The 144,179-nt window shown below is 45.7% G+C and overlaps 1 long non-coding RNA gene across 1 annotated transcript; it reads left to right on the plus strand.

Moving 5' to 3' along the window:
• Positions 1–24,207: 24,207 nt before the first annotated feature.
• LOC141165168 (uncharacterized) lies at positions 24,208–86,811 on the plus strand. Its single transcript, XR_012251075.1, has 5 exons — positions 24,208–24,836; positions 60,618–60,670; positions 73,470–73,580; positions 74,447–74,531; positions 86,533–86,811. It is a non-coding gene; the product is annotated as an uncharacterized lncRNA (long non-coding RNA).
• Positions 86,812–144,179: the final 57,368 nt, after the last annotated feature.

The raw sequence follows: 144,179 nt of genomic DNA on the forward strand, positions 1-144,179 counted from the left end.
GCCTACCATCATCTCACACCCTTCTCAAGTTTGGCCTACCATCATCTTGCGCCCTCATCAGGTGTGACTTATCATCTCAGGTTTTGCATATCATAATCTTGCACCCACATTAGGTTTGGCCTTTCATCATGTCGAGCCCTCATCAAGTTTGGCCTACCATCATCTCGCGCCCTTATCAGGTTTGGCCACTTATGATCTCGCGCCCTCAACAGGTTTGGCCTATCATCTCGAGCCATAATTAGATTTGGCCTACCATCATCATCTCGCGCCCTCTTCCTGTTGGGCCTATCATCATCTCACGCCCTCATCAGGTTTAGCCTATTATAATCTCAGGCATGGCCTATCTTCATCTCGTGCCTTCATTAGGTTTGGCCTATCATCATCTCTCACCTTGTAACATACCTGGCGGCGTCCTTGCATGGTGGTCCATCTCCCACTGTGCAAGAGGGCGCACTTGATCTCCTGTCCAGAATGTCTCTCTGGCTTCCTTCCATGCTGTCTGTTTGTGTCTGTTTCTGCTGCTTAAGGGCGGCGCCCGATCACTTCCTGCCTTTTGTACCTGCTGTGGGTCACACCCCTTGTGCGTCCTCAGCCTATTGCTGTCTGTCACCTGGTATATAGCTCAGCAGCTCCCTTCTATCCCTGCCTGAGCATAGTGTTTCCTTCAGTGTGTGCTTGCACTCTGAAGGTGCCAGGTCCCGTCTCTTGTCTCCTGCTTTTTGTATCAGTTCCCGTGTCTGAACTGAGTCCTGTATGTCTCCTGCTTTGCGGTATCAGCTCCCGTGTCTGAACTGTGTCCTGTATGTCTCCTGCTTTTCGGTATCAGCTCCCGTGTCTGAACTGAGTCCTTTCTGTGTTCTCTTGTCTGTCCTGTCTGAACACGCTCCTAGCCTGTTCCTCCTGCCTTCTAGGGGCCGATTACCTAGACCCGTTCCTGTATCTTGTCTGAACTGTCTGTACACGCTCCTTGCCTGTTCGTCCCGCCTCTCTGGGGGCCGTATTCCCAGACCCGCTCCTGTATCCCTCTGCAGTGTCGGTCTCCTCCGTACACTCAGTTCCAGTCTGAACTCTCTCCTGTCCTTTACCTGTTTTGCCTCTATGTCCGTTCCCTTCCTTTTTCTGCAGAGTCTGAACTCGTACCTAACTCCTGCTTGTTGTCTCTGCAAGTACTGTGTGAGTATCTGGCTCTGTCTTTCCCTTCCTGTCTGTTCCGTGTGAACAGAGCCCTGTCCTCCCTGCTCAGCCTTGTCTGCACTCTAGCTGTGCTTGCCTGTAACCCTCTGCCTGTATTGTTCCTAAGTCCCGGTGTGTACTGGGTCCTATCCCGCCTGTGTTCCTACCTGCTAGTGCCTCCCTGTCTGCACTCTAGTTGTGCTTGCCTTTACCCCCCCTGCCTGCATACCCGCCTGCCTGCATACCAGTCGTGCCTGCCTATACCCTCCAGTCTGTGTGCCAGCCTACCAGCCTGTTCCTGTATTCCCCTGTGTGGGTCAACAGCCGTGTCCGGGGTCTGTCCTGGAGTAGCACCTGGTCCCTCTGCTCGGTTCCTCCTTGGTGCACTGGCGTCGTATGCCGTCGTGCGACCCTGGTCGGATCGGGTGAATACTTAGTCACGCCCCTCCAGGCATTCACTCTCCGGCACGGTCCAGTGGAATCACTACCAATCACACGCACACGCCGCTTAGCCCGGGCGTGTGCATAACAGCATGCTCAGGCCATGGTTCCCGTTGAGCCCCACGGCCTTCGCTCTTTGAGAAGTTTTTCCAGCGAATACATGCATTAAAATAAAATAAATAAATTTTTTTCCCCCTTTAGCTGAGTTCCAGGCGAGTTACGCACCCGTCCAGATGGATCTATCAGCCCTCGTTCCTGCGGATCCGCCACGTTACTATGGGGATCCAAGACAGTGTCGTGCATTTGTGGAGCAATGCATGCTACACTTTAAGGCCTACCCTCTCTATTTTCCTTCCGATTGGGCTAAAGTGGCCTTTATGATTGACTACCTAGCGGGTGATGCCTTGAAATGGGTCACCCCCCTATGGGAAGCATGGGATCCTGTCATCCTTGACCTGCAGGCCTTCCTGGTGGCCTTTCGTATGGTCTTCGAGGACCCTAACTCTGAAGCCCCTGCTGAAGCTTCACTTCCCAATATCCCGGAGCAGCCCCGACGGGTAATGTGTGTGGGTAGCGCAATAGTCCTCCAGCCCAATGAGACTACTGCCCACCCAGAATCCTCACAGGGTGACTACGCTTTCCGGAATACTTCTCTCAACCTCAAGAGGCAGTCCAGACGTGCTAGACTTAGAGGCAAGCCGTCACGCCAGGGTCTGTCCTCCCTGAGACCTCCTGACCCCAACCTTGAAGTCCCTACTGAAGCTTCATCCCCCTGTATCCCGGAGAAACCCCAATGGGTAATGTGCGTGGGTAGTGCACCAGTTCTCCTGGCCGAAGAGACTTCTGCCCATCCAGACTCCACACAGGAGAACTTCCTGCACCCGGCATCAGATGCTTCTTTCTCTTTAACCGGTGTGCATGTCCAAGGATGCTCCAAAGCTGTGGTTACCTCAGAGTCTGTGCACCTCTACTACCTGGCGGAGGATCCCCTGTTGCCTCCTGAACCCTCCGGGATACCACTCGATGACAAATGGAGAGAGACTTCTCTACACCCGGTACTCAATACTTTGTCCGCTTCGTCCTGTGAGCCTGACAATGGGTACCCCAAAGTGGTAGTTACCTCCGAGTCTCTACACCCCTCCGACCAGGCGGAGGATCTCCAGTTGTCTCCTGAACCCTTCGGGGTGCTACCTGGTAGCGAAAGGACAGAGACTCTCCTATACTCTGTACCTGATACCTCGCTCGCTTCGTCCAGTGAGTCCAACTTAGTGTACTCCGAAGCAGAGGTTACTCCTGAGTCTCTACACCCCTCCGACCAGGCGGAGGACCTCCAGTTGTGTTCAGAATCCTTCGGGGTGCCACCTGGTGGTGAATGGACAGAGACTTTCCTATATCCTGGATCTGATACCTCGCTTGCTTCGTCCAGTGAGTCCGACCTAGTGTACTCTGAAGCAGAGGTTACCCGTGAGTCTCTACACCCCTCTGACCAGGCGGAGGACCGCCAGTTGTCTCCAGAACCCTTCGGGGTGCCACCTGGTGGTGAATGGACAGAGACTTTCCTATACTCGGTACCCGATACCTCGCCTGCTTCCTCCAGTGAGTCCGACCTAGTGTACTCTGAAGCAGAGGTTACCCGTGAGTCTCTACACCCCTCTGACCAGGCGGAGGACCGCCAGCTGTCTCCAGAACCCTTCGGGGTGCCACCTGGTGGTGAATGGACAGAGACTTTCCTATACTCGGTACCCGATACCTCGCCTGCTTCCTCCAGTGAGTCCGACCTAGTGTACTCTGAAGCAGTTGTTTTCTCTGAGCCTCTGCACTCTTCTGACCCGGCAGAGGACCTCCAGTTGTTTCCTGAATCCTCCGGGATACCACCAGATAACAAAGAGACAGTGACTTTTCCTCATTATGTACGTGATAACCCGTCTATTTCTTCCTGTGAGCTTGACAAGATGTACCTCGAAGCAGAGATTACCCTTAAGTCTCTGTCCCCCTCCAACCCAGTGAACGACTGGCCCTCGAATTCCCTGCGGAAGATTCTGGCAGGCCTGAAGAAGAGGGGGCGTAAGGGGGGAGGTACTGTAACATACCTGGCGGCGTCCTTGCATGGTGGTCCATCTCCCACTGTGCAAGAGGGCGCACTTGATCTCCTGTCCAGAATGTCTCTCTGGCTTCCCTCCATGCTGTCTGTTTGTGTCTGTTTCTGCTGCTTAAGGGCGGCGCCCGATCACTTCCTGCCTTTTGTACCTGCTGTGGGTCACACCCCTTGTGCGTCCTCAGCCTATTGCTGTCTGTCACCTGGTATATAGCTCAGCAGCTCCCTTCTATCCCTGCCTGAGCATAGTGTTTCCTTCAGTGTGTGCTTGCACTCTGAAGGTGCCAGGTCCCGTCTCTTGTCTCCTGCTTTTTGTATCAGTTCCCGTGTCTGAACTGAGTCCTGTATGTCTCCTGCTTTGCGGTATCAGCTCCCGTGTCTGAACTGTGTCCTGTATGTCTCCTGCTTTTCGGTATCAGCTCCCGTGTCTGAACTGAGTCCTTTCTGTGTTCTCTTGTCTGTCCTGTCTGAACACGCTCCTAGCCTGTTCCTCCTGCCTTCTAGGGGCCGATTACCTAGACCCGTTCCTGTATCTTGTCTGAACTGTCTGTACACGCTCCTTGCCTGTTCGTCCCGCCTCTCTGGGGGCCGTATTCCCAGACCCGCTCCTGTATCCCTCTGCAGTGTCGGTCTCCTCCGTACACTCAGTTCCAGTCTGAACTCTCTCCTGTCCTTTACCTGTTTTGCCTCTATGTCCGTTCCCTTCCTTTTTCTGCAGAGTCTGAACTCGTACCTAACTCCTGCTTGTTGTCTCTGCAAGTACTGTGTGAGTATCTGGCTCTGTCTTTCCCTTCCTGTCTGTTCCGTGTGAACAGAGCCCTGTCCTCCCTGCTCAGCCTTGTCTGCACTCTAGCTGTGCTTGCCTGTAACCCTCTGCCTGTATTGTTCCTAAGTCCCGGTGTGTACTGGGTCCTATCCCGCCTGTGTTCCTACCTGCTAGTGCCTCCCTGTCTGCACTCTAGTTGTGCTTGCCTTTACCCCCCTGCCTGCATACCCGCCTGCCTGCATACCAGTCGTGCCTGCCTATACCCTCCAGTCTGTGTGCCAGCCTACCAGCCTGTTCCTGTATTCCCCTGTGTGGGTCAACAGCCGTGTCCGGGGTCTGTCCTGGAGTAGCACCTGGTCCCTCTGCTCGGTTCCTCCTTGGTGCACTGGCGTCGTATGCCGTCGTGCGACCCTGGTCGGATCGGGTGAATACTTAGTCACGCCCCTCCAGGCATTCACTCTCCGGCACGGTCCAGTGGAATCACTACCAATCACACGCACACGCCGCTTAGCCCGGGCGTGTGCATAACACACCTTCACCAGGCTTGGCATACCATGATCTCGCGCCCTCTTCAGGATTGTCCTACCATCATCTCGCGCCCTCATCAGGTTTGGTCTTCCATAATCTCACGCCCTCATGAGGATTGGCCAATCATCATCTCTCACCCTCATCAGGTTTGGTCTATCATCATCTCACGCCCTCATGAGGTTTCGCCTATCATCTCACGCCCTCATCAGGTTTGACCTATCATTATCTTGTGCCCTCATCAGGATTGGCTTACCATCCTTTCTCACCCCCCTCAAGGTTGGCCTACCATCATCTTGCACCCACATCAGATTTGACCTACCATCATTTCGCGCCCTGATCAGTTTTGGCCTACTAACATCTCGCGCCCTCATCAGGATTGGCCTAATATCATCTCACACCCTAATCAGGTTTTGCCTTCCATCATCTCGTGCCTTCATTAGGTTTGGACTATCATCATCTCTCGCCCTCATCAGGATTGGCCCAACATCATATCACGCCCTCATCAGGTTTGGCCGAACATCATCTCATGCCTTCATTAGGTTTGGACTATTATCATCTCTCTCCCTCATTAGGTTTGGCCTACCATCATCTCACGCCCTCATCAGGTTAGGCCGTCCATCATTTCGTGTCTTCATTAGGTTTGGACTATCATCATCTCGCACCCTCACCAGGTTTGGCCTATCGTCATCTCACGCCCTAATCAGGTTTCGTCTATCATTATCTCGCGCCCTCATCAGGACTGGCTTACCATCCTTTCTCACCCTCTTCAAGGTTGGCTTACAATTATCTTGCGCCCTCATCAGATTTGAACTACCATAATTTCAAGCCCTGATCAGTTTTGGCCTACCATCATCTCGCGCCCTCATCAGGATTGGCCTAACTTCATCTCACGCCCTCATCAGGTTTTGCCTTCCATCATCTCGTGCCTTCATTAGGTTTGGACTATCATCATCTCTCGCCCTCATCAGGATCGGCCTAACTTCATCTCACGCCCTCATCAGGTTTGGCCTACAATCATCTTGCTCTCTCATCAGGATTGGCCTATCATCATATCATCATCTTGTGTCCCTATCAGGTTTGGCCTATCATCATCTCGCGCCCTCATCAGGTTTGGATTATCATTATCTCGTGCCTTCATCAGGATTGACCTACCATCATCTCACACCCTTCTCAAGTTTGGCCTCCCATCATCTTGCGCCCTCATCAGGTGTGACTTATCATCTCAGGTTTTGCATATCATAATCTTGCACCTACATTAGGTTTGGCCTATCATCTCACGCCCTCATCAGGTTTGGCCTCCCATCATCTCGCGCCCTCATCAGGTTTGGTATACAATCATCTCGCGCCCTTATCAGGTTTGGCCACTCATGATCTCACGCCCTCAATAGGTTTCATCTCGAGCCATAGTTAGATTTGGCCTACCATCATCATCTCGCGCCCTCTTCCTGTTGGGCCTATCATCATCTCGCACCCTCATCAGGTTTAGCCTATTATAATCTCAGGCATGGCCTATCTTCACCTCGCACTCTCATCAGGTTTGGCCTATCATCATCTCTCAACCTCACCAGGCTTGGACTACCATGATCTCGCGCCGTCTTCAGGTTTGTCCTACCATCATCTCGCGCCCTCATCAGATTTGGCGTAGCTTTATCTCGCGCCCTCATCAGGTTTGGCCTAACATCATCTCACGTACTCATCAGGTTGGGCATTCCATCATCTCACGCCCTTATCAGGTTTGGCCTATCATCATTTCGCGCCCTCATAAGGTTTAGTCTATTATCATCTCGCACCCTCATCAGGTGTGGCCAATGATCATCTCGAGCCCTCACCAGATTTGGCCTATAATCATTTCGTGCCCTCATCAGGTGTAGCCTATCATCACTTTGCACCCTCATCAGGATTTGCCTATCATCTCGTGCCCTTATCAGGATTAGCGTAACATCATCTCACGCCCTCATCAGATTTGGCCAACCATCATCTCGCTCCCTCATCAGGTTTGGCCTTCCATCATCTCGTGCCTTCATTAGGTTTGGACTATCATCATCTCTCGCCCTCATCAGGATTGGCCTAACATCATCTCACGCCCTCATCAGGTTTGGCCTACAATCATCTCGCTCTCTCATCACGTTTGGCCTATCATCATCTCGAGCCCTCATCAGGATTGGCCTATCATCATATCATCATCTTGCGTCCCTATCAGGTTTGGCCTATGATCATCTCGCGCCCTCATCACGTTTGGATTATCATTATCTCGTGCCTTCATCAAGATTGGCCTACCATCATCTCACACCCTTCTCAAGTTTGGCCTATAATCATCATCTCGCGCCCTATTCCTGTTGGGCCTATTATCATCTCGTGCCATCATCAGTTTTAGCCTATTATAATCTCAGGCATGTCCTATCTTCAACTCGCGCTCTCATCAGGTTTGGCCTATCATCATCTCTCACCCTCACCAGGCTTGGCCTACCATGATCTCGCGCCCTCTTCAGATTTGTCCTACCATCATCTCGCGCCCTCATCAGATTTGGCGTAGCTTTATCTCGCGCCCTCATCAGGTTTGGCCTAACATCATCTCACGTACTCATCAGGTTGGGCATTCCATCATCTCACGCCCTTATCAGGTTTGGCCTATCATCATTTCGCGCCCTCATAAGGTTTAGCCTATTATCATCTCGCACCCTCATCAGGTGTGGCCAATGATCATCTCGAGCCCTCACCAGATTTGGCCTATAATCATTTCGTGCCCTCATCAGGTGTAGCCTATCATCACCTTGCACCCTCATCAGGATTTGCCTATCATCTCGTGCCCTTATCAGGATTAGCGTAACATCATCTCACGCCCTCATCAGATTTGGCCAACCATCATCTCGCTCCCTCATCAGGTTTGGCCTTCCATCATCTCGTGCCTTCATTAGGTTTGGACTATCATCATCTCTCACCCTCATCAGGATAGGCCTAACATCATCTCACGCCCTCATCAGGTTTGGCCTAACATCATCTCATGCCCTCAACAGGTTTGGCCTTCCATCATCTCGTGCCTTCATTAGGTTTGGACTATTATCATCTCTCTCCCTCATTAGGTTTGGCTTACCATCATCTCACGCCCTCATCAGGTTAGGCCGTCCATCATCTCGTGCCTTCATTAGGTTTGGACTATCATCATCTCGCACCCTCACCAGGTTTGGCCTATCGTCATCTCACGCCCTCATCAGGTTTGGTCTATCATTATCTCACGCCCTCATCAGGACTGGCTTAGCATCCTTTCTCACCCTCTTCAAGGTTGGCTTACAATCATCTTGCGCCCTCATCAGATTTGAACTACCATAATTTCATGCCCTGATCAGTTTTGGCCTACTATCATCTCGCGCCCTCATCAGGATTGGCCTAATATCATCTCATGCCCTCATCAGGTTTTGCCTTCCATCATCTCGTGCCTTCATTAGGTTTGGACTATCATCATCTCTCGCCCTCATCAGGATTGGCCTAACATCATCTCACGCCCTCATCAGGTTTGGCCTGCCATCATCTCACGCCCTCATCAGGTTAGGCCGTCCATCATCTCGTGCCTTCATTAGGTTTGGACTATCATCATCTCGCACCCTCACCAGGTTTGGCCTATCGTCATCTCACGCCCTCATCAGGTTTGGTCTATCATTATCTCATGCCCTCATCAGGACTGGCTTAGCATCCTTTCTCACCCTCTTCAAGGTTGGCTTACAATCATCTTGCGCCCTCATCAGATTTGAACTACCATAATTTCATGCCCTGATCAGTTTTGGCCTACTATCATCTCGCACCCTCATCAGGATTGGTCTAACATCATCTCACGCCCTCATCAGGTTTTGCCTTCCATCATCTCGTGCCTTCATTAGGTTTGGACTATCATCATCTGTCGCCCTCATCAGGATTGGCCTAACTTCATCTCACGCCCTCATCAGGTTTGGCCTACAATCATCTCGCTCTCTCATCAGGTTTGGATTATCATTATCTCGTGCCTTTCTCAGGATTGGCCTACCATCATCTCACACCCTTCTCAAGTTTGGCCTACCATCATCTTGCGCCCTCATCAGGTGTGACTTATCATCTCAGGTTTTGCATATCATAATCTTGCACCCACATTAGGTTTGGCCTTTCATCATGTCGAGCCCTCATCAAGTTTGGCCTACCATCATCTCGCGCCCTTATCAGGTTTGGCCACTTATGATCTCGCGCCCTCAACAGGTTTGGCCTATCATCTCGAGCCATAATTAGATTTGGCCTACCATCATCATCTCGCGCCCTCTTCCTGTTGGGCCTATCATCATCTCACGCCCTCATCAGGTTTAGCCTATTATAATCTCAGGCATGGCCTATCTTCATCTCGTGCCTTCATTAGGTTTGGCCTATCATCATCTCTCACCTTCACCAGGCTTGGCATACCATGATCTCGCGCCCTCTTCAGGATTGTCCTACCATCATCTCGCGCCCTCATCAGGTTTGGTCTTCCATAATCTCACGCCCACATGAGGATTGCCCAATCATCATCTCTCACCCTCATCAGGTTTGGTCTATCATCATCTCACGCCCTCATGAGGTTTCGCCTATCATCATCTCACGCCCTCATCAGGTTTGACCTATCATTATCTTGTGCCCTCATCAGGATTGGCTTACCATCCTTTCTCACCCCCCTCAAGGTTGGCCTACCATCATCTTGCACCCACATCAGATTTGACCTACCATCATTTCGCGCCCTGATCAGTTTTGGCCTACTAACATCTCGCGCCCTCATCAGGATTGGCCTAATATCATCTCACACCCTAATCAGGTTTTGCCTTCCATCATCTCGTGCCTTCATTAGGTTTGGACTATCATCATCTCTCGCCCTCATCAGGATTGGCCCAACATCATATCACGCCCTCATCAGGTTTGGCCGAACATCATCTCATGCCTTCATTAGGTTTGGACTATTATCATCTCTCTCCCTCATTAGGTTTGGCCTACCATCATCTCACGCCCTCATCAGGTTAGGCCGTCCATCATTTCGTGTCTTCATTAGGTTTGGACTATCATCATCTCGCACCCTCACCAGGTTTGGCCTATCGTCATCTCACGCCCTAATCAGGTTTCGTCTATCATTATCTCGCGCCCTCATCAGGACTGGCTTACCATCCTTTCTCACCCTCTTCAAGGTTGGCTTACAATTATCTTGCGCCCTCATCAGATTTGAACTACCATAATTTCACGCCCTGATCAGTTTTGGCCTACCATCATCTCGCGCCCTCATCAGGATTGGCCTAACTTCATCTCACGCCCTCATCAGGTTTTGCCTTCCATCATCTCGTGCCTTCATTAGGTTTGGACTATCATCATCTCTCGCCCTCATCAGGATCGGCCTAACTTCATCTCACGCCCTCATCAGGTTTGGCCTACAATCATCTTGCTCTCTCATCAGGATTGGCCTATCATCATATCATCATCTTGTGTCCCTATCAGGTTTGGCCTATCATCATCTCGCGCCCTCATCAGGTTTGGATTATCATTATCTCGCGCCTTCATCAGGATTGGCCTACCATCATCTCACACCCTTCTCAAGTTTGGCCTCCCATCATCTTGCGCCCTCATCAGGTGTGACTTATCATCTCCGGTTTTGCATATCATAATCCTTCACCTACATTAGGTTTGGCCTATCATCTCACGCCCTCATCAGGTTTGGCCTCCCATCATCTCGCGCCCTCATCAGGTTTGGTATACAATCATCTCGCGCCCTTATCAGGTTTGGCCACTCATGATCTCACGCCCTCAATAGGTTTCATCTCGAGCCATAGTTAGATTTGGCCTACCATCATCATCTCGCGCCCTCTTCCTGTTGGGCCTATCATCATCTCGCACCCTCATCAGGTTTAGCCTATTATAATCTCAGGCATGGCCTATCTTCACCTCGCACTCTCATCAGGTTTGGCCTATCATCATCTCTCAACCTCACCAGGCTTGGACTACCATGATCTCGCGCCGTCTTCAGGTTTGTCCTACCATCATCTCGCGCCCTCATCAGATTTGGCGTAGCTTTATCTCGCGCCCTCATCAGGTTTGGCCTAACATCATCTCACGTACTCATCAGGTTGGGCATTCCATCATCTCACGCCCTTATCAGGTTTGGCCTATCATCATTTCGCGCCCTCATAAGGTTTAGTCTATTATCATCTCGCACCCTCATCAGGTGTGGCCAATGATCATCTCGAGCCCTCACCAGATTTGGCCTATAATCATTTCGTGCCCTCATCAGGTGTAGCCTATCATCACCTTGCACCCTCATCAGGATTTGCCTATCATCTCGTGCCCTTATCAGGATTAGCGTAACATCATCTCACGCCCTCATCAGATTTGGCCAACCATCATCTCGCTCCCTCATCAGGTTTGGCCTTCCATCATCTCGTGCCTTCATTAGGTTTGGACTATCATCATCTCTCGCCCTCATCAGGATTGGCCTAACATCATCTCACGCCCTCATCAGGTTTGGCCTACAATCATCTCGCTCTCTCATCACGTTTGGCCTATCATCATCTCGAGCCCTCATCAGGATTGGCCTATCATCATATCATCATCTTGCGTCCCTATCAGGTTTGGCCTATCATCATCTCGCGCCCTCATCACGTTTGGATTATCATTATCTCGTGCCTTCATCAAGATTGGCCTACCATCATCTCACACCCTTCTCAAGTTTGGCCTATAATCATCATCTCGCGCCCTATTCCTGTTGGGCCTATTATCATCTCGTGCCATCATCAGTTTTAGCCTATTATAATCTCAGGCATGTCCTATCTTCAACTCGCGCTCTCATCAGGTTTGGCCTATCATCATCTCTCACCCTCACCAGGCTTGGCCTACCATGATCTCGCGCCCTCTTCAGATTTGTCCTACCATCATCTCGCGCCCTCATCAGATTTGGCGTAGCTTTATCTCGCGCCCTCATCAGGTTTGGCCTAACATCATCTCACGTACTCATCAGGTTGGGCATTCCATCATCTCACGCCCTTATCAGGTTTGGCCTATCATCATTTCGCGCCCTCATAAGGTTTAGCCTATTATCATCTCGCACCCTCATCAGGTGTGGCCAATGATCATCTCGAGCCCTCACCAGATTTGGCCTATAATCATTTCGTGCCCTCATCAGGTGTAGCCTATCATCACCTTGCACCCTCATCAGGATTTGCCTATCATCTCGTGCCCTTATCAGGATTAGCGTAACATCATCTCACGCCCTCATCAGATTTGGCCAACCATCATCTCGCTCCCTCATCAGGTTTGGCCTTCCATCATCTCGTGCCTTCATTAGGTTTGGACTATCATCATCTCTCGCCCTCATCAGGATTGGCCTAACATCATCTCACGCCCTCATCAGGTTTGGCCTACAATCATCTCGCTCTCTCATCACGTTTGGCCTATCATCATCTCGAGCCCTCATCAGGATTGGCCTATCATCATATCATCATCTTGCGTCCCTATCAGGTTTGGCCTATCATCATCTCGCGCCCTCATCACGTTTGGATTATCATTATCTCGTGCCTTCATCAAGATTGGCCTACCATCATCTCACACCCTTCTCAAGTTTGGCCTATAATCATCATCTCGCGCCCTCTTCCTGTTGGGCCTATTATCATCTCGTGCCATCATTAGTTTTAGCCTATTATAATCTCAGGCATGTCCTATCTTCAACTCGCGCTCTCATCAGGTTTGGCCTATCATCATCTCTCACCCTCACCAGGCTTGGCCTACCATGATCTCGCGCCCTCTTCAGATTTGTCCTACCATCATCTCGCGCCCTCATCAGATTTGGCGTAGCTTTATCTCGCGCCCTCATCAGGTTTGGCCTAACATCATCTCACGTACTCATCAGGTTGGGCATTCCATCATCTCACGCCCTTATCAGGTTTGGCCTATCATCATTTTGCGCCCTCATCAGGTTTAGCCTATTATCATCTCGCACCCTCATCAGGTGTGGCCAATGATGATCTCGAGCCCTCACCAGATTTGGCCTATAATCATTTTGCGCCCTCATCATGATTAGCGTAACATCATCTCACGCACTCATTAGATTTGGCGCACCGTTATCTCATGCTCTCATCAGGTTTGGCCTATCATCATCTCTCGCCCTCATCAGGTTTGGCCTTCCATCATCTCGCGCTCTCATCAGGTTTGGGATACCATCATCTCGAGTCCTCTTCAGGTTTGGCCTACCATCATCACGCGCCGTCATCAGATATGGCGCACCCTTATCTCGCGCCCTCATCAGGTTTAGCCTACCATCATCTCGTGCCCTCATCAGGTTTGGCCAATCATCATCTCAAGCCCTCATCAGGTTTGGCATACCAACATCTCGCGCATTTATCAGATTTGGCCTACCATCATCTCGTGCCTTCATCTGGTTTGGACTATCATCAACTTGCGCCCTCATCAGGTTTGGCCTATGATCATCTTGCGCCCTCATCAGGTTTGGCCTATCATCATCTCGATCCCTCATCAGATTTGGCCTACCATCATCTCGAGCCCTTATCAGGTTTGGCTTACCATCATCTCGCGCCCTCTTCAGTTTTGTCCTAACATTATCTCGCGCCCTCATCAGATTGGGCGTAGCTCTATCTTGCGCCCTCATCAGGTTTGGCCTACCATTATATCGTGCCCTCATCAGATTTTGCATCCCCTAATCTGGTTTGGCCTATCATCATCTCACGCCCTCATTAGGTTTGGCCTTTCATCATCTCGCGCCCTCATCAGGTTTGGCATACCATCATCTCGTGCCCTCTTCAGGTTTGGCCTAACATCATCTCGCGCCCTCATCAGATTTGGCATACCCTTATCTAGCACTGTCATCAGATTTGGCCTACCATCATCTCGCGCCCTCATCGGGTTTGGCCTATCATCATCTCGCGCCCTCATCAGATTTGGCATACCCTTATCTCGCGCCCTCATCAGGTTTGGCCTATCATCATCTCACGCTCTCATCAGGTTTGGCCTCCCATCATCTCGCGCCCTCATCAGATTTGGCCTACCATCATCTCGCGCCCTCATCAGGTTTGGCTAATCATCATCTCGCGTCCTCATCATGGTTGGCCTAGAGTCTCGCGCCCTTATCAGTTTTGAACTACCACCATCTTGCGCCCTCTTCAGGTTTGTCCTACCATCATCTCTCGCCCTCATCAGATGTGACCTATCATCTCAGGTTTTGCATATCATAATCTTGCGCCCCCATCAGGTTTGGCATATCATTTCGCACGCTCATCAGGTTTGATATTAGATTTGGCCAACCATCATCTCATGCCCTCATCAGTCTTGGCCTCCCATTATCCCGCGCCCTCATCAGGTTTGGCCTATCATCATTTCGCGCCCTCATCAGGTTTGGCTTATTATCATTTTGCGTCCTCATCAGGTTTGGCCTATCACCATCTTGCGCCCTCATCGGGTTTGGTCTAACATCATCTCACGCCCTCATCATGATTGGCCTACCATCATCTCGCGCCCTCATCATGATTGGCCTACCATCATCTCACGCCCTCATCAGGTTTGGCCTTCCATCATCTCGTGCCTTCATTAGGTTGGGACTGTCATCATCTCTGCCCTCATCACGTTTGGCCTTTAATCTCGCGCCCTTATTAGGTTTGGCCTAACATCATCTCGCGCCCTCTTCAGGTTTGTCCTACCATCATCTCGCGCCCTCATCAGATTTGGCAAAGCTTTATCTCGCGCCCTCATCAGGTTTGGCCTAACATCATCTCACATAGTCATCAGGTTGGGCATTCCATCATCTCACGCCCTTATCAGGTTTGGCCTATCATCATTTTGTGCCCTCATCAGGTTTAGCCTTTCATCATCTCGAGCCCTCTTCAGATTTGGCCTATCATCATTTAGCTCCCTCATCAGGTATGGCCTATCATCAACTCACGCCCTCATCAGGATTTGCCTATCATCATCTCGTGCCCTTATCAGGATTGGCCTAACATCATCTCACGCCCTCATCAGGTTTGGCCTTCCATCATCTCGAGCCCTTATCAGATTTGGCCTACCATCATCTCGCGCCCTCATCAAGTTTGGCCTACCATCATCTTGCGCTCTCTTCATCAGATTTGGCGTACCCTTATCTCGTGCCCTCATCAGGTTTGGCCTGCCATCATCTCGTGCCCTCATCAAGTTTGGCCTACCATCATCTCGCGCCATCATTAGGTTTGGCCTATCATCATCTCGCGCCCTCATCAGATCTGGCCTACCATCATCTCAGGTTTGGCCTACCATCATTTCACGCCCTCATCAGGTTTGGCCTACCATCATCTCGCGCCCTCTTCTGGTTTGGCCTATCATCATCTCGCACCCACATCAAGTGTGGCCTATTATCACCTTGCGCCCTCATCAGGTTTAGCCTATCATCTAGTGCCCTCATCAGGTTTGGCCTATCATCATCTCGCGCCCTCATCAAGTTTGGCCAATCATCATCTTGTGCCCTCTTTAGGTATGGCCTATCATCTCGCGCCCTCATCAGGTTTGGTCTATCATCATCTCGCGCCCTCATGATGATTGGCCTACCATGTTCTCGCACCCTCATAAGGTTTGGCCTACCATGATCTCTCACGCGCATAAGGTTTGGCTATCATCATCTCGCACCCTTATCAGCCTTGGCCTATGATCATCTCGCGCCCTCCTCAAGTTTGGCCAAACATCATCTCGCGACCTCATCAGGGCGCCTTCATCGGGTGGCCTATCATCATTTCGCACCCTCATCAGGTTTGGCCTATTATCACTTGGCGCCCTCATAAGGTTTGGCCTATCCTCACCTCAAGTTTGGCATTTCATCATCTCGTGCCCTTATCAGATTTGGTCTATAATCATTTCGCCCCCTCATCAGGCTTGGCCTATCATCATCTTGCGCCCTCATCAGGTTTGGCTTATCATCATCTCGCGCCCTCATCAAGTTTGCCCAATCATCATCTCGCGCTCTCATAAGGTTTGGCCTATCATCATCTCAGGTTTGGCCTATCATTATCTCAGGTTTGGCCTATCATCATCTCGCGCCCTCATCAGGTTTGGCCTAACATTAAGGTTGAGCGAGTATGTTCTGTCCGAGTATGCTCGGGCCGAGCTCCGAGTATTTACAGCTGCTCGGTGATAAGGTTAAATCGCTCCCATGTGCATGATTTGCAACTGTTTGACAGCTTTATTACATGTGAGGAATGTGTAAGAAATAGACATTCCTCCCATGTAATAAAGCTGTCAAACAGTTGCAAATCATGCACACGGGAGCGATTTAACCTTATCACCGAGCAGCTGTAAATACTCGGAGCTCGGCCCAAGCATACTCGGCGAAAGGGTTAATAGAACATACTCGCTCAACACTACCTATCATCAACTGGCGCCCTCATAAGGTTTGGGCTATCATCATCTCGTGCCCTCATCAGGTTTGGCCTATCATCATCTCGCGCCCTCATCAGTTTTGGCCTGTCATCATCTCGTGCCCTCATGAGGTTTCTTATATATGTCTTTCTGTAAAGGCATCACCTTCACAATCACAGCAATTTGAAGAGATGCTTATCTGAACCTGTCCCCTTCAACGGTCAGTGTCTGAAGACATAAAATGATATTCAGGTTTAGAATTTTGTACATTCTATTCCCGTTGTGAAGTCATTAGAACTGTCTTTTTTTCATGGGTCCAATTTTTAACATCAACAAAAAAATAAATTAATAAAAAGTCAAAAGCCCCTACCTCCTTTTATAATTATAAAACATACATTTAAAGGGATCCTTTTATTTTAGCTATATTTTCTACTGCTCTATATATTAAAAGAAAAGACTCCTTTCATTCATTTTTGAAAGCATTAAACTACAACTCCAATGTTAGCGCAGTAGCTACCGAGGGGGGCAGAGGGGGTTGTGGCCCCGGGCTCAGCGCACTGTGGGGGCCCACCCGGATCTACGCTATTGTAACTGTATCGTCGTGTGCAGCACGCCTTTACAGTTACACTCCGGGCAGAGCAGGGAGACTGGATGTCCCTGCACTCCCCGGCGGCCGCTATGCGGCCCTTGAGCAGGAGGAGGGGGGGCCCGGTGCCAGCATCAGGCCCCCCCGCCCATCACCGCAAGCTTAATGATGAGAGAGGGAGTGCGACGCTCCCTCTCTCATCAGTCCCCCTCTGAGTCTGACGTCAGTGACATCATCACTTGGTGCCCGGCCCGCTGTGCTGAGATGTGTGCGTTCACTCGGAGCAGCGGGGGAATGTGGAGGAGAGGTGAGTATTGTGTTTATTTATTCCTCCTATGGGGGAGATTATACTACAGACTCTGTCTATGGGGGGAGATTATACTACAGACTCTGTCTATGGGGGGGGGTTATACTATATAGAGGAGCATCTGGTGCATTATACTATATGGAGGCTATTTATACAGTGTGGGGATTACAGTTAGGGTCATACAGTGTGTGAGATAATGTGGGGTCTTTGCACAGTATGGGGCCATCATACAGTGTGGGAGATAATGTGGGGTCTTTGTACAGTGTGGGAGCCATCCGTTTGGAGGCTACTAAGGGGTTGTATACTGTGGGGGGGGGTACTATACGGTGAGGGGGAATTATACTATGTATAGGAGAGGATCATATTCTGTAGAGGGGAGCAGTACATGGGGGGAGACTCAGGACATTATTAAATGTTAAATGGGCACTTATCGTTATAAGGGAACTCAGGTTATTATGACTGTCAAAGGGGCACACAGAGAGCACTATTACTTTCTAGGGGGCACAATATGGGCAATGTTTTTCTAGGGCACTTACACACGGCATTACTATATACTAGAGGTTGGTTTTACCATCTAGAGAACACACAGTACCACACAGAAGGTGCAGTAATAGGGACACATACAGAAACAGAGGCTCAGTATTGGGGTATTAGCAGGATGAGGCATTTGTGCAGGTTGGGAATAGATGTGGATGGTGCCTGAAATGTAAGGAGTCAAATGTGTCTTTGTTGTGATCTCTGCAGACCTGAGACTCTGAGTCCTGGATGGAGAAGTCGTTGTGTCGGTCATGGCCAGATGGAAAAGACGGGAAAAGTGTACAATTTAATCAGAAAGAACGTCAGCTGTAAGGTACTATATATAACTGTGCTTTGATCTCTTATATGTTCTGCAGGACTGATGTCACCATATGGTGGTAATATCAGTGCTGGTCTTTGTATAGAGATTATTTTTAGTAACCGTTCGGTCATCTGCTGAGGTTCTCCTACATCCACTATCTGGATGCGCGCGCCACCATAGTTATAGTCAGGGTTACCTGGTTAGGAGCCCACTCAGAAGTTTCGCCCCTCCCGAACCAAAACCCTAGTTACGCCTCTGTGTCAGCCCCTATACTTCCATTTCTGACCACATTAAACTACAACTCCAATGTCAGACCCTAATTCAATGGGAACAAAAGAGCTGACAATAGAGAATGATAATAATATAATTTGTCCACGTAAATGGCAAAACTACACAAAAATGGAGCCACATAAAAATGTCCCAACTTAACCTCCCAACAAACATGTTTTATTACACTGTCATCTTCCTATTATATTTGTCCTGTAGGAGTCATTACTTCCCCAGCAATATAGCAGCTAATTGCTAGGTTTTTTGCCGCTATACCCATTAAGATCTACCGATCATCAGCAACTCCTCATTTAAGGAAGGGGTTGTCCTGAAAATGTCTTATTACAGAGTGTTCCCGATAAATCCTTTGGATACGCTATAAGTATACCAAAGCTTAAAAATAAAGAGCTACCTACCTGGACTTGTCCCCTTTCAGCTGTCAAGTTCTAGTGACACGAGATGGCTCCGGTGCAGAACTTTATACATTCTGCTTCAATTGTGATGTCTATGATGTCATGTGCCCTGTGTCTAAAACACAAAATGATTCAGGTTTAGAAATTTGTACATTCTATTCTAATTGTGATGTCATGGAATGTCGATTATGTAACGTGAGCCGTGATGTCATCAGAACTGTCACTGCTTTTTTTATGTATCCAAATTTTAACATTAACAAGAAATTAATTTAATAAAAATACATACCCCCCTACGTTGTTTCATAATTATAAGATGCCCATTTAAAGGGATCCTTTTATTTTATCTATATTACCTACTGCTCTATGTATTAAAAGAAAACACAGGACTCCTTACTACCATTCCTGACCGCATTAAACTACAACTCAAATGTCATCCTTCTCTGTTGTCAGCTCTTTTATTACTATTGAATTAGAGGCTAATATAATTTGTCCGCGTAAATAGAAAAACTACCCAAAAAATAGAGCCACATAAAGATATCCCAACTTCACCACTCTCTGTTTACATAACTTACTAGAGCATAGGGATGGCATAGAGGGCGAGCTCCATTGAAGAATTCCATAGTTGGGAGCCAGTGCAAAGAGCTGGAAGACTCCCAACTAGTGTTGAGCATTCCGATACTGAAATATCGGGTATCGACCGATATGCGCTGTATCGGAGTTCCGATACTGAGTTCCGATACTTTTACAATATCGAACACCGGAAGTTCACATAATGCCTGCGCTCTGCAGTGTCTCTGAAGGATGACAAGCTGGATGGCAGTGCTCAGCTGCGATTCAGCCTGTCATCAGAATGCCATCCCAGCGTGGGAGAATTCTCCTGCTCAAGCGCTGACATTACATTATCTCCCTTACATTACAATTAAATGGAATAGCAGGAATTAATATTTTTTTAAGACGTTAATGCCACAGCCATGGTGGTTGTGGCATTACAGTGGTTGCCCAAATAGATGGGAACAGTGCTCACAGTGAAACATGAAAAGCCGGCAATTCATCAGCGGCATACACCGGTACCCGACAATTTAGAATAGAAAGAATAGAGCTTCACACATAGATTAGATAGATAGAAACATGTCAGTCACATATATAAGAAGTACAGTGACAGTGTTGGTTACTGTACTTGTCATTTAGTGTAAAGGATTTATTTAAAAAAATAATAGTGTTTTCACGCACCGTCTCTTTAAAAAAGCCGGCCGGCAATTCAGCATCGGTACCCGACAATTTAGAACAGAAAGATAGAGCATGACACATAGATTAGATAGATAGAAACATGTCAGTCACATATATAATAAGTACAGTGATAGTGTTGGTTACTGTACTTGTCATTTAGTGTTAAAATAAAGGATTTATTACAAAAAAAATTGGCGTGGGGTTCCCAGTAATTTTAGTCTCTAGCGGAGGTTAAGCAGACGGCTGGGGCAGATGTTTGAAGCCAGGGAAGGGGCTAATACCCACGGAGCTTCCCAGGCTACTAATATCAGCCCCCAGCTGAATACCTAGCCTTTACTAGCTATTAATGCGCCATTTCTGGGACGGCTGACGGCTGGTGTTTCTAGCCTGGGAGGGGGCCAATATTCATGGCACCCTTCCTGGGCTATTAATATCAGCCCCCAGCTGTCTGCCTAGCCTTTGCTAGCTATTAAAATAGGTGGGAACCCAAGTCATTTTTTTGGGGGGGTCCCCCATTTTAATAGCTAGTAAAGGCTAGGTATTCAGCTGGGGGCTGATATTAGTAGCCTGGGAAGCTCCGTGGGTATTACCCCCTTCCCAGACTTCAAACATCTGCCCCAGCCATCTGCTTAACCTCCGCTAGAGACTAAAATTACGGGGAACCTCACGCCAACACTACTCCCAACAAACATGTATTATTTACATTGTCATCCTCCTACAATAAGTGTCCTGTAGGGGTCATTACTTCCACAGCAATATAGCAGCTAATTGCTAGGGGTTTTAGCTGCCATACCCATTAATATCAACTGATATTCAGCAACTCCTCATTTAGGCAAGCGGGTGTCCTGAAAATGTCCTATTACAGAGTGTTCCCTGCAATCCATGATAAATCCGGTGCATACGCTTTAAGTATACCAAAGCTTAGAAGTAAAGAACTATCTACCTGGACTCGTCCCCTTCCAGCTGTCAGGTTCTAGTGACACAAGATGGCTCCGGTGCAGAATTTTATATATTCTGCTCCAATTGTGATGTCATCTGATGTCTATGATGTCATGTGCTCTGTGTCTAAAATACAAAATGCTTCTGGTTTATAAATTTGTACATTCTATTCTAATTGTGATGTCATGGAATGTCGTTGATGTCACGTGTCCTGTAATGTCATCAGAACTGTCACTGTTTTTTTTTTTATGTATCCAACTTTTAACATTAACAAGAAATTAATTTAATAAAAATACATAACCTCCTACGTTGTTTCATAATTATAAGACGTCCATTTAAAGGGATCCTTTTATCTTTATTACCTACTGCTCTATGTATTAAAAGAAAACACAGAACTCCTTACCACCATTCCTGATCGCATTAAACTACAACTCAAATGTCAGCCTCTACTTCAATAGGAATAAAAGAGCTGACAACAGAGAATGATACTATAATTTGTCCGCGTAAATAGCAAAACGACCCAAAAATTGAGCCACATAAAGATATCCCAACTTGACTACTTTCTATCTACATGCCTTACTAGAGCATAGGGATGACATAGAGGGCGAGCTCCACTGACGACTTCCATAGTGGGGAGCCAGTGCAAAGAGCTGGAAGACTCCCAACAAACATATATTACATTGTCATCCTCCTACTATAGGTGTCCTGTAGGGGTCATTACTTCCCCAGCAATATAGCAGCTAATTGCTAGGATTTTTGCTGCCATACCCTTTAAGATCAACTGATCATCAGCAACTCCTCATTTAGTGAAGGGTTGTCTTGATAATGTCTTATGACCGAGTGTTCCCGATAAATGTGTTGGATACACTATAAGTATACCAAAGCTTAAAAATAAAGAGCTACCTACCTGGACTCGTCCCCTTTCAGCTGTCAGGTTCTAGTGACACAAGATGGCTCCGGTGCAGAATTTTATACATTCTACTCCAATTGTGATGTCATGTGATGTCTATGATGTCATGTGCTTTGTGATGTCATCATAGCTGTCACTGTTATTTCAAATTTACAACCACAAAAAAGTTGATTTCATTGTTTAAAAAAAATCATGGTGGGTAATTGCAGCCTGTGATTATTTTACATACTGTTATTAATATTCATAAGCTCGGCTTGTAGAATATATAAGTAATAGACTGTGTTGAATGACTAGATGCCTATTAGAGCAATAAGATATACTTTAGTAACATTATCTCTATTTCTACAATCTTTTGGTCTAAGGGCTCATGCTAATCAGCGTTTAACTCGGATGAGTGCAATGCGATAAAAAATCTGCTTGCACTCTGACTATTGTCATTGAAAGATTGTGTTCATCTGTGATTTTTTTTTTTCTCAGCTCGGATCAGACTGAGAAAAATAATCGCAACATGCTGCGAGTGGCCGCGTATATCAGATGAGACTCGCCAACGTAGGCAGATTATAATGAGGGCAATTTGGGCTATCACCCAAGCCGCCCCGTCCGGGGAGCCCATAGCCAGATTACCCTCATTATATTGTTGTGTGCGCCGCCAATGCGACACACATATCCCGGCAGGCAGGGGCGGGCTGGGCGCGGTCGTGTCTGCTAAAGTCACGTCACGCAGGACACAGTGCGCCCTGCACTGCTGCTTCCCATAGGAGAGAAGCTGGACGGGAAGCGAGCCGGGGGAAGGTGAGTGACATGTGTGTGTGTGACAGTGTGTGCATATATGATTGTGTTTATCTATGTATGTGTGATATGTCTGTTTATATGTATTTTTGTGTATGTCTTCAAATGTGTTTATGCCTGTATGTGTCTTTGTATATGTTTGTGTGTGTGCCAGGGGCGTCGCTAGGCACTTATATCCGGGGCCTGGGCCCCAGTGCATTGCTCCGAAACTCGCTGTAGCTGTTTTGTTTTTTTTCTTCAAATAATTAAACTTTATTAACTGTCTGTGCACTGAGTGCAGGCACCGCGCAACACACAGGGTTTGCCTGACGCACCCCTGCGGGCAGTGTGGCTGCTCTGTGTCATTACCTCGCAGCTCCTCCTCCCTGCTGATCCTTTTCTTCGGGCAAGTCAGGGCAGAGCGAGTGTACAGCGCCACCTAGGGGGAGGATATGATGGAAGGGGGAGGAAGGAGGTCAGTGGGGCCAAGTCTGTCAGGGAATACAGCCGGCCATGGGGAGATAAGAGGGAGATTACAACTCTCTCTGTGGCTGCACAGCACATCCCCCCTCCTTTAATGTTTCAGGCAGCTCAGCAGTCGGGATGGGGGAGGGTGTGCAGGGACAGTGCAGGCCTGACAGGGGGTCTCCTGTTTACAACCATCCCTCTTACTGCTGATTCACAAGGTCAGGACTCTTCCAATGCTGCCACTTGATAACTACTGATGAAGAGAGTATGTCTATGCCATGTCCCAGTATAATATGTATAATGTGTATACAGGTCTTGTCTCTGTATACATGTGTATATACATAATGAGCATATGTGTAGGTCATGCAGGGGCGTATCTAGGCGGGCGGGGGGCACGTGCCCCAGGTGCAGCGGGCAGGGTGGGGGGCGTCGAGCCGCTTAATGCATCGGTCCGAGGTGCCCTCCTCCCGGTGGCAGCATTCTGCCGCCTCCTGGACCGGGATTCGGCTGTTCTCTGAGAGGGCTTTCTAGCTGACAGCCCGCTCAGAGAAGCTGCGGCGTGCCGGGTCCCAGTGATTGTAGACGCGAGTACAATTGGAGCTCTGACCGTCGGCTTAGAGCGACGTCAGCAGTGTGATCAGGTCATGTGATCGTGCTACTGACGTCACTCGCCGGTACCCACAAGAGAGAGCAGAGCCTTAGTGATAAGTGCTCCTGTGGCTATGGAGCTGTAGACAACGAAGATTCAGCCCAGGGGGCTAATTATTAATTGTGCATGGGGGCTAATTATTAATTGTGCATGGGGGCTAATTATTAATTGTGCAGGGGGGCAATTATTAATTGTGCGGGGGCTATATTATTAATTGTGCAGGGGGGCAATTATTAATTGGCAGGGGGCAATTATTTATTGTGTAGGGGGCTAATTGTTAATTGTGCAGGGGGACTGTTTATTAATTGTCCTGGGGGGCTATGTATTGTACAGGGGTCTATTTATTCAGTGTGCGGGGGGGGGCTATTTAGTAATTTTGCAGGGGAGCTATATACTAATTGTGCAGGGGTCTATTTACTAATTGTGCAGGGGGATATTTATGCAGTGTGGAGGGGGAGAGGTTTAATCTGTGGGGGTGGGTGCAGACACATTATTGGTAGCGAGGGGGAAAATGTGTGCGAACACAGTATGGGAAGCGAGGGTGATGGGATGTGTGCTGACACAGTATGGGGAGTTAGGGGGATGTGTGAGGAGGAAATATGAGGAGGTAGGGGAATAATGTGAGAAGACACTATGGGGGAAGAAAAGTGTGAGTGGGCACAGAATAGAGAGAGTAGTGGGTGGGGGATAGCATGGGGGGACAGTGTAAGGTCACAGCCAGGAGGAAGAGTGTGATGAGGGGGCACAGTACAGAGACTGGGACCTATAGGGGGGACACAGTGTGAAGAGGGGGCCCAGTATGGAAAGGAAAGGGTAGTATGGAGGGCATATGTCATAAGAGGGACAGTGTGTGAGTCATATTTTGTGCAGGGAATATAGAGAGGGGCCATTATTTATTTAGGGGATCAATGTAGGGCAGATATTTGTATTCAGGAGCATTATAATGACGCTGCTAATCTTTAAGGACATCGTGTGGGGATGTGCTGCGGAAGACTGGAGAAGATGGAAGTCTGCAGAGACGAGCTGTGGATGGGAAAAGTCATCATGTGTCTGGACAAGAGGAAGAAAAGAAAGAGAACGACTCCAGAGACAGCGTCACCTATAAGGTACCTGGATGTAAATGTTTTTTATGATGCTGACATTTTTATATTTTTATTTATGTTAGGAGGATTAAAAATATTGTCCACGTTTGTGATTAGTCTGCAGTCATTCTGTGTGACTGCTGACTTCTGAATTCCTTTTTTTTTTGTTTAGGGGAGGGGTAGGATGCAAAGCTTAAACCTCGGGGCTTGGGCCCCTAATCTTTTCAAACTCTAGCAATGCCCCTGGTGTGTGCACATTTCTGCGACCCGTATATGTGCAAGTCTGCATGTGTATACATGACTGCGTGTGCATATGTGTGCGACTGCATGTGCATGACTGTGTGTGCATGCCTGCTTGTGTCTGACTGCATGTGTGTGTGTGTGACTGCATGTGTGTACTGTATCTAGGGAGCTATGTGGTGCCTCCTACTGGATGTAGGGAGCTACGTTTCTTCCTCCTACTGGAGGTAGGAAGCTCCGTGCGGCCTCCTACTGGAGGTAGGGAGCTCCGTGCGGCCTCCTACTGGAGGTAGGGAGCTCCGTGCGGCCTCCTACTGGAGGTAGGGAGCTCCGTGCGGCCTCCTACTGGAGGTAGGGAGCTCCGTGCGGCCTCCTACTGGAGGTAGGGAGCTCCGTGCGGCCTCCTACTGGAGGTAGGGAGCTCCGTGCGGCCTCCTACTGGAGGTAGGGAGCTATATGGGAACTTGTGACGACACAGCTTTTAATCCTAATTATCCAAAATAATAATTAATAATACTTATCTAAATTAAGTAGGCCAGGAGAAATACACTATTATTTTTATGTTGACTTTTGAATTCATGTGTTTCTTCAGGTAGGGCAAGAAACATGAACTTTTGTCATAAGTCTGAATGTTGACTTCTCTTGTAGGTTGAGTTAAGCCTTGTTAACTGATGAATAGCTGTTATTTACATCTTATATCAGCTCCTACAGTTTTTTGTACTGTTATCTTTGCATGGGGTCTTTGAACAATGAATGTTTGTTAAATATGTTGATTAACCATTGTGTGGGCCCTGTGGCTTGTTGACTCGCAGAGCAGAGGAGTATAAGCTATTAAGATCAATTAAATGATCAAACAATGGAGAGTTAAACTCATCTCACCTCCCCCTGACCTGTAGAAAATGTCTTGAAGGGCAGTTGCGAACCATATAAGGGGGTTATGACTCTGTATCAGAAGTCTTTTTACAAAACCGCAGACAGGAACACTAAGGGACAGCTCTACAGGACAGCATGGCTCCATCCAGAGGTATACAGATCTGCTCTATTGACTATCACAGAACTCATGGATATATTCGGGAGAAATCCAGGTTGGGACCATCCGGTCACTTGGTTCCATGGATATGTCAGGAGAAGCCAGATTGGGACCCGAGGGTCTCCTGGCCACGTACCTCAATGGATTGTCAGCTTCCTAAGCTTGCCGCTATGTTCTCTCTGTTGGTGTCCACAAAAAGCGGGGTGCCACTTGTTGAGTTAGTTGGCCCTGGAAGTCCCAAAGTCGCAGCTGCTCTATTCCCAGCGGGCCAGCGGAAGGGTGAGACTGTGTTGTTTTGCACCATCTTGGGTGTTTGCTGGGACTGTTCTATATGTTTATTGTGTGTTTGGTGGTTCAATAAAGTATTGCCACACTGTTTTAACCTCACTCTGTGTTATCTGAGTAGTGTTATGCCCATAGAAGACCCTGTGTCTTCACAGTACTCATACTGTACATAGGGGGATTTTGTGGGGACTCATACTGTATGTAGGGGGTTGGGGGACACTGGGTCGCCCGTGGGTGTAATACTAATCAGACAACACAGGGTGAGGGTAAAACAGTGTGGCAATACTTTATTGAACCACCAAACAGACATTAAACCTATAGAACAGTCCCAGCAAATACACAAGATGGTGCCAGTTACAGAGTTTCCCCCTTCCACTGGCCCGCCGGAAATAGAGCAGTGAGATATGTGGCCAAGTACATGATTGTCCCAACCTGAATTTCCTCATAACGGCTCTGAGAGTTCAGTGATAGTCAATGGAGCAGATTTGTATTTCTCTTGATGGAGCCATGTGTCCTGGTTGCTATGCTGAATAGTCTCTCTTGGCTGTCTCTTTGTATAATCTCCTCGATACAGAGGCATATGCCCCTTTATATAGTTTCCTATAGTCCTTTCAAGCACACATCCACAGGTCAAGGATAAAGGATGATGATATTAATCCGCAGGGCTTGAGTATCCACAGCTCATCCCCCCCAGTGTTTACTGGCAAACACCCTACAATGGTATTTAAAGGGGTTGTCCACTACTTTCACATTGATGCCCTATCCATAGGATAGGGCATCAATGTATAATCGGCCGGGGTCCCGCAAGCGGCACACCCGCCGATCAGCTGTTATCGGTAGCGGCGGCTGCCGGCCGGAAGTCCTTACCTGTGGTGCTTGGCTGTCGATCTGTAGTGGCCGCCAGGGGTTACTATACATCCGCCTCCCATTCAGTCATTCAGTTGAATAGGAGGCGGATGTGCAGTAACAAGTGCCAGCCCCTACAACTTAACGGCCAAGCACCACAGGAAAGGACTTCCGGCCGGCGGCCGCCGCTGCCAGCACCGATAACAGCTGATTGGCGGGGGTGCCACTACGGATAAGGCATCATTGTGAAAGGATTGGACAACTCCTTTTAACATATCTAGCAAACATCCATTGTTCAAAGATCCTGAGTCTCTGTCTTTCAAAACTGGCAGATAATACATTGTAGGAGCTGATATAATATGAATGCCTGTTATTTACATCCATTAACAAAATATAAACTCAAGTGATCAACATATATTTATTATACAAATAATAGTCTGTGTTGATCAACCAAAGAAGAACACATTCAAAAGTCAACATAAAGGTGTATGGCTCCTGGCCTACTGAATGTGTCTGGCATAATTAGGAAAAAAAGCTGTATTGTCACAAGGACTCCTATTGTATGTAGGGGGCCATGTGGGGGCTCATACTGTATATATTGAGCACAATTAATTATGCTGACATCCCCCTATAAAGTCATACAATTAATGTAAAAAAATAATTATAATTAATATGTTAGCATTAATATTGAGCAGTATTAATTTCAGCCTATTGGTTCGGCCTCCACTACAGTCACGGTCTCATGTGGCCCCTCGGGAAAATTAATCTCCCACCCCTGCTCTTTTTCATATAGCGCTATGTTATGCATAGTGCTGTACACAAGGAAAAAATTTGTGCGGTGCGCTATGTGCGCCGCTGTCTGTCTTTTTCCATCTACAGATGTGCACCAGAGCACCTGTATGTTTACACACATGACTTATCACATGATCTATCAAAATAGGATCATGTGACATGTCACGTGATACATTGGGTACCTGGGGGAGGGGGCCCACACCTTCTAAACTGCCCAGGACCCTGGTTACTCTTAATTCACCCCTGCTCACCAATGCAAGTCAATGCGTGCGAAAAAAAAAATGCACGGCACACGGACCATGCTTATGCCATCAGCTTTTATGAGGAGGCAAGTTCTGGACAGGACCAAGGAAATGCTGTGGATGTTGTGTATATGGACTTTTCAAAAACCTTTTGATACGGTTCCACGCAAAAGGTTGATACATAAAATGAGAACAATGAAGATAGGGGAAAATATATGTATGTGGGTTAAGAACTGGTTCAGTGATAGGAAACAAAGGGTGGTTATTAATGGAACACACTCAGACTGGGTCTCAGTTAACAGTGGGGTACCACAGGGGTCAGTATTGGGCCCGCTTGTTTTTCACATATTTATTAATGACCTTGTAGGGGGCATACAGAGTAGTATTTCAATATTTGCAGATGACACTAAACTTTGCAGGGTAATCAATACAGAGGAGGACAATTTTATATTACAGGAGGATCTACAGTGCCTACAAGTAGTATTCAACCCCCTGCAGATTTAGCTGGTTGACACATGCGGAATTAACTTGGCATTGTGATATTTGTACTGTAGATCAGCCTGGAAGTGAGTAATGCACTGCAGCAAATTTTGTTTTTTTTTTTTTTGTTTTTTGTTTTTTAAAAACGTAAAAAGTTAATTCAGAGTGTCATTTATTATTCAACCCCTCAAACCACAAGAATTCTGTTTGGTCCCCCTAAAGTATTAAGAAGTAGTTCAGGCACCAAGAATAATGAGCTTCACATGTGTGGATTAAAGATCTCTTTTGCCAGCCTTTTCTGACTATTTAAGACCCTCCCCAAACTTGTGAACAGCACTCAGACATGGTCAACATGGGAAAGACAAAGGAGCATTCCAAGGCCATCAGAGACAAGATCGTGGAGGGTCACAAGGCTGGCAAGGGGTACAAAACCCTTTCCAAGGAGTTGGGCCTACCTGTCTCCACTGTTGGGAGCATCATCCGTAAGTGGAAGGCTTATGGAACTACTGTTAGCCTTCCACGGCCAGGACAGCCTTTGAAAGTGTCCTCCCGTGCCGAGGCCAGGCTTGTCCGAAGAGTCAAGGCTAACCCAAGGACAACAAGGAAGGAGCTCCGGGAAGATCTCATGGCAGTGGGGACATTGGTTTCAGTCAATACCATAAGTAACGTACTCCACCGCAATGGTCTCCGTTCCAGACGAGCCCATAAGGTACCTTTACTTTCAAAGCGTCATGTCAAGGCTCGTCTACAGTTTGCTCATGATCACTTGGAGGACTCTGAGACAGACTGGTTCAAGGTTCTATGGTCTGATGAGACCAAGATCGAGATCTTTGGAGCCAACCACACACGTGACGTTTGGAGACTGGATGGCACTGCATATGACCTCAAGAATACCATCCATAGTCAAGCATGGTGGTGGCAGCATCATGCTGTGGGGCTGTTTCTCTGCCAAGGGGCCTGGCCATCTGGTCCGCATCCATGGGAAGATGGATAGCACGGCCTACCTGGAGATTTTGGCCAAGAACCTCCGCTCCTCCATCAAGGATCTTAAGATGGGTCGTAATTTCATCTTCCAACAAGACAACGACCCAAAGCACACAGCCAAGAAAACCAAGGCCTGGTTCAATAGGGAAAAAGTCAAGGTGTTGGAGTGGCCTAGTCAGTCTCCTGACCTTAACCCAATTGAAAACTTGTGGAAGGAGCTCAAGAATAAAGTCCACATGAGACACCCAAAGAACCTAGATAACTTGGAGAAGATCTGCATGGAGAAGTGGGCCAAGATAACTCCACAGACTTGTGCCGGCCTGATCAGGTCTTATAAAAGACGATTATTAGCTGTAATTGCAAACAAGGGTTATTCCACAAAATATTAAACATAGGAGTTGTATAATAATTGACCCACACTTTTATGTTTAAAATTTAATAAAATTCAACTGAGCAACATAACTTTTTGGTTTGTAAGATTTATGCTTCTGTTCATAAAACCTACTCTCATTTGCAGTTTGAAGGCTCTAACTTATTTGCATCTTATCAAACCAGCTAAATCTGCAGGGGGTTGAATACTACTTGTAGGCACTGTATGTAAACTAGAAGCTTGGGCTGATAAATGGCAAATGAGCTTTAATGGGGATTAATGTAAGGTAATGCACTTGGGCAGAGGAAATAAAATGTATAACTATATGTGACGCGCCCCCTGGGCCGTGGGGTACCCGGAGCCGGGCCTGTAGATGCTGGGGGTTGTAGTCACCATGGTGGTGACCCGGTCCGTGACCCACGTGGTCAATCTAAGGGTAGTTTATGTATATCTGTTATGTATAGTCCGACTACGCCACCTGTGGAATGCGGTTATTGGGAACCGCCGCTGCGGAGCAGTCCGCTGAAGCTGGTGGTATGTGCAGCAAGGTGATGTAACTCCCCACAGGAAGAGTGGAGCTTCAGGGCAGCGTGTATGGATGATGGTGGTGGTAGTGCAAGGTATCAGTAATGACAACATGGAGTCTTTGCAGTGCAGTCCCAGGGTCTTTACTGTCGGCAATTATATGGGCCCCAACGGGAGTACCGGCTAGTGATGAGGGCCTGATCAGTCTGGGAACAATCCTAGAGTCCTCCTGGCCAAGTGAAGTTGTAGGCCTGCCGTTCTGACTATACTCTTTGGCTATCCCGCTTATAGTCATGTTGTAGCCCACGTCCCTGAGTGTAACGTGCTGTGCTCACCCGTATGGCTGGCGACTCGGGCCTTGTGTATTCCTCGCTCCTCTGTGGCGGTACGGGTCCTTTCGTGTGGCTGAGCCTCCGGGCTTCTGTTGGGCCAGGAGACCTGCAATCTCCTGCCCTGCGGTATCTGCTGCTGGGTATGCAATCTCCACAGCCTCGGACTCCGGCTTCCGGTCCTCTGTGGATACTAGCCAGGACGAGCTAGCTCCAGCTCCAGTCCCTGGCTCTGTACTCCTTCGTGTCCTGCTTGACTCCACACACTGAACTCTAGACTCAGACTCTCTAACCCCGCCTCCAGATCCAGTTATAAAGGGCAGGATCCTCCCCTTTCTGGTCTGGGGCAGGAGGTGTTGCATGTTATGTGTTCCTGACCAGGAAACTCCTGTTTTGCTCCCAGACATGGTATTACTACCACTGTGGCAACCAGACCCTCTGGGGTGCCACATATGCTTAATTGTAAAACACTGGGCAAAACTGTAACTGAAAAAGACTTGGGTATATTGGTAGACAACAAGCTCACATTTGGGGGCCAGTGTCAGGCAGCTGCTACAAAGGCAAATAAAATAATGGGATGTATTAAAAGAGGCAAAGATGCTCATGAGGAGGACATAATTTTACCGCTATACAAGACAGTAGTGCGACCACACTTAGAATACTGTGTACAGTTCTGGTCTCCAGTGTATAAGAAAGACATAGCTGAACTAGAGCGGGTGCAGAGAAGAGCGACCAAGGTTATTAGAGGACTGGGGTTCTGCAATACCAAGACAGGTTATTACACCTGGGGTTATTTAGTTTGGAAAAATGAAGGCTTAGGGGTGATCTTACTACTATGTACAAATATATGAGAGGACAGTACAAAGACCTTTCTACTGATCTTTTTACTGAGGCCTGAGACGGGGACAAGGGGGCATCTTCTACGTCTGGCGGAAAGAAGGTTTAATCATAATCACAGATGCGGATTCTTTACTGTAAGAGCAGTGAGACTATGAAACTCTCTGCCGCATGATGTAATGAGTGATTCACTATAAAAATTTAAGAAGGGCCTGGATGCCTTTCTTGAAAAGTATAATATTACAGGTTATATATACTAGATTCCTTGATAGGGTGTTGATCCTGGAACTAGTCTGATTGTCGTATGGAGTCAGGAAGGAATTTTTTTCCCCAATGTGGAGCTTAGTGTTTGCCACATGTTTTTTTTTGCCTCCTCTGGATCAATATGTTAGGCTACGGGTTGAACTAGATGGACTTAGTAACATAGTCTTCCTTCAACCTTAAAAACTATGTATAGCATCCATATAATACGCACCTATGTAACACCCTTCAGTGGCTGTGGTGGCATCTCGGCGCAGAAATTCTGAGTCTCCGATCTTCATCTGGCCTTGTTTTCTGTGTTTTGGCCATCATGTCAACAAGACAAGGGTGTTTGGGGCAAGAGACATGTTGGTGAGGGGGTTGTTGGCGGCCGTGATGCTGGCACTGGAGGTGGCTGCCAAGATGCTGGCACTTGAGATGGTGGTGGCTGTCAAGATGCTGGCACTGGAGGTGGTTGCCATGATGCTGTCACTGTAGGTGGTGATGGCTGCCAAGATGCTGTGACTGGAGGTGGTATTGGTGGCTGCCGTGATACTGGCACTTTAGGTGATGGTGGCTGCCGTGATGCTGACAATGGAGGTGGTGGCTGCCGTGATGGTGGGTCTGCTGAGTGACCTTCTTGGGGGTCTAATCACCGGTTTTTGTTGACCTCAGAAAGCTGCTCACTTTCGAGGAATTCAAAAATGGCCATTGGTAAATTTGGTGGCATGGTGACGGACAATACAATTTGGAGGGTGGCCCTGTTCTGCAGCCTCAAAGAAAAGGGAACATGCTTGAAATAATGGGCCAGGCTCAGACAAAAATCCTCCTGCCCATCCTCATTCACAGGTATTCCCATGTGGTGTACGCCAGTGGTGGTGATGGGAGGGCCCTCTTTCGGCAGTAGTGAAGCTGGCTTACTGGTGCTTGAAGGGAGGTGTCGAGGGGCTGTGGTGTGCTGGTGCTCTCCACAGGCTCTTCTTCTTCCGAGCTGGCGGTATTTCCCTTTTTGGTCCGGTCAGATCTGTAAGGTCAGGGATGAAAGGGTAAAAAGCATTTATTATTATTATTATTATTATGCAAAATCCTAATCAAAACATTACACAAACAAACTGAAAAAGGTAGCCACTTACGGACGAAGATCTAGGACTGGGGCCAAAAACTGGAGCCGGTCATAATATAGGTATGGCCGTTTTTTTAAGACCACACCCACTCTTCCTACACTGTTGTCGCTCACAGCAGAACTGGTCCCAGCAACTCCTACATAACCTTGTCACTACACCCACTGGAAAGAAAATAGGAAGAGATTATATAATTTTTTTATAGGTAAAGGATGCTGTATGCAATAACATGTATAATGTGTATTCTAAGATCACTACTGCTAGTATAATGGTTATTTTTCTTTGTCTTTTTGTGTGTTTATGCTGGGTTGCCAAATTTTCGAGTTTGGCGATATTTTTTGGACCAAAAATTACACACCTAATGTTCTGGCTTCAATAGTTATTTGTTAGACCTCACCTACAAAATAACACATATTCAGACAATCCTAATATCCCGTTCATATTTGCCGTTCTTATATCCTCTTGAATCTGCTGTGAGCTGTCTTCCAAATTAGGATATAGTTGGCAGCAAATATAGTTCCACGGTGCCTGCAGGTGACTCTGGTCCCCATAGCCATCATCCCTTCTGTTCCACAATTCTGGTCTTTGCTGAACCAGAACCAGCATCATTTCGACATCAATGGTGCTAGCCATGTTGTTGGTTTCTGTAGAGGCGTGTTTTTTTTTTTTTTTTTTCACTTTATATCATCCTTTGTCCCAAAAGATGAGCTTCCACCCTTTAGTCCACTTCCCTCACTTACCCCCTATGTCTCCACTCCTGTTGCCGATCACCCACTCCTGGCCCTGATTACAGTTCTGACCTTATTATAATTTTGTAATGTTTATTTGTTTTATATTTATATTTGTTTTATTTAATGTTTTCATCATTTTTAATACATTGTTTTTTCTTATCTGCTTGTTTTTTTCTTTGCTACCTTATACAAAATGGTAGTTTAAATGTAATGTTAAAGCATATCTGAATTTCACAGAAATCTTGGGGAAATTTAAAAAGATTTTGAGAAAGGGGGGGGCTTCAAATACATAAGTAGGGCTATAGCAGTGATGACTTGGCCCAGGAACTTGGGATCTTATATTGTCTATTCATATGTAGTCTAGTCTACAACATTTTGGCGTTGTTTTACTTCCTTACAAATTTGGGTATTTATTTAAAAAAAAAATCGGGTGGGGTCCCCCTCATTTTCTTAACGAGCTGAGGGAAAGCAGTGGGCTGGTGGTGTTGTTCTGGGAATGGGCCACTATTTATGGATATTCCCAGCTTATAAATAACAGCTCACAGCTGTTTGTGTAGCCTTTACTGGTTATTAAAAGGGGGTATCCCCCAAAAAATTACTTGGGGTACTCCCAAGTTTTAATAACCAGCAAAGGCTAAACACACAGCTGCGGGCTGATATGAATAGGTTGAGAAGGGGCCATGGATATTGGCCTCCTCTCAGACTAATAACATCGGCCCTCAGCCACCCCAGAAATGGCACATCCATTAGATGGGCCAATTCTGGTGCTTAGCCTCGGCTCTTCTCACTTGCCTTGGTGCGTTGGCAACTGGAGTAATGGTTTTGGGGTTTATGTCAGCTATTTCATGTTTGCTGACATCAAGCCCAGGGGTTAGTAATGGAGAGGCATCAATAAGACATCCCCATTACTGACTCCTTTAGTTCAAGTAAAAAAACTCACACAGAACAAAGTCCGTCATTTGAGCAAAACACTCGAGGACCCTCTTTTACCCATTTATTAAGATCCAAATAAAAATAAAAAAACAAACTAATCCTCACCTGTCCGCAGGTAATCCATACTCATGATGTAGCACAATGATCCCCAGCTCTGCTATATCCGGATGGTGTGTTGAGCGGTTGCATGAGAATGCGTCTGCTCAGCAAGCCAGCTGGAACTCACTGACAGTAGCGTGAGGACACTCCTGCAGTGACGAGCGGTGACGTCAATAAGCTTGCAACTTGAAAATGCTTTGCTATTTTCTTACAGCCTACTTCTGCTTTGTGGGCCTCCATCATTTTCATTTTCAGAGTGCTAGGCTGCTGCTGAGAAGAAACCATAGCTGCTGTTTTTAGCACAAGGTTAGAGTAGGCTGGGTTTTTATAAAGTTGGGAAATGTGTATCACCTAACCTTTCCTAACGATGATGGTGAACAAGCCATAACCCTAAGGCTGCGTGCCCACGATCCGTAATAGCACCGGTTTGGATGCAGATCACCTGCGCTGCGTTCAAAATGCTGCGTTCTACATTAGAAGCATAGTGGATGGATTTATAGAAATCCCATGCCCGCTGTGCTTCTATTTGACACCGCAAAAACTCGCCCGTGGCGCGGCTTTACGAGTTATAGCGTGTCAATTTCTGTTGCGGAGATGCTGTCTCCGCAACAGAAATCTCCCCAATACAATGTATTAGATGCCGTGAAGACCCAGGGTCTTCCATGGGCGTAACACTACTCAGACAACACAGGGTGAGGGTAAAACAGTGTGGCAATACTTTATTGAACCACAAAGTGGACAATAAACACATAGAACAGTCCCAGCATATCCCCAAGATGGTATAATATTACTCAGTCCTCACCCTTCCGCTGGCCCGCATGGGATAGAACAACTGCGACTTTAGGACTTCCAGGGCCAACTACCTCAACCAGTGGCCCCCCACTTCTGGCGGGCCCTCACAGAGAAAAGGTAGACGCAAGCTTAGGAAGCTAGCAGTCCATCGAGGTACAAGGCCAGGAGACCTGAGGGTCCCACGCTGGCCTCTCCGAGAGTTTCCCCGGGGCCAAATGACCGATTGGTCCCAATCTGGCTTCTCCGAATGTCTCCATGGGTTCCAGGCGACCAGAGGGTCCCACCTGGCAACCCCAAACAACATATCCATGGGGCCAGGTGACTTCATCGTCCCAACTTGGTCGTCCCAAATGTATCCATGGGCTCTCCGATGGTCAATGGAGCAGATCCGTATTTTTCCAGTCAGGGCCTCGTACCCTTAGGCCGGAATCATGTAGAATCCAAATCTGTGTCTCTTTGGGTAAAGCCATGCTCCTAAGCTGATGGTGTGACAGAGTCTCTCTGATCTTTTGCTAGTCTTTGATTCTCTTTGTAAAGTCTCTTTTAAATCTGTTTTAAGTCTGACTGCTACAGAAGCATATCTCCTTTTAAGTACACATCCACAGGTCAAGGGTTTAGGGAGGGCATTACTCACAGGGCTCAGGTCTCATTGTTTGAACCGATCAAATTTAGATAGTTGGTATAGTAGGGGCTCTATAAATCAACATTCAGCTGGCTTAGTACAATACACTGTGTGCAGAATTATTTGGCAAGTTGTATTTTAGAGGATTATTTTTATTATTGATCAACAACTATGTTCTCAATCAACCCAAAAGACTCCTAAATATCCAAGCTTAATATTTTTGGAAGTTGGAGTGGGGTTTTTTTTAGATTTCGCTATCTTAGGAGGATATCTGTTTGTGCAGGTAACTGTTACTGTGCAGAATTATTAGACAACTTAATAAAAAACAAATATAATCCCATCTCACTTGTTTATTTTCACCAGGTAAACCAATATCAGTGCACAAAATTTAGAAATAAACATTTCTGACATGCAAAAACAAAAACCAAAAAAATTAGTGATCAATATAGCCACCTTTCTTTATGATGACACTCAACAGCCTTCCATCCATAGATTCTGTCAGTTGCTTGATCTGTTTTCGATCAACATTGCATGCAGCAGCCACCACAGCCTCCCAGATACTGTTCCGAGAGGTGTACTGTTTTCCCTCCCTGTAGATCTCACATTTTATGATGGATCACAGGTTCTCTATTGGGTTCAGATCAGGTGAACAAGGGGGCCATGTCATTATTTTTTCTTCTTTTAGACCTTTACTGGCCAGCCACGCTGTGGAGTAGTTGGATGCATGTGATGGAGCATTGTCCTGCATGAAAATCATGTTTTTCTTGAATGATACCGACTTCTTCCTGTACCACTGCTTGAAGAAGTTGTCGTTCCAGAAACTGGCAGTAGGTCTGCAAGTTGAGCTTCACTCCATCCTCAACCCAAAAAGGTCCCACAAGTTCATCTTTGATGATGCCAGCCCATACCAGTACCCCACCTCCACCTTGCTGGCGTCTGAGTCGGAGTGGAGCTCTCTGCCCTTTACTGATCCAGCTCTGGCCCATCTGGAGTCACTCTCATTTCATCAGTCCATAAAAGCTTTGAAAAATCAGCCTTAAGATATTTCTTGGCCCATTCTTGACATTTTATCTTAGGTTTCTTGTTCAAAGGAGGTCTTTTTTCAGCCTTCCTGCCTTGGCCATGTCCCTGAATATCGCACACCTTGTGCTTTTTGATACTCCAGTAACGTTGCAGCTCTGAAATATGGCAAAACTGGTGGCGAATGGCATCTTGGCAGCTTCACACTTGATTTTCCTCAATTCATGGGCCGTTATTTTGCGCCTTGTCAGGAAAATATTAATGTCAGGGACATATTAACAGAATATTAGCCCCTTCTCCCATGCCCTCTGCTGTAGTGTTTGTCCAGAGATGACAATTATACAGTGTCTACTGCAAATTATTACCACTTGTCAGCACTGAGCTGTCCCATTTTCCTCAGCACAAAAGCACCAATTAGCACACACCTGGGAAATAGCTTATGCAAACGATGCAAGGCAAGGAGTGTTATAACTTTGTTAGGAAGCAAGCATCTTGTCTCTGAAAGACACAGGAGGTAATTAAAACGCTGGCTTGCACTAATTTGCGTGTACCCGTGAGGCTGCTTCCCGAGCCTCAAAGGGGAATTTACAGACGAACGGACTCCGATATGAATTATGAAATATTATGAGTTCCATACGTCTGACAGTAACGGGACCCATATGTTTAGTGACCAAATCAGCCCAGGAATGTATAGGTAGTTTTCCAGGGCTGTAACCAAAATCAGGGAGCTGTAGCGCAAAAACACCAGAATAACAGACTGCAGCTATGCGATATGTGGTCTCTAAATAAAGATAAAATCATAAGGGAAAAAATCAACGAGCGGTGTGTTATCGCAGAATTTAGCATTTTTAATAAAAATGTACAGGCTGGAGACCGGCCCACATGGTGTCACCACAAGGGGCGTGTGGCCAGATCTCCCCTTAGGTATAAGAGAATCCATGGAGAAGACAGGAGCACTCATTGCCAGGGGGGAATAAGAATTATAAGCAACGGGTCCTGTTCAATAACAGCATAATTTAACTGGAGAGCCCCTCCTCCACCTACATTGAATCGTCTCAGCGATTGTATAGTGTAAGTAATGTTATCTTCTTTCCTCCTGTTTATTTTATGTAACTTAGTATGTATTTTAATGTCTCCTTTGTAACATCCTTATGTATATATTTTTCCTAAATACTGCCTCCCTTTTGGATTAAACATAAAATGTAATAGTTCTGTTTCTTTTGTTCTCTAATCATTCCCTTCCCCGAAGCCATATACGCTACCAAAATGCAGGCGTCCGGCCAGGCCTGTATTATATTTCAAACTCGGCCGGTGGTGGCAGAGAGTATTAATAATTGGGCTATCGTGACGCTGACAGTGACCGTACGGAGGGCGTTAAACACGGATTCCAGGCTGTGGAACCCAGGGTGTTGAGCCATATGCTCACTGGTCGCTTACCGATACCTACGTAGCGAGTAGTCTGGATCGCGTGTTCGCGACTCCGTACAAAATACGGACAGCGTGACGGCACGGTGAGATATTGCGTGATCTCCCCTGTGTCGTCCCTCTATGTGTTGGAATTCCTGACACGTCTTTTTTGGCCAACACGCTTCTTGTGACCCTGTTGGGTATTTGCCATGAAACGCTTGATTGTTCGGTGATCACGCTTCAAAAGTTTGGAAATTTCAAGACTGCTGCATCCCTCTGCAAAACATCTCACAATTTTGGACTTTTCAGAGCCTGTCAAATCTCTCTTCTGACCCATTTTGCCAAAGGAAAGGAAGTTGCCTAATAATTAAGCACACTTTATATAGGGTGCTGATGTCATTAGTCAACACCCCTCCTCATTACAGAGATGCACATCACCAGATTTACTTAATTGGTAGTTGGCTCTCAAGCCTATGCAGCTTGGAGTAGGACAACATGTATAAAAAGCATCATGTACTCAAAATGCTAATTTGCCTAATAATTCTGCACACAGTGTATGTCATTAGCATATTAACAAACATCATTGTTTCCAAACGAAGAGAAGTCAACATTTAGTTTTATACAAATACTGGTCTGTTCTTCTTGACCAGCCACAGAAATACACAAACACTATTGTGTTTCTGTTGACTTATGAATGTATTTCTCTTGGCTTAACAAATCTAATCGTCTGGCTGATTAAGATTATAAGATGTATCGACACAGTTGCATTAACTCTGCATGTGTTCGATGAACACATCCGGATTTATCTGCATGCTCGAACGCAGCGCTTTGGACGCAGCAAAAATATGTGCCCAAACTAGCGTGTCCAAACTTTTACATGCCACTGTAAGAGGCGCACATCGCTATTCACGTTACATGTAAAACCGCATGGCAGTGTACACATAGGATGATTGTTGCCTTCAGGGGTAGGAATGCAGCAGAACAGTCCATCGCTCTTACATTCCTTCCCACTTTGGACATGGTTGTCCTCGCCCATTCTGGAACCTGGTAGACAACACACAGCATGTACAGTAGGGGCCCTGGGAGACACACACTGCAGTCGCAGCACCCACTGCCTCAGTCAGGCCCAAGGCCGTGTTATTGTATGTGGAGGAGTCATTGCTGGACATGGTCTCCCCATTGAGGGCTAAAATAGTGGATGTGACAGTTGGTCATCCGGTCAACAACCTCACCTCCTCCTGGGCGCTCGAGTTGACCCCTCACCCATTTCTCCCGCTCTTTCTTCCCCTCAGTGACCTTCACCATCATCTGGCCATAGCGAGGTCCAGGGCTGGGGTCTTTTCCATGTACTGCTGTGGCCAGGGGATGAGTGCTGATACCTCTCCAGGGGGCTGTGGTGTACTCACCACCAAGGCTGCCACCCTGCCTGGTCGCAGGACCTCTGTCATGCTTACACGGCTGCCTCCACCTTGGAATTGGGTTCCAGTTTTGGGACCTGCAGAAGAACCTTTTTGTCTTGGGGTCCGGAATTGGATCCTGTGCCTTCCCTGGACTTTGGTGGGGGGCTTTACTGAGTCAGTCAACCCAGCCGCACTTCTTGCTCCTGCTGCGCCATCTTCCTTTTCCACTCGGCTTGTCCAGGCCCACCGTAGAGTGCGATGCCGTTGCATCGGCCATCGCTTTCAATAGGTTAGCTGTAGCACTCCATCTTCTCATGCCGTTTCGCCTCCTCCCCAACAATGATCCAGGCCCACTCTGCAGTGGGTGTGCTCTTCCATTGCTCCGCCTGTTCTTGGGTGAGGCTACTTTTGATTCACATGCCCATTTCCTGGGAGTTTCCACCCATTCTCCCTTGGCTTGCTACAATGGGCGTGGTTTCTCTTTCTTCCACGGCGCCCATTGGGGGCGGGCACTACTAACTACAGGCCAGTCTCTCCAAACAAGCCACTTCCCAGGCTGGATGCATTTTAGATATCTTTCACTTCTCTTACGCCCATGATGGGATGGGTCCATCTCACCATTTCGCGCCACTCCCCCGCCATATTGCAGTCTCTATCCATTAACTTTATCCTCTCCTAAAGACTAAACCCATTATCTTTATCATATGTCTTGTATCTTTGCTAAGCCACTTAACTATATGAACAGTACTTATACGCTGTACATTACTATAAGACAATATAAAAGACGCTCATCATTATTCACATCACATGTAAAACTGCATGGCACTGTACACATAGCTCGATTTGTTGTCTTCAGGGGTAGGAATGCAGCAGAACAGTCCATCACTTTTATAAGTACAATGTGGCAGCGACTCAAGGAGAAGTCATTATTATGGGGGACTTTAGCTACCCTGAAATACATTGGGGAACATTAGTTCCAGCAAAGGTAATAGGTTTTTGACAACTATGAGAAGCGGGGCACTGCTAGACCTAATATTAACCAACAGGCTAGACCGCATATCAAATATACGAGTTGGGGATCACTTGGGTAATAATGATCACAAAATAATAAGTTTTCATGTATCCTTTAATAAGATGTGTAATAGAGGGGTTACAAGGACACTAACCTTCAGGAAGGCAAATTTCCAACGGTTGAGAGATGATCTTAGTGCAATAAACTGGGACGATATCCTGAGACATAAAACTACACAAAGCAAATGGGAGACATTTATTAGCATCCTGAATAGGACCTGTGCACAATATATACCCTATGGGAATAAACATGCAAGAAATGGGAGGAAACCATTATGACTAAATAGAGCTGTAAGGGGCTCAATAAGTGACAAAAAAAGCATTTAGCGAACTAAAGCAAGTAGGTAGTGATGAGGCATTAAATAAATACAGAAAATTACATAAATTCTGTAAAAACCAAATCAAGGCAGCAAAGATTGAGAGAGAGACTCATTGCCAGAGAAAGTAAAAATAATCCCAAAATATTCTTTAACTACATAAATAGTAAAAAACTAAAAAATGATAGTGTTGGCCCCCTTAAAAAATAGTCTGGGTGAAATGGTGGATGAGGATGAGAATAATGCCAATATACTAAATTATTTTTTTCAACAGTTTTTACACAAGAAAATCGCATGACAGAAAACATGATCAGTGATAACAAAAATTCTCCATTAAATGTCACTTGCTTAACCCAGCAGGAAGTACAGCGGCATCTAAAAATCAATAAAGTTGACAAATCCCCGGGCCTGGATGGGATACACCCGCGAGTATTGCAGGAATTAATAGTCATAGACCATTATTTTTAATCTTTAAAGATTCCATAATAACAGGGTCTGTACCACAGGACTGTCGTATAGCAAATGTGGTGCAAATATTCAAAAGGGGGACAAAAACCAAACTTGGAAATTATAGGATAGTAAGCTTAACCTCAACAGTGGCTAAAATCCTGGAGGGTTTTCTAAGAGATGCTATAATAGAGTATCTGAAGAAGAATAACCTCATGACCCAATATCAACATGGGTTTACGAGGGACCCTTCCTGTCAAACTAATCTGATCAACTTTTTTGAAGAGGTAAGTTCCGGACTGGACCAAGGAAATGCTGTGGATGTTGTGTATATGGACTTTTGAAAAGCTTTTGATATGGTTCCACACAAAATGTTGATACATAAAATTAGAACAATGGGGATAGGGGAAAATGTATTTATGTGGGTTAAGAACTGGCTCAGTGATAGGAAACAAAGGGTGGTTATTAATGGAACACACTCAGACTGGGTCACAGTTATCAGTGGGGTACCACAGGGGTCTGTATTGAGCCCGCTTGTTTTTCACATATTTATTAATGACCTTGTAGGGGGCATACAGAGTAGTATTTCAATATTTGCAGATGACACTAAACTCTGCAGGGTAATCAATACAGAGGAGGACAATTTTATATTACAAGAGGATCTATGTAAACTAGAAGCTTGGGCTGATAAATGGCAAATGAGCTTTAATATGGATAAATGTAAGGTAATGCACTTGGGCAGAGGAAATAAAATGTATAATTATATGCTTAATTGTAAAACACTGGGCAAAACTGTCACTGAAAAAGACCTGGGTGTATTGGTGGACGACAAGCTCACTGTTGGTGGCCAGTGTCAGGCAGCTGCTGCAAAGGGAAATAAAATAATGGAATGCGTTAAAAGAGGCATAGATGCTAATGAGGAGAACATAATTTTACCGCTATACAAGACACTAGTGCGACCACATTTAGAATACTGTGTACAGTTCTGGTCTCCGGTGAATAAGAAAGACATAGCTGAACTAGAGTGGGTGCAGAGAAGAGCAACCAAGGTTATTAGAGGACTGGGGTTCTGCAATACTAAGACAGGTTATTACACTTGGGGTTATTTAGCTATTTTAATATTACAGGTTATATATACTATATTCCTTGATAGGGCGTTGATCCAGGGAACCAGTCTGATTGCCGTATGGAGTCAGGAAGGAATTTTTTTTCCCCAAAGTGGAGCTTAGTGTTTGCCACATGGGTTTTTTTGGCCTTCCTCTGGATCAACATGTTAGGCTATGGGTTGAACTAAATGGACTTAGTAACATAGTCTTAATTCAACCTTAAAAACTATGTTACTATGTTTTCCAAACTCAGATTCATTTAACAGACTACCAGATAGAGAAGTGTGATTCATCACTCCGTAGAACAAGTTTCTACTGCTGCAGAGTCCTGTGGCTGATATCATTACACCACTTCATCTGACTCTTGGCATTGTGCTTGATGATGTACGGCTTGCATGCAGCTGCTTCAACCCCTGGCAAAAATTATGGAATCACCAGGCTCAGAGGATGCTCATTCAGCTGTTTAATGTTGTTGAAAAAAAGCAGATCACAGACATGGCACAAAACTAAAGTAATTTCAAATGGCAACTTTAGGGCTTTAAGAAACACAAAGAAATCAAGATTAAAAATGTGGTACTCAATAAGGGTAAATTTTTTTCAGACCGAACAGAGGGAAAAAATGATGGAATCACCCTGAAATTTTAATTTCCAAAACTAACACCTGCATCAAATTAGATCTGCTCATTAGTCTGCATCTAAAAAGGAGTGATCACACCTTGGAGAGCTGTTGCACCAAGTGGACTGACATGAATCATGGCTCCAACACGAGAGATGTCAATTGAAACAAAGGAGAGGATTATCAAACTCTTAAAAGAAGGTAAATCATCACGCAATGTTGCAAAAGATGTTGGTTGTTCACAGTCAGCTGTGTCTAAAATCTGGACCAAATACAAACAACATGGGAAGGTTGTTAAAGGTAAACATACTGGTAGACCAAGGAAGACATCAAAGCGTCAAGACCGGAAACTTAAAGCAATATGTCTCCAAAACAGTGTAACATACCTGGCGGCGTCCTTGCATAGTGGTCCATCTCCCACTGTGCAAGAGCGCGCACTTGATCTCCTGTCCAGAATGTCTCTCTGGCTTCCCTCCATGCTGTCTGTTTGTGTCTGTTTCTGCTGCTTAAGGGCGGCGCCCGATCACTTCCTGCTTTTTGTACCTGCTGTGGGTCACACCCCTTGTGCCTCCTCAGCCTATTGCTGTCTGTCACCTGGTATATAGCTCAGCTGCTCCAATCAATCCCTGCCTGAGCATAGTGTTTCATTCAGTGTGTGCTTGCACTCTGAAGGTGCCAGGTCCCGTTCTGTGTTCTCTTGTCTGCCGATCCTGGAGGCTGTATTTCCAGGCCTGTCTGAACACGCTCCTAGCCTGTTCCTCTCGCCTTCTAGGGGCCGATTACCTAGACCCGCTCCTGTATCTTGTCTGTCCTGTCTGAACACGCTCCTAGCCTGTTCCTCCCGCCTTCTAGGGGCCGATTACCTAGACCCGCTCCTGTATCTTGTCTGTCCTGTCTGAACACGCTCCTTGCCTGTTCGTTCCGCCTCTCTGGGGGCCGTATTCCCAGACCCGCTCCTGTATCCCTCTGCAGTGTCTGTCTCCTCCGTACACTCAGTTCCAGTCTGAACTCTCTCCTATCCTTTACCTGTTTTGCCTCTATGTCCGTTCCCTTCCCTTTTCTGCAGAGTCTGAACTCGCACCTAACTCCTGCTTGTTGTCTCTGTACTCCCGTTTGTGAGTTTGTGGTCCACTCGCTACTTCACTGCAAGTACCCTGTGGGTATCTGGCTCTGCCTTTCTCTTCCTGTCTGTTCCGTGTGAACAGAGCCCTGTCCCCCCTGCTCTGCCTTGCTCACCGCTCCGGCGGTTCTAGCCTGCTCCGACTCCTTTGCTCACCGCTCCGGCGGTTCTAGCCTGCTCTGACTCCTTTGCTCACCGCTCCGGCGGTTCTAGCCTGCTCTGACTCCTTTGCTCACCGCTCCGGCGGTTCTAGCCTGCTCTGACTCCTTTGCTCACCGCTCCGGCGGTTCTAGCCTGCTCTGACTCCTTTGCTCACCGCTCCGGCGGTTCTAGCCTGCTCTGACTCCTTTGCTCGCTGCTCCGGCAGTCTCGCTCAGCTCTGACCCTTTGCTCACCGCTCCTGGCGGCCTTGTCCTGCTCTACTCTTGCTCACCGCTCCAGGCGGCCTTGTCCTGCCCTGTTCTCGCTCACCTCTCTGGGCGGCCTCACTCTGCTGTGTTTGTCCGCCACATCTGTGGTTCTGTTCAGAGTCCCAGTATGTACTGGGTCCTATCCCGCCAGTGTTCCTACCTGCTAGTGCCTCCCTGTCTGCACTCTAGCTGTGCTTGCCTGTACCCCTCTGCCTGTATTGTTCCTGAGTCCCAGTGTGTACTGGGTCCTATCCCGCCTGTGTTCCTACCTGCTAGTGCCTCCCTGTCTGCACTCTAGCTGTGCTTGCCTGTACCCCCCTGCCTGCATACCCGCCTGCCTGCATACCAGTCGTGCCTGCCTATACCCACCAGTCTGTGCGCCAGCCTAACCAGCCTGTTCCTGTATTTCCCTGTGTGGGTCAACAGCCGTGTCCGGGGTCTGTCCTGGAGTAGCACCTGGTCCCTCTGCTCGGTTCCTCCTTGGTGCACTGGCGTCGTATGCCGTCGTGCGACCCTGGTCGGATCGGGTGAATACCTAGTTACGCCCCTCCAGGCATTCACTCTCCGGCACGGTCCAGTGGAATCACACGCACACGCCGCTCAGCCCGGGCGTGTGCATTACAGCATGCTCAGGCCATGGTTCCCGTTGAGCCCCACGGCCTTCGCTCTCTGAGAAGTTTTCCAGCGAATACATGCATTAAAATAAATAAATAAATTTTTTGTTCCCTTTAGCTGAGTTCCAGGCGAATTACGCACCCGTCCAGATGGATCTATCTGCTCTCGTTCCTGCGGATCCGCTACGTTATTATGGGGATCCAAGACAAAGTCGTGCATTTGTGGAGCAATGCATGCTACACTTCAAGTTCTACCCTCTATGTTTTCCCACCGATCGGGTTAAGGTGGCATTCATTATGTCTTACCTGGCGGGTGATGCCTTGGAATGGATCAACCCCCTATATGAAACACAGGATCCAATCCTCCTGGACCTAATGGCCTTCCTGGTGGCCTTTCTAATGGTCTTCGATGATCCTAACCCGGAGGCTCCTGCTGAAGCTTCACTTCCCAATATCCCGGAGCAGCCCCAATGGGTAATGTGTGTGGGTAGCGCAATAGTCCTCCAGCCCAATGAGACTACTGCCCACCCAGAATCCTCACAGGGTGACTACGCTTTCCGGAATACTTCTCCCAACCTCAAGAGGCAGTCCAGACGTGCTAGACGTAGAGGCAAGCCGTCACGCCAGGGTCTGTCCTCCCTGAGACCTCCTGACCCCAACCTTGAAGTCCCTACTGAAGCTTCATCTCCCTGTATCCCGGAGAAGCCCCAACGGGTAATGTGCGTGGGTAGTGCACCAGTTCTCCTGCCCGAAGAGACTTCTGCCCATCCAGACTCCACACAGGGGGACTTCCTGCACCCGGCATCAGATGCTTCACCCACTTTAACCGGTGTGCATGTCCAAGGATGCTCCAAAGCTGTGGTTACCTCAGAGTCTGTGCACCTCTACTACCTGGCGGAGGAACCCCTGTTGCCTCCTGAATCCTCCGGGATACCACTCGATGACAAATGGAGAGAGACTTCTCTACACCCGGTACTCGATACTTTGTCCTCTTTGTCCTGTGAGCCTGACAATGGGTACCCCAAAGTGGTAGTTACCCCCGAGTCTCTACACCCCTCCGACCAGGCGGAGGACCTCCAGTTGTCTCCTGAACCCTTCGGGGTGCTACCTGGTAGTGAAAGGACAGAGACTCTCCTATACTCTGTACCTGATACCTCGCTCGCTTCGTCCAGTGAGTCCAACCTAGTGTACTCCGAAGCAGAGGTTACTCCCGAGTCTCTACACCCCTCCGACCAGGCGGAGGACCTCCAGTTGTCTCCAGAACCCTTCGGGGTGCTACCTGGTAGCGAAAGGACAGAGACTCTCCTATACTCAGTACCTGATACCTCGCTCGCTTCGTCCACTGAGTCCAACCTAGTGTACTCTGAAGCAGAGGTTACCCATGAGTCTCTACACCCCTCGGACCAGGCGGAGGACCTCCAATTGTCTCCAGAACCCTTCGGGGTGCCACCTGGTGGTGAATGGACAGAGACTTTCCTATATCCTGGATCTGATACCTCGCTTGCTTCGTCCAGTGAGTCCGACCTAGTGTACTCTGAAGCAGAGGTTACCCGTGAGTCTCTACACCCCTCTGACCAGGCGGAGGACCGCCAGTTGTTTCCTGAATCCTCCGGGGTACCACCAGATAACAAAGAGACTGTGACTTTTCCTCATTATGTACCTGATAACCCGTCTATTTCTTCCTGTGAGCTTGACAAGATGTACCTCGAAGCAGAGATTACCCCCAAGTCTCTGTCCCCCTCCAACCCGGTGGAGGACTTCCAGTTGTCTCCTGTACCCTCTGGGGTGCCACCTGAAAATATGTGGAGAGAGACTTCCTTGTGTGCTGTTACTGGTACTCCACCCGTTTCGTCTGTTGCTGAGGATGGCTGGATGGGAGGTAGCATCCTAGCTACCCAGAGGAGACCAGTTTTTCCGGTGGACAGTGGAAGTGATCTCTTCGAAGTGAAGAATTGGCCCTCGAATTCCCTGCGAAAGATTCTGGCAGGCCTGAAGAAGAGGGGGCGTAAGGGGGGGGGTACTGTAACATACCTGGCGGCGTCCTTGCTTAGTGGTCCATCTCCCACTGTGCAAGAGCGCGCACTTGATTTCCTGTCCAGAATGTCTCTCTGGCTTCCCTCCATGCTGTCTGTTTGTGTCTGTTTCTGCTGCTTAAGGGCGGCGCCCGATCACTTCCTGCTTTTTGTACCTGCTGTGGGTCACACCCCTTGTGCCTCCTCAGCCTATTGCTGTCTGTCACCTGGTATATAGCTCAGCTGCTCCAATCAATCCCTGCCTGAGCATAGTGTTTCATTCAGTGTGTGCTTGCACTCTGAAGGTGCCAGGTCCCGTTCTGTGTTCTCTTGTCTGCCGATCCTGGAGGCTGTATTTCCAGGCCTGTCTGAACACGCTCCTAGCCTGTTCCTCTCGCCTTCTAGGGGCCGATTACCTAGACCCGCTCCTGTATCTTGTCTGTCCTGTCTGAACACGCTCCTAGCCTGTTCCTCCCGCCTTCTAGGTGCCGATTACCTAGACCCGCTCCTGTATCCCTCTGCAGTGTCGGTCTCCTCCGTACACTCAGTTCCAGTCTGAACTCTCTCCTATCCTTTACCTGTTTTGCCTCTATGTCCGTTCCCTTCCTTTTTCTGCAGAGTCTGAACTCGCACCTAACTCCTGCTTGTTGTCTCTGTACTCCCGTTTGTGAGTTTGTGGTCCACTCGCTACTTCACTGCAAGTACCCTGTGGGTATCTGGCTCTGCCTTTCTCTTCCTGTCTGTTCCGTGTGAACAGAGCCCTGTCCCGCCTGCTCTGCCTTGCTCACCGCTCCGGCAGTTCTAGCCTGCTCCGACTCCTTTGCTCACCGCTCCGGCGGTTCTAGCCTGCTCTGACTCCTTTGCTCTCCGCTCCGGCAGTTCTAGCCTGCTCTGGCTCCTTTGCTCACCGCTCCGGCGGTTCTAGCCTGCTCTGACTCCTTTGCTCACCGCTCCGGCGGTTCTAGCCTGCTCTGACTCCTTTGCTCACCGCTCCGGCGGTACTAGCCTGCTCTGACTCCTTTGCTCACCGCTCCGGCGGTTCTAGCCTGCTCTGACTCCTTTCTCGCTGCTCCAGCAGTCTCGCTCAGCTCTGACCCTTTGCTCACCGCTCCTGGCGGCCTTGTCCTGCTCTACTCTTGCTCACCTCTCCAGGCGGCCTTGTCCTGCCCTGTTCTCGCTCACCTCTCGGGGCGGCCTCACTCTGCTGTGTTTGTCCGCCACATCTGTGGTTCTGTTCCTGAGTCCCAGTGTGTACTGGGTCCTATCCCGCCAGTGTTCCTACCTGCTAGTGCCTCCCTGTCTGCACTCTAGCTGTGCTTGCCTGTACCCCCCTGCCTGCATACCCGCCTGCCTGCATACCAGTCGTGCCTGCCTATACCCACCAGTCTGTGCGCCAGCCTAACCAGCCTGTTCCTGTATTCCCCTGTGTGGGTCAACAGCCGTGTCCGGGGTCTGTCCTGGAGTAGCACCTGGTCCCTCTGCTTGGTTCCTCCTTGGTGCACTGGCGTCGTATGCCGTCGTGCGACCCTGGTCGGATCGGGTGAATACCTAGTTACGCCCCTCCAGGCATTCACTCTCCGGAACGGTCCAGTGGAATCACACGCCGCTCAGCCCGGGTGTGTGCATTACAAACAGGAAATGCACAACAAAACAAATGAACGAATGGGAGGAAACTGGAGTCAATGTCTGTGACCGAACTGTAAGAAACCGCCTAGAGGAAATGGGATTTACATACAGAAAAGCTAAACAAAAGCCATCATTAACACCTAAACAGAAAAAAACAAGGTTACAATGGGCTAAGGAAAAGCAATCATGGACTGTGGATGACTGGATGAAAGTCATATTCAGTGATGAATCGCGAATCTGCATTGGGCAAGGTGATGATGCTGGAACTTTTGTTTGGTGCCGTTCCAATGAGATTTATAAAGATGACTGCATGAAGAGAACATGCAAATTTCCACAGTCATTGATGATATGGGGCTGCATGTCAGGTACAGGCACTGGGGAGATGTCTCATTACATCTTCAATAAATGCCCAAGTTTACATTGATATTTTGGACAGTTTTTTTATCCCATCAATTGAAAGGATGTTTGGGGATGATGACATCATTTTTCAAGGTGATAATGCATCCTGCCATAGAGCAAAAACTGTGAAAACATTCCTTGAAATAAGACACATAAGGTCAATGTCATGGCCTGCAAATAGTCTGGATCTCAATCCAATTGAAAATCTTTGGTGGAAGTTGAAGAAAATGGTCCATGACAAGGCTCCAACCTGCAAATCTGATCTGGCAACAGCAATCAGAGAACGTTGGAGCCAGATTGATGAGTACTGTTTGTCATTCATTAAGTCCATGCCTCCGAGACTGAGTTATTAAAGCCAGAGGTGGTGCAAAAAAATACTAGTGATGTATTGGAGTGTTCTTTTGTGTGTTTGTTTTTCATGATTCCATAATTTTTTCCTCAGAATTGAGTGATTCCATAATTTTTGCCAGGGGATGTAGTACCTGGAAACCCATGCCATGAAGCTACTGGGGCAAAGATTTTGTGCTGATGTTAATGACAAAGGAGTTTTAGACTCTGGAGTTATGGACTCAGCAGAGCGTTGGTGATTTTTATCGATCCACCATGTGCCAGCACATGGTGACACCGCTCTGTAACTCTACGTGGTCTCCTCTTCGTGGCTGAGTGGCTGTAGTTCCTAACTGCTTCCACTTTTTAATAATATCATACACAGATGATTGCTTGTGGAATATTTAGGAACAAAGAACTTTTACAAACTGAGTTGTTACAATGTTGACCTCCTATTACAGGACCAGATTTGAATTCAGTGAACTCTTTAGAATAATGCATTCACATATGTTTATATGTAAACTCTGACTACATAACTACTGGCTGGATTTCATACGCCTGCAGCCATGGAACTGAATGAAAACTCTGAATTCAATGATTTAAAGGTGTATCACAATAGTTTTGTCCAAAGAGATATATAGAAGTACTCGTATATACAATCAGTTTATCATACTGTAAAGCGTTAGAAGTTTTGCACTCCTAATTAGAAGATGTAGTGCACAGAAGGAATAGCAATAAGATTCAGATAGAAAACCTTTGGCACTGTAGATATGACACTTGAGATGCAGAGTGAATTTACTAGTACTTTTATTCACAACAGATATACTGTGGGTACGGAAAGTATTCAGACCTCTTTAAAATTTTCACTCTTTGTTTCATTGCAGCCATTTGGTAAATTCTAAAAAGTTCATTTTTTCTGATTAAAGTACACTCTGCAGCCCATCTTGACTAACAAAAACAGAAATGTAGAAATTTTTGCAAATTTATTAAAAAAGAAAAACTGAAATATCACATGGTCATAAGTATTCAGACCCTTTGCTCAGACACTCATATTTAAGTCACATGCTGTCCATTTCCTTGTGATCCTCCTTGAGATGTTTCTACTCCCTTCATTGGAGTCCAGCTGTGTTTAATTAAACTGATAGGACTTGATTTGGAAAGGCACACACCTGTCTATATAAGACCTCACAGCTCACAGTGCATGTCAGACCAAATGAGAATCTTGAGCTCAAAGGAACTGCCCAAGGAGCTCAGAGACAGAATTGTGGCAAGGCACAGATCTGGCCAAGGTTACAAAAGAATTTCTACATTACTCAAGGTTCCTAAGAGCACAGTGGCCTGCATGATCCTTAAATGGAAGAAGTTTGGGACCACCAGAAGTCTTCCTAGACCTGCCGTCCAGCCAAACTGAGCAATTGTGGGAGAAGAGCCTTGGTGAGAGAGGTAAAGAAGAACCCCAAGATCACTGTGGCTGAGCTCCAGAGATGCAGTAGGGAGATAGGAGAAAGTTCCGCAAAGTCAAGCTGCCATCCACCAGTCAGACTTTTATGGCAGAGTGGCCCGACGGAAGCCTTTCCTCGGTGCAAGACATATGAAAGCCCGCATAGAGTTTGCTCAAAAACACATGAAGGACTCTCCGACTATGAGAAATAAGATTCTCTGGTCTGATGAGACAAAGATAGAACTTTTTGGTGATAATTCTAAGCGGTATGTGTGGAAAAAAACAGGCACTGCTCATCACCTGCCTAATACAATCCCAACAGTGAAACATGTTGGTGGCAGCATCATGCTATGGGGGTGTTTTTCAGCTGCAGGGACAAGACGACAGGTTGCAATTGAAGGAAACATGAATACGGCCAAGTAGAGAGATATCCTGGATGAAAACTTCTTCCAGAGTGCTCTGGACCTCAGATTTGGCCGAAGGTTCACCTTCCAGCAAGACAATGACCTTAAGAACACAGCTAAAACAACAAAGGAGTGGCTTCAGAACAACTCTGTGACCATTCTTGACTGGCCCAGCCAGAGCCCTGACCTAAACCCAATTGGTCATCTCTGGAGAGACCTGAAAATGGCTGTTCATCAACGTTCACCATCCAACTTGACGGAACTGGAGAGGATCTGCAAGGAAGAATGGCAGAGGATCCCCAAATCCAGGTGTGAAAAACTTGTTGCATCATTCCCAAGAAGACTCATGACAGTGCTAGCTCAAAAGGGTGCTTCTACTCAATACTGAGAAAGGATCTGAATACTTATGACCATGTGATATTTCAGTTTTTCTTTTTTACTAAATTTGCAAAAATTTCTACATTTGTTTTTTTTTCAGTCAAGATGGGGTGCAGAGTGTACTTTAATGAGAAAAAAAATGAACTTTTTAGAACTTACCAAATGGCTGCAATGAAACAAAGAGTTAAAAATTTAAAGGGGTCTGAATACTTTCCGTACCCACTGTATAGTTTATCATACACGTCTCTTCTTTTAAAGCTTTAACCTTATTCATTATATTTTCAATTAAACACTTTATTATTAATATCTAATGTTGGAAGAAATACATTGATCAAGTGATATGTAAAATTAGACTAAGAACGGAGTGGTAATGGTGGACATTAGGACCCAGCGCTCTCATGAGCAACATAGCTGAGCTCAACATGCCTTCCAGACACTGGTGGACTAAACCTACACATATATGGTATTACAGAGATCTCCCCTCCTTTATCACTGGCACCAGGGATTTTATGTGACTGTAACTGGAGGTTGCTATGACCATTACACATGCAGCCTTACAATGTTGGTTTTATTTTGTCACATTTTGCATTCAGTGACTCACTCCTTCCTACTTTATTGCTGATGTTTAGGAATACAGGGACGACTTGCATAGTGACATGCATCTTGTGACAAAGTCACTGGCTAAGTACTAGAGGGGAGATATGTAGCACTGAGATTGATAGCTGCAGTAATTGTACATAGGAAAAAGGTTCCAGCACACAAGTGAGCTAAACAGCCATCTTTGGTGCTGGGATGATTGAACACCTATAGAGAGGGAGGAACTCTGAGGATATAATTCACAGCCTTTCAGAGCATTTGGTGTGGGGAGGGCCTGGAGGTGAAAGCTCTGAGCTGTTTGTTTTCACACGTGCTGGATGTATGGAGATTGCAGGTCTCCTGGTTTGAATCCCTTTGTTAAAGGACATGAAAGCTGGACTCTAAGCCAGGTGGGCTGGCTAACCAGCACTATTGTATGGACTTGTTATTTTATGTTTACCCTTCTGCCGGACAAAAGCTGTATTTATGTTTTCTGGTGACGTGGTTTATGAAGATTGCAATAAATCAGCCGCACTTTAAATAGAAACGGTTCCTGTGTCTGCCTCTTTAAGAAGCCGAGAGAGTCGATTTACCACAATCTGTACATGACACGGATAAGATGGTGTTTTTTTCCTACAGATGGCTGTGATCTCACCTGTACTATAGTGACGGAATACATCAGCCGCCCATGAGACGACAGCTGCAGTCATGCAGAATGAGGGGATAGCACTTATGTTATCAGGCATCAGCCACACCATGCGAGAACCACTCATATTTTTAAAGGGAACACACAAGTCCACCATGTACGAGGGTGTGTCTTCAATAAGCAATCACAGATCCTCTCGCTCCAATTAGAAGGGGTTTTACATCGCAAACAGTAGTAAAGGGCGCAATGTGCCGCATAGCAGCATTGGTGATGCCAGACTGCTGTCATTCAGGTGACGCACAATGGAGCTCTGATTCCTGATCTACAAGCTGCAGGGATATAGACTCATAGAAGAAAAAAGCGATCAAGATCACCCAAAAGAATGTTTCTCAATATAAAAGACAAATTTTATTGTATGAATATAAAATGCAAAATGTAATACACATGCTTGACAAAAATGGTGCAAATACATACACTATAAAAAATCCATCGTAATGTAGGACCGATGGGGTCCATTCTGTGAGATTCACAACAGCTCAGTGCCCATGTGCACTGTCATTAAATGACCCACCTAGCCATACTAGAGTCCAAGTAAATGTACAAGTATTTAAAGATGTCCAGGAAAATAATACTGGTCTATAGTAAACAGTTCATTGAATGGTCACCAAATAGTTAAGCATCAAACTATCCACAAGAGATAGATGTATGAACAATTAATTCATACCTGGACACAGGACCATATGGGGTGGGAGCTCACAGGGGGGCCACGCGTCCACCCCAACGCGCGTTTTGGCACTGCCTTCAGGAGGCGTAAACCATCTCAGGAGGTGTGTCTCTTTAAATGATAGCCCAGCCAATGGGTGAAGATGGGAGGACCATGAGTGACGCACGTAGCGTCGCGGTTGCCGTGGCCACCCGGTACGTCGGCGTCATGCGGCGGATCACGCGAAAGTCACGTGGGCCCATGTGACTCTGCAGGTCCTTGCAGGTAGACGCCGAAGACCACGGGGCGCTGTGCCAGCCCGTGAAGCGCATGCGTACAGATCCTATCGGCCACAAACACTGTCCCAGAGCTCAAAGAATGCAGTACATAAACAGCATACCCCCCAATGTTACATGTCACCTTTACCACAACTCATACAATGCGATCTGAAGGTCAGTTTAGCAATACATTTAAATCTGTATAATAATACATCATATAAAACACAATATATCAGATATGTTATAATTAATAGAAAAGTTTCATACATTAACCATCCCAAAGACAACATGTACATACTTTATAATGTCTTCATTCATATAAATATAGATAGTTACCATATCAGTGTACAGACAATAGCTTACATATAATAAAAGTGACAAACATCACAACCACTACAGTCCTCACTCCTAAATTATCCATACATGTGATGTAGTCATTATGGGGTCCGAAATATATATATAATCATGCACTACATCCCACAAGAATGTAAGTGTCCCTATAGGGGAACATGTGCGCACCCACAAATATAGACAGAATATCATAGACAGGAGGTGTCCACGCCTGGCATGACAAAACCCCAAAGGAGTCCGTACATGACTCGACGTGGACACCCCCTGCACTGCATGAGACACCTGGCCAAACTGCAATGGATAAGCTGTCATACAATGGGTACAAAAAAAATTATTACAATATCAACGGGTCAGAAAGCCAATCGATGCACAGTAAGGCACTTGTCATTCCCGGATCAAGTGAATTTTCCTCTCCACCCATGGTCGAAGATAAAAGGCATCAGAAGAGATGTAACTAGGCCACATCCATCCCAAGAAGATTTAGCAACAAATATAGATGGATACACACTGTGAAAAATAAAATCAAAATTAAAAACAATTTAAAAAACAATATAGATGTATGTTGCAGGCAGAGAGGGATCAGATAAAAGGGACAAAACTGAGGTTCTCGTTAAATCCATTTGTATGTACCGTACCTAAATTCCAAATCCATTGTGACTGTAGTTGAGCTAAACGCTGACTAAGTTTTCCTCCACGAATTCCGTATTTAAGTAAATCAATCCCTCTGATCTTTAATAGGGAACTATCACAGCCATGACATAGCTTGAAGTGTCGTTGTATTGTCCTGAGTGTGGAAGTGTCCATGCTGTCGGTGGCTGCCAAAACACCCAACACATGTTCCCTTACTCTCCCTTTCAATTGGCGCGTAGTTAGGCCAATGTAGATTAGTCCACAAGGACAAGTGGCATAGTAGATGACATAGCGTGAGGTACAGGTGATGCGGCTCCTGATTTCATATATCTTAGTGCCAGCTGCATTAGTGAAGGTATTCACTCTTTGCACATTAGGGCAGGCAACACATCGACCGCAAGGAAAGCTTCCACACAGGACTTGAGGCACCCAAAATTGTAGTCACGGATTCAGTCTGGTAATGACTGTGTATCAGTTGGTCCCGTAGATTTTTGGAGCGACGTACAGTGATAGATGGACGATCAGGAAGAATTTTTGACAGCGTGGGATCTGTCAATAAAATTGGCCACACCTTGCTCAAGCATTCCCTCATACGTCCAAACTGCCCATGGTAATTTGTTATGAATCTCACTTTGTCCTCCATCTATCTTGGGGCTCTTTTTTTTATATAATAATTCATGTCGACTAGAGTATTTGGCACTATGATATGCTCTTTTTACCATGCGTCTGCTATAGCCCCTTTCGTAGAATCTATTTTTCAGGTCTTCTGACTGTCTAACAAATTCCATGTCGTCAGAGCAAATCCTACGCAAACGTAGGAATTGGCCTGTTGGTATAGCCTGAATCATGTGAGGGGGATGAGAGGATGTCGCATGGAGTAGCATATTTGTAGAAGTGTCTTTCCTATAGATACTAGTCTGTAAGAAATTATTTTGATCCCTAGTAAGGGTCACATCTAAGAAATTAATTACATTTCTATCCCACGTAAATGTGATAAAAATGTTCATATCATTCTTATTGAGGGATTCCATGAACTCAAATAAAGCTTCAACAGTACCCTGCCAGATATGTGAGCTATTGTCTGTACACTGATATGGTAACTATCTATATTTATATGAATGAAGACATTATAAAGTATGTACATGTTGTTTTTGGGTTGGTTAATGTATGAAACTTTTCTATTAATTATAACATATCTGATATATTGTGTTTTATATGATAATGTATTATTATCCAGATTTAAATGTATTGCTAAACTGACCTTCAGATCGCATTGTATGAGTTGTGGTAAAGGTGACATGTAACTTGGGCGGGTATGCCGTTTATGTACTGCATTCTTTGAGCATTGGGATAGTGTTTGGGGCCAATAGGACCTGAACGCATGCGCTTCGCGGGTTGGCACAGCGCCCCGTGGTCTTCGGCGTCTACCTGCAAGGACCTACGGAGTCACATGGGCCCAAGTGACTTCCGCGTGATGCGCCGAATGACGCCGTCATGGGTCGCCCTGGCAACCGCAACGCTACATGCGTCACTCATGGTCCTCCCATCTTCACCCATTGGCTGGGCTATCATTTAAAGAGACACACCTCCTGAGTTGGTTTACGCCCCCTGAAGAAGGCAGCGCCGAAACGCGCATAGGGGTGGACGCGTGGCCCCCCTGTGAGCTCCCACACCATATGGTCCTGTGTCCGGGTATGAATTAATTGTTCATACATCTATCTCTTGTGGATAGTTTGATGCTTAACTATTTGGTGACCATTCAATGAACTGTTTACTATAGACCAGTATTATTTTCCTGGACATCTTTAAATACTTGTACATTTACTTAGACTCTAGTATGGCTTGGTGGGTCACTTAATGACAGTGAACATGGCCACTGAGCTGTTGTGATTCTCACAGAACGGACCCCGTCGGTCCTACATTACGATGGATTTTTTATAGTGTATGTATTTGCACCATTTTTGTCAAGCATGTGTATTACATTTTGCATTTTATATTCATACAATAAAATTTGTCTTTTATATTGAGAAACATTCTTTTGGGTGATCTTGATCGCTTTTTTCTTCTATGAGTCTATATGGGTGACGATTTACCCTTATTAGCATCCTCAGGTGTGAGTTATTTTGTCTCATTTAATAAGCACCAGTTGAGAATTATAAGTAAGCTGCAGGGATATAGCAGAGCACATCTAGCATCTCTGCTCAGCATTTGGGGCAATCTCCTGTGTCCTTTCCCTTGTTTAGTACTGGTTCAGCACCACAGTGATGGGCTGCTCTCCTCTGGGCACTACAGTCCTAGATTCGGCACCAAACCGGTGGGCAGCTCTCCTCTGGGCACTACATTCCTAGATTCAGCACCACACCGATGGGCAGCTCTCCTCTGGGCAGTACAGTCCTAGATTCAGCACCATAGTGGTGGCCAGCTCTCCTCTGGGCAGTACAGTCCTGGACTCAGCACCACACCAATGGGCAGCTCTCCTCTGGGCAGTACAGTCCTGGATTCAGCACCACACCGATGAGCAGCTCTGATCTGGGCAGCACAGTCTAGATTCAGCACCACGTAAGTGAGCAGCTGGTCAGCTGGACATTATAGTCAAATTTTGGTGCAACACCACGGAGGGCAGTGCCATCCAGATTCAGCATGACACTAGTGGACTTCTTTGGTGCCTCTGGCTGCAACAGTTTCAGCACTTCTGCCTAGGACAGCTCCAGCTTCACTTCTACCTTGAAGAAAATGTCCTTCTCCTCTTGCCCCTCTCTGATATCCTCAATTATAAACCAATGCACTGGTTATTGGCACAAGAATAAGTCAGCGACTGAATCCAAGTATACAGCAGGATTGGACAAGGCTATTTGTATTGGTGTGAAATGGCTCTTAAGCATGTAATTTCCTTCTGTGCCCTTATTAGAGTGATATGTTTTGTTCATGGACTTCCTAAACCAGAAAGTAGCCAAGGTAAACTTACTCTTAAATATGCAATTAATGCTATAATTTAGCATCGCTTAGATAGTGTTTATGGGCCAGATTATAAGCAGTTATTATAAGCAATTATTATAGCAATTATAAACCAGATCCTGTGTGCTAGAAATGTGTATTGCCCTCTAGAAAGAAGACAGAATGTACAGTACAGACTAAAAGTTTGGACACACCTTCTCATTTAAAGTTTTTTCCGTATTTTCATGACTGTGAAAATCGTACATTCATACTGAACGCATCAAAACTATGAATTAACACATGTGGAATTGTATACTTAACAAATGAGTGTGAAACAACTGAAAATATGTCTTCTATTCTAGGTTCTTCAAAGTAGCCACCTTTTGCTTGGATGACTGCTTTGTACACTCTTGGCATTCTCTTGATGAGGTTCAAGAGGTAGTCACCGGAAATGGTTTTCACTTCACAGGTGTGCCCTGTCAGGTTTAATAATTGGGATTTCTTGCCTTATAAATGGGGTTGGGACCATCAGTTGTGTTGTGCAGAAGTCAGGTGGATACACAGCTGATAGTCCTACTGAATAGACTGTTAGAATTTGTATTATGGCAAGAAAAAAGCAGCTAAGTAAAGAAAATCAAGTGGCCATCATTACTTTAAGAAATGAAGGTCAGTCAGTCTGAAAAATTGGGCAAACTTTGAAAGTGTTCCCAAGTGCAGTTGCAAAAACCATCAAGCGTTACAAAGAAACTGGCTCACATGAGGACCGCCCCAGGAAAGGAAGACCAAGAGTCACCTCTGCTTTTGAGGATAAGTTTATGCAAGTCACCAGCCTCAGAAATCGCAGGTTAACAGCAGCTCAGATTAGAGACCAGGTCAATGCCACACAGAGTTCTAGCAGCAGGCACATCTCTACAATAACTGTTAAGAGGAGACTTTGTGCAGCTGGCCTTCATGGTAAAATAGCTGCTAGGAAACCACTGCTAAGGACAGGCAACAAGCAGAAGAGACTTGTTTGGGCTAAAGAACACAAGGAATGGACATTAGACCAGTGGAAATCTGTGCTTTATTCTGATGAGTTCAAATTTGAGATCTTTGGTTCCAACCACCATGTCTTTGTGCGACGCAGAAAAGGTGAACCGATGGACTCTACATGCCTGGTGAAGCATGGAGGAGGAGGAGTGATGGTGTGGTGGTGCTTTGCTGGTGACACTGTTGGGGATTTATTCAAAATTGAAGGCATACTGAACCAGCATGGCTGCCACAGCATCTTGCAGCGGCATGCTATTCCATCCGGTTTGCGTTTAGTTGGACCATCATTTATTTTTCAACAGGACAATGACCCCAAACACACCTCCAGGCTGTGTAAGGGCTACTTGACCAAAAAGGAGAGTGATGGGGTGCTACGCCAGATGACCTGGCCTCCACAGTCACCAGACCTGGACCCAATCGAGATGGTTTGGGGTGAGCTGGACCGCAGAGTAAAGGCAAAAGGGCCAACAAGTGCTAAGCATTTCTGGGAACTCCTTCAAGATTGTTGGAAGACCATTTCCGTTGACTACCACTTGAAGCTCATCAAGAGAATGCCAAGAGTGTGCAAAGCAGTAATCAAAGCAAAAGGTGGCTACTTTGAAGAACCTAGAATATAAGACATATTTTCAGTTGTTTCACACTTTTTTGTTAAGTATATAATTCCACATGTGTTAATTCATAGTTTTGATGCCTTCAGTGTGAATGTACAATTTTCATAGTCATGAAAATACAGAAAAATCTTTAAATGAGAAGGTGTGTCCAAACTTTTGGTCTGTACTGTATATGGGGAGAATGCAGCTGACATGTTCACTGTAACCCAACGATTAAAGTAATTTAACTAAATCCATCTTCACAAATCAACTCTTAAAGGAATAAAGCACCTTTTTTGTAGAAAGCAGTCTTAGTAACGTGTAGTTGTGTATTTAGGATTATTCTTCTATAGTTTATGTTTAGTAATTATTCCTGAATTTATTCATATTTAATTTACATATATAAACTCGGCGATGAGTTAATTGTAATATTTCTGCCTCTTTATCCCTTCTAGACAAGGCGCTGCATAATAGAGCATTAAGTGTAGAGAGACCACTGGAAAAACAGGCAAGTTTCCAGACTTTTACATGGTTTACTGCATTTTGTGCAGAGAATTTATAGAAAACATTTCCAAACAGATGTGTTGTGCTTAGTGGGCTGCCGATAATTATTTAATAATATCATATAATGTGTACTGTGACTGTTAATAAATTACCATAATTATTGTACAACCTTGATCGATTCTAAAACAGATGGACTAATATGTCATGCAACAGATGCACAGACTAGACTACTATCGGACACAGCAATATTCTTGCAAACAAACACTTGTATTTAGGAGCATAGATACTTTGGGTAGTGGGATCTATTAGCTTGCCGAAGCAGATACAGTAAACAGAGGAACACGTAAAGGTAAAATGTATTAACCTCAGGCATTCATTGCTACTAACAGTGAGAAGCAACAGTAAAAGCTACAGTTTTTCCTGTTTTTCCATCCTGTAGATAAAGTAAAAAATGATTCCCTTGTGGATGATATTTTAGTTTCTAGATGTCAGTAGCAGAGAAAGAGAAAAAAAATGTCAAAAGAAGTGGTGGACAAAGACCACAGGCAGTTACCACAAGACCTCCACGGGTGAGGCAGACTCAACAAAAAGCTTAAAGCCTGTAGAGTATTTTGATTCCACTAAAAGTGGATTGGATGATAAATATGAAGGTATTTGATAATCATCATAGCCATCTCATATTATTACCAGTGATAAAATACTCTTCCAAACGTTATATATTGCTGTGTATCTTTGAATTTGGTTTAAGACTTTCTCAAAAAACAAATATCACAACATAAAAGCAGAACCCTTGACCAGCTGCAGATAACAACCCAACAACTGGGTGGCCAAACACATAGCTTTTCCCTTTTTTATTAAAAGATGGTAACCCTGCTCAACACTGTAGTTCATGATGAATCAATCCACTTAGTGGAAGCAGGTATCATGTACATGAGAAAGCCAGCAAAAATGATCTTCTCATAGGACACAGATGGGATGACCACATTAGTGCAGTCTGTGATTCAGAATGGTATTGATTATATGAATAAAATGGCTTAAGGTAATGATTAAGCCCCTTTGCCTCTGCTCTGATATTTCAGTTACTGGAAATCTCATCGTTCGTTAGAACAGCAATGTGTTTAGAGCATTCCACTGATAAAAGAAATCTCTCAGTGGTGCTGAAATGGTTTATTGCACTAAACAATTAGAAACTGATTAAGCTCTTTCTTAACAACATTGTTATTATGTAGTAATAATAAAAATTACCAAATCAAACAACAAAAAGAAAAAAGTCACCAACATACTCAAAGAGTACAGTAGTGGTACACATAAAAGAGATGATCACTTTTGGGTGGATTTCCCTTTAAGAATTCATTCATGTGAATGACATATTATTTATAACCTATAAATACTAAATTCAGAGGTACTCGGTCTAGAAGTTAAATCCCCCAAATAGTATTCAATTTATTTAAAATGTAATTTATCCATCAGTAGAATGTACCATTAAATCACACTGCATCAAGCTACACAAAGCCATTAACATAAATCGCATAATTAAATACTGGGCAGCGAATTATATGCTTGAAGATACAACTAAGCATGTAAGCTGTAACAAATAGTACAAAATCTAAATAGCTAAGTAATATCTAAAATACTTACATTAACCCCTTAATAACATCTGACGTACTAATACGCATCTGTGCCCTGGGACTTAAGAGCCAGACCCGTATTAGTACGTCATCTCGATCGCGCGCGCACACAGGCTGTGCGGGCGCGATCGCCGCCGGGTGTCAGCTGATTGTCACAGCTGACACCCGGTACTATGTGCAGGGAGCGGTCCTGCACTGCTCCCAGCACATTAACCCCCGCGATGCTGCGATCGAAGTCGATCGCGGCATTGCGGGGGCAAGGGGAGGTGATCGGCGATACTCACCTCCTCTTCCGGCTTCCAGCGCAGTCTGCAAAGGCTTCCCGGGTGTTGCCATGACGACCCGATGTCGTCATGACAACATCCGGGTCACCAGAGAGCAGGAAGATTGCTTGGACATGCGCAGTGCATCTCCAAGTAATCTTCACACTGTGCACTTCTGACAGCCTTCATGGTATAGGGATGGTGCTCCATTCCTGTGCCATGCAGGCGATCAGAAAAAAAAAAGTGAAAGTCCCAGAGTGGGACAAAGTAATAAAGTGTATAAACTGTGTGAAAATGGAAAAAAAAAAAAAAAATGTGCAAAAATATTATAAAAAAATAAAAAAAATAATACACCAAAAATAAAAATATAATGTACCCATCAATAAATATTATTATAAAAAAAATAAAAAAAAAACAATAAAAGTACACATATTTGGTATCGCCACGTCCGGAACAACCTGACCTATAAAACTGTCCCACTAGTTAACCTCTTCAGTGAACACGGTAAAAAAAAAAAAACGAAACAAAAAACAATGCTTTATCACCATACCGCCAAACAAAAAGTGGAATAACACGCGATCAAAAAGACGCATATAAATAAAAATGATACCGCTGAAAACGTCATCTCGTCCCGCAAAAAACAAGCTGCCATACAGCTCCATCAGCCGAAAAATAAAAAAGTTATAGCTCTCAGAATAAAGCGATACTAAAAAATATTTTTTTCTATAAAATAGCTTTTATTGTGTATAAGCGCCAAAACATAGAAAAATTATACAAATGTGGTACCGCTGTAAACGTACTGATCCGAAGAATAAAGCTACCTCATCAATTTTACCACACGCGGAACAGAATAAAAAAAAAAAAAAAAAACAATTCCTGAATTGTTGGTTTTTGTTTATTCTGCCTCCCAAAAATCGGAATAGAAAGCGATCAAAAAATGTCACGTGCCTGAACATGGCACCAATAACAACGTCAAGTCATCCCGCAAAAAACGAGCCGTCACATGACTGTCTGCCAAAATCTGGAAAAATTATAGCTCTCAAAATATGGCGATGCAAAAACTAGATTTTACAAAAAATGCGTCTTTTAGTGTGTGACAGCTGTCAGTCATAAAAACCCCATATGATTCTGGCATTGCTGTAATCACACCGACCCGAAGAATAAAGTCGTCTAATCACTTATACCGCACAAGGAACGGCGTCAAAAATAAACTCTTGGGTTAGGATTGGGCTAGGGTTAGGGCTGGGTTTGGGGCTAGGGTTGTGCTGGGGCTAGGGTTGTGCTGGGGCTAGGGTTGTGCTAGAGTTAGGACTGGGGTTGGGATTTTTTTCAAAAGTAAGAAAAAAAGATGACGATATGGCGACTAGTGTTGAGAGCAAGTGCTCGCTACTTGAGTTTGCATCGGGTGCTCTGGTATGCATTGAGTATCGTGGGTATTTGAGTGACATGCTCGAGTCTCTGCCCCATATGCTTCGCGGCCAAAAAACTTTACGGGGATTGCCTGCCATGCACGAGCGATCCCCGCATGTTTTTTTTTGGGTGTCTAATAACCGTGAAACATGCGGAGCAGGGACTCGAGCATGTCACTCGAGCACACGCTGTACATGGTGCATACCTGAGTACCCGATGCAAACTCAAGTAGCGAGCACTTGCGCTCAAGAATAATGACAACTTATTCAATATGATGACCTAATGTAAACAAATTCTGTGCCGTACCTCTGGGTTCAAAATGTTCACTATACACCTTAATAAAATCCTTGAGGGGTATAGTTTCCAAAATGGGGACACTTGTGGGGGAGCTCCACTGTTTAGGCACATCACGGGCTCTCCAAACGCGACATGGTGTCCACTAACAAATTGAATGGAAAATCGTCTCAAATTGTTAGCGGACGCCATGTTGCGTTTGGAGAGCCCCTGTGTGCCCAAACATTGGAGCTCCCCCACAAGTGACCCCATTTTGGAAACTAGACCCCCCAAGGCACCTATCTAGATGCATAGTGAGCACTTGGAATCCCCAGGTGCTTCACAAATTGATTCGGAAAAATGAAAAAGTGAAAAAAAAAACACTTTTTCATTTTTATGAATCAATTTGTGAAGCACCTGGGGTTCCAAGTGCTCACTATGAATCTAGATAGGTGCCTTGGGGGGTCTAGTTTCCAAAATGGGGTCACTTGTGGGGGAGCTCCAATGTTTGGGCACGCAGGGACTCTCTAAATGCAACATGGTATCCGCTAACAAATTGAATGGAAAATCGGCTCAAATTGTTAGCGGACACCACATTGCGTTTGGAGAGCCCCTCTGTGCCCAAACTTTGGAGCTCCCCCACAAGTGACCCCATTTTGGAAACTAGACCCCCCAAGGCACCTTTCTAGATGCATAGTGAGCACTTGGAACCCCCAGGTGCTTCACAAATTGATTTGTAATAATGAAAAAGTGAAAAAAAAAACACTTTTTCATTTTTATGAATCAATTTGTGAAGCACCTGGGGTTCCAAATGATCACTATGAATCTAGATAGGTGCCTTGGGGGGTCTAGTTTCCAAAATGGGGTCACTTGTGGGGGAGCTCCAATGTTTGGGCACACAGGGACTCTCCAAATGCAACATGATATCCGCTAACAAATTGTCGGCTCAAATTGTTAGCGGATATCATGTTGCATTTGGAGAGTCCCTGTGTGCCCAAACATTGGAGCTCCCCCACAAGTGACCCCATTTTGGATACTAGACCCCCCAAGGCACCTATCTAGATGCATAGTGAGCACTTGGAACCCCAGGTGCTTCACAAATTGATTCATAAAAATGAAAAAGTGTTTTTTTTTTCACTTTTTCATTATTACGAATCAATTTGTGAAGCACCTGGGGGTTCCAAGTGCTCACTATGCATCTAGAAAGGTGCCTTGTGGGGTCTAGTTTCCAAAATGGGGTCACTTGTGGGGGAGCTCCAAAGTTTGGGCACAGAGGGGCTCTCCAAACGCAATGTGGTGTCCGCTAACAATTTGAGCCGATTTTCCATTCAATTTGTTAGCGGATACCATGTTACATTTAGAGAGTCCCTGTGTGCCCAAACATTGGAGCTCCCCCACAAGTGACCCCATTTTGGAAACTAGACCCCCCAAGGCACCTATCTAGATGCATAGTGAGCACTTGGAACCCCTAGGTGCTTCACAAATTGATTCGTAAAAATGAAAAAGTGTTTTTTTTTTCACTTTTTCATTATTACGAATCAATTTGTGAAGCACCTGGGGGTTCCAAGTGCTCACTATGCATCTAGAAAGGTGCCTTGGGGGGTCTAGTTTCCAAAATGGGGTCACTTGTGGGGGAGCTCCAAATTTTGGGCACAGAGGGACTCTCCAAACGCAATGTGGTGTCCGCTAACAATTTGAGCTGATTTTCCATTCAATTTGTTAGCGGATACCATGTTGCATTTAGAGAGTCCCTGTGTGCCCAAACATTGGAGCTCCCCCACAAGTGACCCCATTTTGGAAACTAGACCCCCCAAGGCACCTATCTAGATGCATAGTGAGCAGTTGGAACCCCCAGGTGCTTCACAAATTGATTCAAAACAATGAAAAAGTGTTTTTTTTTTCACTTTTTCATTATTACGAATCAATTTGTGAAGCACCTGGGGGTTCCAAGTGCTCACTATGCATCTAGAAAGGTGCCTTGGGGGGTCTAGTTTCCAAAATGGGGTCACTTGTGGGGGAGCTCCAAAGTTTGGGCACAGAGGCGCTCTCCAAACGCAATGTGGTGTCCGCTAACAATTTGAGCAGATTTTCCATTCAATTTGTTAGCGGATACCATGTTGCATTTAGAGAGTCCCTGTGTGCCCAAACATTGGAGCTCCCCCACAAGTGACCCCATTTTGGAAACTAGACCCCCCAAGGCACCTATCTAGATGCATAGTGAGCACTTGGAACCCCTAGGTGCTTCACAAATTGATTCGTAAAAATGAAAAAGTGGTTTATTTTTCACTTTTTCATTATTACGAATCAATTTGTGAAGCACCTGGGGGTTCCAAGTGCTCACTATGCATCAAGAAAGGTGCCTTGGGGGGTCTAGTTTCCAAAATGGGGTCACTTGTGGGGGAGCTCCAATGTTTGGGCACACAGGGGCTCTCTAAACGCAACATGGTGTCCGCTAATTATTCAAGCAAATTTTACAGTCAAAAAGTCAAATGGCGCTCCTTCCCTTCCCAGCCCTACCGTGCGCCCAAACAGTGTTTTTTCCCCATATATTGGGTATCTGCGTGCCCAGGGGAAATTGCACAACAAATTTTGCGGTCCATTTTTTCTTGTTACCCCTGTGAAAATAAAAAAAATTGGGTCTAAAGTAACATTTTTGTGAAAAAAGTTAAATGTTCATTTTTTTCTTCCACATTCAAAAAATTCCTATGAAGCACCTGAAGGGTTAATAAAGTTCTTGAATGTGGTTTTGAGCACCTTGAGGGGTGCAGTTTTTAGAATGGTGTCACTTTTGGGTATTTTCTGTCATAAAGACCTCTCAAAGTGACTTCAAATGTGATGTGGTCCCTAAAAAAATGGTTTTGTAAATTTTGTTGGAAAAATGAGAAATCGCTGGTCAACTTTTAACCCTTATAGCTCCCTAACAAAAAAAAATTTTGGTTCCAAAATTGTGCTGATGTAAAGTAGATATGTGGGAAATGTTATTTATTAACTCTTTTGTGTGACATATCGCTCTGATTTCAGGGCTTAAAAATTCAAATTTTGAAAATTGCAAAATTTTCAAAATTTTCGCCAAATTTCCATTTTTTTTCACAAATAAACGCAAGTGATATCGAAGAAATTTTTCCACAATCATGAAGTACAATATGTCACGAAAAAACAGTCTCAGAATCAGGGGGATCCGTTGAAGCGTTCCAGAGTAATTACCTCATAAAGTGACAGTGGTCAGAATTCTAAAAATTGGCCCGGTCATTAACGTGCAAACCACCCGCGGGGCTTAAGGGGTTAATGACATATATTACATAACGTATTTTACTAAATGACATCATGTAATGACCATGCTTATCGAATAAGCAAAGGCCCGATTCATCATTGCATTTGCTCCTGTTTTTTGTCTCGTTTTGCGTTTTTTTTGTTTGGACCCAATTCACTATTCTATTTTTGCCTTATTTTAAGGCTATTTTATATGTGCTCGCCTGCTTTTCTTTTGTTTTCTGTTTTGTGGGCAGAGTTTAGCAATTACAGATGTTTTGCCTGATTCATCAATAGTAACTTTTTAGAAAGTCACATAATGTAACACAACTCCACTCCAGTCCCCCCTGGTGTATTTTTGATGGCAGTATTTTGGTGCATTTTTTACGTCATGTTGCTGAAGAAATTCGGTGTTCGCCTGAGCATACTCGCAGAAAGGGTTAACAGAACATACTCGCTCATCACTAATGCCAAATTCATGAATCCTGTGCGCCATTTTGAAGAATTTAGCAGCAAAAACAAGTACTAATAACACAAAACAAAAAAGGAAAGTGACTTAAAAAAAGCAGCAAACGATGAATCGGGACCAAAGTTTCGTGGACATGTACTTTTTAAATAAAATTTTAGATGGAAGGATTGAATAAGCTAATGAGACTTCTTTTATTATAAATCATACTGTAAATGTATTTCTTTTTATAACTACCTCTAATAACCAATTTAATAGCATAGATTTTTCCCAATTTAGTAGTGATGAGCGAGCATGCTCACTTCTGCTCTGTACTCGCCCGAGCATCTCACTGCTCAGCGCTCCGCGACTACTTCCGAAATGCTCGGCCGGGAGCTCGAGTCCCTGCTCCGCATGTTTGGCGCTGTTTTAACAGTGAATAAACATGCAGAGATTGCCTGCCACTCACTGTAATGCCGTAGCCATGTTGGTTGTAGCATTACAGTGATTGGCTGGCTGCATAGCGTTATCGGGTCTATATTAGACTCTGTGACCCTATGCACGTCACAGTCTACCCTTCAGACAGTCAGAGTAGGGAGAGGTGCTGCTTAGCTAGGGACAGAATTGGCAGTTTATTAGTTAGGTATAACTATTCCACATCTACTGCAATAAATATATATATATATATATATATATATATATATATATACACACAATTGAACTAACAGTCCTTCTAAGGATTAATCCAGCTGCATATATTATTCCTGGTGATAGTAGGAGTTAGGCAGGCAGAGTTTGAGGACAGTGTATACAACAGAAAAGGAGCAAGTTCTGTCTTCTGCTGTTACAGATATCCATAGCCCTAGAAATCAGGGCTACTTTTTTATTTCTTTTGCTCTTAATCCTGATTATTTATATCTATATCGCCACTGCCTAAAACTGTGGTCATCAGACGTGATCCGATATTACTGCCGTAATAATCGTCACTTTTTTTGGAGCGTGCCAAATATCACAGTTTCATTGAAAATGGGCAAGGGACGGGGAAGTGGATGTGATGCTAATGGTGCACGCAGAGGCCGAGCCCTTTGGCAAGATTAAACTGTGCCTGCTGAGGGAGCACAACAAACACCCACATCATGTCGAACTACATTCCGGTCCAAATTCTAGGGGGCCGCGGAACACCACTCTTGAAGCCAGAGCAGTGTGAAAAGGTTGTTGGTTGGATAGCAGATAATGCTTCCAGTCAGTTTGCCACCACCACCACCACCCTGTCTTCCACACGGTCCAGTCTCAGTAGCCGTGAGTCTGGACTACATATTCCTCACCCTCTTCCTCCTTTCTCCCAGCATGCCGAGTGCCCAGAGACAAGTGATCCCAAACTTGGACACTCTGAAGAGCTGTTCACTTTTCCATTTATAGATTCGGGCCTCTTGCCCAGCCCACTTCATGTAGTGATGCCCAAATATTTGAGCAGCCACAGTCACACGAAGGTGACTGTGGGAAAGTGCAATTAGTGTTGCAAGAGGTGAATGATGATGATGAGACACAATTGCCAGCAAGTCAGGAGGAGGCCCAGGATGCGTACGTGGAAGACGAGGTGGTGGACAATGAAGCCACTGACACAACCTGGCAAGGTGACATGCATAGCGAGGACAGCAACACGGGGGGCGAGGGAGGCGTAGCAGCACAACAGGCAGGAACAAGCAGTGGGGTGGCCACAGACACACGGCGGGCAACTGTTCCCCGGAACACCAACACAAAGGAAGTTGCCAGTCCAACTGTTAGGTCTTCCAGAGTCTTGCTCTTTTTTAAAGACTGTTCAGATAACCCCAAAAAGGCCATTTGCAACATCTGCCATGCCAGCATCAGCAGGGACAGCAAAACTACCAGCCTAACCACCACCAGCATGCTCAGGCACATGACAGCAAAGCACCCGACTAGTTGGGTCGAACACCAGGGTCCAGGATCAGTGTCTTCGGGTAACACCATTGCCTGTTGTGCGTGCACGCCAATCCTCTATCCATGGTGCAGGCGAAGATTCCTCCCACCCTGCACCTGTCGTTGCTCACTCGCAACCACCACTCGCAACCACGTCCTTGTCCCAGCGCAGCGTTCAGTTGTCCCTACCTCTGTCCTTTGTGAACTGTGGGGCATTGGCTGCATATTTGCGCTTGCTTTCAGAGCTAAACTACCATATTTCTAGACTGCTTGCACTTGAAATGTTGCCTTTTCGGCTCGTGGAGAAGGAATCTTTCCGCAACCTCATGGCAGCGGCCATCGCTTGGTACTCTGTCCCCAGACACCACTATTTCTCCTGGTTTGTCATCCCCGCCTTACACAAGCAAGTGTCCCAGAACATTACCCGTGCCCTCAACAACGCAGTTACGGGGAAGGTCTACCTAACCACAGACACATGGACAAGTGCTTGTGGGCTGGGACGGTACATCTCGCTGACGGCACACTGGGTTAATATAGTGGAAGCCGGCACCCAGTCGGACCCTGGGATGGATCACGTCCTCCCAATGCCGAGGATTGCTGGACCTGGGTCAATCAGGGTCACCCCCGCATTCAACAGCTCCTGCTCCTCCTCCTCTTCAGCCTCCATCTTTGAAATGACCACATCAGTTGGAAGCTGGAAGCACTGCAGCACTGCATCGGCCAAGTGACAACAGGCTGTGCTGAAGCTAATGTGCTTAGGGGCCAAACCTCACACCGCTGCAGAGTTGTTGATTTGACAGCTGTAACAGAGCAGGCAGATCTGTGGCTGTCACCACTGAACCTACAGCCAGGCATGGTCATATGTGACAATGGCTGGAACCTGATGGCGGCTCTGAAGCTAGGCAAGCTTGCACATGTACCATGACTGGTCCATGTGCTCAACCTAGTGGTTCAGTGGTTTCTCAAAACCTACCCAGATCTGCATGATTTGCTTGTGAAAGTACGCTGCGTGTGTGCCCATTTCCGAAAGTCTCCTACAGCTTCCGCCGCCCTCGATGTGCTTCACCAGCGTTTGCAGCTTCCAGCTCCCCGACTGGTGTGTGATGCCACCATGCATTGGAACTCAATGATGCATATGTTGGGAAGCATTTGTGAGCAGCAGAGGGCAGTACCAGATTCAACATGCCCGTCAGTATTCAGGTCAGCCTCCGCATATAAGAGCTGATGAGTGGGCATGGAAGTCTGACATCTGTGCCGTCCTCCAAAACTTTGAGGACTCCACGAAGATGGTGAGCGGCGATGACACCATAATTGGCGTCACCATATCGCTTTTCTGTCTACTGAAACACTCGCTGCTCACAATTAAAGAGGAGGCGTTGCCGGCAGAGCACGATGAGATGGAGCAAGGAACCATACAGAGTGATGCCACACAGCCCAGCCTCATCTCATCTCAACTTGGATTGGGTGATTATGAGAAGGAGGAGGAGGAATAGGAACTGTTTTCCTGCGCTACAGACAGTCCTATCCACACAACAGTCATACCGTCTGTTCAGCGTGGATGGCCTGAGGAGAGGGAGAATGAGGAGGAGGATGAAGAGGAGGAGAGCATGGACAGTCGTCTTCTTGGTCAGGACAGGGATGACTTGGCTGTTGGCAGTCTGGCACACATGGCTGAGTTTGTTACACTGCCTTTCCCATGACCCTCGCGTTGTACGCATTTTGACCGACCGTAATTACTGGTTGGTCACACTTCTAGACCCACGCCACAAGGAGAACTTTCTATTTCTCCTTCCCGTGGTGGAGAGGTTTAATAAAATGTTGCAGTACCAGAAGGCCCTTGTTGAGGAATTAAAAAAAATTCCCATCTGAAAACGCTGGTGACAGAGGTCACAGTTCCTTGGACAACCAAGGAGTACAGGCGAGGGAGACACAAATATGATGCAGCAGTGGCAGGGGAACACTGTCAAAGGTGTGGGACAGTTTTCTCAGACCCTCCCAGCGCCCAGGCCCTGATGCGTGGGGTATTCTGATAAGGAGGGAAAAGTTTTGGAAGATGCTGAAGGAGTAACTTGCCGACTGTACCAATGTCCTTCGTGATTCCTCTGTGCCTTATAACTATTGGGTAACCAAGCTGGACATGTGGCATGAACTGGCTCTCTATGCCTTGGAGGTCCTGGCCAGCCTGCCGCTCGCGTTTTATCAGAGCGGGTTTTTAGTGCCACCGGGGGCATTATAACTGATAGGCGCATCCACCTATCAACTGAAAATGCCAACAGGCTGACTCATCAAAACGAACAAGGGCTGGATTGGGCCAGACTTCTCAACACCATCGGATGATAGCAGCAGAATATAAACTCAAATCCAGTGGCATTTTTGGGGGGTCTATTCCCATGCACCTCTTCAAACCCAGACATGGGTATACGCTTCTTGATTTTGTCTATTTTCTGTTGTCCTCCTCCTTCTCCTCCTCATCCTCCACCACCATATCACCAGGGTGACTGTGATGCAACACCCACATAATTTTTTTTAAGGGTGTTTATGATGCCCGTAGGAAATTTTTTTAGAGGTCTACCTCTAACATTCTGTATGTTATATAGAATGTTCATGTATGTTTTTCAGCCCATGAACTTAGTGCATGGGCATTACCAGTTTGGAGACCCACTCCTTAACAATGGTAACAATTTTTTTAATGAGGCCCTCCTTGACGTCTCTTCAAAGGGGGTATTGGAGTGCGTCCTAATTTTTGGCAGCCCTCGAACTTTCTGCATATGCAATAACAGTAGACGGAGACCCACTCCTTAATAATTGGAACAACAAAGCATAGCCGGCTGATGGCCCTCTAACAATAGTAAGAGCTACCTGATGGCCTTGTAAAAATAGGCTTTGTGACTTTCACAGTCCCTCCTTCATAAATGATGTGTCTGATCATGTCTCACACCACATGGCCAGATAAGGTGTTAAAATGACATTTACGGGTGAATGTATTTTTCACCGTTGAAAGCAATGCAAAAGTGCAAAAACGCATAAAAAACACTACATGTGAACATAGCCCAAGGTATGGAGGAGCATTTTTGGTTTTGGTTATTTATTTTGCCTTATATAGAAGTAATTACCCTGGAAAGAATGTTCCTTAACATTTTTTCCATTTTGGCTTAAAAGTGACGTAATACTCTGACAACATGTTCACAGCAGTGACCTGGGAGTCAGAGATGCTTCCAGGGGTCTTCCCCATGCTGTTCCTATATCATTTTGGCACTTTTCCCATCGATTTGGCCAATTTTTCCAGGGGGCCGCCGGAAAAATGTTCGAGTTTGCCATTGACTTACATTGGGCTTGTTCCTCGGGTCGAGCACCCGAGCATTATGATTTGCTCGACTCGAGCAATGAGTACCCGAGCATTCTAGTGCTCGCTCATCACTACTATTTAGGTTACTATTTTATGAATGAAATTGAATGCCTAATTGAGTTTAAGTTTAAGCACTCAGCATTAATGAAGGAGACATTAAGTGCAGCTCTCCAGAAATTACATAATTAGATGGCTGAAAGTAGGTCAGAAATGTATTCTTTTAGATGATCCCTATGGGCTTCACCAATTAGATGGAACTCCACTCACTGCAGAAGTTCTTGTTCAGAAGATTGCTAAGAGAATATATGAAGAGAATGACAGAGGAGTATTTGACAAGATTGTTTCCAAGCTCCTAAACGTTGGTAGGTGAAGATTTTTCATACCTACAAATTATCAATTAACCAGTTATTCCCTGCAGAAAATATTGGAACATTTCCTTGTAATTTATTCAGGGGGGTCACCCAGAAGGTAAATTAATTGTAGCTCGCTCAGATATGTTTGTCACAGAGGCAATAACCCATTTTGGCCTTGTGCTTGATGATGTAAAGTTTGCATGCAGAAAAGCTCATACTGTAGGTCTCTGTAGAAATTGAAGCCACAATGATGACTGGCTGCAAACTTTCTCTAATTTTCATTTTATTTTAGATTGATTGAAGTAACAAAAAATCTGTTGCATAATGCAGTTTCTAAAAAACTTTTCTAATTGCATATACTTACACAGTAATGTGTGATAAGTGAGAATTATGCAATGCATGCAGTAGACCTTTGTTTTCTAGATGTCTGTACATATCTATATATAGGTATACATTTAAATGTACAGTAAATTGTTTGTGCAGTTAACCCCTTCACGACCTTGGCTGCATTCATACGTCCAGTTCGCCTGGTACTTACCAACCTTGGACGTATGTATACATGCAGGCGATTTTGCGCGCACAGAGGTTGTGTACGTGCGATTGCCGCCGGATGTCAGTTGATTCTGACAGCAGACACCCGGCACCAGGAGCGGTACCCACACCGCTCCCGGTGCTTTAATCCCCTAAAAGCTGCGGTCAATATCGATTGCAGCATTTAGAGAATAGGCAGAAGGAGGAAGCCCCCTCTGCCCTCTGATTGGCGCCCCACGACGTCATCGCATGGGCCCGATCGTTGTAATGATGACCCGACATTGTCATGATGACATCCAGGTCTCTAGAGCTAGCAAACTTGCTACATCATTATTTTTTTCTAGATCAGATCAGCACCATGGTCACCTCTGCCTGGATATTATGACATCATGAAGCAGCCGCTCACCCAGAACTTCTTAGCTACTTAAGGTGGGTACTTATGAATATGTCCTGGTATTCATTGATCTCTTCCCTTGGTTGCCTGAAGCTTGGGCAGTGACCAAAATTAACGCAAAAGGAAAAATAAAAAAATTGAAAAGTGAGGTGGTTTGCAGATATGGAGTGTCCAAACCATAGAGAGTGACAGAGGCAGACACTTCACTTGAAAACTGATGAAACAGATCACGGCAACTCTGGGGATCGAACAGGCTTTCCATGTTCCCTATCAATCCCAAAGTAGTGGGAAGCTGGAACGCCTTAAAATAGTTGTCCACTACTATTTAAAATAGCCCAATTTGTTTTTATGATGAAAAGCAGCTTCTTTCTAATTACCACCCACTGCTGTTTCTGCCTGTGAGCTGCGCTATCACTGGCTGCTCACAGGCAGCATGTGACCCCCCCTCCCCCGCTAACCTATCATCATCTCAGGTTTGGCCTATCATCACCTCGCACCCTCATCAGGTTTGGCCTATAATCATCTCTCGCCCTCATCACGTTTGGCTTATTATCATCTCACGCCTTCATCAGATTTGGCCTATCATCACCTTGCACCCTCATCAGGTTTGGCATATCATCACCTCACGCCCTCATCAGGTTTGGCCTATAATCATCTCTCGCCCTCATCACGTTTGGCCTATTATCATCTCGCGCCCTCATCACGTTTGGCCTATCAGCATCTTGCGCCCTCATCAGGCTTGACCTATCATCATCTCAGGTTTGGCCTATTATCCTCTCGCGCCCGCATCAGATTAAGCCTATCATTATCTCGCACCCTCATCAGGATTGGCCCATCATCATCACTTGCCCTCATCAGGTTTGGCATATCATCATCTTGTGACCCTCAACAGGTTTGGCCTATCATCATCTTGCACTCTCATAAAGTTTGGCCTATCATCATCTAGCGTCCTCATCACGTTTGGCCTATTATCATCTCGTGCCCTCATCAGGATTGGCCTACCATTATCTCACGCCCTCATCAGTCTTGGCCTATCATCATCACTCACCCTCATCAGAATTGACCTACCATCATCTCGCGCCTTCATCAGGTTTGGCCTATCATCATCTCTCGCCCTCATCAGGTTTGGTATGTCATGACTTCTCGCCCTCATCACGTTTAGCCTACCATCATATCGTGCCTTCATCATGTTTGGACTATCATCATCTCGCGCCCTTATTAGATTGGGCCTACCATCATATCACGCCCTGGTCAGGATTGTACAAACAACGACCAACATATCTTAAGGAAACGATGGCTGAAACCTCGGTAAATCCAGAGTCAGCCAGAATAGTCTCATATAGCATTTAGAACAGAAAAAAACATGAGTACAAAGTGGCATAAAAAGTTAAAGTTTTATTTAGTCAATCTGTAAATAACTTACATTAATATATTAACATATGTCACCAAATACTGTATACACCAGCTGAGGTAATATTTGTTGGTGACATATGTTTGATTTTCGGTGATTGCCTGTGCTATTACGGGCCGATGTGCGCCTGCGCCGCTGCCCCCCGACTTCCGCGCATGGATTTGGCTATCTTTATCCCCTGTGTGTGGTCTCCGGATGCGTGACCGCACGTGCTGGAGATGCATACAGGGGGCGTGACGGCCATTATCCATGGGGCCGAACGGGTTTGGTACTGCCGCGCATGCGCCGCTTCAGGCCTTCATTTGATCCTGAGTTGCATGATGATGCTCAGTATTCATGGGGCAGAGCGGGTTTAAAACTACCACGCATGCTCCGTCTAAGATCCTTATTTATCTTGAGCTATGTGTTTCAATCACATGACGCACCATGTGACCAATTGTGGGTGTATTTATAAAGGTCCTGTTCATGCTCTTTCATTTACCTGTCTCTTGATGAAGCTTTTTACAAGCGAAACATGCATCGAGACACCTTTGCCACCTGTCCTCCGTGTCACCCTGGACACCATATACAATTGTGGTAAGCATCTGGTAAACCTGGGTTTGGTTTAAACATTTTTATGTGCTCCACTTCTAATATACAGCCTTATTCTATCCAGTATATCTCTGGAAAGATACCACACTATGTATATGGACTCTATCTTTTTAGCTTGGGTATGATATGCCTTTGCAGGTAGGACTGCGTTTTTCTTCCAGCACATTGCACTTTGTCATGTATTACATTAATATATCCATAATATAAATATAAGTTATTTACAGATTGACTAAATAAAACTTGAACTTTTTATACCATTTTGTACTCATGTTTTTTTCTGTTCCTCATCAGGATTGGCCTACCATCATCTCGTACCCTCATCAGGTTTGGCCTATCATCATCTCGCACCCAAATCAGGTTTGGCCAATCATCATCTGAAGCCATCATCAGGTTTGGACTACCATCATCTCGCACCCTCATCAGGTTTGGACTACCATCATCTCGCATCCTCATCAGGTTTGGACTACCATCATCTCGCGCCCTCATCAGGTTTGGACTACCATCATCTCGCGCCCTCATCAGGTTAGGTCTACTATCATTTCGCACTCTCATCGAGATTGGCCTATCATCATTTCGCTCTCTCATCGAGATTGGCCTATCATCCTTTCGCTCTCTCATCAAGATTGGCCTATCATCATTTCGCTCTCTCATCAAGATTGGCCTATCATCATTTCGCTCTCTCATCAAGATTGGCCTATCATCATCTCGCTCTCTCATCAGATTTGGCCTACCATAATCTCGCACCCTCATCAGATTTGGCTTATCATCATCTCGCACCCTCATCAGATTTGGCCTGCCATCATCTCGAGCCCTCATCAGGTTTGCCCTACCATCATCTCACGCCCCCTCATCAGGTTTGGCTTATCATTTCACGCCCTCAGCAGGTTTGGCCTACCATCATCTCGAGGCCTCATCAGGTTTGACCTATCATCATTTTGCACCCTCGTCAGATTTGGCCTACCATCATCTTGCGCCCTCATCAGATTTTTCCTATCATCATCTCAGGTTTGGCATATCATCATCTCGCGCCATCATCAGGTTTGGCCTACCATCATCTCGAGCCCTCATCAGGTTTGTCCTATCATCTCATGCCCTCATCTGGTTTGGCTTATCTTGCGCCCCCATCAGGTTTGACCTATCATCATTTCGCACCCTCATCAGATTTGGCGTATTACCATCTCAGGTTTCGCATATCATCATCTCGCGTCCTCATCAGGTATGGACTATCATCATTTCGCTCCATCATCAGGTTTGACCAATCATCATCTGGAGCCATCATCAGATTTGGCCTACCATCATCTCGCACCCTCATCAGATTTGGCCTACCATCATCTGGAGCCCTCATCAGGTTTGGCCTATCATCTGGAGCCTTCATCAGGTTTGGACTACCATCATCTCGCGCCCTCATCAGGTTTGGCCTATCATCTCGCTTCCTCATCAGGTTTGGCTTATCATTTCATGCCCTTATCAGATTTGGCCTACCTTCATCTCAGGTTTGGCCTACCATGATCTCGCGCCCTCATCAGGATTAGCCTACCATCATCTCGTGCCCTCATCAGGTTTGGCTTATCATCATCTCGCGCCCCCATCAGGTTTGACCTATCATCATCTCAGGTTTGGCATATCATCATCTCGCGCCCTCATCAGGTATGGCCTATCATCATCTCGCGCCCTCATCAGGATTGGCCTAACATCATCTCACGCCCTCATCAGGTTTTGCCTATCATCATCTCGCGCCCCCATCAGGCCAAACCTGAGATGATGATAGGCCAAACCTGATGGGGGCGCGAGATGATGATAGGCCAAACCTGATGAGGGCGCTAGATGATAGGATAAACCTGATGAGGGCGTGAGATGATGGTAGACTAAACCTGATGAGAGTGCCAGATGATGATAGGCCAAACCTGATGAGAACGTGAGATGATGATAGGATAAACCTGATGAGGGCTCGAGATGATGGTAGGCCAAACCTGATGAGGGTGCGAGATGATGGTAGGCCCAACTTGATGATGGCGCAAGATGATTATATGCTAAACCTGAGATGATGATAGGCAAAACCTGATGGGGGCGCGAGATGATGGTAGGCCAAACCTGAGGAGATGATAGGTTACGCGCCCCCATCAGATTTGGCCTATCATCTCCTCAGGTTTAGCCTACCATCATCTTGCGCCCCCATCAGGTTTTGCCTATCATCATCTCAGGTTTAGCATATAATCATCTCGCGCCATCATCAAGTTGGGCCTACCATCATCTTGCGCATTGATCAGGTTTGGCCTATCATCATCTCATGCCCCCATCAGGTTTGGCCTATCATCATCTCAGGTTTGGCCTATCATCATCTCGCGCCTTCATCAGGTTTGGCCCACCATGATCTCCACCCTTGTCAGATTTGGCCTATCATCATCTCGCGCCCTCATCAGGTTTGGCCTATCATCATCTCAGGTTTTGCACATGTTTGTGTGAGTGTGTGTGAGCGTGTATGTGTGAGCTTGTCTGAGTGTGTCTGTGTGAGCGTGAGTGTGTGTGTGAGAGTGTGTTTATGTGAATGTTTGTGTGAGAGCGTTTGTGTGAGTGTCTGGGTGAGTGTGTGTGTTTATGTGACTGTTTGAGTATATTTGTGGGAGTGTGTTTGGGAGTGTTTGTGGGCGTGTATGTGTGAGCATGTTTTTGTCAGCGTGTTTGTGTGTTTATGTGAGTGTGCTTATAGGTTTATGTGAGAGTGTTTGAGGGAGAAAGTGTGTGTTTGTGAGTGTGTGGGATAGTGTGGGTGTGCATGTGTGGGCGTGTTTGTGTGTGGGCGTGTTTGTGTGTGGGCATGTTTGTGTGAGTGTGTTTGTGTGGGCGTGTATGTATGAGCATGTTTTTGTCAGCGTGTTTGTGTGAGTTTTTGTGTGTGAGTGTTTATGTGAGTGTGCTTGTATTTGAGTGAGTGTGTTTGTGGGAGAAAGTGTGTGTTTATGTGAGCGTGTGGGATAGTGTTTGTGTGGGAGAGTGTTTGTGTGGGAGAGTGTTTGTGTGGGAGAGTGTGAGAATGTGTTTGTCTGAGTGTGTTTATGTGAGTTTGTTTTAAATTAATGTGAGTTAAATAGTTAGAAAAATCTGATACTTTCCATAAATTATTAGGTGTAATTTAAACATTTTGCTATAAAAAAAAAACAGCCTCCTCCATATCCACTCAAGCTGTCTTATCCATCACCAAGATAGATGCGTTTTCTGCCATTTAGGTAGAAGTAATCTTCAAACAATTTGCTTCTAATTTAGACAAAGTAGCTAGAAGGTATATCTTGCAAACCCTACATGTGATGTTTGCCTATTAAACAATAGTTGTAATATGTATTTGCGAAACTTCCATTTTCTATATGCCTGACCTACACTACTTCATTTTTTAGCAGGTAGTAGTACATTGATAGTTTTTGTGTTTAAGAGTGCGTATGTGTGTGAATGAGAGAGCATTTGTGTGAGAGAGTGTGTGTCAGTGATAATTGTGTGAAGCAGTGTGTGTGAGATTGTGTGTGTTTGTGTGAGAGAGAGTATGTGTGTAGGAAAGTGTGTCTGTATGAGAGAGTGTGGAGTGTGTGTCTGAGAGTGGGGGTGTAGGATAGTGTGTGTGAGAGAGAGTGTGCTTGTGTGTAAGAGAAAATGTTTGACAGTTTGTGTGTTAAGAGTGTGTTTGTGTAAGTGTGTGTTTGTGTGAGATTGGGTGAGTATGTGGGTGAGAGAGTGAGTGTGTGTATGAGAGTGTATTTGAGTGTATGTGTGTGAGCGTGTCAGACTGTATTAGAGTGTGTAGGAGAGTGTGTGAGCGAGTGATTGTGTAAGAATGTGTTTGTGCAGGAGTGTGTGAGTGAAGGAGAGATGGTGTGCATGTGAGAGTGTGTAAGAGTGTGTGTATGTGTATCAGAGAGTTTTTGTGTGTAAGGGTGTGTGTGGGATTGTGTGTACATGTGAGCGTGCATGCGAGAGTGTGATTGTGTTTGTGTGTAAGAGTGTGTTCGTGAGTGTGCATGTGAGATTGTGTGTGAGTGCGAGAGAGTATGTAAAAGTGTGTGTGAGAGTATGCTTTCGTGTGAGAGTGTGTGGAGGGGAGAGTGTGTATGAAGGAGAGTGTCTGGTCTGAGAATGTGTGTGTGAAAGAGTATGTTTGTGTGAATGTGAGTGCGTTTGAGTATGCCTGTGTGTGTGAGTGAGAAGTTTTTTTGTGTGTGAGAAAGTGTGTGGAGGGGAGTGTGCAAAGGGAAGTGTGTGTGTGTAGGAGAGTCCAAGAGAGAGACTGGAAGGAGACAAAGCGCAGATATGGAAAAGATAGCACAATTGCGCTCATCTGGTTTGCATTCTGTACACACAACCACTGAAAACACTTAAGGCTGCTGCAGACCCACGAGGAGATAAAAGCATCGATACTAGAAAACAAATGTCAAATCATTAAACCATTTACAATTAGAGTGGCATTCGTCATTCTTCCTACAACAGCGCAGAATCCACCCATTTGTTTTTCAGTATCGATGTGTGTAGGAGAGTGTCAGAGAGTGAGAGTGTCTAGAGAAAAAGAGTGTGTGTGAGAGAGTGTCTGGTCTAAGAATGTGTGTGTCTGTGTGAATGTGAGAGTGTGTGTGAGATTGGGGGAGAGAGTGTTTTTGTGTGTGAGAGAGAGAGTGTGTGTGTGAGACAGTGTGAGAGTGAGTGTGTATGAGAATGTGTGTTTGTGTAGAAGTGTGTGAGTGGGGGAGATTGTGTGTAGATGTGTGTGTGTAGGAAAGCGTGTGAGAGTGAATGTGTGAAAATGTGTTTGTGTGAGAGTGCATGTTTCAGAGTGCGTGTGTGGGTGTAGGAGCGTGTGAGTGTGTTTGTGTGAGGGTGTGTATGTGAGAGATTGAGCATGTGTGCTTCTGCAGAAGTGTTTGTGTGAGAGTGGGGGAGAGTGTGGGTGTGTGTGGAGTGTGAGTGTTTTGTGTGAGGGTTTCTGTGTGTGAGAGTGTGTGTGTATGAGTGTGAGAGTGTCTGGTCTGAGAGTACTTATATGTGAACGTGTGTGTGTGAGTGCCTTTGTGTAGGAGAGAGTGTGTATGTGGAGTGCCTGTGTGAGTGTTTCTGTGAGTGAGAGAATGTGAGAGAGAAAGTGAGATCGAAAGATAGTGTGCGTGCGAATGTGTGTGTGTGAGAATGTGTGTGTTAGAGAGCGTGTGTAGTATGTCAGAGAGAGTGAGTGTGTGACGGTTTGTGTGTGAGAATGTGTGAGTGTGTGTGTGAGTGTGTGTGTGTGTGTGGCTAAGTGCCCATGATGAAGAAATGCTGCATATTTTTTACGCTTCTCCCTGGCAGGAAAAACGCATGCGGATTTTACATGATTTTTTCCTGCCAGGTAGAAGCGTTTGTCAAGCGTTTTTGCATGCATTTCTGCATGCGGGTTATCAAGCGCTTTTCCAAGCGATTTTAGCATCAATTGGAAAAGTGCTTGACAACTTTGGTCACACTATATAAATCCATGCAACCGGCATGGATTTATATAGTGTGACCAAGTAATAGTTAAAGAAAAGAATAAGAATGGTAAAAAATAAAGATTATACTTACTTTCCGATGGCCCCTGGTGTTTTCTCCTCTTCGTCCGGTCTGTTGTGTGGGTCGTGGTGGTGTGAAAGGACCTGCCATGACATCATTTAGTCACGTGACAGGTCACGCAACCACAGACGGTCGCGTGACCTGTTTCATGACTAAATTACGTCATGGCAGGTCCTTTCACACAACCGCGACCCATACAACAGACCGAACGCATCGCTGAGGAAACCGGGGAACATCGGAAGGTGAGTATAATCTTTATTTTTTATTTTAAATTCTTTTTTTAACAGGTTCTATGGTACCCGGGTCTGGAGGAGAGTCTCCTCTTCTCCAAACCCGGGTACCATCCGCACATTGGACCGTATGATATCCGCTTGTGAAAATGTGTTCATACGGATATTATGCGGTTCAATGCAAGTCAATGGCGGCAATTACGCTGCGTGGCCGCAAAATTAATGGACATGCCGCGTATTTTTCCGCAATGATAATCCGCAGCGGAAATTTCCGCAGCATGTGCACAGCACATGCGGATTATCATTGGGGACCATGGGGCACGTATTACCAAGCGTTTTTTAAGCGTTTTCGCTGCAGAAATTCCGTGGCAAAAACGCTTGAAAAACGCATAGTCGGCACGCAGCCTGAGAATATGTGTGTGAGAGAGAATGTGTGTGTGTGAGAGAATGTGTGAGAATGTTTGAGTGTAGGTGTGAGTGTGATAGAAAGAGTGTGTGTGATATTCTGTGTGGCTGTGTTTTTAAGTGAAAGATTGTGTGGGTTTGTGACTGTGTAAGTGAGAATGTGTGTGTGCGAGTGAGTTTGTGGGAGAGTGAATGTGTTTGTGTGTGTCTTTGAGAGAATATGTGTGTGTGTGAGAGAATGTATGTGCGCGTGCATGGTAGTGTATGTCTGTGAGAATGTGTATTAGAGTGTGTAAGAGTGTGCGAGAATGTGTTTTTGTGAGTGCGTGTGAGCGTGATAGTGAGTGTGTGAGAGGGTGTGTATGTGAGAGTGTGTGAGTGTATGTGTATGAGAGTGTTTGATAGAGAATGTGCGAGAGACAATGTGAATTAGAATGTGTAGGAGAGTGTATGTGTGTGTTTTTGTGACTGTGAGATAATGTGTGTGAGACAGTGTGTGTGCGCACGTGATAGTGAGTTTGTGTGAGAGAGTGTCTGTGTGTGAGATTGTGTGTAGGAGAGTGTGAAAGAATGTGTGAGCAAGAGAGAAAAAGAGAGTCGGAGAGTGTGGAGGGGAGTGTGTGAGAGTGCATACATGTGTGTGTCAGTGAGTGAGAGTTATGCACACACACAGGATGCAGACATGACGTACGGTACGCAAACATGCACGCATACAGAAGGCAGACATGCACACACAGTACGTAGACATGCACTCAAACATGCTTGCACACGGTACACATATATGTACACATACAATACGAGACACGCACATATACAAATATATACACAGATAAGTACACATACAGGCATACGTACATATACATATTTGAAGACAAATTTACAGAAACTCTGCTGTGAACTCCCTAAGGTTAATGCAGTACAGCTGGCCTGTTCACATAGAGGTAAACAGTGGAAACCCCCCACAAATTACACGATTTTGGAAACTAGACCCCTCAGGAACATATCTAGATGTGTGGTGAGCACCTTGAACCCCCAAGCTGCTTCACAGACGTTTATAACATTGAGCCGTAAAAATAAAATGTTCACATTTTTCCCCAAAAAATGTTTTTTAGCCCACAATTTTGCATTTTCATAAGGGTAACAGGAGAAATTGCACCATACCATTTGTTGTGCAATTTCCCCTGAGTAAGCCGATACCCCATATGTGGGGATAAACACTGTTTGGACACATGGCAGGGTACGGAAGGGAAGGAGCACCAGTTGACTTTTTGAATGTAAAATTTGCTTGAATAATTAATGGACGCCATGTCGCGTTTGGGGAGCCCCTGATGTGCCTAAACAGTGGAAACCCCCCACAAGTGACACCATTTTGGAAACTAGACCCCTCAAGGAACTTATCTACAGTTGAAACAAGAAGTTTACATGCATATGTGTCTTTTTATATAGTGTATGTTTTTCTCAATATCTGACATGAAATCAGAATAAACCTTTCCCGTTTTAGGTTAATTAGGATTACCATAAATTTTAATATTTGCCAAATGCCAGAATATATTCTATAATATAATAAAAATAGTATGTACCCCAAAATGTTACCAATAAGTAGTGTGGAGAGAGCACTTAATTTACGGGGTGCATGTCTCCTGAATCACAAGCTGGGCACAATGTATGGGGGCGCTACAATATATGGGGGCACAATGTATGGGCACTAAACTGGCATATTTGCATTTCTCCAGAAAAAAAGCTTGGCGTGGATGTCACAACATAGTAACTGCAGCCATAGATGAATTCATTGAGAGGTGCAATTTCTACAATGGGGTTACTTTTGTTTTTTTTTGTGCTATACTGGCACTTCAGGGCTCCGCAAATGTCGCACGCAAACTATTCTAACAAAATCTGTGCTCCAAAAGCCAAATAGCGCTCCTTCCATCTCAGCCCTAACAGTAGTGTGGCCTAACAGTAGTTTCTGACGATATATAGGGCAGCACCTCATTAGGGAGAAAATGCGCAATAAATTATGCAGTCCATTTTCAACTATTAACCCTTGTGTACCTGAAAAATTTGCAGCAAATACAAAAATGTAATTTTTACCACTAAAATGTCATATTTCCATATCTCAATCGTATAAAATTCTGTGAACATATGGGTTCAAAATACTCACTCCACCCCTACATGAATTCTTTAGGCAGTGAAGTTTCTAATATGGGGTCACTTGTGGGGGATTCTGCTGTTCTGGCACCTCAAGGGCTCAGCTAATGGAGCCCACAATCTATTCAAACGAAATCTGCATTCTAAAAGCCAAGTAGCGCTCCTTCCCATCCGACCCCTGCTGTGTGCTCAAACAGTAGTGTACAACCACATATTGGGTACTGCCACATTCAGGAGAAATTGCATAAAAAAATATGGGGTCCAATTTCTCCCATTACCACTCGTGTAAATTATAAATTTGGTGCTAAAACAGTATTTTAGTGGAAAAAAAACTATTTTTTGTTCTCACATCTAAATGTTATAAAGTTTTTTGAATCACTTGTAGGGTAAACATGCTCAGTATACCCCTAAATTAATTCCTTAATTAGTTTCCAAAATGGGGTCACTTGTGGGGGTGTTTCTGCCAGGGCTGTGGAGTCGGTAAGCCGAACCTCTGACTACGACTCCAACTCTGATTCCTCAATTTCCATGACACCGACTCCGACTCCCTCATACATGGCTCATGTTTAAGTGATAAATTTACTGTAGCACAGATTCATCTCAGCTAAAAGTCTAGACCCTTAGATCAGGAATAGGACATTTCATAACTTTCCCAAATTCTTACGAAAAAAAATATTCCCCATAAACTGCATTGAACTACTGTACCCAATTTATTATATAGTTTAGGAGTTGGAGTTGGTCCATTTTATACCGACTCACCAAAATGGACTCCGACTTCGACTCTACAGCCCTGGTTAGCGCTAATACCAGGCCCCGGGTGCTGACAACTGTCATCAGCCTTGCCTGGTCTTCCTGCGACCTGCAAGACCAGGCAACGCTGATGATAAAAAAAAAAAAAACTGTGGACTCCCACCATATATTTTATCCCCTTAGTGAGCAAGCCAATTTTGACCTTAGAGGGGTTGTTCACTACATTTTATCACCCCCCCCCAAAGCATTCCCCTGGGTCAAGCTGTCAACCGTGTGTCATCAGTGTGCACGTGTGTCATTAGTATGCATGTGTGCGGCACGCACGTATATCCTTCGTGCTGCCAGAAAAAATTACATGCCTGCAAGTTTTTCACACGGACACGTGAAAAAACTGACATTCATGCACCACCATTGAATACAATGGGTGTGCGTGTGTCCGTATTTGCAGTCCTTAAAAAGTGGATGTGTGAAGGTAGCCTAACGCATACACTTCACATTCTGTGTGTAAATAGACAGCACATCTATACTACAGATATGCAACCACCACATATACTCTATGGATTAAATCAGTATTTTTTTAAGAGAAAACCAGGAGTGAAACAAACAGATAAAATCTATCTTGGAGATACCTGTTCCGACTCCTGATTTTGGCTTACAAATTCCTGACCCAAATCCAGGCCAAAATCTGTCTGTGAAAGTGTCCACAGGATGGCGGCAGTAATATGGGACAGTGTTTTTATGATTTCTCCCACAGTCCCTGCAGCAGCTTCAGCCGCACAGTAACAGATGTGATACCAGGAGCGAGGGGTGACACCTGCTGCAATCCTTGTATACTGCGGCCATTGTACTGGGGTCCTAGAAAGTTATACCACAGGGAAGGTAGTGGAGAGAGGAATACGGACCGGATCATTGACACTTATCTGTCACTTTGTGATTTACTGATCTCAGGCTCCGCAGGAAAAGCTCATCACAATCTTCCATCTGTGGCCTGGAGAAAATGCTGCTCTTGTTTGGCGTCTAAGGGGAGGACACATCTGCCGGTGAGACGATTGCTCTGCTCAAGTGATCGGCTGCAGCTGGTGCGAGTGGAGGATCAAGCGATGTCATAAGGCAGAAGGCGATGAGGTGAAGAGAGAAGCCCAGGACCAGAAGAGCAATTCATTATTGTCTGTGCTTTGAAAACATCTTCATTTTCTTTGTAATCTGGAATAAATATTTATTTAGAAACTTCTCTCTGATAGAACAACCACCCCCGATATACCCAGCACAGGATGTGCCCCGGAATCTCTACTATAGTGCACATGATATAATCTATATATGTACTTCATGGTACAAATGGTGACAAGACCACTACCTGCAGCCACCAGTAGAGGGAGCGCCGGAGCGAGCTGCATAAAGCCGCACATTACATGTCCTGTGAATACATTTACCTGGCGGTAGATGGCGCCGTTTTAAAAACATGAGTAAACAAAATCAACTGTCGCTGGCCAGCGCTGGCCACCAGGCTCCTTCCCCCAGCTCCAGCACAGTGACGGCCGGGTGGGCAGGCGGCCCCTAACATCGCCCTATGCCTGCCCCCCGCCGTCGGTACCCCCTGCGGTGTCAGCGTCGCCCGGTACAGAAGCCGTCGTCTGTCACCTCTGCAGCACGCAGGGTACTTCTGGCAGTTGGAATCCGGTGCTGCGACGCCCTCCCTGGGCTGCTGGGGGTTACTCGGAGCCGGGTCAGTGTAGATGTGGTGGGGGGATGCAGTCGTGGCCTCGACCCGTTCCGTGCCCAGGGCTGTCACATAAAAATATTGGGCTTTCAAGGATGAATGGTTATTCGACTACGCCACCTGCGGTTCCTGGTGATGGCCACCAGCGCTGCGGCAGTCCTCTGAGGCCGGTGTTCTGGCAGCACAGTTGGTACTACTCCCCACAGGCGGAGCAGGCCTCAGGGCAGTGGGTAGGAGGACTATGTAGAAGTATGGTGGGTGCAGTTCCGTGCAGGAATAAACAAGCGGAGGCGGAGTATGAAGTCATCCAGGTCTTTACTCACTTTAGATGAACTTTCAGCCGCAAAGCTTCTCTCTGCTTCTCACAGCATACTGTGGCCACCGGGTAGGGGGTTCAGCACTTTCCAGGTAGATCAGGAGCACCGGTCGAGACCCCGCTGGTGTGTTCCTCTCCTTAGTTTGTTCTCCCACTGAGTCTTCTCCTCGCTGTGTGTGGTCTGAACGTGGTGTAAGGCCGGGTCCCACTGGATAAACGCAGTGTGAGAGATACAGGTGGCGACTCCGCTCCGTCCGTATCCCCCTGGGATCCACTAAGCCTCCGGGCTTTTCTGACTGAGACTTGAAGTGACAAAGTCAGATATCGGGGGCCGGTCACCCCTCTTGCAGCAGGAATCCCTCTGGCTAGGCCAAAATGAAGAATACAGGTGGTGACTCCGCTCCGTCCATATCTCCCTGGGATCCTTTTGCCTGTGGAGCCTATCTCCTCTGCTCCCCTCCAAGGCCTTCTCAGAACAGGACCCTGACCGGGCAGAGACATGGGTTAACTCTGACCCGCTCCTCGTCTCAAGGCCAGAGAACGAGGACCATGAATCTTCAGCGAGCTACAGACTCTTGCTGGACCCTGACAGAAAACCACAATCAAAGACCTTGAACTTAAGATGGCCATAGGTTATATAGATTCATAAGTGCTTCCTGTAAGTGTGTCCTCCACCCTCACCCACTACTTGGTTCCCCCTATCTTTGGTTCCCCCCCATCTCCTCTATCCCGGGCCGGGGCAGCACCCTGGTGCATTTAGGCCCCCTACAGGACAGGAGTGGTGTAGTGTTGAGTGTGAAGTGGGGTCCTGAGTGATGCTCCATCCTTACCTGAAAGAGGAGATACTACACCTCTATCTGAGGTGCAGTACCCCTATGGCGACTGAACCCTCAGGGGCGCCACAGTGCCACGCAGGGGACGTCGGGCAGCGCGTTGCCGTCACTGCATGGCGCGCAGAGACACGTGATAGCAGAGGAGCTGGAGGCTGCGGTGCACCTGGGGGCTGGATCAGGGTTGTGGCTATATCCCAGTGCGGTGAAGGGCCTGGTCCTTCTGGCCACTAGTATTTTGCTGTCTCACACAGAGCCGGCTATTTCCTACTGGGCAGAGGGACCAGGCCCTTCTGGCCACTAGGATTTATACTGCCCTATATAACAATGCTGAATCCCACTGGGCTGCAGGACACTTATTGTATATAGATATATATGAACACTGTAATGTTATTTTTCGCAGTAATGTTGAGGCGCGGACTAGATAAGACGTCTGATCACAGATATTTATTTTTATGGGACGTTTATACGCAGGAATTTTCCCCCTGATTTCAGTCTGTACAATATCCTGCTCTGATCACATCCACATCCCGTTTCATTTACTGGTAATCATTTTTGTGGATCACACGGCCACAGATTTTTTCCATGCATGTACCTAGGGGTGTTTTAACCCTCGGGTGACTTTCAGTTTTTATTTCATTTTAATTTTTTTTCCTCCCAATAACTTTTTTATTTTTCTGTCCACATCGGCGTTGAGAGCTTTTTTTTTTTTTTTTTTGGTGGGACGTTTTTATTGATACCATTTTGGCGTAGCTACCGTGTTTTGATCGCCTCTTATTGCATTTTATTGCAATGTTGTGGCGGCCAAAAAAACTTAATTCTGGCGTTTCAATTTTTTTCTCGTCATGCCGTTTAGCGATCCGATTAATTTATTTTATATTTTGTTAGGTCAGACCTTTCTGAACACCTCAATTCCAAGTTTGTGTATTTTTTCTTGTTTTTTTTTAATGGAGCAAAAGGGATATTTGTTTTTTTTTTCTTATATTTTTATGACATATGATGTAACTGCATCATATATGTTGTGACGGGGTTAATACTATAATTAAAGGCCCAATGCACCAGGTTCTTCCTCCCTCTAGGATTCAGCCTGCTTTATATAAGAAAGCTAAATCCCAGTGGTTGATTTCATGGTGTTTTTATTTGAAGTAAATTGATTTTTTAAAGGGAATCTGTCACCCCCTGGGAGTTATCAGACCTCTACTATGGGCATACAGGTGATAGAAATGTAAATCTATACTTACTTGTATGGCCCATATTAGAGGTATGCTTGCTTTTTTTTTTATAAAATCAGGATGCCGGGAGGAAGTGGAGACCAAACCTTATTGTTGCGCACCCTGGAGGTCACTGGAGCGGAAGTCACATTGCTTTAGTTCATGTGAATCACCTGAAGGGTTAATAAACTTTTTGAGCTTGGTGTCATCTATGCTGGTGACACACAGATCTACCTCCATGGACCCGATATCTCCTCCCTACTAACCAAAATCCACCAATGTCTGTCCACTATCGCATCCTTCTTCTCTGCTATATTTCTAAAACTTAACAAGGGTAAAACAGAATTCATCATCTTTCCACCATCTCATTCACCCCCCCCCATTTGACCAATCTATCAACGTCAATGGCTATTCACTCTCCCCAGTCCCACAAGCTCGCTGCCTTGGGGTAACCCTGGACTCTGATCTCTCCTTCAAACCACATATCCAAGCCCTTTCCACTTCCTGCCAACTCCAAAATATCTCCCGGATCCGCACATTCCATAACCACGAATTTGCAAAAACACTAGTGCACGCCCTCATCATCTCCCGCCTCAACTACTGCAACCTCCTGCTCTGTGGCCTCCCCTCTACCACTCTTGCACCCCTCCAGTCTATCCTAAACTCTGCTGCCCGACTAATCCACCTGTCCCCACGCTATTCCCCGCCTCTCCTCTCTGTCAATCCCTTCACTGTCTCCCCATTGCCCAGAGACTCCAGTTCAAAACCCTAACCACAGCATACAAAGCCATCAACAACCTATCTCCTCCATATATCTGTGACCTAGTCTCCTGGTACATACCTGCACGCAACCTCCGATCCTCACAAGATCTCCTGCTCTTATCTCCTCTTCCCACAATCGCATACAAGATTTCTTCCGTGCGTCCTCCCTACTCTGGAGCTCTCTACCCCAACATATCAGACTCTTGCCCACCGTGGAAACCTTCAAAAGGAATCTGAAGACTCACCTCTTCCGACAAGCCTACAACCTTCAGCAACCATTGCTCCACCATACTGCTGCACGACTAGCTCTACCCTCACCTACTGTATCCTCACCCATCCCTTATAGACTGTGAGCCCTCGCGGGCAGGGTCCTCGCTCCTCCTGTACCAGTCGTCATCACATTTTGTTAAAGATCATTGTAATTGTTTTTGTATGTATACCCCTTTTTTCACATGTAAATCGGCATGGAATAAATGCCGCTATAATAATCTATAATAATAATAATATTAATGTGGTTTTTTGAACCTTGAGGGGTGTAGTTTTTAGAATGGTGTCACTTTTGGGTATTTTTTTGTCGTATAGACCCCTGAAAATCACTTCAAATGTGATGTGGCCCCTACAAAAATGGTTTTGTAAATTTTGTTGGGAAAATGAGAAATCACTGGTCATCGTTTAACCATTACAACTTCCTAACAAGGAAAAAAAAAAAATGTTTCATAAATTGTGCTGATGTAAAGTAGACATGTGGGAATAACTATTTTGTGTGACATAACTCTCTGATTTAAGTGCATAAGAATTCAAATTTGAAAATTTGCAACATTTTCGCCAAATTTCTGTTTTTTTCACAAATAAACACAAGTCATATTGAACAAATTTTACCACTACCATGAAGTACAATATGTCACGAAAAAACAGTCTCAGAATCAGTGAGCTCCGTTGAAGCGTTCCAGGGTTAGTACCTCATAAACTTACCCTGGTCAGAATTGTAAAATTTGGCTTGGTCATTAAGGAGAATCTGTTACCCCTTGGGACTTATCTGACCTACTAAGATGGGCATACAGGTGCTAGAAATGTAAATCTATACTTACCTGTATGGCCCATATTAGAGGTCTGCTTACTTTTTTTTTTATAAAATCAGGATGCCGGGAGGAAGGTGAGACCAAACCTTATTGTTGCGCACCCCGGAGGTCACTGGAGCAGAAGTCACAGTGTTTCCCCGGTGCCTGACAACTAGAGCCCAGCAGTGTAAAATAGGGCAGGGAGAAAAAAGAACGCGCCTTGCGTTATAGGAGCATTGCGCATGTGCGGGATGTGCAGACCTAGACTGCACGTCACAGCGCCCTGTGACGGGGAGGTGGGGGGATGTTTAAATTAAGTAGGTAGATAGGCATAGGAAAACAGATTTTATAAAAAGATATTTCAAAGCAAGCAGACCTCTAATACGGGCCATACAGGTATGTATAGATTTACATTTCTATCACCTATGTTATGTATGCCCATATTAGAGGTCTGATAAGTCCCAGGGGGTGACAGCTTCCCTTTAAGTGAGTAAACATCCAAAGTTGTACATTAATTTAATACCCTTTTATATATTTTGATGCAGCCATAAAAAATCAGCAACATTTAGTTTTTTGTGATGAATAAAACTAGCAATTTTATTATACAAATAATTACACTCAGTGCTGATTTTTCAGTTTGTCCCAAATTCAACTTTTGACGAATGTAGACCAGTGCTGGCCAGGAGCACCACCGTTTTTAACGGTGCAAGATAATGTGCACAGAACTTGCAAAATGTCATAGGAAGTCATGGAATAAGGTATGCAATGCGTTTTTGGCCCTTTTCCGCCCTGAAAAAACATACAAAAAATGCACCAAAAACGAACTGTGTGCACTTAACCTAAATGAGCCGAAGCATAAACTTGATATATGTGGAAAGTGTAAGAACACGTTCACACTATGGCCATTTCAGAGCGAAAACAAAAGAAAAAAAATGTGACAAAAATGTATATTTGGTGGAGAAAGATTGGACTTGATGGACCTAGGTCTTTTTTCTTCCTATGTAACTATATAAATATATAGTGTGCTATTACTAATTATTTATTTACTTATTATAGGGTACAGGCCAGCGCTGGACTGGGACTAAAAATCAGCCCTGGCACATAGATCCCACATATAATATTGTCCCCCCACCCCACTCCTACATTACAAAAAATGTTAACACCACTTCATTCAAAGGGGTTGTCCACAACTCTTGACAACCCTTTCTCAATCAGCACTTTTTCCCCTGTTAAAATAACAACACTTAGGGCTCATACCCATATGTGTGAAAAAAAACGTTCCGATATCTGGACGGAAAAATCGGACAAGTGTCATGCGATTTTCATGAGAAGACAATGCGATTTTTCACACCTAGCATCCATATGTCATCCGTATGCAATGCGTTTTTTTTTCTCTGCAACTATTATTCTGCAATCATTTACAATGTTCTATGCTTCAGAATGGTAATTTATCTATAAAAATCGGATGACATGCGGATGGTCCATATGCCGTCAGTTTTTTTTTCTCGCACCCATTGACTTGCATTGGCGAGTCTCGTCCAAGATACGCAGCTAGACGCAGCATGCTGCGATTTTCTCACTCCGATTTCAGCTGAGAAAAAAAATCGCAGATGAGATGTGCCTCATAGAATAACATTGGTCAGAGTGCAATCAGATTTTTTATCGGATTGCACTTGTCTGTTTTTCTCACATATGAGTATGAACCTTTATACTCACGTCCGGCGCCATTCCAGCGATGTTGGCAGTCACTCTCCCAGGGTTCATATGACATTATGTCACACAAGCCCGCTGGCCTCTCTCTTCCTGCCTTTCAAAAGAGAGAGTGATCAAATGAAGTCTGGAGCCGCATATGTAAAATTTCTTCTCTGCCCTCTCCTCCTCTCTGGTGTTGGAGTAATGGTGCACTGAGCACTTAGCGACACCAAGGGTGCACCAAAATCCCCTCATTTGCATTTGAAGTAAGTTAGTTTCTCATTAGCTGTACCACAATTGTGCTAGTATGATTTTTTTTTATAGGGGGATCAGTCCCCTGTATAACTAGTGTAATATGCAATTTGGGGATGATCACCTCACTTTAAATATGTAAACCCCACCATCCCCACAAGTAGAACAGTACATGTGGGATACACAGTTTGCCCCATTTGGGGCATTTATGGCAAATTGAAAGGATATGCCATATAGCGTATGTCTGATAAATGCAGGTCCCACTGTTGAATGGAAAGATTGGGGCCCTTTGGTGGCTTCCTCACTTGTCTTTGTTAGTGAATACTTGCATTCCCTATAAAACAATTATGGAACGTTACTTTTTTCTTGCATTGTGGCATTCCTCTGTTATTCCTACTGGAAATATATGAATAAACTGACAAATAGCTGCTACCATTCGTGTGTCCCTACCCAGTCTAACCTTGCCTAATCATTGCTGGTAGTACCAGACTGTAGGTGAGAAGGAAAATGGTAACCCTTAGGCTATGTGCCCACGAAGCAGAAATGCTGCATATTTTTTACGCTTCTCCCTGGCAGGAAAAACACATGTGGATTTTACATGCATTTTTCCCGCCAGGTAGAAGCGTTTGTCAAGCGTTTTTGCATGCGGGGTTATCAAGCGCTTTTCCAAGCGATTTTAGCATCACTTGGAAAAGTGCTTGACAACTTTGTCACACTATATAAATCCATGCAACCGGCATGGATTTATATAGTGTGACCAAGTAATAGTTAAAAAAGAATAAGAATGGTAAAAAATAAATACCTTCCGATGGCCCCTGTCTCCATAGCGATGCGTCCCTTGTGGTGTATCGGTCGCGGTGGTGTGAAGGACCTGCGATGACGTCACTGAGTCATGTGACAGGTCACGCGACCGCCGACTTCAGCGGTCGCGTGACCTATCACATGACTAAATTACGTCATGGCAGGTCCTCACACCACCGCAAGCCGTACAAGAGACCGGACGCATCGCTGAGGAGGCCGGGGGACATCGGAAGGTAAGTATAATCTTTATTTTTTATTTTAAATTCTTTTTTTTTTTTACAGGTGCTATGGTACCTGGGTCTGGAGGAGAGTCTCCTCTTCTCCAGACCCGGGTACCATCCGCACATCGAAACGCTTAATATCCGCATGTGTACGTTTAGTCATGTGGATGTTCTGCGGTCCAATGCAAGTCAATGGCGGCAATTACGCTGCGTGTCCGCAAAATTAATGGACATGCTGCGTATTTTTCCGCAATGATAATCCGAAGCGGAAATTTCCGCAGCATGTGCACAGCACATGCGGATTATCATTGGGAACCACGGGGCACATATTACCAAGCGTTTAAGCGTTTTCGCTGTGGAAATTCCGCGGCAAAAACGCTTGAAAAATGCATAGTGGGCATGCAGCCTTAGTTGTCAGTAAGGCCTGAGATGCTAATTTCGCAACGCTACTAATTGACAGCTGCATTTCTGAGAATTACATGCACTCTAGGAGATGTCATTGTACAGCAGCTGAAGCCAATTAGGTAAGATCAGGTAGTTGTGACTCTGCTTACACCAGATGCTATACACAAACATTTCCAGGAGTAACAACAGAGGAACTGCACAACACTGAGTCCACAGGCATTATACATTAAGTTTCAGAACGTCATAATTCTGTACATGATATGCATGAAAGACAATCAAAGAAGAAATACTTGTTAGCAATAAATATCATTATCAACAAAAAAAAACACTATGATATCAACCTATATGTTATACTTCTAATAGTCTACTAAAGTAAAAAGGAGACCTCAGCGGCCCACATAGAACTTACATGACTCAGTCAGCAAGGACCCTAAACCCAGACTCGTCACTGAACCTTTATATTGTGACCGCGGTCACGACTGCATGGACTATTAGGTCAATCGCTAGAATGACCATCAGGCTACGTTTACTCGATCAGTGTTTGGTCAGTATTTTACATCAGTATTTGTAAACCAAAACCAGATTTTGGCTTACAAATACTGATGTCGTATACTGACCAAATACTAAACGTGTGAACGTGGTCTAAAAATAAATATGTGAATGCAGAGCTATTGAACCATGAATGTGCCTTTAGGCAATGTTTACACAGTGCTTTTTTGCAGCATTGTTTCCTGCACAAAAAAACAATGTTGGCAGGAAAAACGCTGCATACATTATGTGCTTTTTTTGATGCATTCATTTGAATAGATAAAAAATCCAGCAAAAACGCTGAAAGAATTTAAACACTGTGGCTGTAAGATGAACGCATAGTAGCTCAAAAACGCAAAGAAGAAAAAACTGCAAATTAAATTTTAGAAATCACATTTATTTTGCTACTATTGTAAAATGCTGCATTTTTTCAAACACAAAAAAAGCATGGAAAAAGCAGCAAAAATGCTGTGTGAACAATCTCATTAGGATTCCAGGTGTCACAATACTGTTGTCTGATAACCCAGGACTAGGGGCTTCTACCCTGTCCCTAACGTTAGGGGCGCCCTAGCTATCCCTGCTGCCCAGGTTACTTCTGACGGTGAAGAGGCCGGGGCCACGTACCTTTCTATACCCCTGAATCAACCCTTATCTGTCCCCTCCCCACCCAGGGAAGTGGGGAGGAATAGTGTATGAAAGTACACAAACCAGATAAACAAGGAAAATACCAAACATACAAAATATGCACTCACAGACAACAGAGGGAAACACTGAAGGGATTAAGAGGGAAAACAAAAATAGAAGACAATGGGACTATGCACTCAACCAAAATACCAAGAAACAGTCACAGTACAACTCTACTTATACGTCTCTACCGAACAACGAATCCTCCACTCCTCACCAGGCAGTACAAGACTTAACCCTGGCAATCCAGATTGCCAGAGCAGAGACTATATAGGAGAGGGAAGTGACTGATACTGCACAGCTGAGAACTTCCAAGAAGGAAGCTACAGAGACTCAAGGTTGAGCAGTTTAACTCCTGCACTGCTGAAAGAAGCCAGCACCATTTAATAAGACAGAAACGTGCTTCTATTAAATCCAGCAGTACGTGAACTCAGATGCTGTGGTCTTCTGGCTCTTCTCTGTCGCGGTAAACCCGTGAAACCAGGTATGTTTGTTTTTTAAAGATGTGGTAGAAAACACATTAAAAAATTCATATAAACTGGCAGCGTTTCTTGCACCAAAAATATTACTCCAGTCTACGACTGGAGTAAAATTTCTGGCACGGTGAACAGAGGTGCCTCAGTAAATGTGCCAAATTTCTGAGCCCATCATCCATAAAATTAAGAGGCCATCTCAAATTGTCTCATCCCGTCACCATGTCACTTCTGGTACCCCTGCCAACTGAACATTGTTCAGCTCTGATTCATGGACACTTGTCATTTTGTGACCACATTAAAATTTTTCCAGTAAATACTGTAGGAAGTTAGCACTTATATACCTGTGTGAATATCTGTTCTGACAATGATGAACTTCAGGGCAAACTCTGCAACCAGGAAGATTTAGAAGCTACTAATTAGTGCACAATATAGGAGACTTGCTTGTCAAATCTGTGTCCAGATGCTTTGTGGAGTGACCTTCCTAAACTCTTAGAACACTGAGTTATCCAGACATTTTTGTTTATTTATCTACCATAAAAATAAGTAGATGAACAGATGACCTCAGACTGCACAGAATGCAGGACTCACTGCTACACAATGGTACACTGACAACAGCAGCCAGGCGGCCCATTTTATGACCTACCAGAGCAGCCCAACGGGCATCTGCCAGATAAGGCAGATCATCAGTGTGGACCTGGTATAGGCTCAACTTGTTTCTTTTCTTGAGGTTTGTCTCACTACAGAGATGACTAGAATGGAGTTACTGCATTGAGGTTCAAGATTTCTGGGCACACAGAATAAGGACGTCCTCCATACAGCAACTCCATTCTAGCTATCTCACTACAGAGATGACTAGATCGGAGTTACTGCACGGAGGTTCATGATTTCTGCACCGCCAGTACTGTTTATGATGGCTCATTCAGATATCCATACACATCTCGGAATGCAATGCACGTACTGGCCGCGGGTCTCCCGACTCAAGCATGAGCCTTCATATATTTCTATGAGGCTGTCATGCTCTGGTTGGCAGAGCCTCGGCAAGTCCATGCATTGCATTCTGAGATCAGACTGAGGTGCATGGACGTCTGAATGAGCCCTTACACAGATTACTCTAAGGCTATGTTCACACACGTGTTTTTTTCTGCTGCAAATCTGCTAACTTTTCTCTGGCAGGAAAACAGCTGAGTAAAAAACGTGCGTATTGGTTGAGTTTTTTGCTGCGTATTTTTGTCCACCCATTACTTCCTATTGGTGAAAATACGCAGCAAAAACGCAGGTGCGTTTTCCGCTGCAGAAACGCTGAGAGAAGTGACATGCTCTATTTTCCAAATACGCAAGCAAGGCAGAAAATATGCAGCAAATAAAAAGCAACATGTGTGAACAGAGAATTCTGGTTTCTCATAGACTTTGCTGGTACTGCTAGACACAGCTGAAAATTTACAGAAAAATCTGCTGCAAAATATGCAGCAAAATACAACATGTGTGAACATAGCCTAAGGCTTCCATACACACAAAGCTAAAGTCAGCAGGATCAGCCAACAATCTGACGTGTATTGGGGCTTCCTGCCTCTCCCTTGATAACTGATGTCAGGGGAGAGAAGGATCTGGCGCATTGGAATTCCAGTAGTTGATCCTCTTGCTCTCTCTGAAGATAAGCTGCCACCAGAGGAGCTTGACACCTGCTCTCTAATACAGAGCACAAGAACGTTTGGCTAAGCACTCCTGTCATGAGAGACCATTGCACTAAAGGATTGTAGGGATTGGGTGTTTATGGGCCTTACAGGGTTTGTGTAGTGAAAACAAGTTACCACTGATCCAAGAGACAGGAGAAAACTTGCTGATCAATGAGTGTCCAACTCACACTGCTTGGAAAAAGGGGAAATACAATGGGGAATTACAGAATTAGGCCTCTTTCACACGTCCGGATATTTCCGATACTGGAAAAAACAGTACTAGAGATATCAGTGTCCGTGTGTGTGATACGTGTGGCAGCCATGTGCCGCATCAGTATCACAAGTATCAGCGCCTGGGAATCAGCATACAGTGAGCGCTGTTCCCAAGTGCCGGGTGCTCAACACTGCCCTCATCATTGTCTCCTGCTTGCGCTGCGATCAGTGCTAGCAAGGGACAATGATGAGAGTAGTATTCTGCTCCCGCTGTGTCCTGATGTAAAAATAAGAATCAAATTTAAAAAAATCCTTATACTCACCTGTCAGAAGATGTCCCCCGCTGTAATCCATCTGACCACTCACGCTGGGGAGAATGACTCGCTGCAGCGAGCGGGCCCTGGACCTCCGCTGAGCTCACTGAGTGGTGTCCTGTCACTCACTGAGCTAAGTGAAGGTTCGGAGCTCGCTCGCTGCAGTGAATCATTCTCCCTGGCTCCTCATTGTGAGCGATCAGGTGGATTACAGCGTGGGACACTTAGGACAGATGAGTATAAGTTGTTTTTTTTATATTCTTATTTTAACACTTGCTGGACACAGCGGGGACTGAATACTACTCTCATCATTGTCCCTTGCAAGCACTGATCACAGCAAGCAGGGGACAATGATGAGGGTAGCTTTCAGCACCCGGCGCTTGGGAACAGCGCTAACGGTACACTGATTCCCAAACGCCGCTATGTGTCACACTGATGACACACATCATCACTTTGTGCGGGAAGTTTTGCGGCCAGTGCTGCGAGAAAAAAACGGACATGTCAGCGTGTTTTGCTCAATGACACACGGTCCGAGGAAACACACTGACATGTGCACAGACCGATTCATTAAAATGGGTCTACGTGTGTCGGTGTCTCCAGTACGTGGGGAAACGGACACCAAACGTACTGGAAACACGGATGTCTGAAATGCGCCTTAAGAAGTAGGTTGGATGTCTGACCATTGCTATGTGGCTGCCAGAAAAAAACAGCATCGCTGGAGATCCCCATAGGGTGATAATGGAGGTCAGACTGAGCATGTGCACTGCTGCTCAATTCTACATGAGATAAAAGTGCTGCATTGTGCCGGATAGGATGAGCGATAAGGGGGTGATCCGGTGAAAACAAGTTTTCTCTACTAGTGAGAACCAGTACTGGTGACAAAGTGGCAAATCAGGGATGTTCTTGGGCGGAGTCGATTTTTTGGCCCGAAAAAGCCGGAACCCCGAACACGAATTTGAAATGCCGAACAAATTCGCTCAACACTACTCATAACAATGCTATCAAGCATGAGTAAAGATACTATTGATGAGATAAAACAGTATTTTGTATCCACGTACTCTAGATTTGAGTAACTGCAAATTATGTCCTCCTCCTTGACTAAAAATACTCTTCAAAATTTGTAAGAGGTGCAATTTTAACGCTCTGTAAAATATGTAAAGAGACTTCTGACAGATTCTGTCCTATGGAACAGCAGCAGCACAAGCAGTCAGACCCTCAGCGAAAAGCAACTTTACGAAAATGCCTCATTACAAACAAAAAAAAGTCTGTCAAAAAATGTTTTGCCCCACATATGACCTGGACGGCCCACCAAGCTGTATGGGCCACATGGAAAGCCAAGTCACATAATCGAGTATATTTTTGTTTGTTTTTTAACCCCTTCATGACCGGGCCATTTTCAGTTTTAGTTTTTTGCTCCCCTTCTTCCCAGAGCCATAACTTTTTTATTTTTTGGTCATTATGGCCATGTGAGGGCTTATTTTTTGCAGGACAAGTTGTACTTTTGATTTAACCATATTGTGTACTGGAAAACGGGAAAAAAATTCCAAGTGCAGTGAAATTGCAAAAAAAGTGTTTTTTTTACCATGTTCACTAAATGCTAAAACTGACCTGCCATTATGATTCTCCAGGTCATTGCGAGTTTGTAGATGCCATGTAGAGGTTCTTTTTTATTTAAGTGTTGAAAAAAAAATCCAAAGTTTGTAAAAAAAAAAAAAAAAAAATGGCGCCATTTTCCGAGACCCGTAGTGTCTCACTTTTTTGTGATCTGGGGCCGGGGAAGGACTTATTTTTTGCGCGCTGACCAGATGTTTTTACTGATTCCATTTTCAGGTAGATTCGATGTTTTGATCGCCCTTTATTGCATTTTATTGCAATGTTGCGACGACCTAAAAAAAGTAACTGTAGCGTTTTGATTTTTTTTCTTGTTACGCCATTTACCGATCAGATTAATTCCTTTTATATATTGATAGATCAGGCGATTCTGAATGCGACAATACCAAATATGTATATTTAATTTTTTGTTTGTTTTATTTTGAATGGGGCGAAAGGGGAGTGATTTAAACTTTTTTTTTTTTTAAACATTTTTTTTTTTACATTTTGCATGTTTCAATAGAAGCTGCAATTTTCTGATTGCCTCTGCTACACACAGGCGATGATCAGAACGCCTGTGTGTAGCAGAAATGCTCACTTGCGGTCTGCGCTCATAGCAATCTGGTAATGACAACCGCAGGGATCTCCTGCAGACCCCAGGTTGTCATGCCAACCCATCGACGACCTGCCATCATATACACGGGCGGCGACGGGTGGCATTAGTGTCTTACTTCCTGTAAGCGCGAGTTAAATGCCGCTGTCAGAGATTGACATTTAACTAGTTAACAGCTGCGGGTGGATCACGACTCCACCTGCGGCTATTAGGGGCACATGATAGCTGTACAGATCAGCTGACATGTGCCCGGAAAGGTGCGCCCGACATGTGTCTTAATAGTACGGCACATGTCGGAAAGGGGTTAAAGGTTGCTGCTGAAGACATAAGAAATTGTCGGTGATATCTGAAAGATTTAGTGCGGCTCTACATGTGAGGACTTTGCTGTAGATCATTTCTTCAACAAATCGCAATGTGTGAACACGATCTGATACAGATCCACCTGCAGTTTCTCTTCACTAATATCATACCAAGATTTATAATTCTAGAAATGAAAATTCAGCCCATAGTTCTCAAACAGTTTTATTAAAACACATAGAATTATTTATATAACAAAAAGGAGACAGATATAAATATATTTATACATACAACTGTAGAACAATGAACTTTACAAAACAATATGTAGAATAAAGCCAAGTTGGACATTAGGGTGAGTCCCCAGCGCTTTAGTTTTAAAAATTGTTGAAAAATGTGATTTCTATATTTACCATAAAATTCCTTCTGGTTGAATACATTATCAGACACAAGAGCGTGAGTATACGCCCTGCCACTCATGGGCATTTCACCTTGTAACCCCGAGATATACCAGGGTCAGGGAGGTGGTGTCCATATGAGCCATCCAGATCTCCCTGAAGGAGAGATGTCCCCCCAAGCTGAAATGACCACAGGAGGCGGCCTGTGTGGCTCCCAGCATGATGATGGGGTGCCTGTAAAAAATGAAAATGGGCTCAGGAGGGCGCATATTACTAACAGAAAAGATTCAGGAGCTGTGAAACTACGCGGTGTCCCCAAATGGCAATGGTGACAGAAGGCACCTAGGTCTTCTGTCTGGATGTTTGCCGAGGAAAGGAATAGTGCAAGGATAGGAGAAAACAGGCAGAAAGGGAGCCCGCAGCAATGCCAACACCGGCAGGAGCCCAGGAAAATAAACCCTGTGAAAACTGCTTGAGGGGACACAAATCCCACTCTCCAACCCCCATTACCCACTGACTCCCAAGCTGGGTGGGGGAGGTTGAGTATCATGGTACCCTATAGGCAGAACAAAATTTGCAATCTAGTTGCGATAAAAGCCTCATTTTGAGAGACTACCAGGCAACTCAGCACCCTTGGAGCAGAAGCCAGTGGAGGCTTATTGAACGATCTGAAGACTGACTTGCCCACCCGGAGTCCGCTGGTGCATACCGTTTCAGCTCGAGTGTTTGGTTAAAGAGAAAGAATTAGCGTATTGGTTAACATTCATATGAATAAAGAAGTTCCATGGTGTCAGTGTTTCTTTCTATAAAGGGGGAGTTTATGTTTATCGGCTACATGTGTTCATATCAACAGTCTAATGGACCACAGACAGTATAGGGACGGGGTCCTGGACTGGGGATATTTGTCAGTGATTTTAGTTTGGGATCTGTCCTCCCCCCTTTATTCTCATCCCTTGCACTATATTAAGCAGGTCAGCAACTTGAGGGGTTAATATCAGCCGTGCCTTTCAGCTTATCCACAAGGGTGGGGCTTTTTATAGGGCAGAAGCTAATCCCTGATTTGCCTAGGCAGCTGCTCTCCCTATATAGATTTGTGTTTCCCTCACTCCTCCTGCTCCGCCCCACCCCTCCTTTTGTAATGGTAAACACCGAGGACAGTGGAAAGGATAAGGGGGACAGACGTGGGAAAGAGGGGGGGAAATAGACAAGGGAAAGAGGGGGGGAACAGACACGGGAAAGAGGGGGGAGAACAGACCCGGGAAAGGGGGGGGGGGCAGACACGGGAAAGAGGGATGGGAAATAGACATGGGAAAGGAAGGGAAACACACGGGAAAAGAAGGGAAACACACGGGAAAGTGGGGGGGACAGACATAGGACCCCCAGCACCACGCAAGTAACGGTGCCTCCTCCTTCACCACACAGACCCCTAGCACGCTGCCACACTCAAGTACCAGCACCCCCTCTTCCCCACGTAGATCGCAAGCACGCAGCCCCACACAAATAACAGGACCCACTCCTTCCCCACTCAGACCCTAAGCACGCAGACCCAGGCGAAAACCAGCACCCACTCATTACCCACGCAGACTCCCAGCCCCACGCAATTAACATCACCCCCTCCTTCCCAATGCAGACCCCCAGCACACAGCCCCATGCATGTAACAGGACCCCCTCCTTCCCCACGCGGACCCCCAGCACGCAGCCCCATGCGAGTACCAGCACCCTCTCTTTCCCCACGTAGACCACCAGCACGCAGCCCCACACAAGTAACAGGACCCTCTCCTCCCCCATGCAGACCTCCAGCTCGTAGCCTCACGTGAGTACTAGCAACTCCTCCTTTCCCACATAGACCCCCAGCACACATCCCCACGTGAGTACCAGCACTCCCTCTTTTCCCACGCAGACCCCAAGCCACACGCAAATAACAGCAGCCCTCCTTCCCCACGTAGACACCCATCACGCAGCCCACGCAAGTAACAGCACCCCCTCATGTACCACGCAGACCCTCAGCGCGCAGCCCCATGCTAGTAACAGGACTCTCTCCATCCCCTCGCAGACCCCAAGCACACAGCCCCATGCAAGTAACAGCACCCCCTCATTCCCCACGCAGAACCCCAGCACGTAGCTGCAGGGGAATACCAGCACCCCTCCTTCCTTACGCAGACCACCAAGCACGTAGCCCCATGCAAGTAACAGGGCACCTTTTTTCCCCATGCAGACCCCCAAAGGCAGCCCCATGTAAGTAACATGTGACATGCATAAGTAGTGCTGTTGCTTTAAAAGCATTCAGCAACTATTAGAAGGAACACAAGCGAATGAGACAGGAAGTGTTGTGCTCCAGAAGCATCCAGCAACTAGAGGGGTTAACACAGTCACAGGAGAAGGGGAGTGTTTTAGCAGAGCCCCAGGGGGATTGTGGGGAAGTTGTTTACTGTCTGGCTGGAGCGGAAGAGAAAGGTGGTGTGTGTTCTGTATCTCACAGTAGCGCCCCTTCAAGTGAAAAGGATTCAAGTCAGGAGTGAAGCTAAGCACAGATCAGGTAGAGTTCCTGAACTAACAGTGCAGAGTATTGTAAGGCAGAAAGATAAGGACTGGAAGAAATGGTGTCACAGGGATCAACTCCCTCAGCAAACCCTCCCCCCCTCCTCTAGCTCACTGTGCTGTAAAGAATGCTGTGTTCATTAATGTGCCTTTGCAATAGAACTGTGCTGTCCTGTACTACTGGGAAGACTGTGAACTGCTCTGCTGCTAAGGAAACTGTACTGTTTGCCACTGGAGCCTGTTGCTCGTAAGACTTAACTTGCACTGGCTGTGCGGCTTCTTATTTAATGATACTCTTCTAACGTTTATGAGGACTCTTGTCAAGTGTGTCTGGTCAGCAAGCGAAACAACCTACGTGTCTGTGTCTGAGGGTCAATACCCCTGTGTGCCTGAGAGAAGCTGCAGCACATGGTCTATGGTCGCCCTGAGTAACGGTTCCCCCAGTTTTCCAAATAATTCATGTAACCTGACTCGCCCCTATCTGATCCTGAGCGGGAATTAGCGTGTAGAGGGAGAAGAGGAAAAGTGTCTGGAAAAACACAGCAGCACAGCACCTCAACTAAACTCTGCTACACCAGTTAAAGAAAAACTCACTAGCAGCAATGGATGTGGAAATACTATTTGACAGAATTAGTGAGCTGCTTCTTCAGTTAACCTGTGAAGAATTGAGAACAGTAGCAGAACATATAAAGATGTCAGTAGAACAGATTTCCAAACCACACAACTGCAGGCAACTGTTAGCTGCCATTAATGCAAAAATGGATGAGCTGGGGGAGAAACAAGCTGAAGACGTCATGGGGACATTCCTCCAGGAACTAACGCAGTTTCTAACCAGGTTGAAGTTGGAGGATGGAGGGGCGGCACCAATTACCAAAAGCGGGAATCTCCATCCACAGACTGAACTACAGCAATTGAAAGAACAGTTCAAAGCCCCAACAGCCCTGCAGGAATCGACCAAATCCTCTGAACGGGTGATAGACTCGGACAGGACCTTTAACCTGCTCGGGTTAGATAAATCAGGGAGACAGTCCTCTCTAACACCACAAATCACCATAAGGAAAGAATTCAAGATCCTGGAACAGATTGGAGAATGTGAACAGAAAGAGAGACTGTCTTATATGAACTTGTTGCACCAGATCGATGCAGGCTTACAGAAAGCCTACCAGCCAGATGAGATCGTTGAGAGGGTGGTGAAAACGATCAGCCCAGGACTGAACCTCCGTAGTATGCTAGAAATGAAAAGTCAATTGACCTTGCAACAGCTGAAGATGATTTTAAAAGGGCACTATAAAGAAGAGAGTACTTCAGAATTGTTCCGACTCTCACAGAAAAATAATGAATCACCCCAAAATTTCTTGTTCAGCGCAATTGCACTGAAGGATAGACTGTTGCTTGCATCCAGAGATGTAGAAGAGGAAGAGAAGTTTGATGCTGGACTAGTCCAGAAGAAGTTCTTGAGATCATTGGGAACGGGATTAATCAGCAAAGATATCAAATTGCAGCTGAAACAGTACCTAGAAGATCCTGGCATTTTGGACGAAGTCCTAATTGAAAAAATGAATGAGGCCGCTAGTTTGGAGTCAGAGAGCGAACAGAAGTTACAGAAAGGCTCTGCTCCTAAATCACCAAAATGAGTCAGCTGAAGTTGGGGACACCCGGTGGCCAGTCCGAAGATCATCATAGAGACCCTCAAGTACCACCTCCGAGAGGGAACCTTAAATCACCAACAAAAGAGAGGCCTGCCAGCGCTGACGGGGAGGAAGTAATAGGAGAACTGCAAGCCAAGTCGATTGAGGTGAAAAAGTTGATTTGTTCCAGGCCAGAACCGGTATCCCTCAGACCCAGGAGTGGGTTCCAAAACAGAAGATACCCGGCTTGTGAAGTGTGCCGTTCATCAAATCAGAGTACCGTGGGTGTCCACTGTCTAAGATGTGGTGAGGAAGGACATTATGCCAAGGAATGCCAATGGTTACGGTTGTTTGGGTTAAAAGACAGGAGGTTACCAGCGTGGGGCGACTGGTAACCGCGACACGGAGGAGGCCCCATAAGTAAATCCAAATCTGACCAAACCCCAGAACGGCACATGAGGTAAAACGGCTGCGTCAGTACTATAACCAAGTGTGTTCCCATCTACAACAGCTGCAAGGGATACAGGGGCATCAGTTACTTAATGCCCAGTGCGGAGGTCAAACGATGTACTCCTGGTAGGAGGATTCCTCGGTCAGTAAAGATAGCCTCATCAGCCTAATTGGTGAAAGGTGCTTTATACAGTGCCAGCTAGATGGACTCCTAGTAAAAGCACTGTGGGATACAGGAGCCCAAGCGAGCCTTTTAAATGAAGAATGGAGAAGGCGCTACCTGCCACACACTTGCCTTCGGTCACTAAAAGAACTCTTGGGACCAGTGGAATTCCACGGCAAAGCCGTCAACCAGACCAGAATCCCTTTCATAGGCTGGGTGGAAGTGACTTTCCAACTCAGGGCCACAAAGAACAGCAACACCATTGAGCTTTTGGTACCTTTTCTCGTGACCAGTTATCAGAACGTGGCAGAGGATCCTATCCTGGGTTATAATGTAATCAATGAGGTCATCACGAAACACAAGACAGGGGCGATGGTGGTGGATGCATCGCCACATCGTTCGTCATACCCAACGCCATGGCTGAAAACGTGATTCATAGAGTAAAGAAAGCACAGAATACAATGGACCTAAAGGAAGTCAAGGTAGGCTTGCGCCCAACCATCATCCCTGCAAACCAAATGGTGGGGGTGAGGTGTGGAGTCCGGGTAGAACCGGCAAGAAAAGTCCAGAAAAGACTGTTAGTGCCAAAAGACTCCTCAGAACTTCCGGAAGGCCTAGTTCAAGTTGAGACTGTGCTTACGATTCCTACTGGTGGGTTTGCTCGAGTGACAGTACCTGTGATGAATACTACGAATCCCGAAATTAGACTGAATCCAAAGACTGTGCTAGATCACATCGAAACCCTTAAAACGGTATATCCAGCCAGTGTGAGACCAGCCCAGGGGTCTACAGTGAATTCAGTCTCCCCACCAAGGAACAGGAGTTGCCCAGGGGAGGAAATTGCAAGACCCACCTCAGGGTCCTGGGATCCCCCAGTATCCCTGGAACACTTGTGTGCTGAAGATTTAGCGATAGCAAAACAGATGCTGAGAGAAGAGTGTCATGCATTCTCTAAAGGTGACTCTGATATAGGCTGTATCCCGTCGTTGCAATTGAAAATCAATTTGAAAGACACGACCCCAGTAACCAGAAGTTACATGTCTGTGCCAAAACCATTACACCGGGAAGTGAAAGAATATTTACAAGATCTCATCAACAGAGGTTGGGTCCAAAAGTCAATGTCGTCTTATTCCTCTCCTATTGTCTGTGTTAGGAAGAAGGACGGTACGTTGAGACTCTGCTGTGATTACTGGGAACTAAACTGAAAGTCAGTACCTGAGTACCTGATCGACACCCGATACCAAAGATCCAAGATATGCTGGATAGCCTATCAGGAAGTACCTGGTTCTCTGTCCTCGATCATGGTAAGGCATACCACCAAGGGTTTGTTGAAGAGTCCAGTAGACCCTTGACAGCATTCATCACACCGTGAGGATTATATGAGTTGATCTGCATACCGTTTGGGCTCAGTTCAGCTCCAGCAGAATTCCAGAGGAGCATGGAGACATGTTTAGAAGGATTGAGGGATGATATCTGTCAGCCGTACTTGGATGACAGTGTGATACACAGCAAAACCATCCGGGAGCATGTTGAACACGTGAGGACCGTATTAAAACGGTATCAACAACATGGAGTTAAGTTGACCCCAAAGAAATGTGAACTGTTCAAAAGGCAAGTCCGATTTCTAGGGAAAATTGTGTTCGGAGAAGGATATTCCATGAACCCAGCAGAAATCGCTCCATTACTGGCCTTAAAAGACAAGCGGCCCTCTACCGTCGGGGAGTTGAGGCAGATATTAGGATACCTCTCCTACTATCGTACTTACATTCGGAACTTCTCCAGGATTGCCCCACTATACCCCCTCTTGGGGGGACAACGACAGAGAGTACAACACCCACGGAGAAAAAGAAGAATGCGGGTAGGACTGGGCTTAAAAGAAACAATGCCCATTCTCTGGACAGCAGATCACCAGGAGGTATTAGAAGAACTAGTAGATTACCTGGTAAAACCACCCATCTTGGAATATCCTGATTTCAATTTACCATTTGTTCTTCATTGTGACACTTCTCAAGTTGGACTGAGAGCTGCCCTGTATCAGCATCAAGATGGAAAATTGAGGGTCATCGGTTATGGTTCTAGAACACTGACAGACGCCGAGAAGAATTACCATCTACATTCTGGAAAATTGGAGTTCCTGGCATTGAAATGGGCTATCTGTGAACGATTTAGAGATTATCTCTACTACAGCAAAGAGTTTGAGGTATACACTGACAACAATCCTTTGACCTATGTCCTTACTATAGCCAAACTGAATGCAATGGGTCAGAGATGGGTCGCTGAACTAGCTGACTTCAATTTCAGCATCAAGTACAGGCCAGGCAAATGCAATGTGGATGCAAGAATGCCACTAGAGCCTGAGGAGTTCATGCAAGAATGCTTAGAGGAAGTCAGTCTGGAAGCAATTGAGAGCACTACCCAAGCAGTACAAGCTTATCAGGAGGAAGACACACCATTGTGGTGTCCGTTGACGGTGGAAACCACCATAAAAGCGAGAGAACAAGATCACCCCCAGTCTATTCAACAACTACCAAAAGGGAAAATCCATAGAGCACAATGGGAAGATCAGATAATTGGTAGAATACTAATTTATGTGGACCAAAATTGGTTTCCAAGTAAACAGGATAGAGACAATGAGACACCAGCAGTATCTGTTTTAGTTAAAGAATGGACGAAGCTCTACCTCAGTGAAGACTGTATGCTGCATCGTAAAGGAGGACAAAACCGGCAGTTGGTACTACCCAGAGTATTCCGTAGGTTGGTCTTCAAAGAACTCCATGAAAACATGGGACATCTGGGAGTGGAAAGGACAACAAATTGGTTCCATGAACGTTCATTCTGGCCGTACATGCAGAAAGATATTGAGAGGTACGTGACCAGGGAGTGTGGGTGTCTGAAAGATTAAACGTCCCAACACATCAACCCGGGCACCTATGGGCAACATCCAAACTACGTATCCATTTGAGATGGTCTCAATAGACTTTCTATGTCTCGAGACACGCAAGGGTGGTTACGAATACATCTTGGTGGTGATGGACCATTTCACTCGATTTGCTCAAGCATATGCCACCACAAATAAATCAGGTCGAACAGCAGCAGAGAAGATTTTCAATGATTTTGCTTTCAAATTTGGGTAACCCTACGAGGTTACACCACGACCAAGGAAGAGAATTTGTGAACCAGCTCTTTGCCAAGCTAGGAAAGTACTGTAGAATTCAGAGATCCCACACAACGCCCTATCACCCAGAGGGTAATGGACAACTGGAACGTTTTAACCGGACATTATTGTCGAAGTTGCGCACTTTATCAGCTGATGAGAAGAAAGACTGGAAGAGTTCTCTGTCAAAAGTGGTACATGCCTATAACTGTACAAAGAGCGATGCAACGGGTTACTCACCCTTTTTCCTATTGTATGGACTATCGCCAAGACTGCCAATCTACATCATGTTGGATACACCAGTGTCAGAGACTTACAGAACATATCGGAAGTACGTTCGGAAATGGAAGGAAAAGATGGTAGAGGCATACAACATAGCGTCCAAAGTGGTTATGCAAGGATAGAGCAAAAGTAAGGAGTACCATGATCGAAAATGTTATGGAGCAGAATTGGCACCGGGAAGCCGGGTGATAGTCAAGAACGTATGTGAGAAAGGCGGTCCAGGAAACTTTGTTCGTACTGGGAAGACAAGGTGTATGTGGTCGTAAGGAGGCAAGCTGATGACAGCCCAGTGTATGAAATCCGATTGGAAACGGGAGACAAGAAAACCAGAATAGTCCATCGGAATTTACTACTACCCTGTAATTATCTCCCACCACAACAAGACTTCCTAGAAGTAGACCGACATCATCTGAGATCGACTAAGGGACCACCACAAACTGATGCTCCGGAGGTGGATAGTGACCTTGAAAGCTCCGGTGGAGAAGAACACACCGTTGTATTTCTCGGACTGGCAAGGAGAAGGATGTACAGGCCTCAGGAGAGTGAGAGGCTCCAGAGTTCGTACCAAGGAGTACAGATGAAGTCCAATTCAGATCTGATGATCAAACAATGGCCCCTGAGGATACCTATCGACACTCAGGAGGAGCAGAATTACCAGACTGTGTGGAAACAAGCGACTCAGGACAAGTACAGGAACTTACAGAGGCAGCTCCAAGAGAATCTGAGGAAGCACGGGAAATGATTGCAGCGGAAGAAACTTCTGTGACTGAAGAACCCGTGGTCTCTGAGGAATAACCCACCAGGAGGATATCGACTGGAGAAGTGAGGAGACCCATGATGCTGACATATGAGACACTTGGTGAACCGAGTCAAGTGCCAAGGACTGTCGACTGGAATCAGGTATCTCTGCCTGCGGACCAGGTAAGCCCACTTGAGTGGTATCCACCACCGAGAGGCGGTATGGAAGATGTTGTCTGGTGGAAAGACTCGCTTTCATGCTTTGATTTTCCTTAAAAGACTTTGTAGAAATAAAGAACTGTTAAAGCATAGAAAGAGAGAGAGCTGGTTGAAGACATACGAAAAGCTCCAGCTGAAGAGATTGTGATTGTTTTAATTGTGTTAATTGTTTATTTCTTACATGTATCCTACAAGAAAAAGGTCGTAAGATTAGGTTGTTATCAATGTTTATGAACGATATAAAAATTTCGCAATGCCAATTTGTATATAAAATTATCCAACTTTCATCACTGTCTCACAATTGGTCAGATTGACCAATTAAGATGAATGTCGAGGACGACATTCAAAAAGGAGGGAAGAGTGTGACATGCAGAAGTAGTGCTGTTGCTTTAAAAGCATTCAGCAACTAATAGAAGGAACATAAGCACATGAGACAGGAAGTGTTGTGCTCCAGAAGCATCCAGCAACTAGAGGGGTTAACACAGTCACAGGAGAAGGGGAGTGTTTTAGCAGAGCCCCAGGGGAATTGTGGGGAAGCTGTTTACTGTCTGGCTAGAACCGAAGAGAAAGGTGGTGTGTGTTCTGTATCTCACAGAAGCGCCCCTGCAAGTGAAAAGGATTCAAGTCAGGAGTGAAGCTAAGCACAGGTCAGGGAGAGTTCCTGAACTAACAGTGCAGAGTATTGTCAGGCAGAAAGATAAGGACTGGAAGAAATGGTGTCACAGGGATCAACTCCCTCAGCAAACCCTCCCCTCTCCTCCATCTCACTGTGCTGTAAAGAATACTGTGTTCATTAACGTGCCTTTCCATTAGAACTGTGCGGTCCTGTACTACTGGGAAGACTGTGAACTGCTGTGCTGCTAAGGAAACTGTACTGTTTGTCACTGGAGCTTGTTGCTCATAAGACTTAACTTGCACTGGCTGTGCGGCTTCTTATTTATTTCTACTGTTCTACCATTTATGAGGACTCTTGTCAAGTGTGTCTGGTCAGCAAGTGAAACAACCTACGTGTCTGTGTCTGAGGGTCAATACCCCTGTGTGCCTGAAAGAAGCTGCAGCACATGGTCTATGGTCGCCCTGAGTAACGGTTCCCCCAGGATTCCAAAGAATTCATGTAACCTGTATCGCCCCTATCTGAACCTAGTAGCATGCGTGTAACATTCAGATTCCTTCCTTCCCCACGTAGACCCTAAGCACGCAGCCCAAGGCAAATACCAGCACCCCCTCCTTCCTTACGCAGACCCCCAGCACGCAGCGCCATGCAAGTAACAGGACCCCATCCTTACCCACGCAGACCCAAAGCATGCAGCCCCATGCAAGTCACAGGACCCCCTCCTTCCCCATGCAGACTTCCAGCATGCAGCCCCATGCAAGTAACATTGCAAGTAACTTATTGCAAGTTTAACCTGTGTGCAGTTTTTATGCTGGGCAATCATCCCCTCCATGGCATGGAGTGAGAGGTTGAGAGTGATTGTTCATCAGCATTCTGCACCTGTGTTACCTACCTCTATTAAGGAGGTCTGCTGGATCCTGTTGTGCATTTTCAGTGAGATCTTGGCTGGTAAATACCATTACATTTTTGCGATGTTTCCCATTTTAAAGTGTCATCTCTTGGCCTTGTGGCAGCTTCTCACCCCACTCCACTCGTCATTCTGACGATCATGTTCTGCTCACTCTGACGCTTACCATGATCATCTCTCTGTCCATTCCCCAAGATATCCTTTGCTTTTCTTGTTATTATTTCTCTTTCAATTCATTTTCCTTTTCTGTAGTATAGAACATACAGCAGTCATCAAAAGCTCGTACCAACATCTCAAGTTAACTTGACTATGGAGATATCGTATATTTTAACATTTTATGCACATACGGGTTTTTTTGTGTTGGTGAGATTTTAATCCTATTTAATAAATAATCTAGTTTTAAGTGAATATATGTTCGCCTGTTTTGACTCCCTTTTTTGATTAATACTTTTTGACAATTCTTTTTTTATAATACACCAAAAAGCTGCTTGTGATTCTTATACTGTATATTTTAAATAGACTTTCATAAAAAAAATATTCTACAAGCCCGATTCATCATTGCATTTGCACCTTTCTTTAACTAGCTTTTGGTGTTTTTCATTTGTGACTAATTCTTTTCATTTGTGCCATTTTATATGCATTTAGCTGTTTGTTTGTTTTTATGTTCGTTATTGTGTGTGAGGCTTGAGGCTTCTAGATGTTTTTTTCTAATTCATTAATTGTAACTTTTCAAAAAAGTGCTACATTTTTACTCAAATGTATTCCAGGTCCCCCTGGAGCTTGTGTTTGTGTACCGTGTCTGATGTGAGCATTGTGCTTGGGTCACGTGTCTGAAATGTGTGCTTTGCTTGTGTTATGTGTCTGATGTGTGCATTGTGTTTGTGTGATTTCTTATGTGTGAGATGTGATTATCTGATATATGTGTGAGGTGTACGCTCTGTTTAAGTGATGTCACTTTGCTTGTGTGATGTGTCTGATGTGTGCGCTATGCTTATGTGACATGTACAATTTGTGAACTGTGCTTGTATGCAGGGCTTACCATTGCTAGGGTCAGAAAACATCAGGAGTTCAAGCCCCACGACAAATATTAGACTCCCAACCCCCTTCTACATTTTTTTTTATAACACCGCAGATAAAACGGTGATATTTCTGAGTATAGATAACGTAGTAATGTTACCTGCAGTCCTATGTAACACCACAGATAACACAGTGATAACTGAGTACAGATAATGCAGTCCTATTTAACACAATGGACACCATGTGCAGTGTCAGTGCCACATGGTGACATTGTTTTGCTTCATAGAAGTCTCGCTGTCTCCTAGGGAAAGTCTGAGACTTCTGCAGTCTCGCTGCTCATGAAGACAGTATGCTATGGTCCTCTAAAGCAGTGATTTTCAACCTTTTTTGAGCCGCGGCACACTTTTTATACTTAGAAAATCCTGGGGCACACCACCAACCAAAATAGCACAAAATGACACTAAAACAGTCATATTATACATATAGTTAATAATATAGATTCTAAATTTATTTTACTCACTCAGTGTGAAACCTGGGCCTGTTTCGATAAACACAAAAGAGATATCCTGGCAGGAATGGTGGAAAGACACACACGAAGATCTTCCTCAACAGTTCTCATTTTCTCCCTGTTTTTAGTTTTTATCGAAGTCAAGCTTGAGAAGCCCAGCTCACATAGATATGTGGTTGAAAATGGGAGCAATGTCAAAATAGCTTTGTTGGCCAGAATGGGGAACACCTTGGCAACAGATAACCAAAAACTGTCCAAAGGAAGATCAGCAAACTTTAGCTTTAAACCGCGATCTTGCTTCAGTTCAACGAGTTCCTCTTGCTCCTTTAAAGTCATGTCCTTTCCAGCAACGGATAATGAGCTGTATGGGTCCCTAACCCAGTCAAGGCATTCTGTGAAGGCTGAAGAGAAATAGAACGATAACTTCTCCTCAAGAGTTTTCAAATGTCTGCCAATCGCTTCGCACATTGCAGCAGTATTGTCATCATGCAGTTTCTCGGTGAGTGGGAACATCTGAAGGTTGCCACCCTGCACATGTTGTTGCCAGAGCTGCACCTTTAAACGGAATCCGTTCATTTTATCAGTGCTTGTAAGCAGGTTTTCATTTCGACGTTGCATCCGTGTGTTTAGTTCATTCAGATATTGAAATATATCAGCCAGGTATGCCAGCTTTGCACACCACTCATCACTTGCAAGCAGCTTTGAATAATCGGACCTCTCGTTTGTAAGAAATATTTTAAGTTCCTTTCGCAACTCATACACACGGGCCAGCACTTTGCCGCGTGACAGCCACCTGACCTCCGTGTGGAGCAATAAGATTTTATGTTCCGCTCCCATTTCTGTACACAAAGACGCAAATAAGCAACATCTCAAAGGTCGCGTCTTCACAAAGTTCACTATGCGCACAACATCATCCAACACAGGAGATAGATCTGCTGGTAAGGTCTTTGCAACGAGGGCCTCACGGTGCAAGAAACAGTGGGTAGCAAGAACATCTGGGTTTCTTTCTTTAACCCTACTTACAAAGCCTTTGATGCGCCCGACCATGGCTGCGGCTCCATCAGTGCAGACACCTGTGCAGTTTTCCCATGTAAGTCCACTTTTATCAAGATATTCCGATGTGACTTGGAATATTGCCTCTCCTGTTGATTTTTCTGTCAGTGCCTTGCAAAATAGGAAGTTTTCTCTAATGGCTTCACCGTCCACAAAACGCACATTGGCCAACAACTGACAATGTCCACTGATACCCGTCGACTCATCAAGTTGCAAGGCAAATTTCTTACTGATGCGCACCTTTTCCAAAACAACTGTTTCAATGTCCGCAGACAAGTCATCAATCCGTCTGGCAATTGTGTTATCAGAGAGAGGCACTTTAGCTATCTCTTTAGCTGCTTCAGGGCCAAGCATCTCATTTACAATAGCTTTACAAGCTGGTAGTATTAATGTTTCTGCCACAGTGTGGGACTTTTTTGATTTAGCTATGAGTTCAGCAACAAGGTAGCTAGCTTTGAGGGCTCTCTCATTTACCTTTGTGCTTTTTCTCAAAAAAGTTGCCCCTTTCTCATTGTTTGTACGTAAGCGTACAAAATACTCCATCGGTTTATTTTGAACGGAAGGGTGTTTCGTTTGGAGATGGCGTTTAAGTTTGCTTGGCACCATAGCGCTATTGGAAAGCTTCTCACCACACACCAAGCACAGTGGTGTTGGTGCTGTCGCATCCCTAGTGGAAGTAAATCCAAATGAAAGATAGCTTTCACTGTATTGCCTTGAGCTCACCGTCTTGTCTTTTTTCTTTTGTCGAACTCTCATACTAGGGCCTTCATTTGGGTTAGAATTGTGTCCAGGGTCCTGTTCGGCATTTGCCTTTTCCATTCTCAAATACTTCTCCATCACTGCTGAGATAGTGTGCGCAGCCACACACTAAAATAGAAGAGTATTACATTATCTGCCACACTTAAAGGACCTCTGCTAGGCATATTTCATTCCTGAGGGCTTAAAAAGCAGCTCTCGTGGTGACAAGAAGCTGATTTAAACCCCCCAAGAGTGAACTTCGCGAGAGCTGTAAGTGTGTGATAATAACTTATATTACTACGGTCTGCATTTCCTGCTTGAATTGACACTAGTGACGTAGCACTCAGCTTTCTCTATAAGTAGAATAGAGCCGGCTGCCAAGTGCTACGCCACTAGAGTCAATTCAAAACCTACAAAAGACAAAAATATATCTCATACCCTACCATCATTATATATAAATGTAAAGCAAAGTTGCATAATAAATATAGGGTACTTAGTGAACTATTTTTGATCAAAAAAAGTATACAAGCCGTCCCACCAGCGGCAAGGTGACCCTAAATTGGGACGGTACCTATACTGCCTATATTAAAAACCTTACTGTATATCAAAGTTGAAGTAATGCATATAAAAGGGTAGACAAATAGGACCGGGTCCCAACTCCAGACCACCTAGGCCCGTGGTAAGCTACATATATACTAATCAGCTCAACAAAGGGGATGCCACACCCTTAAATTGCACCCTTTGTTGAGCTGATTAGTATATATGTAGCTTACCACGGGCCTAGGTGGTCTGGAGTTGGGACCTGGTCCTATTTGTCTACCCTTTTATATGCATTACTTCAACTTTGATATACAGTAAGGTTTTTAATATAGGCAGTATAGGTACCGTCCCAATTTAGGGTCACCTTGCCGCTGGTGGGACGGCTTGTATACTTTTTTTGATCAAAAATAGTTCACTAAGTACCCTATATTTATTATGCAACTTTGCTTTACATTTATATATAATGATGGTAGGGTATGAGATATATTTTTGTCTTTTGTAGGTTTTGCTTCTTTTTGCTAGTGTGAACATGCTCCTATTTCTTGCATGTCTACCCTCTTAGACCTCAGTTCACATTGCTTGGTTTTTTGTCTTGTTTGCATTCTGTGCAATTTAAGGGTGTGGCATCCCCTTTGTTGAGCTGATTAGTATATATGTAGCTTACCACGGGCCTAGGTGGTCTGGAGTTGGGACCCGGTCCTATTTGTCTACCCTTTTATATGCATTACTTCAACTTTGATATACAGTAAGGTTTTTAATATAGGCAGTATAGGTACCGTCCCAATTTAGGGTCACCTTGCCGCTGGTGGGACGGCTTGTATACTTTTTTTGATCAAAAATAGTTCACTAAGTACCCTATATTTATTATGCAACTTTGCTTTACATTTATATATAATGATGGTAGGGTATGAGATATATTTTTGTCTTTTGTAGGTTTTGCTTCTTTTTGCTAGTGTGAACATGCTTCTATTTCTTGCATGTCTACCCTCTTAGACCTCAGTTCACATTGCTTGGTTTTTTGTCTTGTTTGCATTCTGTGCAATTTAAGGGTGTGGCATCCCCTTTGTTGAGCTGATTAGTATATATGTAGCTTACCACGGGCCTAGGTGGTCTGGAGTTGGGACCCGGTCCTATTTGTCTACCCTTTTATATGCATTACTTCAACTTTGATATACAGTAAGGTTTTTAATATAGGCAGTATAGGTACCGTCCCAATTTAGGGTCACCTTGCCGCTGGTGGGACGGCTTGTATACTTTTTTTGATCAAAAATAGTTCACTAAGTACCCTATATTTATTATGCAACTTTGCTTTACATTTATATATAATGATGGTAGGGTATGAGATATATTTTTGTCTTTTGTAGGTTTTGCTTCTTTTTGCTATTGTGAACATGCTCCTATTTCTTGCATGTCTACCATCTTAGACCTCAGTTCACATTGCTTGGTTTTTTGTCTTGTTTGCATTCTGTGCAATTTAAGGGTGTGGCATCCCCTTTGTTGAGCTGATTAGTATATATGTAGCTTACCACGGGCCTAGGTGGTCTGGAGTTGGGACCCGGTCCTATTTGTCTACCCTTTTATATGCATTACTTCAACTTTGATATACAGTAAGGTTTTTAATATAGGCAGTATAGGTACCGTCCCAATTTAGGGTCACCTTGCCGCTGGTGGGACGGCTTGTATACTTTTTTTGATCAAAAATAGTTCACTAAGTACCCTATATTTATTATGCAACTTTGCTTTACATTTATATATAATGATGGTAGGGTATGAGATATATTTTTGTCTTTTGTAGGTTTTGCTTCTTTTTGCTAGTGTGAACATGCTCCTATTTCTTGCATGTCTACCATCTTAGACCTCAGTTCACATTGCTTGGTTTTTAGAGTCAATTCAAGCAGGACATGACTGCTGAAGAACGGTACTAATATCATTTATTATTCCATACATACAACTCTCACGGAGTTCACTCTTGGGGGTTTTAAATCAGCTTCTTACCACCACAAGAGCTACTTTTTTAGCCCTCAAGAGTGAAATATGCCTGGCAGAGGTCCTTTCAATAAATTATTTATTTTAAAAAAGTGAAATAAAAAAGGATAACCCCCTCATATATTCAATCCCATGTAACCTCATAAATACAGTCCCATGTATATGAGCACATGATTATCAGCATCATATACTGTGGTGATGTGCACTGTACAGTGCCACAGTATATGGTGCTGATTATTATGTGGCTCATATACTGCAATATAAAGGGGTACAATGAGAAGTACTATGGCCATGAGGCCAGAGTACAAGTACCAGCTCATATACTCAGCATATGAGCTAGTACTTGTAGTACTCCAGCCTCATGACTATAGTATTTCTCATTTTACATTTCTCATTGTTATATGCAGTATACTGCTGGAGTACTAAAAGTACCAGCTCATATGCTGAGTATTCTGCCAACAGTTCATATACTCAGGCAAAAGCTCATATAGTCAGCATTATTGGCGGGCATTACCTTGGCGGCGGGCAAATGCGAGAGTCTCTCCACTCTCAGGATGACGCGCCGGCCTCGGTGACGTCATTAAGTCGCGCGAGGTTCAAAGCTTGCGCATGTGTTATTGTACACGTCTCCTACATTGTAAGAAGGCGTGACTGCGCATCGAGCGCATTGCCGGGAAACAAAACACAGGGGGCACTATAGTTTGGGGAACTTTCCCCGCGGCACACCCGACCATGTGTCGCGGCACACTAGTGTGCCGCGGAACACTGGTTGAAAATCACTGCTCTAAAGTGCACCACAAATGATAGAATGAGATAACTTTAGAATACTACTGATAGGGCTACTATGACTGTGGCAGTGTATAAGGGAGCAATCTTTGATGAAGGAACTGTGTTTGGGAACACCATTTATGAGGCACTGTAATTTGGGGCACATTAGATGTCAGGTCTCTGGTTTGAGGATTTTTCATTGTGTATGTAACTGCCGGATACACAAGTGCAGTCCCATAGTCCATGAATGGAGTGGAGGTCGAACATACACATCACCACTTAATTTAAGACTGTGCTCTGAACGACCGAGTTTCCAACCCAAGTCCTGTTCTTGGGATCATTGGAGGTCCCAGCAATCGGTAAGTAACCTGGGATAACTTACTATTTTGGAAAGAACCCTTTAAAGGAGTTGTCCACTACTTATTATCCCCTCCCCAATGTATCCCCCCGGGGCCCGTAACTGTTTTTGTAATTACCTTCTGTTGCAGTTACTGCCTGTGAGCGGGGCTATCTCTGGCCTCTCACAGGCATCATGTGACCCCCGGCTGCAGCCGACTCTGACATCCGCTGACATCACGACAAGTCTAGGCTGCAGCCGAGGGTCCCTCTTCCGTGTTCCACCGGTGGATGCTGGGTTGTGGGCGGAGTTACCCCGCACGTCACACCCGGCATCCACCATGTGCTCTTCCTCTCCTCATTCATCGGGAAAGAGCGCGGTGGATGCTGGGTGTGACACACGGGGTAACCCAGCCCACAACCCAGCAGCCACCGCGGGGACCCCAGCGCTGAGTCACGCCTCACTTGACATGACCTCAATGGCGGGTCACGTGATGCCTGTGAGCGGCCAGCGATAGTGCCGCTCACAGGCAGAACCTGCAACAGAAGGTAATTACAAACACACTTATGGGTCCTGGGGGGGATACATTGGGGGCATAATCAAAAGTTGTGGCCAACTTGTTTAAAAGGGTTGTCCAGTTATATAACATTTAGAACCTATCCTTAGGATAGGGCAGTATGATACGTCATCAGTATCACATTGCTGGGGGTCTGACATCTGGCACCCCAAACAATTTCTATCAGCTCTTGAATTGGAGTTGAAGTGCAGTACTTGGCAGTGGCTGACAACAGTTAATTAATGGGGGGTGATAAGTATGAGACCTCCCCAATCTGATATTGATGACCTATGCAATGGGTAGATTATCAATGTCATATGACTAAACAACTTCTCTTAGCATTTATAAAGGGAACCTGACATGAGATTCCTGCTAGTCAAATCACATGCTCCATGAATCAGGCACTTGCTGCATTACTGCAGTCATGCATGTATAGGGAGAGACCTGCCAGTCTAGGTAAGCAGGTTTAGGGAGAGCCTACCAGGGACCGACCTCGGACTCGTCATCCAAGACACATACGCCCCAATTCATTAAGGTGTTTGTGCCAGAATTCCGGTGTAAAACACCTTCATAAGTCACAATGTGGCACCCCAGAGGGTCTGTTTGCCACAGTGGTAGTAATATCATGTCTGGGAGCAAAACAGGAGTTTCCTGGTCAGGAACACACAACATGCAACACCTCCTGCTCCAGACCAGAGAGCGAGGATCCTGCCCTTTATAACTGGGTCTGGAGGCGGGGTTAGTTAGTTTAGTCAGTGTCAGGAGTCAAGCAGGACACAAAGGAGCAAGGAGCTGAGGACTGGAGCTGGCAGAGCTCGTCCTAGCCAGGGTACACACCGAGAACCGGACACCGGAGTCCGAGGCTGTGGGACCCTTCAAGCCCAGCAGCAGAAACCGCACGGCAGGAGATTGTAGGTCTCCTGGCCAACAGAAGCCCGGAGGCTCAGCCACACGAAAGGACCAGTACCACCACAGAGGAGCGAGGAATACACGGGATCCGAGTTGCCAGCCATACGGGTGAGCAGCACGTTACACTCAGGGACGTGGGCTACAACACGACTATAAGCGGGATAGCCAAAAGAGTACAGTCAGAATGGCAAGCCTACAACTCCACCTGGCCAGGGGATTCTAGGATTGCTCCCAGACTGACCAGGCCCTCATCCCTAGCAAGTACTCCCGTTGAGGCCTATATAATTACCACCAGTAAAGACCCTAGGACTGCACTGCAAAGACTCTGTGTTATTATTACTGATCCAGTAAGCAAGAGCAGAGCAAGACGAGACCACATGGAGTGGTGAGCAAGAGTAGAGCAGGACGAGGCCGCCTGGAGCGGTGAGCAAGAGTGGAGCAGGACAAGACTGCCGGAGCAGTGAGCAAAGGGTCAGAGCAGAGCGAGACTGCCGGAGCAGCGAGCAAAGAGTCAGAGCAGAGCGAGACTGCCGGAGCAGCGAGCAAAGGGTCAGAGCAGAGCGAGACTGCCGGAGCAGCGAGCAAAGGGTCAGAGCAGAGCAAGACTGCCGGAGCAGCGAGCAAAGGGTCAGAGCAGAGCGAGACTGCCGAAGCATCGAGCAAAGGGTCATAGCAGAGCGGGACTGCCGGAGCAGCGAGCAAAGGGTCAGAGCAGAGCGAGACTGCCGGAGCAGCGAGCAAAGGGTCAGAGCAGAGCGAGACTGCCGGAGCAGCGAGCAAAGGGTCAGAGCAGAGCGAGACTGCCGGAGCAGCGAGCAAAGGGTCAGAGCAGAGAGAGACTGGGCTCTGTTCACACGGAACAGACAGGAAGGGAAAGGCAGAACCAGATACCAACAGGGTACTTGCAGTGAAGTAGCGAGTGGACCACAAACTCACAAACGGAAGTACAGAGACAACGAGCAGGAGTAGGTACGAGTTCAGACTCTGCAGAAAAAGGGGAGATATGGGTGTAGAGAGAAACAGGAAACAGGCTGGAAGATAGTTAGGGCAGGAACAGACACTGGGAAAAGACACAGACAACAGATCTAGGTATGCGGCCCCTAGAGGGCAGAAGGAACAGGCTAAGAGCGTGTTCACACGGGCCTGGAATTACAGCCTCCGGGAAAGGCAGCTGGCTAGAGTACACAGATAGGACACAGTTCAGACACGGGAACTGATACCGCAAGGCAGGAAACATAGACAGGACCTGGCACATCAGTGACAAGAAGCCAACTGACAAAACAAGATGCTCAGGCAAGGATTCCAGGGAGGAGCTGGGTTAAATACCAGGTGACAGACAGCAATAGGCTGAGGAAGCATCAGGGGTGTGTCTGCAGCAGCTACAAGAAACAGGAAGTTCAGCGGGCGTCGCCCTAAGCAGACAGAGCAGAGCAAAGCAGACAATATGGAAAGAAGCCAAAGTGATAGTCTTGACTGGAAATCAAGTGCGCGCTCTTGCACAGTGGGAGATGGACCACTATGCAAGGACGCCGCCAGGTATGTTACACTCTTCATCCTTCACACGGACGCGAGCAACGTGGGACTGGGAGCGGTGCTGTCCCAGATCCAACAAGGCAGAGAAAGGGTAATAGCCTACGCCAGCAGGAAGCTCCGGCCCAGCGAAAGAAACCCAGAAAACTACAGCCATCGTCTGGGCCGTGACTGAGCGCTTCAAGCATTATCTCGCCTCCTCCAAATTCACTGTGTACACGGATAATAACCCGCTGACACACCTGGACACTGCAAAACTTGGTGCCCTGGAACAAAGATCGATGGCCCGACTGTCTAATTACGAATTCACCATCAAGTACTGGGCTGGGCACAAGAATGCAAATGCAGATGCGCTGTCCAGAATGCCTAACTTGCCAGACGGGGGAGAAGACCCAGAGGAGCTGGAAGAGATAGAAATCCCCGCGTTCCACCGCCATGGAATATAGCAGTGCTCCCATTGTGTGAAGAACAGGTGCTCTGCCAACAGAGAAGCCACGTTCAATCCATTGCCCCACTATGGATGGGCAGAAACACAAGACAGTGACCCGGCTGTCCGCCTAGTCAAAGAGTTGCTGACGCAAGCTGACTCATACCCTGATTCAGATGCTCCAGAGGAGACCAAACAGCTGTGGAAAGAAAAAAGCAAGCTGTTCATCTATGAAGGGAATCTGTGTCAAAGAACTGTCAACTCCCGGACACATGAGTTTGTCTGGCAGGTGGTAGTCCCGAGGCGAGATGCGTCTATGGTCCTGGAAGCGTACCACGATGGAGCGGGACATTTTGGATGGAAAAAGCTGGAAGTCCTGCTACGCGAATGGTTCTATTGGGTTGGCATGAGGAAAGCAGTCGAGAGGTGGTGTCGAGAATGCGGACCGTGCAACCTGAGAAGAAAAGACCGTGACAGCCAGAGGGCCCCCCTGCAGCCCATCATCACCAAGCAGCCACTCGAACTGGTAGCCCTGGACCATGTGAAGCTATCCCCGAGCAGGTCAGGCTATGTCTACGCTCTCACCATCGTAGACCACTACTCCCGGTTCCTGGTAGTAGTGCCAGTCAAGGACCAAACGGCTCAGACAGCAGCCAGAGCTTTCCAGCAGCACTTCTGCTGTCCGCATGGTTACCCAGAACGTGTGCTAACTGACCAAGGTCCGGCCTTTGAAGCAGAAGTGTTCCAGGAGTTCTGCAATCTGTACGGCTGCAAGAAGATCAGGACAATGCCTTATCACCCCCAGACTAACGGGATGTGTGAAAAGATGAACCAGGTGGTGATAGACCTACTGAAGACGTTGCCCCTGGAGGAATGCAGCCTGTGGCCAGAAAAGTTGCCAGACCTGGTGGATCTCTACAATCATATCCCAGTGAATTCCACCAACTGTACACCAGCTTACCTGATGCGAGCGAGACCTGGTAAGCTGCCCATCGACCTGGATATGGGAGTTCTGACGCCAGAAGACGCCTCACCAGATGCGGATTGGGACACTGAGCGGCAACAGCAATACCGTGTTAGAACCTTGCTCTTAGGTTTTTTCCTTTGCTGGTCACATGACCTTGTTGGCCTATTTAATCCTGCTCCGCCCTTCTGGCTTTGCTGGACTTCATTGTTTAACTACTTTCTAGCTAGCCTGTGCTCTGTATCTAACTCTGTTAGTTTGCTTGGTCTACGGACCTCTATGTTCTATATATTTTGTTTGTTCGTCTGTCTGCTACTATTTCTGTTAGGAGGTGTCCCATTTTCCTCCCAGTCCTTAGTACTTGTAGGGATTCCTTCCCCACATCTATAGGTCTCCGTTCAGACTAGCTTAGGACTTTAGCAGGTCTGATCGCAGGATCAGGTCCCCTGTTACATCGTAGGGATTAAGCTGAGTTCTATCGTAGGGACAGATCTCCTCTCTTTCCTTAGCTCTGGTAGCAGAACATAACAGTAAGTCCAGCCCAGCAAATGCTCTAAGGAAAGATTTTTTTTGTTCCATCATGGTGTCGGTTCTGGATTTGGCTAAACACCTGCAGGGACTCTCTTTGGAGGTGACTGAGCTCCGTCAACACGTGAGTAACTGTCCTGGAGCACATTTCTTGGAGCCTAAGGTACGTTTGCCGGATTTATTTTTTGGTGAACACCGAGAATTTTTTTCATTTAAAAATGCTTGCTTATTGTATTTTCGTTTGAGACCCAAGTCCTCTGGAGATGATTCCCAGCGCATAGGGTTTATAATGTCACTTTTGCGCAAAGAGCCTCAGGAGTGGGCCTTTTCTTTGCAACCTAGTGATACATGCTTCAGTTCAGTGGATAGTTTTTTTTCTGCTTTGGGACTATTATATGATGATCCTGACTGTGTCTCATCAGCTGAGACTGAGTTAAGACGTTTGAGACAGGGATCAGGTAATGTGGAAAAATATTGTACTCATTTCCGTCGATGGTCTACTCAAACAGGGTGGAACGATTCTGCTCTGAAAAGTCTATTTCTTGCTGGGCTCAGTGAAAGGGTTAAAGACCTGCTAATTGCTTATCCTACACCTGAAGATTTGCAACAGGCTATGCAATTAGTCTCCTATCCACCCGTATAGCTGCGCGCAAGGGTTAATGAGAGCAAATCCTCTGCTATGTCAGTTTCTGGTTATGAGAATGTGTGTACTAACAGTGGTGAACCGATGGAGATTGGATCGGTGGCACCTCGCTCTCAAGAAAAAGATCGCAGATTTTCTGAAGGCTTGTGTTTCTATTGCGGAAAATCTGTTCATTTAATTAAAGACTGTGAGCTTCGTATGAAGAAAGAAAAAAAAATGGTCAGTCATGCCCGTATTGCCTGTTTAAATTCCAAGGGTGTATTTTTAGCTGCTTCCACGATTGCTCAGGAAAAATTAATGGAATTTCGGGTGTTTGTCGATTGTGGGTCTACTCTGAATGTTATTGATGGGGGATTCTTGGAAAGACTCAATTTAAAACCCGAACCTTTATCATCCCCCATTGCTGTGGTTTCTGTGGATGGTTCCCCTTTGAAGAATATTACTCTCAAGGTCTGTGAATTTCCTCTCACTATTAATGGTGTTCACCATGAGAAATTGGATTTGGTAGTGTTGAATAACTTGCCTTCTCCAGTAATATTGGGATTGCCCTGGTTAAAATTTCACAATCCTGTACTGGATTGGTCTACCAGTGAAATTAAATCCTGGAGCCATAAATGTTATGACAAGTGTTGTAACGGGCGTATTGCAGCTTTGGATAGGGGAGAATTGCCTGTTCCTATTCAGGATTTTTGGAGAATTTTTTCTGAGAAGGAATCGCAGGTTTTGCCTCCCCATAGAGACTATGATTGTTCTATTGAATTTGTCCCTGGAGCGACTCTTCCTAAAAGTCGTTTATTTAACCTTACTATTCCTGAGAGAAAGGCTTTGGAGGAATACATACAGACAAGTTTGGCCGCCGGTCACATTAGGCCCTCTAAGTCTCCTGTGGCGGTTGGATTTTTTTTTGTAAAAAAAAAAGGACGGCGGTTTACGTCCTTGTCTGGATTTTCGTGAGATTAACAAAATTTCTGTACGCAATCCTTACCCACTGCCATTGATTCCTGATCTGTTTAACCAGTTAATGGGGGCCAAGTGGTTCTCTAAAATCGACCTTAAGGGGGCATACAATCTGTTGCGCATGAAGGAGGGTGACGAATGGAAGACTGCTTTTAACACTCCTGTGGGTCATTTTGAGAATCTGGTTATGCCTTTTGGTCTTACTAATGCTCCTGCATTTTTTCAGATTCTTATTAATGACATCCTTAGACCTTTGATCGGCAAAAATGTGGTTGTGTATTTTGATGACATTTTGATTTATTCGCCGGATCTGGAGTCTCATTGGCGGAGCGTACGTGAGGTATTACAGTTATTAATGGACAATTTGCTTTTTGCTAAGCTGGAGAAATGTGAGTTCGCTGTACAGAGAATTAGTTTTTTGGGCTACATTATCTCCAGCGAAGGTTTTGAGATGGACCCGGTTAAAGTTAAAGCTGTACAGGAATGGCCTAGGCCTATTGGTTTGAAATCGATACAGAGGTTTTTGGGTTTCGCCAATTATTACAGAAAATTCATAAAAAAATTTTCTAGTATTGTCAAACCTCTGACCGATCTCACCAGGAAAGGTGCTGATGCGGTTCAGTGGTCTTCTGAGGCCATTGAAGCTTTTGTGTATCTCAAGGAGAGGTTCACCTCTGCTCCCATCCTTATGCAGCCTGATGTGACTAGGCCGTTTTTGGTTGAGGTTGATGCTTCCTCTGTGGGGGTTGGCGCAGTATTGTCTCAGGATAACGGGGATGGATTACATCCCTGTGCCTTTTTTTCAAAAATATTTTCGGAGACTGAACTGAATTACGATATTGGTAATCGGGAATTATTGGCTATTAAACTCGCATTTGAACACTGGCGCCACTTCTTGGAAGGTGCGGAATTTCCCGTTCAGGTTCTTACGGATCATAAAAATCTGATATATCTTGATGCTGCCAAGCGCCTGAATGCCCATCAGGCTAGGTGGGCACTGTTTTTCTCGCGGTTTAATTTCTCCGTTACTTACATCCCTGGTACTAAGAATGTTAAGGCGGATGCCTTGTCTCACAGTTTTTCTCCCATAGTCGGTGCTGAGAAAGAGGAGAACATTTTACAAGAAGGTGTTGTGATAGCTGCTTTGGACTCCGTTTTGGAAGATGAGATTCTTAAAGCACAGGAGAATGCCCCATCTAACACTCCTCATGGGAGGTTGTTTGTGCCTGGGACCTTTAGGAGAGATTTGTTTGAGTGTCACGAATCTCGGTTGGCAGGTCATCCCGGAATCTCTGAGACCAAGAGACTGGTGGGTCGCAGTTTTTGGTGGCCTGGATGGCAGAAGGAAGTCATTAAGTGGGTGCGCCAATGTACTATATGTGCTAGATCTAAGTCCTCACATACTCCTGCTGCGGGGTTGCTTTGTCCTTTGGAGGTTCCCAGTGCTTCTTGGACACATTTGGCTATGGACTTTATAACTGACCTTCCCCCCTCTGAGGGTTTTACTGTCATCTGGGTGGTCGTGGACCGTTTTAGCAAGATGTGTCACTTGGTTCCCTTCGTCAAACTGCCCTGCGCTAAAACTCTCGCTAAGGCCTTTGTCAAGGAAATTGTCAGACTTCATGGCGTTCCTACTGACATTGTTTCTGATAGAGGTCCTCAGTTCGTGGCTCGTTTTTGGCGTGCCTTTTGTGACAGGTTGGGAGTTCATTTGTCGTTCTCGTCAGGATATCATCCTGAATCTAATGGCCAGACAGAAAGGAAAAACCAGGATGTTGAGCAGTTCTTGCGTTGTTTTGTGGCAGACAATCAAGAGGGGTGGTCTGAGTTTCTGCCACTTGCTGAATTTGCTCTGAACAATCATACATCTTCTTCTGCTGGTTGTTCGCCTTTTTTTTGTTGTTCTGGGAGACATCCGTCGTTTGGGTCGTTCTCCAAGTTGGGATCTACCGTGCCTGAGGAGGAGAATTTTTCCGGTGATTTGGAGAGAGTTTGGACGGATGTGCGTAGTAATCTTCAGGAGGCCAACAGAAAATCTAAAGACTACTTTGATAGGAAACGACAGGAGGTTTTGTTTGCTGTTGGTGACATGGTTTGGTTGTCCTCTAGGAATCTGCGGTTGAGGATTCCTTCTAAGAAATTGGGTCCCAAGTTTGTAGGGTCCTTTAAGGTGCTTCAGGTTGTCAACCAATCTGCTGTTAGGTTGGAGGTTCCTACCTCCTGGAGAATTAATCCGGTATTTCATGTCTCTCTGTTGAAAAAAGCTGTTGTATCGGATTGTGACGCCTCTGCCTCTGTTCCTCCGGTGGTGGAGGACGGGGAATATGAAATTTCTCGCATCCTTAACTCTAGACAGTATAGAGGTAGTTTGCAGTATCTTGTGGCCTGGAAAGGTTTCGGACCCGAGGATAACTCTTGGGTGAGGTCGGATGATGTTTCCGCGTCCAGACTTATCAGAGCGTTTCACAGGAGATTTCCTGATAAGCCTGGTCCTAGGGGATCCGGAGGATCCTCTTAGAAGGGGGGGTACTGTTAGAACCTTGCTCTTAGGTTTTTTCCTTTGCTGGTCACATGACCTTGTTGGCCTATTTAATCCTGCTCCGCCCTTCTGGCTTTGCTGGACTTCATTGTTTAACTACTTTCTAGCTAGCCTGTGCTCTGTATCTAACTCTGTTAGTTTGCTTGGTCTACAGACCTCTATGTTCTATATATTTTGTTTGTTCGTCTGTCTGCTACTATTTCTGTTAGGAGGTGTCCCATTTTCCTCCCAGTCCTTAGTACTTGTAGGGATTCCTTCCCCACATCTATAGGTCTCCGTTCAGACTAGCTTAGGACTTTAGCAGGTCTGATCGCAGGATCAGGTCCCCTGTTACATCGTAGGGATTAAGCTGAGTTCTATCGTAGGGACAGATCTCCTCTCTTTCCTTAGCTCTGGTAGCAGAACATAACAGTAAGGTACAGGAAAGTGTTGAAAGAAGTCTGCCCCAAGCAAGAGAAAGGCAAGAGAGGACTTACAATCAACATGCACCTGCTGTTCCCCTGTTACCTGGAGAGCAAGTCCTAAAGAGGAAGAGGCGACTCCACAAGTTGGATGACCAGTGGGAAAAAGAGCCGTACACCATTCTATCATCAAGTCATGATAACACCAAGCTGTGCCTCATAAGTAAGGACGGAGGTGAGACAACATCAACAGTTTCCAGAGACCACCTGAAGAAATGTCCCGAGCAGCTACAGCATGCTGAAGAAGGCCAAGATATCCCTCAACCCGCAGAGGAAGTGGAAGAAATGGTCAGCGCAGTACTCTGAGAATTTCCCCGGTCGTGGACACAAGTAAATAATGCAATAGTTGTGCCAGTCCTTACATTTCTCTAACCAGCCCCTCAAGAAGCTGTAGAAGTCCCAGTAGAGTTGGAAGAACCATTGGCCCCAGAGACAGAAGATTCCTCATCAGCAGACCAGGAGAATCTACCCTCTGCTAGTAGCGAGCCTGTCGTACCCACGGTAAGCCAAAGGATCCGTAGGAAGCTGCCCCACCTACCAGAGACACCTCCAAACACCTGTAGTGAGGCGAACATTGAGCCCACCACACCAGGGGTAAATACAGGGGACCAAGGTAGAGCACTGACAGAAAGTGTACTCCGTAGGTCTACCAGAATCACCAGAGGTCAGATCCCTGCTCGTTGGAGAATTTAAAATGTAACTATAACTGTATTATTGCAAATGTTTTATGTGTGTATTAAATATGTTTTTCCAGTTACCCTACAGGGTCCAAAAAGACTTTTAGGTTATGGACAATGGATAACCAAAAACTTTGCCTGTAAATAGTTGCACCTGTAAAGTGCCCCTTTTGTGCCAGACCACAGAACAAAAACCCGTGGAGGTGGCTGAAGACGTGGTCCAATATCCGGATCATCAATGCCCTGTAGCCACCCCAGGGCCCCTGTGGAGGGTTTGGGACGGGTCAACTCAAACTACATCTTCAGTGGAATGGATACCTGGTTACGGACAATACCGTGACCTATAAAGACTGTTATGTTTGTAATATACTAATGTACCTTGTTTATTGTTATTTGTTATGCTTTTGCAAAATATGTTCAGTCCCGGAGTACTGAAATTTACTAGGGGGGAATGTGACACTCCAGAGGGTCTGGTTGCCACAGTGGAAGTAATACCATGTCGGGGAGCAAAACAGGAGTTTCCTGGTCAGGAACACACAACATGCAACACCTCCTGCTCCAGATCAGAGAGGGGAGGATCCTGCCCTTTATAACTGGGTCTTGAGGCGAAGTTAGGTTAGTTAAGTGTCAGGAGTCAAGCAGGGCACTAAGGAGCAAGGAGCTGAGGACTGGAGCTGGCAGAGCTCGTCCTGGCCAGAGTACACACCGAGAACCGGACACCGGAGTCCGAGGCTGTGGGATCCTTCAAGCCCAGCAGCAGAAACCACACGGCAGGAGATTGTAGGTCTCCTGGCCAACAGAAGACCGGAGGCTCAGCCACACGAAAGGACCAGTACCGCCACAGAGGAGCGAGGAATACACGGGATCCGAGTTGCCAGCCATACGGGTGAGCAGCACGTTACACTCAGGGACGTGGGCTACAACACGACTATAAGCGGGATAGCCAAAAGAGTACAGTCAGAACGGCAAGCCTACAACTCCACCTGGCCAGGGGATTCTAGGATTGCTCCCAGACTGACCAGGCCCTCATCCCTAGCAAGTACTCCCGTTGAGGCCTATATAATTACCACCCACCAGTAAAGACCCTAGGACTGCACTGCAAAGACTCCGTGTTATTATTACTGATCCAGGTACTATCACCACCATCATCTCCTCATGCTGCCCTGAAGCTACACTCTTCCTATGGGGAGTTACACTACCTTGCTGCGCATATCACCAGCTTCAGTGGACTGCTCCGCAGCGACGGCTCCCAATAACCGCATTCCACAGGTGGCGTAGTCGCACTATTTAAACCAGATACACATAGACTACCCTGGTTTGACCGCCCTGGGTCACGGACCGGGTCACCGCCACGGTGACTACAACCCCCAGCATCTACAAGGCCCGGCTCCGGGTATCCCCACGGCCCAGGGGGCGCGTCAACAACATCTTTACATAGTTTGGAATTTACCTAAAAATTGTGAAACTTTTGGTGTTTTCACACCAGTTCCGCTCAGCTTTGCCAAACTGGGCCGAGCCTTTCCAGGGTTAATTCATGAAAAGTTACACCAATTTAAAGGGGTTGTCCACTACTTAACATGTGCCCCCAAGCAATTTGTCAACCTGAGATGAGAATTTTCCCAATTATATTTAATTACTAAAAGATCCTCTGAGGGGCGCTCTCTCTCCCTGTCTCCCGATGCTGAGGCGGAGATTGCTCTCATTTCCTGTGATGCCTTGTCAGCTTCAGCCTTGTTCCGGGCACTGAATATCGACGTGACGTTCCCCAGACTCCCCATGACTGCGGCCTTGTGATCTAGATTGATTGCACTGTGGGCTGTGCAGACACCGCCCCTCACAGTCCGGGAGTATCGGTGGAGATGTTCAGTGAGCTTCTACCTCCTGTCACTGATGAAAGCGCATATCGGACTAGCAGCACTTTCATCAGGCTGAGTGAGCAGAGAAGAGCTCACTGGTACAGGTGGAGGGAGTGAGGCAGTCATGATTTACTGCTCCTCCATCCTCTTAGTCCGGGGAGGGGAGAGGGGGGGAGATTGGCGCTATCACAGTGGGGGACTCGGCACACATCCATCCCCCTACTCACACGCTGCCCTGCTCCTATACAGCCGGTACTGTGTCCTGTCTCTAGACTCATGGCCCCCCACCCAGGCTCACCATCCAGGGACCTCCTGAGTCTGAGGTCTATTATACAGCAAGAAGAGATAAAACAGTAAGAGATGAGGAGAAGACAGTGACACAATAAACACCTGAAGAGCGGAGATAAGGAAAGAGAGAGTGGTCAGAGGGACTTAACTGACCTGTTACCACTGACATCACCAACAAACCCAGCTCTACAGCCATTACAGATGTAGCAGATCTGAGAACTTCAGCTATTCCGCAATGACAACCTCAGCTCTGCTGCACTGATGAGCCCAGCTGTGTTACATATGGAAAGTCATCTTCTCTATATCTGACACTTCTAAGATCAGCTCTGCTACATCTGCATAGCACAGCTATAGTAAAAACAGACACACACAGCTATACTGCCCTGTTATCTGAGGTTTAGAAGGTATTCCCTGCCCATGGGAGCACCGTGTTCAGTGGTTAGCACTGTAGGCTTGCAGTGCTGGGGTCCTGGGTTCAAATCCCACCAAGGACAACAACAAAAGGAGTTTGTATGTTCTCCCCGTGTTTGAGTCACTTTTCTCCGGTTTCTTCCCACACTCCAAAAACATACTGATAGGGAATGTATATTGTGAATACAGGGACCCACCGGCCTAAATGATAGATTAGAGATGTCGGCGTTTCTATAAAAAAAATGTAATGTAATGTCAATCAGAGTATAACTTATTTTTTGTACTTTGTTTTTAATATGGTTGTTTTGTTTATATGTTCGCAGCGGTGTGAGCGGGTCTTATTCCGACCCCTTTTTTGGTGATGTCGTTGTGTGTTGATTAGATTAAAAGTAATCACCTTTGTTACATTCCCCATACCTGTTTGACCCATTGAAGCGCGCGTCAGCGCGAAACGGCCGTCGTCAAGAACAGCATAACATATACTCCCCTGCTTGTGATGTTTTTAAAGAAGAAACAATAAAGAAGCATTTTAACACAGTCCGGTGAGTGCCTTCCACTTTTCTTGAACTATTCACAGTATTTTTTGTCTATGAATGGAAGCTGTTTTTGCACCCAGGACATGAAAGGATAGATGTTTAGTCCTGCTATATGAAGGAGTGATTGGAGGCGTAGGTGCTGGTTTTCCTGTAGACAGTGATGATAATGGTAAAAATTAAAAAAAAATCTGATTTGATTTCAATATGGTAATTTTAAAGTGATGAACCTTACCTGCGATTGGCTGGTTGTTGTATACAAATCCTTCTTGGATTGGTCAGCTCTCCCTGCCTGCCCAGCTCTCCCTGTCTCCAAGACTATCACAGCGGTAGCACATCCCTCTGGCCCGCCGTTGTATCCTATTACCGGCACCTCCTTCTCTGCCTCTCTGATCTCGCTCATGAAGACTGAAGTGATGAGGTGAGGGGGCGCCTCACCGGGAAGGTGTAAGTGAAGCAAGCTGCAGGTGTCCGGGACGCCCGGGGTATAGAAAAAAGAGAAGGATCGGTGCTGTGCCCAGAAAAACACGCCTGTTTCACTCATCTGGCCCGCCCTTGTACAGCATTACCTCTTCTCTGCCTCTCCTAGTATACATGGCACCCCTCATCCCTGTACTGGTATGCATGGCACCCCTCATCTCTGTCCTGATATGCATGGCACCCCTCATCCCTGTCCTGGTATGCATGGCACCCCTCATCCCTGTCCTAGTATGCATGGCACTCCTCATCCCTGTCCTGGTATGCATGACACTCCTCACCCCTGTCCTGGTATGCATGGCACCCCTCATCCCTGTCCTGGTATGCATGGCACCCCTCATCCCTGTCCTGGTATGCATGGCACCCCTCATCCCTGTCCTGGTATGCATGGAACCCCTCATCCTTAGCCTGGTATGAATGGCCCCCTCATCTTTATCCTGTTATGTATGCCCCCCTCAGCCTTATCCTGGTATGTATGGCCCCCTCACCTTTATCTTGTTATGTATGCCCCCTCATCCTTATTTTGGTGCATGGTCCCCCTAATCCCCATCATGCTGCACATAAAAAAATAAACACTCCTACTCACCTTTCTTCTCTCCTCCAGCGCTGCGTCCTATCTGCCAACACTGATCTCTCCATGTGAGCCGCGCATGGTATCACTACCATGCGCTGCTCACAAGGAGAAACCAGCTGCCGGAAGTCACTGCTCTCCACGCCGGGACTGTGTGCGTGGGGAGCACTGAATATTCATGCTCCAAAATAGCCGGCACACAGCGTAGCCGCAGCGCGGCTCCTGCTGCTGCCGGGTGATCGCGTATGCCCGCTATTAAAGGGAATGAATATTCACCCCTCCCCACACCCATGGGCGTGGAGAGAGGTTGAATATTCATGCCCTTTAACAGCAGGCACAGGTGATTCCGGCAGCAGCAGGAACTGCACTGTGGCTACACTGTGTTTCCCGCTATTAAGGAGCATGAGGCGTGGGGAGCAGTGCATATTCATTTTCTTTAGCAGCAGAGACAGTACAGGCTGCAGCAGGCGGCTGCTGCCTCCTGTGCCCTGCTCCTCCGCTCCTACCGCTCCCCCCACACCCCACACATCATATATATATACCTCCTCCTCCCCCAACATTCGGACTATAAGGGAATACGCCCTATAAGATGACACCTGGCGTATAAGACGACTCCTGACTTTTGAGAAGATTTTCAGGGGTTAAAAACGCCGGAAAATACGGTATTCTCCAGGTGGTAGGCGCTCCCGGAACACAGTAGGTAGGATGCGGTGATATATTAAATAACCAAATTTTATTAACATAGCATACAATGCGTTTCAGCTCTTATGAGCCTTCTTCAGGTATTACATATAGGCTACTACAGCTTTGTGTATTTTATATATAAAGAAAGTCAGTGCATATAATTTTTGGGCGTGTTTTACCAAGGTTTTAACTCTTTCACTCCCATTTTATCAAGAGCTTTACAAACATGGAAGTATAAACATTAAAAACTAATCTGAATGGATCTAATTAAAAAAAATATATATAATGTATAAAATTCATATCTCATTAAAAAAACTTTTATTCTTTTTTCTTCTTTTTCTTTTTTTGCCTTTTCTTTTCCTTTCTACTCAACAGTTACTGCTTATATATTTATTTTATTCTTATCCTTTATGTGTTTAAATTCTTTTCCTTTTTTTATTTTTTTTTAATTAGATTCCGGGAGCGCATACCACCTGGAGAATAATTACATATGTAGTTTTTCCTATTTATAATTATCAGTCAGGTATTTGATTTGCATGTAATCGATTCATTCATCTTTGCTGACAAGTACGTACATCTAACATTTATAGCTTAAAAGTTTGTTCACAGTCACTGCATCTGCGTTAACCACATCTTGGTATCATGTAACATACTGATGAAAGATCATGCAATTTACATTTACATTGCACAAGTTTATACAGGACAATGCAATGTATAAATGAGAATAATGAATATTTTTTCTGAACTAGAGATCATTACACCCAATGAACAATCATTAAGCAAGCTGTTTACATAGCAAGATACCAGTGAAGAGAGCATTTTTAACAATGCTCATTCATAATTATCTTGCAGTGTAAATGCCCCTTAAAGGGGTTTTCCCACTAACAAAAGTTCATTTTAACCAATGACTGTATCTGACTGTGTACGGAACACGATTTCATCATACCACATCTCCTGGGCAGGGGAGGAAGCAAAAGCATATACAGACATTACTGCAGAGGATCACAACTGATTTTCTTTGAAGTAAAACATTGATAAAAAGCAGGCATGGAAATGTTTTACTTCACAAAAAGAATCAGCTGTGATCACCTAATGTAATATCTGTATACTCTTTTGATTCCTCCCCTGCCCAGGAGATGTGGTATGATCAGACCATGTTCCATACACGGTCAGATAGACATTACACAAGAAAACATTCATAAGATTATCTTAGCACAGAAACATTTTTTAAACACATCCAATTGTGGAACTTATTATTAGTCCAAGGTCTATTGATTAAAATCATCTTTCGTTTGTGGGAATACCCTTTAAGTCGTTTATTGAATTTATACAATGCATTTAGTTGCAGCTACACCAGTCAATACCTCACTACTTTTTCAGACATCTGTATGAAAAATAGTTTGATTTTCATCCATAAAAAACAACAATTTTTCATGTGTATGTCTATTTTTGGCATCGATATGTCATCAAAATCAAATGTATTAATTTATACATCAAAAAGCTAAAAAATGACACAAGGCCACATACAGTTTTCTATGTTAATAAATACAATGGATTTGTGAACAACAGACACCATATGTATTGTGTCCATATATCATTTTAAGAACCCATTGAGTTTAACAGGCAAGCCTGATCCAAAAATGGATCAGAGTATTGCATCTGCAGTGATTTTTTTCTTACATACGTCTGAACACTTACTTCCACCGGTCTGTGTGTGGTACATTGGTATATTCTTTGTGTGCCAAACTGTTTGCAAACGAAAATACATTTATCTGAACAAGCCCTAAGACTCATGCTTTTCACCAAGGCATTTTGTACTATTACTAAGACTCTGATGAAGTCAGACCAGCAACAGCTTTTTAACATTTAAGCCATTTACAACTTGTTGTTCCGTCATGGACAACACTAACAGGTAAGCGTATCATAAACTCAACGTTCTAAAGATTTTATTAATATGGTGCTGTAGGAAGCGAATTTTTGTCCTATTTTTTAGTTCAATCATAGTTGATACTAAATGTGAGCTGTAAAATCAGCATACCCATTTTTACCATGAAGAAGCTATATTGTAGTATACTTTATTGTGATATACTTCAAGGATGATTGAATTTTTTAAAATTCAAATTCGCCAGGTTTCATACTTATTTTTACCAAGGAAAAGCTATATTGTGACATATGTTAGTAGCTACTGAACCAGTTATATGCATGGGTGGGGATCATTTTTATTGGTATTTACTCATCATAATATGTCGGGAGCTGTGATGACCATCATACTGTTTAGGGAGCTGAGATGACCATCATAATGTGTGAGAGGGGGCTATGGTGACCAACATACTATGTGTGGGGGCTAGGATGACTATCTTACTGTGTGGGGATTGCTAGGCCATCATGCGGAGTAGGTGCAGTAATGAGGGAACATCATTCTGTATAGGGTCATTTTTGTGGGCATTTATTTATGGGGCCATGGAAGGGATATCATAATGGACAAGAGCACTTGGGGGCTTCAGTAGGGGCAAAATAACTGTGTAAGTGTCGCAGTACATATCTCTCTCTGTGTCTTAAAAGTTTGAAGGTATGCCCTCCTGTGACTGCACCTATGTACCGTGATAGGACTTTGCAAAGCAGTCCTGTGATTTCTATGTATACCCCTTTTAAGGGGCTTTATTATATATATTATATATTTTATAATGAGGTACAGTGGGGGTAATTATTATAAGGCGACACACTGGGGAATCATTATCATATATGTTTTCTCGCGTCCCCATCAGGTTTGGCCTATCATCATCTCGCGTCCCCATCAGGTTTGGCCTATCATTATCTCGCTCCCTCATCAGGTTTGGCTAATCATCATTTCAAGTTTAGCCTATGATCACCTCGCGCCCTTATCAGGGTGTGCCTATCATCATCTCGCACCTCATCAGGTTTGGCCTATCATCATCTCAGGTTTAGCCTATCATCATCTCGCGACCTCATCAGCTTTGGCCAATTATCATCTTGCGCCCTCATCAGCTTTGGCCTACCATCATCTCGCGCCTTCATCCGCTTTGGCCAATTATCATCTTGTGCGCTCATCAGGTTTGGCCTACCATCATCTCGCGCCCTCATCAGATTTGGCCTATCATTATATCACGCCCTCATCAGTATTGGACTAATGGTAAAAGGAGACCCAGCACCACCATATAGCTAAACCTATGCCTGTGCCGAAAACCCCCAAACAAGCAAATGGAAACAGGAAAAAAGAGGGCAAAGCAGGCACGAAGCATACAACATCATGAGATATAGAGGCAGAGTGTTGAAAAAGATTTGGAAATTTTATTATAACTAGGACAAACAACACCACTAATTAAAAACATGATAAAAACATATACAACAAAGACATGTGAAAATATAACCACGTATAGAATTTTTAGTCTACACAGCCAATAAATATTGAATAAATATTGAATAAATCTAAAGTCATACAACCAAAATATTACACAGGTATGGTATATATAATTTAGATTTTGTTCCTAATAGTATAAATATATATAGATAAAATATACTTTCCAAATATATCACAAGAAAGTCAAAAATATATTTGTAATCTCCCTAACCTGGACAAATGGCCAATGGAAAATAATAAGAAAGAGAGAAAAGTATATAAGTCAATTCTAAAGAGAACAAAATATACCAACCATGTGAGAATCATAAATGGAGCAGGGGGAATGTCAAAAAAAGATTATTATGTTTGGCCTACCATCTTCTCACACCCTCATCAGGTTTGGCCTACCATCTTCTCGCGCCCTCATCAGATTTGGCATACCCTTATCTCGCGCCCTCAGCAGGTTTGGCCTATCATTATCTCACGCCCTCATCAGATTTGGCATACCCTAATCTCGCGACCTCAACAGGTTTGGCCTAACATCATCTCACGCACTCATCAGGTTTGGCCTTCCATTATCTGGAGCCCTCATCAGGTTTGGCATACCATCATCTCGCGTCATCTTCAGGTTTGGCCTACCATCATCTCGCACCCTCACCAGGTTTGGCCTACCATCATCTTGTGCCGGCATCAGGTTTGGACTATCATCATCTCACACCCTCATCAGGTTTGGCCTATCATCATCTTGATCCCTCATCAGATTTGGCCTACCATCATCTCGCGCCCTCATCAGGTTTGGCCTAACATCATCCCGCACCCTCATCACGTTTGGCCTATCATCTCGCGCCCCCTTCAGGTTTGGCCTACCATCATCTCGCGCCCACATCAGATTTGGCCTGCCATCATCTCGTGCCCTCATCAGATTTGGCGTAGCTTTATCTCGCGCCCTCATCAGGTTTGGCCTTCCATCATCTAGCAGACTCATCAGGTTTGGCCTACCATCATTTCACGCCCTCATCAGCTTTGGTCAATCATCTCAAGCCCTAATCCGATTTGGCGTAGCTTTATATCGCGCCCTCATCAGGTTTGGCCTAACATCATCTTTCGTACTCATCAGGTTGGGCATTATATCATCTCGCGCCCTAATCCGGTTTGGCCTACCATCATCTCACGCCCTCATCAGGATTGGTCTACCATCCTTTCTCACCCTCCTCAAGTTTGGCCTACCATGATCTTGCACTCACATCAGATTTGACTTACATCATATCGCGTCCTGATCAGTTTTGGCCTACCATCATCTCGCACACTCATCAGGTTTGGCCTATCATCATCTCAGGTTTGGCGTATCAATCTTGTGTCCCATCAGGTTTGATTTATCATCATCTCACACCTTCATCAGATTTGGCCTATCATCATCTCGCGACCTCATCAGGTTTGGCTTATTATCATTTCCCATCCTCATCAGGTTTGGACTATCAACATCTCGAGCCCTCATCAGGTTTGGCCAAACATCATTTCAAGCCCTCATCATGATTGGCCTACCATCATCTCGTGCCTTCATCATGTTTGGCCTACCATCATCTCGCGCCTTCTTCAGATTGGGCCTATCATCATCTCGAGCCCTCATCAGATTTAGCCTATTATCATCTCAGGTATGGCCTATTTTCATCTTGCGCTCTAATCAGGTTTGGCCTATCATCATCTCGCACCCTCACAAGGTTTGCCCCACCATCATCTTCTGCCTTCTCCAGGTTTGGACTATCATCATCTCGCGCCCTCATCAGGTTTGGCCTATCATCATCTCGATCCCTCATCAGATTTGGCCTACCATCATCTAGTGCCCTCATCAGATTTGCACAATCCTCATCTCGCACTCTCATCAAGTTTGGCCTATCATATTGTGCCCTTATCAGGTTTGGCCTACCATCATCTCGAGCCCTCTTCAGGTTTGACCTACAGTCATCTCGTGCCCTCATCAGATTTGGTGTAGCTTTATCTCGCATCCTCATTAAGTTTGGCCTAACATCATCTCACGTACTCATCAGGTTGGGCATTCCATCATCTCATGCCCTTATCAGGTTTAGCCTATCATGATCTCGCACCCTCATCAGGTGTGGCCAATCATCATCTCGAGCCCTCACCACGTTTGGCCTATCATCATTTCGCGCCCTTATCAGGTGTGGCCTACCATCAACTCACGCCCTCATCAGATTTGGCGTACCCTTATCTCGCGCCCTCATCAGGTTTGGCCTATCATCATCTCGCACCCTCACAAGGTTTGCCCCACCATCATCTTCTGCCTTCATCAGGTTTGGACTATCATCATCTCGCGCCCTCATCAGGTTTGGCCTATCATCATCTCGATCCCTCATCAGATTTGACCTACCATCATCTAGCGCCCTCATCAGGTTTGGCCAATCATCATCTCGCGCTCTCATCACGTTTGGCCTATCATATCGCGCCCTTTATCAGGTTTGGCCTACCATCAACTCGAGCCCTCTTCAGGTTTGTCCTACAGTCATCTTGTGCCCTCATCAGATTTGGTGTAGCTTTATCTCCAACCTCATTAAGTTTGGCCTAACATCATCTCACGTACTCATCAGGTTGGGCATTCCATCATCTCACGCCCTTATCAGGTTTAGCCTATCATCATCTTGCACCCTCATCAGGTGTGGCCAATCATCATCTGGAGCCCTCACCACGTTTGGCCTATCATCATTTTGCGCCCTCAACAGGTGTGGCCTTCCTTCATCTTGAGTCATCATCAGATTTGGCCTACCATCATCTCACGCCCTCATCAGGTTTGGCCTACCATCATCTTGCGCCCTCATCAGATTTATCGTACCCTTATCTCACACCCTCATCAGGTTTGGCCTATCATTATCTCACGCCCTCATCAGATTTGGCAAACCCTAATCTCGCGACCTCAACAGGTTTGGCCTATCATCATCTCACGCCCTCATCAGGTTTGGCCTTCCATTATTTCGAGCCCTCATCAGGTTTGGCATATCATCATCTCGCGTCATCTTCAGGTTTGGCCTAGCGTCATCTCGAACCCTCACCAGGTTTGGCCTACCATCATCTTGTGTCTTCATCAGGTTTGGACTATCATCATCTCACGCCCTCATCATGTTTTGACCATCATCATCTTGATCCCTCATCAGATTTGGCGTAGCTTTATCTCGCTCCCTCATTAGGTTTGGCATAACATCATCTCACGTACTCATCAGGTTGGGCATTCCATCATCTCACACCTTTATCAGGTTTAGTCTATAATCATCTCGCACCCTCATCAGGTGTGGCCAATCATCATCTCGAGCCCTCACCACATTTGGCCTATCATCATTCGCGCCCTCAACAGGATTTGCCTATCATCTCACGCCCTCATCAGGTTTGGCCTATCATTATCTCACGCCCTCATCAGATTTGCAATACCCTAATCTCGCTACCTCAACAGGTTTGGCCTATCATCATCTCACGCCCTCATCAGGTTTGGCCTTCCATTATCTCGAACCCTCATCAGGTTTGGCATACCATCATCTCGCATCATCTTCAGGTTTGGCCTACCATCATCTCACACCCTCACCAGGTTTGGCCTACCATCATCTTGTGCCTTCATCAGGTTTGGACTATCATCATCTCACGCCCTCATCAGGTTTGGTCTATCATCATCTTGATCCCTCATCAGATTTGGCCTACCATCATCTCGCGCCCTCATCAGGTTTGGCCAATCATCATCTCGCACCCTCATCACGTTTGGCCTACCATCTCGTGCCCACTTCAGGTTTGGCCTACCATCATCTCACGCCCTCATTAGATTTGGCCTACCTTCATCTCGCGCCCTCATCAGATTTGGCATAGCTTTATCTCGTGCCCTCATCAGGTTTGGCCTTCCGTTATCTAGCAGACTCATCAGGTTTGGCCTAACATCATTTCACGCCCTCATCAGGTTTGGCCAATCATCTCGAGCCTTTATCAGATTTGGCGTAGCTTTATGTCGCGCCCTCATCAGGTTTGACCTAACATCATCTTTCGTACTCATCAGGTTGGGCAGTCCATCATCTCGCGCCCTCATCCGGTTTGGCCTAGCATCATCTCGCGGACTCATCAGGTTTGGCCTACCATCATCTCACGCCCTCATTAGGATTGGTCTACCATCCTTTCTCACCCTCCTCAAGTTTGGCCTACCATCATCTTGCACTCACATCAGATTTGGTCTACATCATATCGCGCCCTGATCAGTTTTGGCCTACCATCATCTCGCACTCTCATCATGTTTGGCCTATCATCATCTCAGGTTTGGCGTATCATTCTTGTGTCCCATCAGGTTTGATTTATCATCATCTCGCACCTTCATCAGATTAGTCCTATCATCATCTCACGACCTCATCAGGTTTGGTTTATTATCATATCCCATCTTCATCAGGTTTGGACTATCAACATCTCGAGCCCTCATCAGGTTTGGCCAAACATCATCACAAGCCCTCATCATGATTGGCCTACCATCATCTCGTGCCATCATCATGTTTAGCCTACCATCGTCTCGTGCCTTCTTCAGGTTGGGCCTATCATCATCTCGAACCCTCATCAGGTTTAGCCTATTATCATCTCAGGTATGGCCTATTTTCATCTTGCGCTCTAATCAGGTTTGGCCTATCATCATCTCGCACCCTCACAAGGTTTGCCCCACCATCATCTTCTGCCTTCTCCAGGTTTGGACTATCATCATCTCGCGCCCTCATCAGGTTTGGCCTATCATCATCTCGATCCCTCATCAGATTTGGCCTACCATCATCTAGCGCCCTCATCAGATTTGCACAATCATCATCTCGCACTCTCATCAAGTTTGGCCTATCATATCGTGCCCTTATCAGGTTTGGCCTACCATCATCTCGAGCCCTCTTCAGGTTTGACCTACAGTCATCTCGTGCCCTCATCAGATTTGGTGTAGCTTTATCTCGCATCCTCATTAAGTTTGGCCTAACATCATCTCACGTACTCATCATGTTGGGCATTCCATCATCTCATGCCCTTATCAGGTTTAGCCTATCATGATCTCGCACCCTCATCAGGTGTGGCCAATCATCATCTGGAGCCCTCACCACGTTTGGCCTATCATCATTTTGCGCCCTCAACAGGTGTGGCCTTCCTTCATCTTGAGTCATCATCAGATTTGGCCTACCATCATCTCACGCCCTCATCAGGTTTGGCCTACCATCTTCTCGCGCCCTCATCAGATTTATCGTACCCTTATCTCACGCCCTCATCAGGTTTGGCCTATCATTATCTCACGCCCTCATCAGATTTGGCAAACCCTAATCTCGCGACCTCAACAGGTTTGGCCTATCATCATCTCACGCCCTCATCAGGTTTGGCCTTCCATTATTTCGAGCCCTCATCAGGTTTGGCATATCATCATCTCGCGTCATCTTCAGGTTTGGCCTAGCGTCATCTCGAACCCTCACCAGGTTTGGCCTACCATCATCTTGTGTCTTCATCAGGTTTGGACTATCATCATCTCACGCCCTCATCATGTTTTGACCATCATCATCTTGATCCCTCATCAGATTTGGCGTAGCTTTATCTCGCTCCCTCATTAGGTTTGGCATAACATCATCTCACGTACTCATCAGGTTGGGCATTCCATCATCTCACACCTTTATCAGGTTTAGTCTATAATCATCTCGCACCCTCATCAGGTGTGGCCAATCATCATCTCGAGCCCTCACCACATTTGGCCTATCATCATTCGCGCCCTCATCAAGTGTGGCCTATCATCACCTCGCGCCCTCAACAGGATTTGCCTATCATCATCTCACGCCCTCATCAGGTTTGGCCTATCATTATCTCACGCCCTCATCAGATTTGCAATACCCTAATCTCGCTACCTCAACAGGTTTGGCCTATCATCATCTCACGCCCTCATCAGGTTTGGCCTTCCATTATCTCGAACCCTCATCAGGTTTGGCATACCATCATCTCGCATCATCTTCAGGTTTGGCCTACCATCATCTCACACCCTCACCAGGTTTGGCCTACCATCATCTTGTGCCTTCATCAGGTTTGGACTATCATCATCTCACGCCCTCATCAGGTTTGGTCTATCATCATCTTGATCCCTCATCAGATTTGGCCTACCATCATCTCGCGCCCTCATCAGGTTTGGCCAATCATCATCTCGCACCCTCATCACGTTTGGCCTACCATCTCGTGCCCACTTCAGGTTTGGCCTACCATCATCTCACGCCCTCATTAGATTTGGCCTACCTTCATCTCGCGCCCTCATCAGATTTGGCATAGCTTTATCTCGTGCCCTCATCAGGTTTGGCCTTCCGTTATCTAGCAGACTCATCAGGTTTGGCCTAACATCATTTCACGACCTCATCAGGTTTGGCCAATCATCTCGAGCCTTTATCAGATTTGGCGTAGCTTTATGTCGCGCCCTCATCAGGTTTGACCTAACATCATCTTTCGTACTCATCCGGTTGGGCAGTCCATCATCTCGCGCCCTCATCCGGTTTGTCCTACCATCATCTCAC

The sequence above is a fragment of the Phyllobates terribilis genome, unplaced genomic scaffold (assembly GCF_046119375.1).
Source record: "Phyllobates terribilis strain yellow unplaced genomic scaffold, ASM4611937v1 Scaffold_11__3_contigs__length_659146591, whole genome shotgun sequence".
NCBI lineage: Eukaryota > Metazoa > Chordata > Amphibia > Anura > Dendrobatidae > Phyllobates > Phyllobates terribilis.